At 39.3% G+C, this 144,179-nt stretch overlaps 3 protein-coding genes across 13 annotated transcripts; 1 reads left to right on the top strand and 2 right to left on the bottom strand.

Moving 5' to 3' along the window:
* Window positions 1-23,592: 23,592 nt before the first annotated feature.
* Lipt2 (Lipoyl(octanoyl) transferase 2) lies at window positions 23,593-27,936 on the bottom strand. Its single transcript, XM_067763596.1, has one exon. The coding sequence runs from the start codon at window positions 27,484-27,486 to the stop codon at window positions 26,821-26,823; it is 666 nt and encodes a 221-aa protein (XP_067619697.1). The 5' UTR covers window positions 27,487-27,936; the 3' UTR covers window positions 23,593-26,820.
* Window positions 27,937-31,084: 3,148 nt separating this feature from the next.
* Sur-8 (leucine-rich repeat protein shoc-2) lies at window positions 31,085-122,777 on the top strand. 11 transcript variants are annotated; one of them, XM_067763585.1, is made up of 7 exons: window positions 31,085-31,338; window positions 41,295-41,422; window positions 78,688-79,250; window positions 79,326-79,899; window positions 111,258-117,584; window positions 120,868-121,048; window positions 121,119-122,777. In XM_067763585.1, the coding sequence occupies exons 3-5, from the start codon at window positions 78,845-78,847 to the stop codon at window positions 112,126-112,128; spliced, it is 1,851 nt and encodes a 616-aa protein (XP_067619686.1). In that variant the 5' UTR covers window positions 31,085-31,338; window positions 41,295-41,422; window positions 78,688-78,844; the 3' UTR covers window positions 112,129-117,584; window positions 120,868-121,048; window positions 121,119-122,777. The 11 variants fall into 11 exon arrangements, with proteins under 11 accessions (XP_067619686.1, XP_067619690.1, XP_067619692.1 ...); XM_067763587.1 differs by lacking the exon at window positions 31,085-31,338 and adding an exon at window positions 40,879-41,277 and having other exon boundaries at window positions 41,365-41,422; XM_067763583.1 differs by lacking the exon at window positions 31,085-31,338 and having other exon boundaries at window positions 40,879-41,422; window positions 111,258-117,337; window positions 117,398-117,584.
* Window positions 122,778-136,659: 13,882 nt separating this feature from the next.
* shps (sheepish) lies at window positions 136,660-138,928 on the bottom strand. Its single transcript, XM_067776706.1, has 3 exons — window positions 138,516-138,928; window positions 137,777-137,956; window positions 136,660-137,524 (listed from the first exon to the last, which is right to left on the bottom strand). Exons 1-3 carry the CDS (start codon window positions 138,926-138,928, stop codon window positions 136,660-136,662), a joined length of 1,458 nt encoding a protein of 485 aa, XP_067632807.1.
* Window positions 138,929-144,179: the final 5,251 nt, after the last annotated feature.

The raw sequence follows: 144,179 nt of genomic DNA, 5'->3' as shown, positions 1-144,179 counted from the left end.
CTACAGAAAGGCGGGTATTCTGGTTTGCTTCTATTATCATTAAATTGTGTGTAGGGGTGTTGAATAGATTTCCAGTCGGCTGTTTGTGTCTTTCTCTGTTATGCCACAAAGTACGTATATAAATCCCTTTTTTCAATAAATTGAAAGGTGGTCAATAGCTCTCTTCCAGCTAATTTGGCCCGCTGGTTCGCAAGCTCATTTCCTCTGATTTCCCTATGCCCAGGGACCCACATAACTTTTATTGTATTCGAGTGTTCGATTAGCATATTTCGGATGCTGGATATGACGTAGTTTTTGTTCGAGGTGTTTAGTATAGACATTATAGTTGACATGCTGTCCGTGCATATTATTGTTTTAGAAAAGAAGCTTTGAGCAAGATCGATTGCTTTCAAGATCGCTACAGCTTCCGCTGTGTAGATGGAAGAAAAGTGGGGTAGATGGCCTGCTATTAAAGTCACCACAGGATGACCACTGCAAACGAAGTGTAGTCACCAGTCTTGGAACCATCCGTGAATATGGTATGCCAAACTGGGAGGAAGTGAATAGAGTTTCGGTAAACAGTTTTTGGTAAACGGTTGAACTAATTGTCTCTTTTGTATATTTACTAAGTTCTAAGATAAAGGATGACTTATTCAGAGACCATGGTGAAAATGTATCTTTTTGGTTTAGTACTGGGTCGTTGATTCCAAGCTCTTTCGCGTATTCTATGCATCTGGATATTACTGACTTTCGCCTAAGAGGACGATTGCGATTGATTTCGGCAATTACCGTTTGGTAGAGTACGATGTTATTACAGAGAAAGAGTTTTGATATAAGTTTTGTGGTGTTAAGCTCAGTTCTCTCTTCGATCGTAGGCAAGCCAGCCTCCGCAAGTACAAATCTGGTGGGTGGCCTTGGAAATGCTCTGATGCTCCGACAGACGGCTGAGTGGTAAGGTGCGTAGAGACGCCTTATGTTGCTCTTTGCACAGTGTCCATATATTGGAAGACCATAATCTATCTTCGATAGGATAAATGCTTTTGTAAATTTTTTCTGAATACAGTCAGACTCTGACTTCTGACTTTTCACCTCGTATAACAGCTATTATACTAAATTTCTCAAAAAAGAATTCAGCCCTTCAAATAAGGGAAAAGAGCGGACCACGCCCACATTTTTACTTTTTCAATTTGCTAACGCGTTAACAAAAAAATAAAATAAAATTTCGAAATGTAGAATTTCGAACTTCGTAAGCCGATATCTATTTTTTGAGGGCTAGGTTCGAAAAACGGAGATATTACTTTGTTTACTTAAGCCTCAATTTTGTTAGCTGACCTAATCATGTGAAACCGACTTCATAGCTTAAAAGGACATTAAACGGAAATGTGAAGCTTCTCAAGGCCAAAATAATGACATATCAATTTTAAAAATCGGACTTTAAACAACCAAGTTACAACGAAAAAACCTTTTCGGCTGTATTTCGAAGGATCAAAAAAAAATTTTAAAAAATTGTTCCTCTACCTCTGCGAAGACAGTCACCTTGTAGCGGTGCAGGGGCTTATGCCGATCGCATTTGATACTAATTGGTCAGATGGGAGCGGCGCAACCGCGCTCACCTGACAAATGTGGTCGAATGCTATCGGTAACCAGGAACTGTCACCTCCTAATCCAGGGTGTCATGCGTCACCGTGCCCATTGGACTGGTTTGCAGCCAGGAGGTCCACAACACCGGCTGTATTATAACGGCGCCTCCCCAACACCGGGCCACCTTGGGGGGTAATCATGGCCTTACCGCGTCAAGGGGCTCTGCCGCGGCGGACCAACCCAGTTCCCCATATAAATAATTTGACAACTACGCTTGCCACGTCAAGCATGTTGTCGTACGACAAATAATGAGCAAAAATAACCAAAAAAAAAACAAACAACAACGCAACAAAGAAAACGGGCTCCCAGAAGAGCAACGGGCAAAGCAGTAGCAGGCCACGCAAGTACTCCAGGCAATTCCTGGAGAGCCTCTCGTGAGAGGAGGCAATGCTCTTTTTAGAGCATATGAGGGACGATGAATCTCCCTCCACCAGCGCTGGAGTGCGCAGAGAACCGGCTCTTAAACCCGCAAACCCAAAGGGCAACACAGATACCCAAGGAAAGCAACGCGGGCTAGAAGAGCATAGTAAGCAAAAGGCGACGAAACCCGCGATCCCCAGAGGCATCTCGGCCACTGGTGAGCAGCGCCGGTAAATCAAAAAAGGGGAGCAGGAGGGGCAGGCGTTCAGAAATAAACCCGCGAACCATGGAGGGCCCAGTACCACCATAGAGCATCGCGGGCCCCCCGAGGAAAGAGGTACACCAACTAAGCGTAGTTCCGATGGTACCTCTACACAAATGAGCGAAGGTAGCAGGCCCTCTAGGGAGCCGAGTAAACATGGGCGCTCACCGTCGAAGCATGATTCTGGAAGCAGCTCACAAGGCAGCTGCGATAAGTCCCAGAAAGGGAAGAGTGGAAGCGGCCCAACAGAAGGCATAACAGGGGCAGCCAACCTGCACTACCACCACCGGGCAGACCAGGATCGCTTACAGATAAACGGCGCCTGGGACTAAGTGGGTCTGGTATAAAATGGTATCTCCGATACTTGAGGAGGGCCTGTCGCCCAGGGAAGCAAGAGCCAGGGCAGACGAGTACAGGCATAAACCAGCCCACGAGCAGAGAATAGCGACCGCCGAACGGAGAAACAGAAGTAGAGAACAGCCAGCGGTAGCTGGCCAGCATACACCCGCTCCCGCTGAAAAGCGTAGGATCGGGCAGATCACACGGGAGAAAACTCTCAGCTCGAAGAGGCAACGGGCCCATGCTCCGCAGAACACGGAAACCATGCGCCGGGAGAATTTGACCAGGGCGACTGGGAGACCCGCTGAAGCAGCACCAAGACAGCAGATCTACTCGGACGCCCTCAGCGGTACCCGAGTGGCTGTGCTGCCCAGGAACTACCCAGCGGATGCCCTAAGTCAAGAGGACCTGACAAATCTCCAGGAGCTGATTATAGATGGAGTGTTCAGGGGGTGTGGGCATGCTCTACTACTATGCGGAGTGTACTTCCGAGCAGGGCTCCTCCTTGTTGAAAAACCGCAAGGTGGCTCGTGGAAGTAGTGCCAACACTCGAGGGGTGGACAGGGACACAATTATGCACAAGGCGCGGGGATGACATACCGCCCACGCATAACGTGACAATGTCCCTCCCCAGAAGTGCGGACCGCCCCAGAGAATTTGCGATCCGGCTCCTCCCTAACCAGAACGAGGGTCTTAAGACGCAGAGGTGGCGCGTTATAAACAGTAGCGCGGAAGAAACGGGCCTACGTCTCGACGTGGGCATTGATGAAGAATCCTACCAGCTCACACGTGTGGGCAGCACAGCACTACAGGTACGGCTTGATCGAAGTAAGACCCTGGAGGCAGAAGCTACCAGGGAATAGTGAGCGGCAGGAAGACAAGGGCGTCGACATAGACAAGATGTCGGACGCGAGCACCGACACCATCAGGGCTCGTGTGACTACAAACCCTCCTACCGCAGCGAGTAATAGCGATGAGGTCGCGGAACAAACGGACCAACAAATACCCACCACACAGGAGCTCATTTAGGGCTTGGACCTCGAAGAGCTGGCACTGGACAAGCGGGATGATAGCGAAAGCGGGCTGTCGGATTACGACGACCCGATGAGGCCGGCCGGGCCAAAATGACCGGCTTAAGCATGCAGATAGCCCAGATCAACCTCCACCACGCCATTGCAGCTTCGGATGTACTGGCGAGGAGGTTTGCCTCGGATGATCTGGGCATAGCCCTCATACAGGAACCTTGGTCATACAAGGGACAGGTGAGGGGCCTTAATGTAAGTAACAGTAGAGTAATTTGGGATCTCTCCCAGCAGAGACCTAGAGCATGTGTAATGCTTAAAGCAAATATTAACTATTTTTGCATTACAGAGTTTTTAAGTCGAGACCTGGTGGCGGTACAAATAGATGCGAAAGTCAATGGTGAAGACTCCAGCATTGTGCTAGCCGCAGCCTACTTCCCGGGGGACGGCAACACGGTCCCCCCAGATAACGTACAGAAGCTGGTAGCTCACTGCAGAAGAGCTAAACTTCCTCTAATCATAGGAAGCGATGCTAACTCCCACAACACGGAGTGTACAGCAGTGATACCAACCAAAGGGGTGAGTGCTTGCTAGAATACATAGCCAGCAATGATTTAAGTATATACAACGTCGGGAGTAAACCGACGTTTGTTACGAGAGCTAGGGCAGAAGTCCTTGATATAACACTCGGCAACAACCTAACTGAGAATATGATCTCGAAATGGAGGGTCTCAGAAGAACCCTCCCTTTCAGACCACAGAATCATAAGGTTTGAGCTGGGCGCTATATCTGGGCAAACCAACCCTAGAAGATCCCAGGAAAACAGACTGGGGCAGCTACAAAAGTATTATAGAAGCTAACATAGATAGCCTTAAGAGTAAAGGCAGAAGTACCAATTGTACCGAGAGCAGGGTGGAAAGGGCAAATCAAATAATGATAGATGCCTATAACTCGTTGCCGTGTCTCCTTGGTTAAGGGTAAGAAGGCAACCCCCTGGTGGTCGTATGACCTGACGTTGCTAGAGAGGAAAGTCAGGAAACTCTTTAACGAGGCAAGGAGGACCGGCAACTGGGTTCCTCCCACCCAAAATCTAACTAAGTACAATAAAGAGAAAAGGAAAGCAAAAAGGGAAAGTCTTAGGAATTTCTGTAAGGGAATTTCCAGCACACCTGCAGCGGCAAGGCTCCACAAGGCCCTAGCCAAAGAGCAGAGACAGATTAACCTAGCAATTAAGCTCCCAGACGGTACCTATATCGAAACGAAGCCGGAACCTGTATTCCCCAGAGTTAGACCAACCCCATCAGACTGGCAACTAGCCAACTCCCTCTTTTTTGAGGCCAGAGTCAGATGGGCAGTGGAATCTTTTGAGAAATACAAATCTCCGGGGGTGGATGGCATCTACCCGGCGCTAATGCAGCAAGGGACACAGATCATCCCACATCTCGCCAGGATCATGAGAGATAGCCTGGCACTGGGATATATACCCATGATGTGGAGAAGAGCAAAAGTAGTATTCATACCAAAAATAGGTAAAAAGGACTATTCACAAGCAAAGTCCTTCAGATAAGTGTAACCTCCTTTGTCTTGAAGGCAATGGAAAAGATAATAGACCAAGAAATCAGGTCGAACGCCCTCAAGAGCTGGCCCCTACATTATAGCCAGCATGCCTACAGAGCGGGTAGGTCCACGGACACAGCTCTGTACCAGTTAACATCTGAAATACAGAGGGCGTTCGAAACCGAGGAGACAGTGCTTTGCGCTTTCCTTGATATCGAGGTTGCCTTTGACAACACATCTCACGAAAGCGTAAACATAGCACTGCAGAGAAGAGGAGTTCAGATGCCTATCCAGAGATGGATTGACAATCTACTCCGTACAAGAATCGCTGAAGCCCAAGTAGGCAGCAGCGCAGTTAAGGTTATTACCACGAGAGGGTGCCCCCAGGGAGGTGTCCTGTCACCCTTCTGTGGAGCCTAGTAGTGGATGAACTCCTGCAAAAGCTATCAGACAGTGGCATAAGATACCAAGGATATGCTGACGACATCGTCATAATTGCAAGGGGTAAATTCGAGAGTACGCTCTATGACATAATACAAAGGGCATTGAACATTACAAGGGAATGGTGCGCCAATGTGGGGCTTAACATCAACCCATCTAAGACAACCATCATCACCTTCACCAGAAGAAGGGTCCTACCAGCCCTGAGAGCAATAACAATAGATGGCGTGCCACTAGAATATGGAACCGCAGTGAAATACTTGGGGATCATTTTTGACACCAAGCTCTTATGGAAACAACACTTCGACTCCATGAAGACTAGGGCCACGAGGTCCATCGTGGTATGCAAACGTCTAGCAGGCAAATCATGGGGCTGTAGCCCACACGTGCTAAGATGGATGTATACCATGATAGTAAAACCTATGATAACATATGGCTCAATAGCCTGGGCATCGAGAACAACTCGGGCGACGACGAGGCAAGCACTGTCAAAACTTCAGCGACTGGCATGTGTGAGCATCACGGGAGCTATGCGCACATGCCATACAACAGCGCTGGAAGCTATCCTCGATCTAACCCCGCTGCATATATCGATAGAGCAGTCAGCCAAGCGAGCCCTCCTTAATATCGTCAAGGAGGGCTCGGGCAAAGGTAAAGTCATATCGTCCCGGAACATGGAGGAATTGAGAGAGAAGATCCCAATCTCTCAACTCCCGAGGGATGATATCCTCAGGCAGATAATATATGAGAAAAGATATAAAGTAGAACTGGGAGACAAGGGTACGTGGGAGGAAAACAGAATTGAGAGCATTCAGCAGCTAAACAGTATAGTATGGTATACCGATGGCTCGAAGACCCCGGAGGGGATTGGATCTGGAGTCGTTCGACGCAGAGCCAAGATATCAATACTCCTTGGAGCATACCCGAGCATTTTTCAAGCGGAGGTATTCGCCATAAGCCAGTGCGCGGACCTGAACCTTCAGCGAAAATACTCCAATGAGAAAATTGCCATACTCAGTGACAGTCAGGCCGCCCTCAAGGCCATCTCGGCATTTGAAATAAAATCAGCACTAGTCCTTGAGTGCGTGGAAAAGCTGAATCAACTAGGAGCAGACAACGAACTACTGTTGGCCTGGGTTCCTGGCCACAGGGGAGTCGAGGGTAATGAGCAGGCGGACAGCCTGGCCAGAGAGGCAACGATACGACCTATTGGTCCTGAGCCGTTCCTGCCAGTAGGCCCGCAGGAAATTGGGGCATCCCAACAGACATCTGATTGATGAGCCAGCACCGCCTAGGGGCTTAAGGAGTCATCTCCGTAAGCATTTTGAGGAAATACGGCATCTGAGAACCCAGCCGTATGAAGCGAAAAAACACAAGCAGGTCCTTGCTGAACTCCACAAACAGGCATCGGACCTTTATGCCGGGAATTGCCCGGTGAATCCAGTACTCAAAGAAAAGTATCCAAAACTCGCGGAAGAGGAACACATACTCCCCAGGGAAACGCGTGTCACTCTTGCTCAACTTCGTTCTGGATACTGTAACAGGTTAAACTCTTACCTATCCAGAATCAACCCCGACATACAAAATGTATGCCCCGCTTGCAATGTTTCCCCACACGACACCAACCATCTCTTTAATTGTAATGTGGAACCAACGCCTCTAACACCCCTTTCCTTATGGTCCACCCCTGTTTAAACAGCAAGTTTCCTTGGACTCCCGTTAGAGGATATTGATGACAATTTGTGATCGGTCACGGCTGTTAGGTGGGGCGAAGCACTGCTACAACAACAACAGGGAAGAACACTGGCGTAATATGCCAGGCCTGAGACAATATAAGCTACTGTTAGGGGGTTACTGCACAACTCGATACTGCCTCTCGAAATATAACCTAAGAATCCTAACAGCTATTCTTACAGGACACTGTAGACTGAACAGCCACATGCAAACGCTGGGTATAATATTGAACAACACATGCCGATTTTGTGATCGATCAGCGGAGACGGCGGACCATATCCTCCTGGAGTGTGATGCAATCTCAAGACGTAGGGCTAAGTTTATGGGCTCACCATGACCAGAACATTCTCACATCAAATCCCTCAAGCCAGGTGAACTGCTAGGGTTCATCAGAGATGTCGGCTTGGATTATGTGTTGTGAAGCAGATGAGGGCACAATAGACCAATGGTCGCAGTGCGATTCTCAATTAATTATCTATCTATCCGAAACCCTCTCAATATAATCTTTAACTTTGGGGGCGGACATTAGCAACTTTTTTTTTTGAATGGGGACCAACCCAGTCTAGGGAAGATGCTGGAGCATCGGATAAGAAATTATATCGGCACCTGGAGTTTTACCAGTCATAGTAGCGAGAGCGGATTCTAACTCGGTGAGGTCGATTTTAAAGTCAGCGGATTCACTTTTCCGCAGTTTGTTCGAATTATTCATCGGACACAAACTTTGATCCCTCTTGTATATCAGCAAAGAAAGAATGCATATACAAAATTAATAACCACAGCAATGGAGTTGCGGTTTTTTTTTATAAAGCGATCGGCGTTCATCCTTTACAGAATCAGAAGTGGTTCGAACGCTCGTGAAAAAGTATTATTAAAAGATAACTGTTAATGGTTTACGTGTAACGTATAAAACGGCTACGATTGTACAACGAAGGTACATTCAGGAAAAAACGACCAACGGCGTTGCAAAACAAACAGCAATCATCGGGGAATACGTTGGACGAAGCTCAACGTGACGAGAGAACATTCAGCGTATTCAAATGAATTCGTGAATTTCAAACATTGTGCACGTAACCCACATTAAACATTTATACAACGTAAACGGTATAGTATGATGGTGAAATTATCCAGCTTAAATGTATCTCAATTAAACGTACTATTGTGTCAAAACGATATCGCGATTAGTGGTACTAAAAAACATAAAGTTGCGGCTTTGTTGGAAGTGTTGGGTTCAGTTGAGATACAGATTGAGATTTCTTCAGCGGAGCCATGGGAGCAGCCATTAAATCAGCTACAGGAGTTAGTATGCAGTTGGGCAAATTCGGTGAAGGCTATTGAAGCTGCAATTAAGCCAGCAGCGCTGAGCAACGATGGAGACGATTCGGTAGAAATGGCAAGTGCACAGGAAAGTGGGCGAATGTCTGATCCTTTATCGCAGCGTAGTTTATCAACGCATGTAGTGCATACTCAGAATGTTCAGGAAGTGGTAGGAGTTCTTCCTGAATTATTATTATTATAATATTATTATATAATGCTGACTATTGGAAGGCGAGGGGATGTTGATGAGCAATCAATAAACTCATACACCATCGACGGTTTACACGTCAGTGGGCTTACTAGAACGCTATTAGCGATGAGTTTACGAACCAGCAATGAGTTGAGACAATCTCTTGAAAGTTTACGGTCAACGGCAGAAAGAAGCGGGCAGCGTAACATACTATGTGGGAGTTCATCGGAGTACAGCCCGGTAACAGTCGACACTAAAGAGAAACAGGTGGAATGTTATAATTGTAATGTATATGGTCATGTGGCAGCGAAATTCCCGCAACCTCAAAAGAAGCAGCGATGTACTAAGTGTTCAAAAGTCGGGCACGACGCAAAAAAGTGTTCAGCAGAATCTAAACATACTGTTGCAAAGATAGATGGAAATGAAAATATACAACAAATGGTTCCGCCAATTGTCGAAGAGGTCGAGTGTGAAGGACGGAAGTACCAAGCCCTTATAAATACTGGTAGTGATCATTCACTTATAAAGAAGTCAGCGGTGTGGTTTAGCGCAAATCGAATGCCAACGTATCAACGATTGAAAGGTTTTGGTGGCTCTATAGTTCAGGTTACTTACGTTGTAAATACTAAGATTAAATTTGCAGACAAGGTTATCAGTGCCAAATTGTATGAGGTACCAGATAACATGCTCAATTATGACTTTTTGCCAGGAAGGGATGTGCTATGCGGTCAAGATCGTCGTTTGATAATTGATTCTGGATCAATAGTATTAGAAATTAAAAGCGGAACACAGATCAATGTAAACAAGAATATAGTTGAGAAGTAACAGCAGGAAGTACTCAAATTATTAAATGATTATGACGAATGTTTTGCAGAAGGCATATATGCTCTGGGAAGATCCAAAACTACATTAATGGACATACGTGTTACTACTTAGAGCCCTATTGTGGGTAAACGGTACGAGGTACCATTTGCAAAACAACGTGAACTTTCAAGAATATTAAAAGAACTCCTAGACAATAATATTATTCCACGCAGTTCTTCTCCACACGCCGCATCTGTAGTGATAGTAGCAAAGACCAATGGGGAGAGCAGGATGTGCGTAGACTAACGTGCATTAAATGCAGTTACTGTAAGGAAACATTTCCCCATGCCAGTGGTGGAGGAGCAATTGGCTAAGTTAAGTGGCGGACAATTTTTTACAACTTTGGATATGACTAGCGGATATTATCAAGTTCCGATTCAAGAAGATTGTAAGAAACTTACAGCGTTTCTGACGCATGAGGAATTGTATGAACACAATGTGATGCCTTTTGGGTTAGTAAATGCGCCGATGGTATTTCAAGAAATGGTAGTACGAGTAATGTCGTCATTGAAGCACAGAGACAATGTAATCAGTTATTTGGATGAAGTGATCATAGCTACCCCGTCATTCGCGGAAGGAATAATAGTTTTACGAGAGGTGTTGGAAGCGATTAAGCAAGATGGCCTTACGTTACGACCTTCAAAGTGCCAATTTTTGGCGAACGATGTTATTTTCTTGGGCCACAAGGTGTCTAAAGCAGGTATAGCTCCGGGGAAAAGGAAGACGATATGTGTTGAAGAGTTTCCTCAGCCGACAACTGTTACCCAGGTAAGGCAATTTCTTGGATTCATTGGTTTCTTCCGTAAATTTGTTGAAGGCTACAGTCATATCGGAATTCCACTCACTTAGTTGCTAAAGAAGGATGCCGGTTTTGAGTGGGGTTCTTCACAGCAATAAGCTTTTGATCAGTTGAAGGGTGCTATATCAAGCAAGCCAGTGTTGGCGTTTTACGATCCTCATAAGCAGCACGAGGTACACACTGATGCTAGTCATGTGGGCCTTTCTGGAGTTTTATTCCAATATGGAGATGAAGGTATAAAACCAGTTTTCTTTTATAGTAGGCAATGTAGTGAGCGGCCACCGTAGTAGGTGGCGGCCACCGTGGTGTGATGGTAGCGTGCTCCGCCTACCACACCGTATGCCCTGGGTTCACACCCCGGGCAAAGCAACATCAACATTTTTGAAATAAGGTTTTTCAATTAGGCGACAATTTTTCTAAGCGGGGTCGCCCCCCGGCAGTGTTTGGCAAGCGCTCCGAGTGTATTTCTGCCATGAAAAGCTCTCAGTGAAAAGTCATCTGCCTTGCAGATGCCGTTCGGAGTCGGCATAAAACATGTAGGTCCCGTCCGGCCAATTTGTAGGGAAAATCAAGAGGAGCACGACGCAAATTGGAAGAGAAGCTCGGCCTAAAATCTCTTCGGAGGCCTTATATTTATTTTTATTTAATGTAGTGAGCCTGAGTCGAGATTTCCGAGTCACGAGTTGGAAGTATTAGCGATAGTTGAAACGTTAACACGCTTCCGTATGTATCTTTTGGGAAAAGCATTCACAGTAGTAACTGATTGCAATACTATTGTTACAACGAAAGCTACAACACCATTTCTTCCACGTATTGCAAGATGGTTGAGATTACAAGAATTTGACTTTAAAACGATTCATCGACGGTCATAAAATGCAGCATGTAGACTGTATGAGCAGATCACCTAGTTTACCACCAAGCGAATGTCAGACGGTTGCAGAGAATATTTTAGCTATCAGAACAGAAGGAAGCCATGATTGGGTGTATACAATGCAATTGCAAGATAAGAAATTTCAGGATATAGTAGGATCATTGAAATCTAGTTCAGTATCAGCAAAGCAAATTCAACAAGATTATGAGTTACACAAGGGTAGGTTATACCGCAAAGTTAAGGTGGACGACGTTTGGTAATTCCTAGGGCCGTAAGATGGCGTATCACGAAGACTTATAATGATGATTCCGGGCATTTTAGTGTTGAGAAGACATTACAACGACTTCAACCAGATTTCTGGTTTCATCGTATGAGGCGTTATGTTAAAGGATACATAGCGGCAGGTCCGTCGAGAGGGGGGAGGGCCCGGGGTTTCTCAGGGGGCCCGCAAATTAGAGGTACCAAGACATTTTTTTTAATTCAGGAGTCTTTACTTGTTCCATGTGCACTTTTTAAGCCGAATTTCAAAAGCAGCGAATATTGATAATGATTTTTTGCCTGGACCTGAGGAGACAATAAAAACATGAAACAAGAATTTATGTTTACATGAATCCGAAATCGTAAAGTTTTCGTGGCGACACTGATGAAGGTTCATCTTCAAAAAGTCTTCCAACAATACCACCAACTCCGTATCAAAGTCCAGATGATTTAAACGACTTCGATATCGGTACCGTGAGTTTTTGCGATCTGAAGAACTCAACGAATTAATTCGTTGAGGTCATCAAAAATGTCCTGTTATTTTTCCATGTGATTGTCATGACGAGGCATTTCCTACCTCGTTGTTAAACAGAATCTTGCCAAATGGAGAGAAAGTGAAGCATGACTGGTTAGTGTGGAGTGCCAATAGCAATGCTTTTTATTGCCTACCATGTCGTCTGTTAAGCACCAATGCTTTAAATCGACCTAAAATGTGTTATCCTGGCGGATATTCGAAATTCCAGGTGTGGAAGAAGCTATACGATAAACTGTCATCACACGAAAATACTCAAGATCACATTAAATGTTATATTCAGTGGCTATCTTTACAAAATCTAATTCAAAAGGAGGCTACAATTGATGCACTTATCAATGAACAGCTAATCAGTGAAACTCAAAAGGGGAAAGAAATTTTATATAGAATTTTGGCCACTATTTTTTTTTGCGTGACTCTGCCTAGCTTTCAAAGGCGAAAGTATATGTATATCTTGGTGAAGGAAACAATGGGCATTTTTTGAGCATCTAAGATCAAGATCTAATAAGCCATTATGATCCGATACTTAGAGATCATTTGATGAAAGTTAGGATTTCACAACGACAGCACAAACGTTTACAAGTTCAATATCTTTACCCAGAGATTCAGAACGAATTTATAGCAATTTGCGCAAAGCACGCGTGGGAAACTATATTAGATCAAGTATTTTTCTATTATCGTTGATGCTAGTCACGTTGACTACGTTCATTTTGCGCTAACTCCATTTTAATTCGTAAGCAACAAATTTTACAATTCAAGAACGGTTTTTGGCTTTCGTGGATCGTAACCAACAAACTGGTCAGGAAATCGCTGATCTAATTTGCCATACTCTAGGTAAACATGAAATCCCATTAAAAGATGGTCATGCACAAGGGTACGATAACGACGCCAATGTGAAAGAAGCTTACAACGGAGCACTACGTCCCATTCTCGACAAAAACTCGAATGCTGATACTCGCCTTGTGCAACCCACAGTCTCAATTTATGTGGTGTTGATGCTGCAGAATGTTGTGCGGCGGCAATTTCTTTCTTCGGAGTTGTACAAAAATGTTTTACTATTTTCAGCAGCACTCTACAACGATGCGACATCCTCAAAAAAAAATGTACCCAGCTCTCTTCATAGCCTTTCAGACAAAAGCCAAATTTGACTGCGCAAGCATACGGAGATGTTACCGGCATTCTCAAGTACATCAACAAGTTCGAATATACCTTGCTGTCCTCAATTTGGTTCAAAATACTGACTACCATTAATGAAAGAAACGTGGTCCTCCAAGCTAGAGACGCCACCATAGATCCGACATCTAGATGCCTTATTAGCTGTTTTGAACTTGATCAGGAACCAATGAGAAACAATTTTAAACGAATGCAAAACAATTGCTATTCAATTGAACATCTCGCCAAAGTTTCCGGACATTCGAAAGAGAAAACCCAAAAGACGTTCTGAAGATAATTTAAATGCGACGATTACGGATGATTCAGAGTCTGATTTTAAAAACAACACATTCCTGGTGATCGTAATCAGTGGCATTACTGAATGATTTGCAGCTATGAGAAATTTGAGCGAGACGTTTTCCTTTTTGGCAATTTGAAGACATGGATGAAACTACGGTTCGGGCGAGCGCAGCAAAATTTGTCGAAAAATACAAGTCGGACATTTCTCAAAGCTAAAAATGTGAAATAATTCACTTGAAACACGTTTACGAAGTAAATTTTGATAAAGGTCTGTCACCATTGGAATTGCTAAATGTCATCTACATATGTTCAAAATCTTTATACGATTTTCCCCAACATTTGCTTTGCTTTACGTATCTTTTTCACTATACTTGTCACTGCAGCTAGTGCAGAACGTTCCTTCAGCGTCCTTTCAAGAATCAAAAACTTTCATAGATCGTGTTCATCTCAAGAGCGAGTTTCAGGACTTGCCACGCTTTATGTTGAGTCCGTTTTGCTAAGACAGTTAAATTTTGATATTATTGTAACGAATTTGCTGCAAATCCTCTTATTTGCAATCCTCTGCTAAGTTCGAATCACTAAACTGTTGAATAAATAACTCCAATATTGAATAATGGAAAAATGGCCTTTATTAAAGTACTTCACAATAACACTTATACTTTGCCACTCGCTGGCTTAATAACCAAACTGATTGATAACTCAAATGAAACTCTACTATTGGCCGCCAGATCGCGTGCTTAAGTAAACTGATTGATAGCTCAACTCAAACTGAATTACAGCGCCTCTACATCTGTCGCCTTTTATACTCTTTGGTTTCCTCGTTCGCATTTTTCTAGAATCTACTAGCATTGTCCACGAGCTCTCAAACTTCTCAGCTATAACTAAAATTGCACAATTTTATACATCTTTTAGGCGCTTCCAGAATCTACTAGTCCAGTAGCTCTCAAACTTCTCAGATATATGCATGTGTTAGTGCATTGACTCTCCGCTGCTCGTATACGTACATGGTACATATATGTAGACGCAGTTATTGTTTCGTTTATGTAGATACATGATTGAATTATTGATGTGAATGTTTGTAGTTTACAGTCTCTCGCGCACACATAGGCGTATAAGTAAATGCATCTGTGTGTGACATCTCTCGGCTGCCTTATATATGTGTATACATGATTTGATTATTGACGTAAATATCGCTTAGCATGGCCTTAGTGATGGTATAGCTTAGTGATGCTAATATTCGTGACACTGCCCTCAACCTAAGTCTGATCGTCCCCGATCAGACAAATCTCTCGATCTAAACGCTGCTAATCTCTCCAAATGAACCACTTTCATTTTGGTTCGTGGTTTGGTAGTGGTTTGTATGCGGTACACTACATCGTTGATCCGTTTTACAACTTTGTATGGACCTTCCCAGTTACACTGCAATTTCGGGGGCAAACCTTTTTTTCGTTGTGGGTTGTATAGCAGCACCAAATCTCCTTCCTGAAACCTTTCCGAATTAATTGCTTTGTCGTACCTCGCTTTCATCTTGTAACTCATAATCTTTGCTCGTTGCCTTACCAGATTGTGTATCTCTCTCAGCTCTTCTTCCAAGACACCAGTGGATTTCTTGACATTCCTCTCCGCATCGGCATCTATCCCATACTTCATATCAGCTGGCAGTCGAAGGTCATTGCCAAAAATTACCTTTGCGGGAGTTTGGCCCGTTGTGTCATGTACTGCCGATCGGTAGGCCATCAAGAATAATGATATGTGTGTATCCCAGTCCTTATGGTACTTGTCTACTACTGTCCTTAAATGCTCCTCCAATGTTCTATTGAAGCGTTCCACCATACCATCGGACTGAGGATGCAATGCAGTTGTCCGTGTTTTTCGAATGCCCAACTTCTTGCACATTTCTTGGAACACAGCTGATTCAAAATTCCTGCCTTGGTCAGAATGTAACTCCATTGGTACACCATACCTTGCAACCCATTCGTTTTTAACCACTTCTGCTACTGTTTCTGCTTCTTGGTTTGGGATTGGGTATACCTCTGGCCATTTACTGAAATAATCCATAACCACCAGTACGTATTTGTTTCCGCGGTTGCTAGTAGGAAATGGACCTGCGACATCCATGGCGATCCTTTCAAATGGTGCACCTGAAATATACTGCTTCATCTGGCCATGACTTCGGGTTTTGGGCCCTTTCGCTCTGTTGCATACCTCGCAGTTGGCAATCCACTCGGTAACCGACTGACGGCAACGAACCCAATAGAATCTCTGCTTAATTTTCTCGAGTGTCTTCGTGATTCCAAGATGACCTCCACTTGGACCATTGTGCAGCTCGCTGGGAACAACTATCAGTTTCTTCTTGCATTGACCCTCCTCACTCTCCCATACTCGATGCAAGCAACCGGATATCAATTCTAAACTGTTCCACTGTGCCCAATATGACTTCGCAATGTGACTCTCTGCTGACATCTCCTCTCTGCTTGGTCTTTCGTTTCGTTCGAGCCCTTGCATAACATGTGACAGATCTGTATCTTCTAGCTGACACTTTCTTAGTTGTTCCTTGTCCCATTCATCCGTACACGTTATAGTCATTAGCCGGACATCTATAATGTCTTCTTTAGCCTCGGTCTTTGAGCAGTGCTTGCATTCCAGACTACATGGTCTTCGTGACATTGCATCAGCATTTCCATGGGTACTACATTTTCGATGCTCAATGGAAAAGTCATAGCTTTGTAGTCGCTCGATCCACCGTGCCAATTGTCCTTCCGGATTACGGAACTGCAGAAGCCATTTCAACGCTGCGTGATCTGTCCTGACACGGAATCGCTGGCCGTAGAGGTATTTGTGAAAATGTTTAATGCACTCTACCAATGCCAACAGCTCTCTCCGTGTAACACAAAAGTTCCTCTCTGGTTTTCCAATTGAACGGCTGTAATATGCAACTACCTTCTCTTGTCGATCGACCAGTTGTGATAAAACGCCTCCTATAGCATATCCGCTCGCATCTGTATCTAGAATAAACGTTGCTCCTGGAATCGAGTATGCCAACATTGGGGCAGTGCACAACCACTCTTTCAATGTTTGGAAAGCTACTTCTTGCTCCTTCTTCCATTCAAAAGCTTTATTTTTTCTTGTTAGCTCGTGTAGACTATGGGCTACTCTGGCAAAATTTGGTACAAATCGGCGGTAATATGTGCACAGCCCAAGGAAACTTCTCAATTCATGCAGATTCTGTGGTCTTGGCCAATCCTTTACTGCGTCTATCTTTTCGTTCGCTGTACAGAAACCTTCTGTCGTTACCTTGTGGCCCAAATAATTTACTTCCTTTTTAAACAGCGTACACTTTTTGGGACTTAACTTCAGACCAGCGCCAGCTATTCTCTGGAAAACTTCCTCCAAGTTCTTAAGATGTTCATCAAAACTCTTGCCCAATACGATGATGTCGTCCAGGTACACCAAGCATGTTTTCCAATGTAGTCCTTTCAGTATCTGGTCCATGAGTCTCTCAAAAGTAGCTGGTGCATTACAAAGTCCAAAAGGCATCACTGTAAATTGCCAAAGACCATCACCGACACTGAAGGCTGTTTTCTCTTTATCTTCCTCCTTCACCTCAACTTGCCAGTAGCCGCTTTTCAAGTCCAGTGTGGAAAACCATTTCGTACCAGATAGCGAGTCCAGAGTGTCGTCAATTCTTGGCAACGGGTAGCTATCCTTTTTCGTAAAGTCATTCAACTTCCGGTAGTCCACGCAAAACCTCATTTTTCCATCCTTCTTCTTTACAAGTACTACCGGTGAGCTCCATGGACTAGCTGATGGTTCGATGACGCCGCTGTCACTCATTTCTTGTATGATTTGACTCACAACTTCCCGCTTCGCCAGTGGAACACTACGTGGAGCTTGACGGATCGGCCTCGCATCTCCAGTGTCAATTTGATGTTTCACAACATGGTGCGGCCTGGTTTGGAACCATCCTGGTCAAATATGTTCGCGTATTTTATGAGCAGTTGTTTTGCCTTACTCTGATAGGCTTCCTCTAGCCCATGCGTCCATGCCGTGATATCATTTGAAAGATCAGTATTACTAGATGAAACGTGTTCCTGGAGCTGTTCACAGTTAATAACTACTTCGGCCTCTTGGCATCTTCCCAAAATAGCTCCTTTGGTCAAATTGAATGGTGACTTGAACTCATTGAGTACTCTTACCGGAATACGTCCATCTTGTTTTGTCATAGCCAGGGTTTTTCCTACAAGTATGTTCAGTGCTGATTTATTTGCTGCTTCAACAACCCACAATTTGTTTGTCCCACAATCTCCATCAACCTTTGCCCAGATGACTGCTTCTGATTTTGGTGGTATTTGCTGACTCTCTTCCACCAGCACTCGTTTACTGCTGTAGCCTATCTCGTAGCCGAAATTAAGTGGCACATCCATGTTCTTATATCGCATCGTCTTGCTTTGCATATCGATTTTGATGCCTTGGTTGATTAAGAAGTCCACTCCAATTATGATTTCATCAACAATACCTGCCACTATAAAATTGTGTAGTACCGTGACGTTCCCAATTGCTACTTCACATTCTACTTCTCCAATTACCTGGGTGTCTTCTCCAGTGGCTGTACGCAATATTGCTCCATGCAATGGTCTTATCTTCTTGTTGACTAAATCCGCTCGAATGATGGAATGAGATGCACCCTTATCTACAGTCAGTAAACGTTCCTTTCCATCCACATGTCCTCTGACAGTAAGATTGCGCGACCTTCTTCCAATTTGTGAGATAGAGATTATGGGGCATTCAATTGAGGGAGTCAGCTGTCGCCCCTTGCTGCTGACTCGCTTTAGTTTAACGATTGATTTGTCTTGGAGATTTGTCCATCTCCTTCTGCTCTGCGTTTACGACCACCCACATTGTTGGAACTGTTAGGGTTGGTGTTGCAATAACGCGCAATATGCCCTGGCTTTCCACACTTAAAGCTTTTGTCTGCATCATTATTCTTCTGCTGCGTACCCTTCAATGCTTCCAAAATTGCGTCTTCCCAGTCTGGCTGTTCCACTTCCACGCGATGAGCTTTGTACGCTGGCTTACTCAAAAGTGAGGCTGTTTCCTGAGTCAGTGCATGCGATACCGTTTCAGCAAACGTTAGCTGTGGATTCGCATATGTAGCCCGCTTCGTTTCCACATCTCGTATGCCATTTATGAAGCTCTGGATTTTTACCCTTTCAGTGTATTCCACGGGTGCGTCCGCATTTGCAAGATGAGCCAATCTTTCAATATCTGAAGCAAACTCCTGCAATGTCTCATTTGCTTTTTGGTAGCGGTTTTGCAACTCAATTTGGAATATCTGTTTCCTATGCTCGCTTCCGTAACGTCTCTCTAAAGCGCTAATCAATGTTTCTTAGTGGTTCCGCTCGTACTCTGGGATGGTCTGTAAGATTTCCGCGGCAGGCCCTTCCAGTGCCACGAACAGAGCTGCAACTTTATCTTCAGCATTCCATTGGTTCACTGCTGCGGTCTTCTCAAACTGTAGCTTAAAGACATGGAAAGGAACAGAACCGTCAAAGGATGGTGTTTTTACCTCTGGATTACTAGTTGAAACTGCTGGGCGATTTAGTTGCAACTGCTCGATACGTCCTCTCAAAGCATCCACCTCGGCCTCGATTTTTCCTTCAAACTGTAAAATTTTTGTATCTTGCGCCTCCAACTTCGAGAAAATACGTCCTTCTTGCTCTTCCAGTTGAGCAGAGATCTGCGATGATATCTGTGCTGAAATTTGAGCCGATATTTCGGATATCCGTGCCTCTTGCGCTTCCATCTTCGATGTAATCTGTGTCGACATTTCTGACATACGCGTTTCTTGTGCTTCAATCTTCGATGTTATTCGCGTCTCTTGGGATTCCATCTGTGATGACATATACGTTTTCTGTTCTTCTAGTTGTGATGACATGTTGGTGGATATTTGTGATGACATTTCTGTTATACGTGCCTCTTGCGCTTCCATCTTGGATGTTACTGTCGATGTTTGAGCAGTTATTGCAGCCAATATCATGTTCAAGTCTGTGCTGGTAATTGCCTGCGATGTTTCGTTTTTCTCTTAAATTTTTTTTGTTGTCTCGTCCCCATCAGGATAAAAGACATACTCGTCCACATCATTTCCTTCTGCTTCCATTGCCTCTCGTAGCCGTGCCTGAAGTTCGAGTTTAACGCCGCTTGTATTCAATCCACGGCTCTCCAACTCCTTCTTCAGTTGGTGGATCTTCAATTCACTGAACTTTGCCATGTCCAAGTTGTATTCCCAATCTTCGGAATTTACTCAACAATTCCTCTTCTGACACCAATTGTAACGAATTTGCTGCAAATCCTCTTATTTGCAATCCTCTGCTAAGTTCGAATCACTAAACTGTTGAATAAATAACTCCAATATTGAATAATGGAAAAATGGCCTTTATTAAAGTACTTCACAATAACACTTATACTTTGCTACTCGCTGGCTTAATAACCAAACTGATTGATAACTCAAATGAAACTCTACTATTGGCCGCCAGATCGCGTGCTTAAGCAAACTGATTGATAGCTCAACTCAAACTGAATTACAGCGCCTCTACATCTTTCGCCTTTTATAATCTTTGGTTTCCTCGTTCGCATTTTTCTATAATCTACTAGCATTGTCCATGAGCTCTCAAACTTCTCAGCTATAACTAAAATTGCACAATTTTATACATCTTTTAGGCGCTTCCAGAATCTACTAGTCCAGTAGCTCTCAAACTTCTCAGATATATGCATGTGTTAGTGCATTGACTCTCCGCTGCTCGTATACGTACATGGTACATATATGTAGACGCAGTTATTGTTACGTTTATGTAGATACATAATGATTGAATTATTGATGTGAATGTTTGTAGTTTACAGTCTCTCGCGCACACATAGGCGTATAAGTAAATGCATCTGTGTGTGACATCTCTGGGCTGCCTTATATATGTGTATACATGATTTGATTATTGACGTAAATATCGCTTAGCATGGCCTTAGTGATGGTATAGCTTAGTGATGCTAATATTCGTGACATTATTATAAAAATTTTGCAGCGAAAAAAGCAAGTAAAGCCACTCTTTGATATCCGAACTTTCTATATTGAATAATTGAAATTTATAAAAAAAAAATAATAAATGTAAGGCGCGATAACCTCCGAAGAGATTTTACGCCGAGCTTCCCTTCCAATTTGCGTCGTGCTCCTTTTTAATTTTTCCTACAAATTGGCGGGATGGGACCTACTTGTTTTATGCCGACTCCGAAGGGCATCTGCGAGGCAGATGAGTTTTCACTGAGAGCTTTTCATGGCAGAAATGCCCTCGGAGTGCTTGCCAAACACTGCCGAGGGGCGACCCGCTTAGAAAAATTTTCTTCTCATTGAAAACCCTTATTTCCAAAATTTTGATGATGCTTTGCCCGGGGTGTGAACCCAGGGCATTCGGTGTGGTAAGTGGAGCACGCTACCATCACACCACGATGGCCACATTAATTAAAATTTATAATTATCATTAAATTTATCAGAAATGTATTAAAATGTTACCAAATAACTAGCAAAGATTATTTGAAACAATATGTGGCTGTTAAAAGAGAATTTTATTTCTACGTTACAATAAAATAGTATAAACAGTAAATATTCTGTTTTAATTTTATTTTCAGCTCTTAGTCCAAAAATCATTTAGTTGATGTTGCAAAATTTTTTTTGATGTAATCCATCAATAATGATTCATGAATGAGACGTCATTAAATCAAATGTATTAGTGGATTTTTTATAGGGGGCCCGTAAATTGTTTAGTCCCGGGCCCGGATTTTCTCTCTACAGCCCTGCATAGCGGCATGTCCAGAATGTTGCATATATAAGGTACGAGGAGGCAAACCCGAGGGGCAAATGCATCTCACAGAGATAACGCCAATACCGTTTCGATCAATACATATATGGACCATTTGGGGCCGTTTCCTAAGAACAAGAAAGGGAATCAGCATATAATTGTTTTGGTATGTCCGTTTTCAAAATATACAATTTTGAAGGCGGTGCAAAATTCAAAACCAGCTCCAGTTATTGGCATGCTACAAGAAGTGATTAGATAACTACGGATCGTGGTACAGCATTCACCAAAGATTTCGAGACGTTCTTACCAACATATGGTATTCGACATATCAAGATTGCAGTACGGACTCCGCGAGGAAATGGTCAAGCCGAACGTGTAAACAAGACCGTATTGCCAGCCATACGCACTATGATGAAAACTACAAAAGAGTGGGACTCTATATTACCCTCTGTCAATGGAGTCTAAATTCACAGCTAAATGCAACGACAAAAGTGAGTCCGAATGATGTCATATTTAACTACGACATGCGTGACTATAGTTTGAATAGGCTTATACAGTCAATTCACGACGGAGAAAACCAGGAAACAAATACCAAACGAGATGAGTTATATTTACAAACGAAAGAGCAAATTGAAAAAGAGAGAATGAAGTGGCAGCAGCGATTTAATCAACGTCATCAGCAACCGACACGATATAACAAAGGCGACTTAGTTATGATTACCAATGTATCAACAGCCACAGGGGAGTCACACAAGTTAGATGCAAAATACAAAGGCCCATATATGGTTATAAAGGTTTTGGATTATGACCGATATATTGTAGAAGATATTCCCGATGTACCTGTAACTCAAAGACGTTATTGCGAAATTATTTCAAGTGATCAAATGAAACGTTGGTGTCGGCTTAGTCCAGAGCTTGAGATAGAGAACAGCGATGATAGTTCAACTGACGATTAATCGAGGTCGCTTAATTGAAGTCAGGAGAGGCCGAACTGTAAGATACTGTGTCACAGGATTTGATAAAATACTGTGTCACAGGATTTGATAAAATACTGTATCACAGGCTATGAAGTAGACTACGAAATATGAATTTAGGTTTTGTCATAATTTTTCAGTTTAATGGAATTTCAATTTTAATGTTCAGGCGAATTTACTGATTTCAATAAAAAATTTTATAAAACGATCGGGGTTCATCCTTGACATACGTATAAAAAGTGTGGTAGAATTGACATTGCGATGTCTTGGGCCAGAATCACCTACTACATCTCGGAATACTCCTTCAGAGTACTCCATGGAACACCTTCGGCGGAAAATTCCAAAAAATTACTTAATGGATTACTAACAAGCAATGCTAGAGCTGGGTCATGCATTTCGTATAGCAGTACTGATAATACAAACATGGTATATATGGTCCAGGGATCCTGAAATAATTGTACGAAAGCTTTTATTCTATAACTAGTAAAACTATTTACACCAAAGTGCACATAATCCAAATTAAACAGCAATAATTCCAAGATTTCAAACCAAAACGCAATAAAAAAATTTTTCTGATGAAAAGGTAATAATTACAAAAAACTTTCGGTCTTATCTTCAAATCTAGGCATCCGATAAATGTGATTTTTTGGCTCCATGTATGTTCTCCAATAACTGCTATTATCATAAATACCGTTTGAAAATGTTTCTCCAATTAAGACTGGGCACTTTTTCTCATTTATTTAGGAGCTGGTTATGAGCCACTTATTGCGTTTGGTTTTGAACTTCTCATATATGAGTATAGATCCCCCTTGATTGTTATAAAAGCCAAATAGCTCAGCTTTGAGTATCCTTTTTTACTAACAATAAGACAATGCATCGTTTTTTTATTGTGTTGATTCCTTTTGAAAGATCTCACAGGACTTGAATAAAGCGTAGAGGCGTATTCAATTGTTTCTAAAACGTATTAAGTATACTAAGGTCGTATTTGTATTTGTATTAATTAAATTTTTAAGCCCTAACACTGATTACGACTGGTAAGATGAGAGAATTATAGAGCGTAATTTTCGAGAGAGCACTTGAAATACATACCTAATCAGTCCAAAGCAGCACTTGTTGGTAGAAGTAATGCGTAAAATAAGGTATCAAATCCATACACAACTGAACAGGGCGAAGAACTTGGTTCATTCCATTTATTAACAATATATATTAGTACAACAAGATTCAATATATTTTATAGTACAACAAACATTACATAAAAGGATAATATAATATTCAAAGCACACACCTAGTATGGTATTCTAATTTGTTTAATAAACTTCACAAAATGAAATGAATATGAACTTCATTTCGAAACCTATAAAAAAAAGTCACATTTTGAAAACGATCCCCTCATATTTTGATGAAATTTTGCATAAGGTACACTTTACCTATACAAAAATCACCTCGTTTTTAGAAATTGCATTTTTGAAAAATTGTGGGCGTGGCAATGTGTCAAAGTTGTGAGAAATGACGGTAATAGGTCGGCTATCGAAATCGTACACTGAAAAAATTTTTATTACACTGAAAAGCATTTTTTTGTTTGTTTTTAACTGATTGATCTTCGTAATTTCTTCCAAGTTTAGTTTTTAAAAAACTTAAAAAAATGGGTTTTTCAGCAAAATCAAAATTTTTACAGTATACGTTTTCGAAAGCCTATTTGAGTACCTTTCTAATGGTACCAAGATCTTTAAAATCGATTCAGCCATTCTGTAGTTATCACAGCTCAAAAGTACTATGATATCAATATATAAGGATGAATTTACTTAAAAATTTTTATAAAAAAAAAGAAAAAAAACTATTTTAGTTTTTTGACATGTTATATATATTAAATAGACCTTTCTAATAAAAATATATTTTATTTTAAAACACTTGGCCTTTGAATTTTTTTCAAGTTAAAAATTTTATTTTTGAAACAATGTTTCAGTGTAATACAATTTTTTTACAGTGTATATCTTCGAAAGCCGATTCGAATACCTTTCCAATGGTCTCAAGATCTTTGAAATCAGTAGAGCCATTCCGTAGTTATCACAACTCAAAATTACCATAATATCGAAAATAGAGATATGCATTTACTTAAAATTAAAAAAAAAACAAGCCATTTTAGTTTTTGGATATGTTATATCGTTAGCCTAATGTGAAAATGTGCTAAGTCACTTTTTACAAATTTTACAGGAGACGAAAAAAAAAATTTATAATTTTTGAAATAACCTTTTTTTCAAAACTGAAGTTGCAATACTTTTGAGTGTAGAAGCTTTGAAAAAGATAAATAAAAATCATGTATGCTAACCCAGCAGCTATTTTATGACTTAGCACAATTTCCGCACTAAAACAAATTTTTTCTCCTGACAGCACTTTTACTCAATATGTTTCCCCATCACTCCTTCCCTTTAATGGTTGAAATATAACACTAAAACTATATATTTAACAAAAAATACTATTTACTTGTCAAACTATTTCTAACGGTTCTGATCTGGACTCTTTTGGCGGATGGTGCGCAGACAATATTTTTTTTTTTAAATTCAAACAAATGCTGTGTTGTGTCTTATTCCAAAAAGACAACTGTCACATACTTTATCTACAAACTAAATGCTAAATCTCTTAATCGTTGTCAAGAGAGTAAGGACTTGGGTGTAATTTTTGACTCCAAACTCCCTTTTTCTAGTCACATTGACTTCATTGTTTCAACATGTTTTGCAATGCTTGGGTTCAGTAGACGTAACAGCAGGGACTTGTAAGGACCCAATGACGTTGAAGGCACTTTATATATCCTTGGTCAGAAGTGGTCTTGAATATTGCTGAATAATATGGAATCCTTTCTTTGAATCTAACTCCTATAAAATTGAGAAAGTTCAAAAAATTTTTACAAAAATTGCTTTACGTATGCTTCACTGGCCAGACGGCCTCCCTTCATATATCAGCAGGCACAAATTGCTTGATCTTCAGGCTTTGCATGACAGAAGAACTTTTATCTCACTCATGCTTGCCTATAGTGTATTAAACTTTCGCACGAATCGCTCTGATTTATCTAATTTGGTCATTTCATATTTCCACTGCGTGATCTTCGGCATAATAGATTTATAGAAAAAACTCATAAAACGAATTATGCTATGAATGAACCTATAACTAGGACTATTCATCTAGCAAGTCGATTCCATAGTGTTATAAATTTTAATAACAGCTTACATAAGTTTAAGCTTGAATTGTTTTCTATTTTTAACTAATCTGTAAGAAACCATGTAGTAAGAATTGAAGTAGATATGGTCAGCGCAAAGCATTTATCAAACACCAAAGGCATGTCTCAATTGGGTGAATCCAATTTCAAGGGGATGTGTTGCGCAAACCTCTCAAGGGGTTGGCAGCGAAATATATAGCTTCTCCAACCCAATTGTCAACCTCACCTACCAGTGGCGAATCCTGTTTCATTAACAGTCGAAGCTCTGGCGACCCAAAGTTCCTCATGAAACCAGGGGGTGGGGAGGGCGGGATGGCCTAGAAGGTTTAATGTGGTAATATAAATCGTTCCCGAGATGGTCGGGCTAGTACCTTAATAGTGCTTTGTTACCGGAACGTACCGCATCTATATCCGGCAAAGGACCATGAACATCGGTAACACTCCTCAAAGCCTTCGGGGAGTGTCTTTATCGTTAACAACAACAAATCATGTACTTTTAGACTGAATGAATTAAATAAATAAATAAAAAGAAATGACTGGTAATTCAGATTGAGATTATTGACAGGTTGACTTAGCACTTTCTTTTTAACAGTTGACGACTTAGCACATTTACACATCATTGCCCACAGCACGTAAAAATGAAAATAATTTTTTTTTTGGATCGATGTATGTATTTTGAATTCAGTTTTAAAACTGCATTAAAATAAATTTTTTCAAAAAAAGTGAGAGCACATTTTCACATTAAGCTAACGATATATATTAAATAGACCTTTCTAAAAAAATTACTTTATTTTAAAACGCTTGACCTTTGAAGGTTTTTTCAAGTTTAAAATATTTTAGAAAAAAATTTTCAGTGTATTAAAAAATGTTTACAGTGTATGTTTTCGAAAGCCGATCTTAATACCTTTCCAATGGTACCAAGATCTTTAAGCCATTCCGTAGTTATCGCAGCTCAAATGTACCTATTACCGTCATTTTTCACAACTTTGACACCTTGCCACGCCCACAATTTTTCAAAAATGCAATTTCTAAAAATGAAGTTGTGTTTGTATAGGTAAAGTGTACCTGTATGCAAAATTTCATCAAAATCTGAGGGGGTTGGGTTCAATGCATATCGGGTTTGATGTGAAATTCATCATATGTGACCCGGTCTATGAAAAGGTGGATGTTAATCATCTATTTCAAATCTCTTATTTGACAACCGAAACATTTAGCAAAACATTGAACGAATATATCCGTAGCTTCTTTTACACCAACATACCGATTCAGTTCACGACTCAATGATGTTACTCCTTTTCCTTCAATACCACAAGGCACAATAAAATCAAACCAACTCAAATCCGTACAACAATTAAGACCGATGCCGTGTGTTGTAACATATCGAGAGCCATGAACTCCAATGGCGCATATCTTATTGTTACCTACCCAGATTCCAGTATCTAAGGTTCTTGTGGCTGCTAAAATGCCCAACTTCCGGCAAGTTATAATGACAGCCTGCTCTAGTGTGGCAATATACCAGCGCATTTTTGGTCGAAACTGCCTTAAGTGTAAAATGGGGTATGCAACCAGCTGGCCCGGTCCATGGAAAGTGATCAGCCCGCCGCGATTTGTGCGATGAAATTCAGCTCCAAGTTTACGCAGGCGGTGTTCATCTTCATCAGAATAATTTTTTGTGCGTATCCCGATCGTATATACTGGATTATGCTCCTGCAAAACAAGGTAATTGCGAAAGTTGGCCCAATCTTCTAATGGCTGTGCACTTAATTGGCTTTGTAGTTTTAAGCCTTCTCCATAATTATGTCTACCAGCGCGTACCAGAGTAACAACAGGAATTTTCTTCATCGCTTATTGCGTTACTCATTCCAATGAAGCACTACATAATGGACTAGTCCTAGCTAGATTTGTATTAAAAAATATGATTAGCACCAGCTGCTACTTGCTCAATGTGACAGAATCGCACACAAATCAGGGTTGCATTTTATATAAGGTGCCACGATTTTCAAACTTTTGCTGATTTGTAGGGGTAGAGGGGGTCCTAAAAATCACAAAATTATCATCCGCAACTCTAGGAAACTCTTATTTAATAAAATATAAGCTTTTTAATTTCCAAATTTAGTAAAATTTCAACTTAAGTCCTGCACTTAAAATTCGGGTCGCACATGTCCATAGCGGTATCAAAAGACGCGTATTTGCGTCAATGATGACATTTGCGTCAAGATTCCGAAAGCAGAAACTAAATTTTTTATCTCGTTTAAAAGTTATTCGCGGAAAACCCGTACGTACTATTGTCGTTTTTTTCGTTGTTGCAATTAAACAAATGACGGTGCTGAATAGTGTTGCCAGCTCCGCAACAATATCTTTTTATCTTGGTAGAACATTATAAGGTGGTGGCACGTCGACATAAATGCAAACAAACATACACTATTAATGTATTTTGTTTTTGTAAAACACTTAATAATTGTAGTCTAATATTATTTGGGGTGCTGCGCAGAAGGGTGTACTACGCAGAAGGACATCACCGTGGCGGTAGCCACGGTTATACCACACACCCGGACTTGGCATGGCGTAGCCCAGGGTTATTTTTTATAAGCGCGGCCGAAGGCCGCCTATGCAGAAAGGTGTTCTACGCAAGTCCAATTTTTTATTTTCTTTTTGACAAATGTATGTATTCTGCACTTGTTCCAATTAAATACATTAATTTCAAATTATTCAGAAAATTACAAAACAAAATACATTGATAGTGTATGTTTGTTTGCATTTATGTCGACGTGTCACCACCTTATAATCTTCTACCAAGTTAAAAAGATATTGTTGCGGAGCTGGCAGCACTATTCACTATTCATTTATTTAATTGCAACCATAGTACAGGTCTACAAGTAGGATATGTAGCAGCGCGCACATACACAGCCACGCTCACCTGATAAAATGCTTGTTCTTGTTCGTTTTTTGTGTGGATGCTATTTGGCACTGTTGTACTTCTTAGGTCCAAGAAAAGTGTAGTAGCTAGTAACGAAAGCTGTGTAAAATTTTTATTGCAAAATTACAAAGAAATATCCGTATTTACTTTCAAACGAGCACTTAATTACATCTTTCTTTAAAATCCATATGTTTTGAACAATTTTAGTTAACAAATTGTGATACTTTATTACAGGGGACGATTGCTAAAACACGATCAAAACCGTCGGGGGAGGTAGTAATAGACGCGTTTTTGCCTCGCTTCCAATAATTCGAATACCTTTTCGCCTTTGGACTATTTTTAACAGGACAAAACGTGTTTTTTCATTTCTCTTTCCACATTTTTGCACGGTTTATTGCAGTCGACCTCGGTTTCAAAATGTTTTTCGCAGAGATCTTTTGAGCTGGTAGAAAAACTTAGCACCCGTGTTTGTATTCTTAATACCGGAATAACTAAGCGTCCTCAGATACCCCAATTCAAGACTTGTATAATTTTCTGTAGGACTACATTTTCATACTAAATTCGTTCAAAAAAATTAACCATCACAGCAACCCATTTCTGATATTCCGCTCCTTTTTTTGTTTCCCTCCGTTGCTTTCCACGACAGCAACCCCGGTAATTTTGACACTTCGTTCAGTGTCAAACGTATGTTCCACGCAGGTTCCACTGAGTTCCACAATAGTTTGACACAGACCGAAGTGTCAAACGGCATTGTGTTAGAAAGAGAAAGGAATTGTTTCACTCTCATACATATCATACTTGTAAACCTGTACTATGATTGCAACAACGAAAAAAGCGACAATAGTACCTACGGGTTTTCCGCGAATAACTTTTAAACGAGATAAAAAATTAGTTTCTGCTTTCGGATTCTGAATCTTGACGCAAATACGCGTCTTTTGATACCGCTATCGACATGTGCGACCCGAATTTTAAGTGCAGGACTTAAGTTGAAATTTTACTAAATTTGGAATTTAAAAAGCTTATATTTCATAAAATAAGAGTTTCCTAGAGTTGCGGATGATAATTTTGTGATTTTTAGGACCCCCGCCACCCTCGAAAAAAAGAAAAGTTGGAAAATCGTGGCACCTTATTCTAAATATTCCCCCTTGTTTTATCCACAAAAAAAATATCCAAAAAGTTGAAATTCACCAATTCAAATAATTATAGGTTATGGATATGGCGAGAAACCAAAAACCAATTGGTTCGCTATGGTATGGTTATGGCTAGGGCGTTATGGTATGGCACAAATCACACACAGAAGATTCCGCATTCACGAGTTCAAAATTGCTTCGTTCTGCGCATCTACGTCACACTTGACTGCTTGAGCGAATGAAAGAAAGAGAAAAAAACAAGAGCTAAAGGAAAATAACGTAAAAATTGCCCATAAAAAACAGCTGATCTTTTGTTTACATGCGCAATGCGCAATCTTTTCTGTTGTGATTTGTGATGGTATGGCTCCATTAATCGGTTACATTGACTTCCATAAGGTAGGTTCGATCAGCTGTTTTATCTGGTTATGGTTATATGGTTATAAGTCACCATTAATTAATCCTTAAAGAAGTTTTATTGGCCCTTTAGAAGCCGCTCGGTGATATGTCAAATAGGGTTCAGTTAACGTTAATTGGAAAATGTGAAAACTACACCAAGTCCCGGTTGCGGGTTTAAACTCCAGTTAAACGTGACTAGAGTGTAACCTTGCCACTTTGTTCCTATAAACTGAGATCAGTAGTAAAATTTTATAATATCCACCAAATCAAGGTTTAACTTTCAACTTTAACTGGAGTTTAAACTCGTAGTGAAAAACTGGACATAAATAGTGTGAACAGGCGTTCAGGGTTACTGGCTACCATGGCGGAACGAAGAGCAGGGGCCCTATTCGCTAACTGTGAGTTTTAAAATGTACACAAGAAATTGTGTAAACTTTGAAATTCTGATTCTGTAAAGCAAAACTGTGAACAAAAAACTCACTGATAAAAACTTCGTGAGTTTTCTTGGCAGCCAGTGTTCACTATTCTGACATTCAAAACTCATACGCACTGTTGCAGAATGACTTTTTTGTTTTCATGGCGTTTGATGAATATTTTCTCACTGACATAAGACTTTTACATTCAGCGCTCATTCAGCAAAACAATGTACACAATAATTTACAGAATCGCATGAACATTTAAAGTGTAAATTGTGTGTGCAAATGAGTTTTCAATGAGTGTACATTTTTCAGTTTTTCACAGTTACGTAATTGACCGCCGGAATTCAGTTGATCGGTACTTTTTTTAGTAGTATTTGGCACTTCAACTTCCGGAACAGTACGATTTGACCTTGATTCATCGGCTTACAAACACAAAGTGCATGGAATTTGTACTCATATTTGTATGCATGTCGCTGGGTATAGTTCCGCCATGCTGTTCACCATGAATGTCAATATGCGTATACAGCGCATGCGATTTCGAAAAAGGCAATTTATTACAGCCATATACTTTTTTAGGCGAATTTTCACCAAGTTTTTGTTAGCACACAAGTAAAAGAGATTTTCGTAAATTTAAGCTTGAGATGATATTGAAATATTTTAGATAATAATATTCTTATTTAACTTTTAATAAAAGCACTTAAGCATTGACTCAAATAACGGTATGAAAACAACATGCGCGTAATATAATATCAAATGACTGCAGACTTATTAAACGAAAAATCAATTGCGTGTATAATAGGCGAAGTTGCAAGTACATAAATCATTTATATTGGTAATTATCTAATTTATTGAGCTCAAAGTATATAATATATCAAAACTATACCAATAACAACAATTGAACAGGCTTTATTAACAATTTATATACAATTCGGATCGAGCCCGTTACAGTTGTTTTCCGTGTACTGTAATTAAGTGCAATTTCTTAGGTGTGAATGCTACTCGTTTATTTGTTAAAGCTTGATATCATAGAACGTCGTTTTTTTTATTTTCCCCTTCTAAACCGAAGTTCAAACTTTTTTTGCAAATATTTTCTCTTATCAATATTCACATTCTTTACAAAATTTCCTTCAAGATAAGGTCAAGAAATACATTCAGGCTTAAATCAATGGTTGCAGCACTCATCCCGGAAACAATTTTATAAAGAAAATGAATAATAAAAAAGAAAAATACATATTTACAAATAACAAGTTTTTAGGTTTGGCTTAAAAGAGGAAAATTTAAAAAATCCTTGAGCACTTTGTTGTGATCCGGATACCGCGCATTATTATAAACTAAGACCTAGTTTTTTTTTGAAGATTTGGTTTAATGGAGGGGTCTATATTTAATAGTCCCATATTCCAGGTTATTATCAATCGCAAATGTTGTTTAATTAATAGATAAAATTTCCTGTGTTTTTTAGCGCACGCTCCACGAGTACACAGTGGTAATACCAAATGGCCAAAACCATGTGTAACAGCTTGCTATTAGTATTTTACTATTACCAATTTTGTAAAATGGCACAAAGAGACGGAACTATTTCTAATTCTGTCCACCCGCAGTGCTTTCAACTGACACTTTTAACAATGTGATGCCCTACGAAATGGCAAACCTTTGGAATGCGTTCTCAACTGATTCAGTCGTAGGAGGTTCTGAAATAGTTGCTGTCTATGATAAATTAATTCAAAAACTTCCGCGCTGTTGGTACAAGTGAGGCTACCAACTGTCCCGCTCTGAATGCGATTAGCACAACTTCGGGTATGCAGGGTATAAACAACTTTTAAGGCCGTTTTCACCATCTTCAGTTATTCACTAATCTATTATCAAAATTTTCGTTTTAACTATGCTAACCGAAGCTTCGTATGTCAGTTAAGTGCACTGTGAATTCAAGTGAAAAATGTTTCTATTCCTCCATTTCCATACATACCTGTAAAATAATAAGCTGACAGGGAGAACGGTTGCCGCGAATGGAAGAAAATTTTGTTTTTTTACTCGCGGTTAATAAATTGAAATGCATTGAATTGCTGATTTGTGTTTCAAACCAACTTTTCTTTTAAATGTGTCTCCATAAAATCAGACAACATATTCATATTCATTTTTAAAATGTAGTAAATAGCACGATACAAAAAATGGAGGTAGTTCAATTTAGTGTGACGTTAGCCACTTGACTTTTGCGGGGACAATGACAATTTCACCAAAAACAAGCTACCAGATTGAAAAATGTTACGATTTTTTCTAATTTTGATGGATTTCATATTAACCAATACGACTAAATTACTTTCATAGTTATTTTAAATAAAAAAGAAAAAAAAATTAGCCCCATGCCTATGAAATATTTTAATACGAAATATCAGCCTAGAAAAGAAGTTTTTAATAAGTTTTTCGCGCTTCCGAAAAATGTTTTGGTGGAAGAAACATGGATCGAAGTGTGCAAAGCAAAAAACGCAAAAAATTACAAACATATAACACAAAAAAATAAGTCTCTGCGTCAAAACGTATCCAAAACAATAAAATCTAAAAAAAGTTAATAAATTCTCCAACTCAAATATTTTTAATTTATGGATATGACGAAAAACCAATTGGTTGGCTATGATATGGTTATGGCTTTAGTGTTATGGTATGGCACCATTAAGGGCGAATTAATGGTGACTTATAACCATAATAAAGCCATAACCAGATAAAACAGCTGATCACACCTACCTTATGCAAATCAATGTAATCGAGTTAGCGTTATGGTATGGTACCATTAATCGATTACATTGATTTCCATAAGGTAGGTTCGATCAGCTGTTTTATCTGGTTATGCCTTTATGGTTATAAGTCACCATTAATTCGCCCTTTAATCGATTACATTGATTTCCATAATACTAGGTACAAACACACAACAAATTGGCAATTTATACCATTTGGGCAATTTATTACGCAATTTATCATATAATAAATTGTAATAACAAATTGCCAATTTAAAAAAAATTGCGTCATAAATTGTTTCAAACTGCAAATACAACCTTGTATAGTGTGTTTATTGAGTAGATTTAAACGTCAGTTTCGCATGGCTCAACTATATGGTTGGCTCATCTCATCAGCTGATATTATTTTTTTCATTTCACTGGAGTAGGGATAGTCAAAAGAGGATGGCAAACTCAAAATGAAACCAAAACATTGAACAAATTTTCTTACAACACACACAAATTTCAAAGTTTTATGTTTTCATTTCATTCCATTCGCCTAATTCCATCACGCACATTTTGACATTCTGAACAAAAGTATGTTGTTGCTGCAGAGCTGAGCCAACCGGCTATCAAATTACTATTGTGTAAGCTAAATTGAGTTGTATGAACACCACTAAATTTAAATTGAAATTGTTCAATTTATTTTTCTGTTTGAACATAGTATAAGGTTAGTTCGATCAGCTGTTTTATCTGGTTATGAGTAAGGCACCATTAATTGGCCCTTAAGGAAGTTTAAATTGCTCTGAAGGGCCAATTAATGGTGACTTATCCATAGCCAGATAAAACAGCTGACCGAACTTACCTTATGGAAATCAATGTAATCGGTTAATGGTGCCATACCATAACGCTAAAGCCATAACCATATCATAACCAACCAATTGGATTTTGGTTTTTCGCCATATCCATAACCTAAAAATATTTGAGTTTGAGAATTTATTAACTTTTTGTAGATTTTATTTATTGTTTTGGATATGTTTTGACTAAGAGCCTAATTTTTGTTGTATGTGTTTGTAATTTTTGCGTTTTCTTCATTTTAACGGTTTTCAGGTTAAGGCAACTATACTTACTTAATTGGCGCTTAACCGTCTAAACGGTTATGGCTGTCCAACAAGGCGCGCCAGTCGCTCCTTCACTCCGCCAGCCGGCGCCAATTGGTCACACCAAGGGAGTTTAAATCGTTTTCCACCTGGTCCTTCCAACGGAGTTGGGGCCGCCCTCTACCTCTGCTTCCATAGGCGTGTTCCGATAGAAACACTTTCTTGGCCGGAGCATCATCTTTCATTCGCATAACATGGCCTAGCCAGCCCCGCCGCTGCGTTTTAATTCGCTGGACTATGTTGATGTCTGCGTATAGCTCGTACAGCTCATCATTAAATCTTCTTTGGTACTAAGGCAACTATAACTGATGTCAATTTGGTTATGACTATGGCGTTAGGGTTAAGGAAGTTTAATTGGCCCTTATCACCATAGTCGTAACCATACTTATATCCACCACAAATCACACGCAGAAGATTGTGCATTCACGAGTTCAAAATTGCTTCGTTCTGCGCATCTACGTCACACTTGGCTGCATCAGCGAATGAAAGAAAGAGAGAAAAAAACAAGAGCTAAAGGAAAATGACGTAAAAATTGCTCATAAAAACAGCTGAACTAATGTTTACATGCGCAACGTTCCACCTTCTATATTTCCATCATGCATATCCACAAATCACCTACCGAGATTGCGCATTCACGAATTCATAATTGCTTCGTTCTGCGCAACTACATCATAGTTGACTCTTAAGCGAATAAAAAAAAGAGCGAGAAAAAAGAGCTAAAGAAAAAGAGTCAATTCATACGTCATAAAAAACAGCTGATCCGAGAACAGCCGAGATTGCGCATTCACGAATTCATAATTGCTTCGTTCTGCGCAACTACATCATAGTTGACTCTTAAGCGAATAAAAAAAAGAGCGAGAAAAAAGAGCTAAAGAAAAAGAGTCAATTCATACGTCATAAAAAACAGCTGATCTAATGTTTATATGCGCAATGCGTATGATTTGTGACCCATATCCATAACCATCTCCATTGTGATGGATTAATAGCGCCATAACCTTAAACATCGGACATTTTCAGAAAAATTAGGAAAACGCAAAAAATTACAAACATATTCTACAAAGAATAAGTCTCTTAGTCAAAACGTATCCAAACAATAAATAAAATATACAAAAAGTTAATAAATGCACCAGCTCAAATATTATTAGGTTATGGATGTGGCGAAAAACCAGAAACCAATTGCTTGGCTATGGTATGGTTATGGCTTTAGCGTTATGGTATGGCACCACTAATCGATTACGTTGATTTCCATAAGGTTAGTTTGATCAGCTGTTTTATCTGGTTATGGATAAGTCACCATTAATTGGCCTTTTAAATTGTTTGGCTAGTTTTCGTGTATTCGCAACAGATTTTCCGATTGGTTTTACAAAATATTCAGAATTATCCGTTCAAAGAAAATGCCAAATGAAGCTATCTGATAGATTTCTACCCTCCAGGTAATTAATATAGCTTAATTGGAGATGGTGAAAACTACCCTTGGAATAGCCAATTTTCTTCGAAAACCAAGAACCATCTAGGGGGTCTTCTCCTGGGGGTAGATTCAGTAAGTGTGAGTTTTAAAATCTACACTTTTTCTTCATATAATTTGGAACATGGTTAAACTATATAGTTGGCTCTTCTCTACAGCAACAACATACCTGTGCTCAAATTTTCAAAATCTGGGTGTTGGTGTTAGCCGAATGGAATGGTGAGAAAACATACAACTTTGAAATTTATGCGAGTTGTGGGATAATAATGCGCATAATTAGATGCGTTTGCTGATAACTAGAAAAATGTAAAGCGATTTAAATAATTTTCAAAGCGTTGGTTACATTTTTCTTTTGTCATCTCCTTTTGACAATGCCTACTCCAGTACAATGCAAAAAGAAACCCAGCTGATAAGATGAAAACGAAATAAAAGAAAACCATACAAACTTAACAACTTTTAGTGTGTTCCATTTCCTTCATGTTGGAGTACTCTAACAATACTCCTTTGCAATGCGTTTGCGGACCACCATCAGCCGATCATTGCTCGTTTTTTAACGACCGTGATCACGACACGATGACGATCGAACAGAGTTGCCAAAAGTAAAATATTGCATACAAATAACTGATAATAAAATTTTATTATGGCAACTCTGATAAAATGCAACCACGCACTGGTTTTATGTATACATACTATAGTATAGAGAAATATTAGTTTCTTTATTCACGCAAATGCTAAATAACATAAGAATATTCGTAGTAAAAAATATAAAAGTTGTATTGCCCCTCTTCATTTACCTTCATTTTAAATTAAATTCACTCCGATAATTCTTTCCGACACAATTCCTCTTTAGTACTTTGGCATATGATCCTCTGTGGGTGCTCCATGGAGTACTACAGTGAAAGTACTTTGGAAAGTACTCTCACGTATGTACTCTATGGAATACTCACAATCAAAGCGAGAGTGGGATCACCTACTCCTCTCCTAGGACATCGCAATGTTAATTGGAGCAAATTTTTTGTATGAATACAGATTAGTTTTGGAATACTCCCAAAGGAGTATTCCTTACATTATTTATGGAGTACTCGCGTTGAAGGGTATAGGCCTAGTTTACATATAACGATATTATCTTCATTTGCAACACAAATGCAACAACAATGTGCCATATGGATCAATTTGTTGTATCTGCAAGTTAAATTTCTATCCGTATCTCGATCTCGCCTCATTGGAACGCAACAAGTGCAGGTTTATTAGTGGCGGGAGTTTTGGATGTATATTGGTGTGCACCACAATAATTTTTGATAGCTTTCACCATCAATTTTATTAATCGATCTAGGCTCATCTGTGACGGCATAAAATCACTGACCAATAATTAGAATATCGACAAAAATAAGTGGTGTATATTTATTTTAAACATTATAGGTTATAGTAAACAATGGTACTATTTTTTTTACTGCTGTGGCTAAATATGATTTATTATTAAAGATTTGGGTAGTAGTGCAGTTTATGGTACCCACCGAAATTTGGGCCAAAATTTTCGAGTGAGGTATCAAAGACGCGTATTCACGTCTAGATTAAAGCCCCATTACTCATACTTAGCATAGACTTGACTTGACTTGGCGTAACTTGGCAACTAAAGCTGGAGTCATTGGTGCCGTATGTCGTATCGCTGTATCCGTATCCCTAACGTAATCAACTGTTTATCGTTACGACGGTAAACCAAAACCCAATTGGTTGGCTACGATACGGTTACGACCTTAGCGGCACCAATAATCGATTGCATTGATTCTCATAAGGTTGGTCGAATCAGCTGTTAAAAGGTTACCGATACGGTTACCGATGAAGCACCAATGTCTCCAGCTAAAGCCCCCATTACTGATACTTAGCATAGACTTGACTTGACTTGGCGTAAACTTGGCAACTTAGCCACGATTATACTCCACTTGGCGCATAAAATCTGACATCATAATCAGCGTTGAAATTTATTTTTAAATAAATGTCAATTTGTATGACAAAATGTCAAAATGAAATGGAAACAAACAAATGGCATCTCAAAATGTAAACGTCACTTAGAACTTACATAGAAAATCAAAATTCAACAGACTTCTAAGTCAAGATAAGTTTTGAGTAATCAGTAACATGCAATGTTAATTTAACAGAACTGTAAGTGACAGTTCGCAAGCCAAGTCAAGTCTATGCTAAGTATCAGTAATGGAGCCTTTATCCCTACAAGAAACGCTGACAGTTTTACTAATACACTCACACTTGTAATTGACAATGCTGATCCTGCGATGACGTAAACATTGATACTCAAATTTATGTATGTTCCTTCGTTCGCTCACGCATGTCCGCATGTTCCCGACGACAGCCTATAATCATGAAAAAGGACTCAAACTGGGGAAGCTTCGGACACCTGGTACAGAACAAAAGAACATACAGCAGATACCATTATGCATGTCAGACAGATACATAATTCTCAAAGGAATTTTATGTATGCGAGAACAGTTTATCCGATTTAATCATGTTGTCACTACTGACTGTCATATGACAATCAAATGATTATCACGGTTGTTTTGTTATTTTTTAAATTCCGCCATTTTCAACCGACGAAAACCATATAAAAAATAAGAGAGCATTTCAAAGCTCCATGCTAAAAGAAAAAAAATCGAAAATAATATTAAAAAATACCAAAAGCTGTCGGAATGTATGGGGAGCACTCAAAAAATTGATACGCGAAAAATAATAGTGGTTAGTGGTGATTCATTTTTAAATGTGTTTCCGCATGAGGAAAGCGCTCCTCTGTTGTTTTGTTATTTTCTGAATTTAAATTGAACATTCTGAACTCGAATTCTTATAAAACTATTTACTTTAAACAAATAACAAGCACGTATGCTTTTATCACGTAGAAAATTAAAAACGTAATGAAATAAAGTAAATAAAAAGCAAAAAGCATTGTTTCATTTTTGGCGGAATTTAACAATGGTCATTTATGATAGTATAACAGTCAAACCTGATATCTACAGTAAACTATCATTTATGACACTTTTTGATAGTTAGAGTGTCAGCACTGATCTAGGAAAAGGAATGAGAGTGAGCAGTACGGCTATATACTTAATCAGTAGGCCATGTTGGTGAATAAGGAGACAAAAAATCACACGTACACAGTTGTTTACATCACATTTGCGCAAGTCCCCTTAAGTTTGTGATAGAAAGTTTGTATGAGGCGCTGATCGTTAGGTTGACATTGCTGACAATCAGATGATAGTCATATGATAGTCAGTATTCTTGTAGGGTAGATACGATTATACTCCACTTGGCGCATACAATCTGGCATCATTATCAGCGTTGAAATTTATTTTTAAATAAATATCAATTTGTATGACAAAATGATGTCAAAATGAACGGGAAACAAACAAATGGCATCTGAAAATGTAAACTTCACTTAGAAAATCAAAATTCAACAGACTTGTATGTGAAGTTAAGTGTTGCTAAGTTTTAAGTAATCAGTAACATGCAATGTTCATTTAACAGAACTGTAAGTGACAGTTCTCAAGCCAAGTCAAGTCTATGCTATGTATCAGTAATGGACCCTTAAGAATCCGAAAGCGGAAGCTAACTTTTACCCGTTTAAAAGTTATCCGCGAAAAACAGGTTTGTGTGATAAATATAGTTCCCGCACGTTTACAATCTTTTAAGCGAACACATCACCTTACTTTTTATATTTATAACTCGCACGAATTACCGAAAAAACTATGTTAAATTTCACTAATTTACTTATAATATATAAAAGCAAATATTGCAACAAATTTCTGTCGGAATGAAAACACATGAAAGTGAACAGTGTTGCCAGCTCAGCAACGGTGGTGATTATTTTTGTTGTTTTCTGTTAGGATTCATACAAGGCGGTGGCGGCTCAACATAAATTTAAATAAACATACAATTACATTGTTTTTGTAATTTACTGAATATGTTGCAATTTAATATATTAAAATAGAAGAGAATACGTCTTCAATTTATCGAAATAAAGAGATGCTGGCAAATATTTGGAATTTTCATTTTGGAGCAAGTGCAGAATACATAAAAAAATAAATAAATGTAAGGCGCGATAACCTCCGAAGAGATCTAAGGCCGAGCTTCTCTTCCAATTTGCGTCGTGCTCCTCTTGATTTTTCCCTACAAATTGGCCGGACGGGACCTACATGTTTTATGCCGACTCCGAACGGCATCTGCAAGGCAGATGAGTTTTCACTGAGAGCTTTTCATGGCAGAAATACAATCGGAGCGCTTGCCAGACACTGCCGAGGGGCGACCCCGCTTAGAAAAATTTTCTTCTAATTGAAAAATCTTATTTCTAAAATTTTGATGTTGCTTTGCCCGGGAGTTGAACCCAGGGCATACGGTGTGATAGGCGGAGCACGCTACCATCACACCACGGTGGCCGCCAGAATACATACATTTGTCTAAAAAAAAATAATGCATTGCGTAGCCGGTGTTGGATCGGCTAAGGGTTATTTTTTTAAAGTGCGGCCGAAGGCCGGTACGCAGAAGAGTGTATCACGCAGAAGGACATTATACCACACACCCTGACTTGGCATGGCGTAGCCCAGGGTTATTTTTTATAAGCGCGGCCGAAAGCCGCCTATGCAGGAAGGTGTTCTACGCAGAATTACTGTGCATGGCCACCAAAAAAGAGCTTTTTAAAATTTTTAGTAAATAAAGACTAGAAAAGTTAAAGATATATATACATCAGATGAAAGGTACTTTTTTAAGTTATTTTTCGATTTTTTAATTTTTGAAATCCATTCAATAGTTTCGGAGATATTTTGATTTTAAAAATTCATAATTTCGCCTTTTGACATGGAATTACCCCAAACCTTTCATTTGCACCAAAAAAGAAATATACCGTTGGAATCAGCATAAGATTCTCTAAAGTCCGATTTTTTATTTTGTGTATTCTGCACTTAAGCCATTTAAATTTATGTTGAGCCGCCACCGCCTTGTGTTAATCCTAACAGAGAACAACAAAGGTAATTTCCATCGTTGCTGAGCTGGCAACACTGTTCACTTTCATGTGTTTTCATTTGGACAGACATTTTTTGCAATGTTTGTTTGATATTTTACAAATTAGTGAAATTTAACATGATTTTTTTGTTAATTCGTGCAAATTACATTATGTTGATATACTAAATATAAAAAGTAAAGTGATGTGTGCGCTTAAAAGATTGTAAACGTGCGGGAACAATATGTATCACACAAACCTTTTTTTCGCGGATAACTTTAAAACGGATAAAAAAAAGTTACTTCCACTTTCGGATTCTTAATCTAGGCGTGAATACGCGTCTTTTGATACCTCACTCGAAAATTTTGGCCCAAAATTTCGGTGGATACCATAAACTGCACTAGTACCTTTTTGAGTGCCTCTTCAATGGTTAACTTAACATTTGGTAATTCTTTACTAAAGCTCACAACTGCTAAAACTTGTCCAAAAATATCGGGAGAGGTGTCAAAATACGTGCTTGGCTTAAGTGCAGTATACGGACAATTCCAAAATCAAAAAATGAAGTATGAGGATTGATAGACATGGCCAAGGTGAGTATAACTACACAATTTTGTTTGTGGGCAAATGACAATAACAGGAGTTATTAAGGGTCAAAGTTCATATGAAGCATTTTTTTTAAATCTAAATTTCTCTTTAAGTATCGAACCGATTTTCAAAATTTTATTTTTTGTATTCCTATCCCGTAAAATACTTGAAAAATTTGATGCTATATTTACTAAGTAAATTACGCATATTTATTTGTACATATGTATGTATGTGTATGTATATTGAAATAAAGCCAGTATGTTGTAATTTTATTAGGCTGTACCTAAAAACGCGCAAAAGAGTGTGTACCGTGGCATGCTGCCACGGTTCAGGCAACCACCCGGACTTGGCATGGCGTAGCCCAGGGTTATTTAAATAAGCTCGGCCGAAGGCCGCCAACTCGGAAAGGTGTTCTGCACATAAAGGAAACAAATACCACGTGTTCTGCGCAGAATTACTGTTAATTTGTCCAAAATTAAGTTTTGGTATACCAGGAACAGGACACTTGGTATTGCACTGATGGGACTAAGGATATTATATATAATTTTAAATGAAAGCTTAAATTATTTCCCATCTACCAAACTATATTTTCATATATTTAATACAGCAATTAAATTTAAAAAAAATTTAGTTTTTAAAAATTTTGATATGTTTTTTAAAAAATTATATTATTTCAGGAAACTCTTTGCAGTTATATACTTAAGATATACATCAAATGAAAGGTATTGGAAATACATATCCAACGACGTCAAAATCGGTTCGATACTTTAGAAGTAATTTAGATTAAAAAAAAAGCTTATTATGAACTTTGACCTTTAATAACTTTTGTTGTTGTTTGCCCAACAAAAAAAATATACCGTTATGTTTCTTTTATTAATACCTATCGATCTCAATTTTTCGTTTTTTTATATCAGCATTGTCCGTATACTGCACTTGTTCCGACGTGCTGTGGACCCGGGATCACGAACACGAAGGCGGAAATTGGAAATTTTATTTCTTTTCGGAGATATTTGCAAACAAAATTGAAAATTTTCATGTGGTTGTTGTAAATTTGATGACCGATATAGTTTTGGTCTCCAAACCGGTGTTGGACCCACCCAGGGTAATTTTTTATAAGCGCGGCCGAAGGCTGCCAATGCAAAAAGGTGTTCTGCGCAAAGATGCTATGGATCCCACCCCCGGTTTCGGAGCGTTCCGGGCCATTTTTCGGTTTTTTGGAAATATCTTTTCACAGAAATAAAATTCTTAATTTCCGCTTTCGGATTCGTGGTGCTGGGATCAAGATGCGTCTTTTGACACCTCTCTCGATATTTTTGGGCGCGTATTAGCAGTATAATTACCCTACACTCTTTAATGTTTATAAAACTTCAAATAACTATTTGTAGATCCTACAATTTAATTCGCTTTAAGTTTTTTATAGAATTTTTATTTTATTATAAAAATCAAGAAATTGTTTTTAACATTTAAAGAGTTATAATTTTAATTTAATTTAATATATTTATTTAAAGTCGACGCAAACACAAAGCGGTCGACTAATTATTGTAATAGACAGATATATATGTAAATACAGAGCCATTCTTAATATTAAAAAATTTAAAAAAGGTACATAGAAAATTAGTATGTTATAAACATTTTATTAATATTATAATTTTTCTTTTTTATTACGTCGTTTTAAGCCTAAAACATAGATTATTACAAATTATAAATACATTTTAATAATAATAGGATTTCTAGCGTTTGGGGTGTCGGAATGCATGAGATTAGATTAGATTATTTATTTATTACGGCCAGAAGCCTAATTCGTAAATTTGAAAATATTACAGTTTTTTATCTTATAGCTAAGGTTTTACAATATTCATATAATTTTGTTTTAAATACTGTTATTTGGTTGCAACTTTTTATATCCATAGGCAGATCATTGTAACTTTTCAGACCCTTGTAGAAAATGTTCTATTGATCAATTTCAGTTCTAAAAAACGGCAATTTGAAATTACGTTTGCTCCTCGTATTTATGTTGTGAGTTTGCTCAACTAATGCTATATTTTTATTTAAATACTCAGGTACATTTCCATGTTTGATATTAAATATGAATTTCATGGAGTGGACCGTTCGTGTATCTCTAGGTTTCTGAAGAATAAATCTCATTCATCTATTTTGAAGCTTTTGGAGCTTGTCTACTTCTTTGTCCGATATTATGAATAGAATGGACGGGGAGTACACGAAGTGCGGTTCTATAACTGATTTATATAAGATTATTTTGTACTTTTTGAATGAATTTAGTTGTTCTCTGCATCACTCCTATTTTATTAGCAACTTTTTGTTAATTGTATAATTTTTATGACCTTCAAATTTGAGTTTATTATCAATTACACTGGACCACGAATTTCAACTTTTTCTCTTTACCAGAAACGCCGTTATGAAATTCGTATGTAAAATCACCCCCTGATTTCGAAAATTTAGTTCATTTTTGATTCTATGGTACGGTTTTTGAGATATTTGCAATTTACCGTTATTCGAAAAAACCAAAAAGATGGCTCCCTTTAATTACGTATATCTCACGAACGGGTAAAGCAATTGCAAAAAAGTTTACAGAATCGGAAAGACGATAAAATTTTCTATGAATACATCATACATTGTTTTTTGCTCAACCAGACAGTTTTCGAGATATTAGCTTATCATTTCAGATTTTTGTTTTTTTTATGAAAAAATATGAAAAAAATTACTTTTTGCGAGGGGATATTATCCGGATAAACGAATAACACCATAACAATGATAATACTTTTTCTTTACATAAATCAAATAGTACTTTTAATACTCGAATTGTTTTATATTAGGTAGAGAGGTTGCATCGAAAAGAAGAGTGATTGGGTTCGAAACCTGCTGTAGGCAGGTAGTTATAAACATGTATTTCCGTCACTTATGGGTAAGTATGCAGGTAGATTTTCAAAATTATAAGACACAAAAAAATTTTTAAAGCCTACATCTAAAGCAGGTAGTATTTTCTTTTCCCGGCTTCGTATAAAAAGGAACCTTTCTGTCTAGGTCAGATTTGATTTTTTCAATTTTATTCTTGTTCCGAGTATAAATATGTGTTAATGCGCCTTGAAACTTCATAACATCTGCAAGGCTCGCCGAAGATAGTTCAGTTCATAAGTCAAATTTCAAAACCGTGATTTATTATAAAAAATAAAATGAGTAAAAGGAAGCGAGAATTTGTTTGTAATAACGATCCAGATATGTTCTGTTTCATGTGTGGCCAATATACTATCATAAGGCGACGACGAGTATTCTCAGATCATATGAAAACTTTATACTCCAAGTATTTTGGCATTGAGCCTAAAATGCTGAAAAACCATGGACACCGAACACTTTGTGTACATCGTGTCGAGTAGAATTGATTCAGTCGGAATCAGGACAACAAATAAAATTTGATACACCAATGATATGGAGAGAACCTACTTGCCATTCAATAGAGTGTTATATTTGTCAAACAAAAGTAGTTGGCATTGGAAGATCAAGAAGAGTAACCTATGCCAGCGTACCTACAGTGACATTACCAGTACTACATTCAACGGCAGTTGCGAATCCAGTTCCATTGTCAACAGTAATATCTGAGTGCGGGGAATCAAGTTGTACTGAATTTCGCATGGGAAACGAGAGAAACGTTCTGTCACAAGCACAACTTAATGATTGGATAAGAGATTTGGAACTATCCAAGGAAAAGGCCGAAATCCACGCTTCTCGTATGCAACAATTTAAATTTGTGTCATCCGATGTTAAGGTGATATATTGTAGAACTCGTCACGAACAATTTTCCAAACACTATACCAAGAAAGACAGTATATGCTACTGCAACGACATTCCTGGTTTATTCAAAGAGTTTGGTCAAACATATTGTAACGAATTTGCTGCAAATCCTCTTATTTGCCCCTTTTGCTAGGTTCGTATCGCTAAACTGTTGAATAAATAACTCCAATATTGAATAATGCAAAAATGGCCTTTATTAAAATGCTTCACAATAACACTCAAACTGTGCAACGAATAGCTTAATAACCAAACTGATAGCTCAAATGAAACTCCACTATTCAAAATAATACTGCTATTGCTCGCTAGATATCGTGTTAATCAAACTGCTTGACAACTCAAATCAAACTGAATTACTTCTTACTCGCCTGCACCGCTTTTATAGTTTACGCTGCATACTTCTAGGCTCTTCGATTTCCAGAAGTTACTAGTTGTTTCGGCTACAAAATCGCCAGCCACAACTACGTGCACAAATTATTGCCCTCTCGTGTGACCACTGAGATAAGATATATGCATGTGTTTGTGCATTGCCGCTCCGCTGCTCGTATACGTACATATGTGTAGACGCAATTATTTATTCGTTTATGTAAACACATAAAGATTGAATTATTGATGTGAATGTTTGTAGTTTACAGTCTCTCGCGCGCACATAGCCGTATAAGTAAATGCATCTGTGTGTGACATCTCTCTGGGCTGCCTTATATATGTGTATACTTGATTTGATTATTAACGTAAATACTGCTTGGCATGGCCTTAGCATCGCCTTAGTGATGGGATAACTTAGGGGTGGTAATATCCGTGACACTGCCCTCCACCTAAGTCTGATCGTCCCGATCAGACAAATCTCTCGATCTAAACGCTGCTAGCATCGCCAAATGTACCACTCTTCTACTTCCTGGTTTCTCAATGCTTTGTATGCGGTAGATGGTATCACTGATCTTCTTCACAACCTTGTACGGGCCTTCCCAACTGCACCGAAATTTGGATGGAACACCTTTCCGCCGGTGAGGGTTGTATAACAGTACCAAATCTCCCGCCAAGAAACCTTTCGAATTATTGTTCTCATGGTACCTGTGTTTCATCGTACCACTCAATACCTTGGTTCGTTCCTTCACACTCTGTTGTTTGGCCAATGAACTACTTCGTAGAGCTTGAGCTTCACGGATTGGCTTCGCATAATCAGTATCGTTCCCACATTTCACAACAGTAGTGCGCTCTGGCTTGAAAGTACCCTCGCATTCTTTCTCGGAAATTCGTTGCTTCGTTTTTCTGCGTCGTTTAGGTTTTTTCAATGCCAGTGTTTCTCTCGCAGGTACTTTTGATTTTGATTTATTTGGCCCATTCGATCTATCAACCTTTGCCTTTGACTTTCGTGGTCTCTGTCGAGCCTTTTCCACCAGTACCCGATTACTGCTGAACCCTTTTTCCAAACTAAAGTTAAGTGGTATTTCCTGGTTCTTATAGCGCATAATTTTCCTCCGCATATCGATCCTGACGTCATGGTCAACCAAGAAGTCCACTCCCAATATGACTTCATCAACGATCTCCGCTACAACGAATTTGTGTAGAACCATGACTTTTCCAATTAATACCTCACATACCACTTCGCCTTGGACTTCATTATACTCGCCTGTGACCGTACGCAACCTTGCTCCAGGTAATGACTTTACTCTCCTGTAGACCAAATCAGATCGAATCAAGGAATGAGATGCGCCCGTATCTACAGTCAGTACACGTTCCTTGCCATCCAGCTTTCCTTCGACGGCAAGACTGCTCGATTTTCTTCCAATTTGCGACACAGATATCACAGGACATTCAATAGCTGGGGCAAGTCTTCGTTCTTTAAATGTGACACGCTTTTGCTCATCTCCTCCAGCTTTGCGTTTACGGCCACCAACATTGTTGGAACTATGAGGGCCAAGATCGCAATGACGTGCAATGTGACCGGACTTCCCGCATTTGAAGCATTTGATAACTTTTTCACTCCGCTTTTGCGATCCTTTCCGCGCCTCCAATATTGCGTCTACCCACTCTGGCCTTTCTACTTCCACACGATGAGCTTTGTATGCTGGTTTACTCAATAATGACGCCGTTTCCTGGGTCAATGCATGGGATACCGTTTCAGAAAATGTTTGCTTTGGGTTCGCGTATGTGGCTCGCTTCGTTTCGACGTCCCGTATGCCATTTATAAAGCTCTGAATCTTCACTCTTTCCGTGTATTCCACGGGTGCATCCGCATTTGCAAGATGAGCCAATCTTTCAATGTCCGAAGCAAACTCCTGCAAAGTCTCGTTAGCTTTTTGGTAGCGGTTTTGCAATTCTATTTGAAATATCTGTTTCCTGTGTTCGCTTCCGTATCGCCGTTCTACAGCAGCCATCAATGCGTCATAACTGTTCCGTTCGTACTCTGGAATAGTCTGTAAGATTTCCGCGGCAGGCCCTTTCAGTGCCACGAACAGAGCTGCAACTTTATCTTCAGCATTCCATTGGTTCACTGCGGCGGTCTTCTCAAACTGTAGCTTAAAGACCTGAAAAGGAACAGAACCGTCAAAGGATGGTGTCTTTACCTTTGGATTACTCGTTGAAACTGCTGGGCGATTTAGTTGCAACTGCTCGATACGTCCTCTCAAAGCATCCACCTCGGCCTCGATTTTATCCTGTCGACCACTGAAGCCTTCATGAAACTGGGTTAGTTTTTCTTCCATATGCGCTTCCAGTTTAGATGATATACGGACTTCCTGCTCTTCTAGTTGTGTGGAGATCTGAGATGATATCTGTGCTCAAATTTGTGAAATACGCGTTTCTTGTGCTTCAATTTTCGATGTTATTTCTGACGACATTTCTGCAATACGTGTCTTCTGTTCTTCCATCTTGGATGTTATACGGTTCTCCTGGGATTCTAGTTGAGATGCCATATTTATCTTTTGTTCTTCCAGTTGAGATGCCAGTTGAGATGTTATATCTGTCTTTTGCGATTCCAGTTGAGAAGCCACTGTCGATGTTTGAGCAGATATTGCAGCCAAAATCATGTTCAAGTCTGTGCTCGTAACTGTCTGCGATGTTTCGTTTTTCTCTTCAATTTTTGTTACTTCCTCACCATCAAGATGAAAGTCATACTCTTCCACATCAATTCCTTCCGCTCCCATTGCCTCTCGTAGCCGTGCCTGAAGTTCAAGTTTAACGCCGCTTGTATTCAATCCACGGCTCTCCAACTCCTTCTTTAGTTGCTGGATCTTCAATTCACTGAACTTTGCCATGTCCTTGTTGTCCTCCGGAATTTATTCAACAATTCCTCTTCTGACACCAATTGTAACGAATTTGCTGCAAATCCTCTTATTTGCCCCTTTTGCTAGGTTCGTATCGCTAAACTGTTGAATAAATAACTCCAATATTGAATAATGCAAAAATGGCCTTTATTAAAATGCTTCACAATAACACTCAAACTGTGCAACGAATAGCTTAATAACCAAACTGATAGCTCAAATGAAACTCCACTATTCAAAATAATACTGCTATTGCTCGCTAGATATCGTGTTAATCAAACTGCTTGACAACTCAAATCAAACTGAATTACTTCTTACTCGCCTGCACCGCTTTTATAGTTTACGCTGCATACTTCTAGGCTCTTCGATTTCCAGAAGTTACTAGTTGTTTCGGCTACAAAATCGCCAGCCACAACTACGTGCACAAATTATTGCCCTCTCTTGTGACCACTGAGATAAGATATATGCATGTGTTTGTGCATTGCCGCTCCGCTGCTCGTATACGTACATATGTATGTGTAGACGCAATTATTTATTCGTTTATGTAAACACATAAAGATTGAATTATTGATGTGAATGTTTGTAGTTTACAGTCTCTCGCGCGCACATAGCCGTATAAGTAAATGCATCTGTGTGTGACATCTCTCTGGGCTGCCTTATATATGTGTATACTTGATTTGATTATTAACGTAAATACTGCTTGGCATGGCCGTAGCATCGCCTTAGTGATGGGATAACTTAGGGGTGGTAATATCCGTGACAATATGATTCAAAAGACTGGGGACCTACTCTGTATTGCGATGCGAAAGAAAAAATACGCGAAATCGCAAAATCGGTACTCTGTATCTTGACATTCGCATGTATATTTTGACTTTCGCATTCACATTTTGCCCATTCGCAATTTTTCTCCCTTTTCGCATTGCCGGCACTCTGTAAAGCGAAAGCGAATGTCAAACAGCATTCATTTTCGCATTTTTCTTGCTACAAGTAATAGGCATTCGCATTGTTCAAATATGTAAGTATTAATTGATGATTTTATAAATTGATATCTTTATATTCATTTAAAAATATATAGGACAACTCGAGAAAACAAAACAAACACAAAAGCAACAATTTGTAATCCTAGTGGACTTAAAATACATAAATAAATAACAATTAAATCGAAACCACTTTTTTATAAAGCATTTCTATTTGAAATCATGTCATTTTTATTTGTTCTCTGATACAACTAGCAATATTTCCCATTCTATGATTTTCCACGTTTTCTGTATTTATCACGTTCACTTCTTCCAGTTCAATTTCTGAACTGGGAGGATTTCTTCTTTTAAATCAATCCTTTCTTCATTTAAATCGTTCCATAATGCTACAGAATCCTTCTTTTAATTTGTTCAACAAAAATTAATCCTTTGCCGAAATTGTAATCGCCTTGTTTCTTTTGTTCTCTTTCTTTGAGTTTGGTCAGTGATGCATACTCAAGCAAAAAATTAAGGAAAAATAAAAAAGCGACATTGTTAGCGATGCGATAGCGCTACAGAGTTCCAATTACCTTTCGCATCGCAATTTATTTTCGCATCGCACTGCCTTTCGCATCGCAATACAGAGTAGGCCCCCTGGCGATTGTTCATAGACAGCAATAAACAGAGTTTGAAGGCTGTATTATTGCATATTTGTAACAAAAAGCCTTCTATCCCGATCGTACATGCAGTAAATACAAAGGAAACGCAAAAACCACTCAAATTTATCAAATATGAAGAGCATGATTGGAAAATATGTTCGGATCTCAAAGTCGTTGCAATGCTATGCGGTCTACAAAGTGGCTACACCAAGCACTGCTGCTTCCTTTGCAAGTGGGATAGCCGAGCTCGTAGGGACCACCACGTCAGAAAGGATTGGCCGGAAAGAGTCGAGTTTACCGTTGGTGTGGATAACATCAAATACACCCCTCTTGTCAAGAAAGAGAAAATCATACTTCCACCCTTACAAATCAAGCTCGGTCTCATTAAAAACTTGGTTAAGGCTTTGGACAAAGAAGGCGAAGCATTCGATTATATGAAAACAATTTTTCCAGATATTTCTCAAGCCATGATAAAGGAAAGTATTTTTGTTGGAGCACAAATAAAAAAGTTGATCAACAGTAATCAATTCAAAAGACTACTCTCATCAGTTGAGGCAGCAGCGTGGGAACCCTTTGAAAAGGTCGTTGCTTCTTTTCTCGGTAGACACAAAAGCCCTAACTACGAGCAGATAGTGAACGACTTATTCAATAATTATGCGAAAATGGCTTAAAGGCTTATTAAAATTAGTTTCCCAAAATTCTATAACTTCTTTACCTAACTAATATTTTCTTTCCAGGCGTAAATATGTCCTTAAAAATTCACTTTATTCACTCACATTTGAGCTTTTTTCCGGCAAATCTTGGCGACGAAAGTGACGAACATGGCGAAAGGTTTCATCAGCAAATGAAATTAATTGAGAATCGATATCAAGGATTCTGGGACGTCGCAATGATGGGTGATTACTGCTGGTTTCTCATAAGAGAAACCGATCCTAAACTGAATAAGCGTCAAAGTAGAACACATAATTATTTCGACTACATAGTAAAATCAAATTAAGATAAAGATTGTTAGAATATAGTATAAACATAAATAAATTAAAAAAAAAGTTGAAAATATGGGAAATTTCATTCATAAATTGAACTTTTAACTAAATAGAAACAGAGCATAGCTAGATATTTCACTCTTCTTTATACCATACATACGTTTTGAGGTATACGTTGAAATTGCCCAACCTGGGTATTTTTATTTGATCGCTTATAACTTACGTAGTTTTGCATCGATTTTCTTCGATGGTAGCTTATCTTTTTTTTAGACAGAGCTTTACGTAAAGAAAAAAAATCTGGAAAAAAGTTGTGGTTTTGGAATGCTGCCCTCGCAAAGAGTAATTTTTTCCACATTTTTTCATAAAAAAAAACAAAAATCTGAAATTATAAGCTAATATCTCGAAAACTATCTGGTTGAGCAAAAAACAATGTATTTTGCATTTATAGCAAATTTTATTGTCTTTCCGATTCTGTAAACTTTTGCAATTGCTTTACCCGTTCGTGAGATATACGTAATTAAATGGAGCCACCTTTTTGGTTTTTTCGAATAACGGTAAATTGCAAATATCTCAAAAACGGTACCATAGAATCAAAAATGAACTCGATTTTCGAAATCAGGGGGTGGCTTTACATACGAATTTCATAACGGCGTCTCTGGTAAATTTTGGCCGTCGACCAGTGTTATTATTCCTAAGTATGTTATACTGTTAACTCTTTGTATGATCTCATCATTTATTTTTAGTTCGGCTATATCCTCCTCATTGATATTCCTCCTTGTTATTATCATATATTTAGTTTTATTTATGTTTAGTTTCAGTCTATTACCACACAACCATTTATACAAGTTATTTAGCTCATGTTGCATTTTGGCAAGTGCAGTATTAATATTATTTTCACTTATCATAATTAATGCATCATCCGCAAAAAGTCTAATTTCACAACCTTCGATAGCATTGACTATGTCATTTATGTATATAAGAAATAATATAGGTGCCAATATTGATCCTTGAGGTAACCCTATTGGTACCTCTAATTCATCCGACGTCACAGCATTTATAACTGTTTTCTGCTTTCTCTGCTTCAAATAGTTGCGGAACCATTTAAGTTCAATATCAGTTATGCCAATCCGTTGCATTTTTTTTTATTAATATCTCTCTATCCACCGTTTCAAAAGCTCTTTTGAGGTCAAGGAAAACTGAAACCACTACTTTTTTGTTGTTTAGCTCTTCTTTCCAATCAGATATCACCAAGTTCAGCGCTGTCTCACAGGAATGTTTTTTCCTAAATCCTCACTGTTGGTAGACTAGTATATTATTTACTTCAAGATGATTCACCAACTGATTGTTAACAACGACTTCGAGAATTTTAGCATCACTTGGCAGTGTATTTATGGATCTAAGTTCTTCAGGTTGCATTGTCTTTTTACCTTTTTCCACAGGTATTATTGTTGACGTTTTCCACATTTCAGGTACCACACCATCTTCTAAGCTGTTATTGATTATTTGAGCATAGAAATATCCGGTATACGATATACAATCTTTTAGTACACCTTCGGATAGCAGTTTTCTTCCACCTATTTTATATTTAAAGTCTGTTAGGATATTAATAACATCATCGCTGGTAATTTCAGCAAACTTTAATTTTGAATGGACTTGTGTATCCTCTAGTGCTACTTGGCAGGTTTCGATGTTATTATTAATTGCAATCACACTGTTTACAAAAAATCTATTTAGACCATTCGCCAGATCGGTTTCGTTTTCAACCAGTATGCCATCCAGTATCACCTTTTTTATCCCTTCGTTATCTTTAGTTTGGTTAACCGTTTGTTTGAGATATTTCCACATTTCTTTAGCATTATATTCATTCAAAATGATTTTATTCTCCATATACTTTATTTTTTTTAATTTGACTAATTTTTTGTATGACCTTTTTTTCAATTTTTATATTCATCCCACTCTCCAGTTTGCAACGCACGCGTGCACATATTGTATTTATATTTATTCATTTGTGCCAATTTTCTGTCATACCATTTATTCATTAACTTGATATGCACTTCTTTCTCGTAGGTTAAACTTTCCATAGCCTGAATCATTATATTATTAATTAATTCGACTTTTACATCGATTGATAAGTTTATAGTAAAGTTGAAGTTAAATGATCTAAGGATGCTTATTAAAATATCACTATTATATTTGTCCCATGCTATGATTTTCTTGGTCAGTCTCATCTTGTATGCTTTGGACGTTTTAATATTAAATTTTATAGTTTCATGATCAGATATTTTGTATTCCTGCAAATTATTACAGAGAATTTCATCCGAGTTTGAAAATAATAAATCAATTTTCGATTCACTTGTATCTGTGATTCGCGTATTAAATTCTATTTTTTGGCTTATCCCCATCACAGAAAATATCTCATTTAATTTAGTACTATATGTTGAAATGCAGTTCATGTTAATATTAAAATCACCGACTACTATATTATGGTTACATTTTTCATATTTATCAATTAGAATTTCATTTAGGTATTCAACAAAAGCTGCATCACTAGTGCTCGGCGAGTGGTACAGAACTCCAATCTGCCACTTTTTATCAACCTTCTTCAGTTTTATTACAATGCACCATACGTTTTCATTTATGTTATCATTATAGATTACTTTAACATCAATTGTACTATGTACATAAACTAACACACCTCCTGTGTGCCTACTATGGGAATCACATCTTATCATTTATAGGTTGCTATTTTTAATTCATTGTCTAGAATATCTTTGGTTGTACATGTTTCAGAGCACAGTATGATGCCTGGTCTAAGAACTTCCGCCAACACTTCCAACTCTGATTTGTTAGCTACTAGGCTATTTATGTTTAAATAGATGCATTTAAAGTCATTGTTGATGTCCTTTGTGGATCTTTTTTGGTGCTTTGATACTCTACGTTGCATAACATTAGCATGGTCCAGGTGAGCCAGTGGCCTGATTGTTAGTTGCTAATATCCTAGCCTTTGTTTTTTTACATTTAAGCGTTTTAAGTAGACAGGGCAATGTCTGCTATTGCACGGGTGATTGGTATCAAGCCATAGATTTAATTTCTCATTAGCTCTAATACAATTTATGCACATGTTTTTTGGTTGTTCCTTTCACTCCATGGGTTTATACCCAAGCATTTGCTACATACATCTTCATTTTTGCATTCACTAGCTATATGGTTGTATCCTTTACATTTAAAACGCATTGTTATATCCACACCATCGTATACTTTGCACCTTTCCTATCCTATATTCAGTTTATCTAATTTTAACGCTTCAGTAAATATTTCCCCATCCACATCAACTATTGCATTATAATAATTTTTGTGACTAACTTTAACATTATATTGCTTAATAATTTTTACTTCACCCTGTTCAAAGCATTAATTTTGTTTTCGTACACATTCAGTTAATTCATCACCATTCTTTTCAAATTGCATACCTGTTATAAATAGTCTTGGTTTATATTCACGAGGTATCTTTATCTCATATTCATTGCTAATTTCTTTGTCCATTATTTCTTTTATTTTGTCTCTTTCATTTTCATCAACACTATCGATCACCATAATACCATTATTACCAGCTTTAATATCTTATATCTTTAGTTCCTTAGGATTAATTTTATTGTTTAAATCTTTCTTGGTTTTTTTCACACGATTGTTTTACTTTCGGTTTCACAATATTAGGAGTACGTTTCTTTAATTCAGACACTGTAGTATCTTTGCTTTTGTTTTCACCTTTTTTATTATTATTTTTCATTACTTCTGCATATGACAGCCCTTTTTCCTTATTATTACTACTAATTTTCTTTATTTCGTTACATACCTTTTCATTGTCTTTACCAATTATTTCAGTTTTATTTTTCACTTCTTCTATCATTTCATATAAGCTTTTTATCTCACCAATTTTTTTTTCAAAAAGCTTTTGTGATCTTTCCAAAGTTGCTACTCTTTGAGTATATCGACCCTCTACAGCTTCCGATCAGCACGGGAACTGGTGGTCCCAACGGGCGAGTCTTGGAGTCATATCATTGGGAGGTTGGAAGGACGTGTTCTCAATCCTGCCCTACTCCAAGACGTATGATTACACAGTTTTATTATTTATGCTGTCGGAATCCATTTGATTCCGGTCAACCCAAAAGCTAGCAGCTCAGCAGAATGAGCCACTCCTATCGGACGGTTGGAAAGGACGTGTTTCCAATCCTCCCTGTACCAGCTTTTATGTAAACATAATTAATTATAATATATCATTGTTGTAGGAATATACGTGATTCACATGAACACTCTAACTGTTTGTCTGGGGCGATATTTTCAGGAATTCTTTCCTAATTTGATTGCGAGCGATATATGTATTTGACCTGATGCATAAGGTTCCTCTGTGTCTATTTGGATTGCCGTGTACGCTCAAGGATCAGTAACATGAAATACAGATACAAAATATTTTATCTTATTGGAAGGGTTTTGCAATATTCTAATAAACTTTTTTTGAAGGTTTTTAAGTTTTCACAATTTTTAACATGATTAGGTAGTTCATTAAAACATTTCAGGCCTTTGTAAAATATATTTTCTTGTCCATTTCTGTTTTGAGAAGAGGTAATCTAAAATTATTATTTTCTCTGATTATGTAAGAATGGGTTTCATTCACATAAACAAGTTTTTCACTTAGGTAGGCTGGTAATTTACCATGCTTGATATAAAATACAAATTTCATACTATGGTAAAATATCAACTGTTTCACGCTCAGCCAGTTTAGTGCATCAAGAATACTCTTTATGGAAGTGTCGTACCTCACTTTCAATATAAATCTCATAGCTTGTGTTTCATTGGCAATAAAGAATATTGTAGGGCAATATAAGAAGTACGGTTCTATGATGGATCTATAAACTTTCAACTATATTTCTTACTAATAAGTTTACACGATCTCTTCCAAAATCCAATTTTTTTGCCCATTTTGGCAACAATATAATCAATATGATCTGTAAACCTCAGTTTATTGTCAATCAGGATCCCTAAGTACTTAAATATTTTGACATCCTCAATGCTCGTATTCATTATTTTTAGATCTAAATTAAGTGATTCTCTATTGGTCGTCCTAGATAAAACCATGAACCATGCCTTTCTCGGAAACCGGATTGTTCCTTTATAAGGATTTTATTATTTTCTAAGTAATTAAGCATTTCCAAAATTTTTTCTATGTTCGGCAATGTATTTATCGGCCTTAGTTCTTCTGCCATTATTGAATTTTTTACTTTCCTAATTGGTACTATTGTCGAAATTTTCCACATGTCTGGCACTATTCCAGTAGTCATGGATTTGTTTATAGCGGTTGCATAGAAGAAACCCATGTATGAGTTGGTGGCGCCGTGGGGCGCGAGCAGCAGCGGGTACATGTTTTGGCTTGCTGAGCAGCGGGGCTGCTGGAAGGTAGTGGAGGGGGGGGGGGGGCACTAAGGCGTAGACTACGGGACGCCCTTGGGCGTGAACAGCAAGGAGCCACAAAAGATTTAAAGAAGTTACGTGGACGTCTGGTTTTGGGATCTAGCCCAGAACAACCTGTCCGATGCAACCATCCCTTACACGAGATATACTGACAAAAGTATGACCGTCCTAAAAAGATTCTTTTCCGGCAGACGCAGCAAAACCATTTCTCAGGCTCGGGTCAGGAGACGGACCCGGATTGGGTTCGAGACCTTCCCGGAGCAAGAGAATATGGAGCAGTCCCGCTGCAAGGAGCTACTGGGAGGATGACAATTTGTGGGAGGGACGCAACAAATTAAATGGGGTTACACTGAAATGACAGTCCTTGGTCGGGAAAAATCCCGAGTCGCTTCGGTACATAGAACCGACTGCCTTGGGAAGCGAATAACAAAGTATAATATTACAAAGTTAAATTGATAGTTAAATTTATAAACAAACCCTACAATACTCCCCCTTCAAGAAAAATCAACATCAAATAAATTAAAAGTAACTCTCTTTTTAAGTATATTATTAGTGTTATTGTTAGTTGTTTCTGTATAATTTGTTTCAATGATTGCTGGTTTAAGTCTATCAATTGGAATTGTTTTAATAATCCCATTGATTTCAAGTTTAAAATACTTCTTATCTCTTTCCACAATTTTGTAAGGTCCATCATAAGGTTGTTGCAAACCAGGTTTACACGTTTGAAGGTCCTTTGGAACATAAATTCCGGTATCACAATTTTTATGATGACTTAAATTTTACTTAATGTTTCTAAAATGTTCTCGTAACTTATTTAAAAACTCTGAAAACGAAACATTTTTAACCGATGGAACACCTGGTAAACGTAAGTTTTGACCAAACACCATTTCTGCTGGAGTAGCTGAAATATCTTCTATGTAAACATATCTTAAACCAAGAAGTATTATTGGTAATTCATCATACCAATTATCAATGCTGTTTCTAATCATAATAGGTGTTTTTAATTGCCTGTGAAACCTTTCAACCATACCGTTACTTTGAGGGTGATATGCAGAAGTTATTATATGATGACTACTGAAATATTTAGTTAGTTCTAAAAATAATTTTGATTTAAATTGTTTACGCTGATCGGTTGTTATTTTCAATGGTACTCCAAAACGTGATATGTACTCTGTGAAAAATTTGTTTGCAATTGTAATTGCTGAAATATCTTTTAAAGCATATGCTTCTGGCCAGCGAGTAAATCTATCAATAATAGTCAAAATGTAACGATGTTCTTTCGAAATAGGTAAAGGCCCAACTATATCTAAATGATTATGTTCAAATCTGTTCTGTGGAATTGGACTCCTGTTAATAGGTGTTTTGGTATGACGGTTAATTTTAGATTTTTGGCAACTTAGACATTCTTTAGACCATGTCTTAATTTCCTTAGTCATATTAGGCTAATAATATTTCTGAATTATAAGACGACGTGTGGCTTTGGTACCAGGATGTGAAATATTATGTAACTTGTCAAAGACTATCTTTCGTAAATTTTTTCGTACAAATGGTCTTGGATTTTGCCCGGAAATTTCACACCAAATATTGAAATTTAAAATCGGAAAACTAGTTAATTTTAAATTTAAATTCTGAGATTTAGATATTAATTCAATTAATTCACTATCTTTTAGCTGTTCGTTTTGTAAAATTTTAAAATTTAATTCCATATTCTTAATAGCATTACCTTGGAAAGCTCTCGATAACGTATCTGCTGCAGTATTAGCTTTTCCTTTAATATACTGAATGTCATCAGTGAACTGGGCAATAAATTCCAAATGTCGAGTTTGTCTAGGACTTCGTTCTGTTTTTGAATTTAGAACATTGATTAAAGGTTTATGATCCGTAAACATTATAAAAAAACGTCCTTCCAAAAGATACCGAAAATGTTTAATATTCAAATAAATTGCTAATAATTCTCTGTCAAAAGCACTATATTTAGTTTCGGCTGGAGAAAGTTTATTTGAAAAGAATGCAATTGGTTAAATTTTATTGTTAAAACTGGGCTATCACTCCAAATGTGATGCATCAACTGTTAAAGATAATTTTTCATCTTTATTAAAATAATTTAATAATATCGTTGATGTAAACTTATCTTTAATACATTCAAAAGCTTCAGTCGTTACTTCATCCCAAATTAAATTATTGCGATTTTTATCTGTCCTATTAACTAAATCGTAAATTTTATTTGTAAATTCAGCTAGTTTTGGAATGTATCGATGATAATAGTTTACCATGCCTAAAAATTTTTGAGTCCGCTTTATTGATTTAGGACGCTCAAAATTACGAATAGCTGATACTTTGTCATCCGATGGTCGGATCCCTGAGCTAGATATATTATGTCTCAAAAAGTCAATGCTCATAATTCCAAAAGTACATTTACTGGGTTTAATATTTAAACCGTATTCTGTTAGACGTTAAAAAAGTATATTTAAATTTTTTAATTGTTGATCTTCGTCTTCACTTGCGTTAAGTAAGTCGTAGATATAAGCAAATACAAGATCTAGGTCACCTACTACTTCATTTATGAATCTGGTATGGTACAAACATTCAATCTTCTGAAATCACCCCAAGTACGCCAGTCATGTAATTCTTTTTTTTTGTACTAAGTGAAGTGGAAAAGCTACTGAAGAACTAGAAGGTTGCCAAATTTCCTGTTTTAACTAAAAAATCAAACTCAGCTTTAGCAATTTTATATTTAATTGGGTCTAAGCACCTGGGCTTAGAAAATAGAAGATTACCTTCTGTTATAAGTTTGTGTACCGTGGTATGTTTAACTGGTTTTATATAATCTGGTTCAGTAATAAGTGATGGAAACTTTTTAAATAATTTTTGATTATCAACAGTAAACAATTTGGGAAGAGGGATGTTACAAAAATATGAAATTGTATTAACAGATAGATTTGTCAATGGATCTACTTAACGTTTATGTTTAATATCTATTAAAAGACCATATTTAAAAAGAAAATCAGCACCAATAATGGGTTTTGCTATTTCAGCTATCAAAAACGCAAAGGGAAATTCACGACGTAAACCTAAATTTACATTTAATACCTTCATTTCATAGGTAGAAATTGTTGAACCATTAGCTGCAGTAAGAATAATATGCATGTGGAAATTTAGATGCAGGTAATACTGATATTTCTGCTCCACTATCAATCAAAAAATTTAGTTTGTTTTCTTTATCAAAAATAAATAAGCGACGAGTTGTAAATTCTAAATTTCCGTTATTTGTCGCTGCAACACCGGACGAAATTTAGTTTGTTGAATTTTGATTTTTACTATATGAACAAGGTTGGTTATTGTTGTTTTTGTTGTAGCGATAAGGTTGCTCCTCGAAGGCTTTGGGGAGCGTTATCGATGTGATGGTCCTTTGCCGGATACAGATCCGGTACGCTCCGGTACCACAGCACCATTAAGGTGCTAGCCTGACAATCTCGGGAACGATTTATGTGGCCACATTCCATGAGGAGCTTGGGATCGCCAGAGCCTCGTCTGTTAGTCAAACAGGATTCGCCGCGGATAGGTGATGTTGACAATTGGGTTTGGAGAAGCTATATATTGCCCTGGCACCTGAAGGGTTGCGCTACACAGCCCCTTGAATCTGGTATTTTAGTCGCCTCTTACGACAGGCATACCTACCGCGGTTATATTCTGACCCCCTAACCCGCTGGGGTAACAAGGTTGGTCACACTTAATTGCTTCATTTTCAAATTTATAGTGAAATGTGCACAACGAATTTGGATTATTACGTGAATTAGATCTACGTCTAAACGTATTTCGAAAACTATTTCTTTTAATTGATCGTGATCGTGAACGATTTTCATTAATTTTAGTTTTAATTTCTGATAATTCTGATAAAATTTTGATTAAAAGAACTTGAGATCTATTATCTAATTTTCATTTTTATTAATTTTTATTAATCACCTCCCAAATATTATCCGCTAAATTCGTTAGCTCATTAATATTATCTGAAGTTGAACTAACTAAAATTGCATTTAAATTTTTGGGTAATTTCCTCATCCAAAGTTTTTTTTTTTAATATTTTCACTAAAATTTGAACCTGCAAGTAAAACTAATGAGCGATAAAATTCTGAGGGTTTACGGTCACCCATTTCAGAATCACTTAAAATTTTATCTAGTTTAGAATTTTCACTAAGTGAAAATCTATCTATCTTTTTTAAGTTCAGAATAATTATTGTTTTGAGGAGGATTTTGAATAAAATCTAAAATAGTCATAATTACTTCCTGCGGAAGTGCTGTTACAATATATTCGTACTTAGTATTATCTTGAGTAATACCTTTAGTACTAAATTGCATTTCTGCATGTACAAACCATGCGTCAGGACAATTAGTCCAAAATTGTGTTGTTTAATTGACGTTGCGGAAATTTCATTTGTTCTCATATTTTCATAAGGATTTACAATATGTTCAGAAAAATTCTCATTTGGTAAATCAATTAGTGAGTCATTTAAATTGTTTGTGAGTGTAGTTTGTATATTGTGTGTATTATTATGTAGAGAGTGAAACATATTAAAAAGAGTTCAAAAACAATTTGATAAGAAATGACGGAAAATCGTCCTCTTTTGAAAAATCAACAAAATAAAATAAAACAGTAAATAACTAAGCACTTAAATAATTAATATGTAAGAAAAACTATGTTGAATTGAAGGAAGAGTTTACAAAATTAAAATCTTCCAATACAAATATCAAAGTAATATATTTAATAATAAAATATATATATTTTGACGAATATTAGCAACACTAAGGGATGCTATCATCTCTAAGCCGATACTAAGCAGTGACTCGTATGAACATCAACAAATGTCTACCCATATATCTATACGAGCAGCGGAGAGTAACGCACAAACACATGCATATATCTGAGATACTCCCAAAAGTATGCAATCATTTGTGCAAGTATCACTCACATATACACGCGCATGGGCTATGAGAGAAGCTATAAAATCGTGCATCTGTAGATATAGCTGAGAAATTTATAGCTGATAACTAACTAGTAAATTCTAGAAATAGAAGCGCCTAGCAATATGTCAACGAGGAAACCAAACTGTATAAAAAGCAGCAACAGTTGAGGCACGACAATCAGTTTGATTTAAGCAAGCTATCAGTTGCGAAGTATAAGTGTTATTTATTGTCAAGTAGTCTAATAAAGACCATTTTTGCATTATTCAATATTGGAGTTTTTTATTCAACAGTTTAGTGATTCGAGCATTGGCAGAAGATTGGGAATAAGCGGAATTTCAGTAAATTCGTTACAATATAAATAAAATAGATCTCACCAATATAGACGCAAATACTTTAAATAGCAGTCGTTGATGTTGTCCCAATTGTATATTTTTTACTGATTTGAACATACTGTTACGAATATTAGCAACACTAAGTGGCGGGAGTAGAATCCAAATTAGATTCTATATGAAATGCCAGGTCTTATTCCGCGAAGCCAACGATCTCGTCACCTTACCTTTCAGCAGTAGTTTAAATGGCGTGATGAACCAACCAAAAAAGCTCTTTCTGTCTTGATGGTTACCACGCGAATGAGCTCATCGCTTCCGGGATGCAACGAGACCACGCGACCCATGGGCCACTGACCAACTGGAAAGCGATCATCCTTGATGATAACAAAATCGTTTTCCTTAATGTTCGGCTTCCTTTCTTGCCATTTAGTACGGATCTGCATAGTAGACAAAATATCCTCTTTGAATCGCTGCCAAAAGTGTTGAACCATTTGGTCCATTAGCTGATGTCGTTTAATTGGATTCGATTCACATGGTGCTTGCGGTCGAGATAGAAGAGCGTTGCCCGTGAGGAAGTGTCCAGGCGTTATTGCAGTAAAGTCGTTGGGATTATCCGTAATTGGAGAGATCGGTCTGGAATTTAGCACCGCCTCAATGCGGGTTAGGACGGTTGAGAACTCCTCAAAAGTCAATTTGGCCTTTCCGATTACTCTAGCCAAGTGAAATTTCATGGATTTCACCGCCGCTTCAGCTAAACCATTAAAATGAGGAGCACCGGGTGGGCTAAAATGCCATTGAATATGTCGATTCGTGAGAGCTGGGATAATTTCCTTTGCTATTGATCGGAGATATTGGGATTGACTTCTTTGATTCTCATGATCAGCACCAACAAAATTCGTTCCGCAGTCACTGAATACGTCGTGAAAAATCCTCGCCTGGCCACAAAACGGTCGAATGCGTGTAGGAATGTTTGGGTCGAGAGATCGCCAGCTGCCTCCAAGTGAACTGCTTTGGTAGTCATGCAAGTGAACACAGCGACATAGCCCTTGTATGAGTTTTGGCCGCGACCTCTTGAGGAACGAATGTCATATGGACCTGCGTAATCGATGATGGTGGAAGCGAATGGTCGAGTGTTGTGGTTCACACGCACCGTGGGTAAGGCGGCCATTTGTTGTTGAGATAAAACTGGACGCGCCTTGAAACAAATAACACAGCTTCGGATGAGACGACGAGCGAGATTGCGCACATCTAAAATCCAGTAAATTTGTCGAATTTGATTGACGGTGACTTGGGGCCCTCCATGTAACGTGAGGCGATGATAATGGTATACGATTAACGTCGCGAGGTGGCTCCTTGACGGGAGTATTATTGAAAATTTCTCTTCAAACGACATAAAGGCATTTTGCAAGCGGCCATTGGCACAAATAATATTATCGTCAGTGAATGGATTAAGACGAAATAGTTTGCTAGATTTTGGAATGGGTTGCTTAGTGTGAACTGTTTTGAGCTCGGATGAGAATTCCGTGGATTGGATCCAGCGGATGAGTGACAATTCGCTATGTTGAATTTCAATAACTGTAGGAAGAGGGATATGTTGAATGAGGTGGCTTATTGGGTTCGAAAGCATTGCAATTAATGGACGTTGCCGTGTGAGGTTGATTGAAGATCTCATAATTTTCACAAAACGGATGGCGTATGCGACAGCTCGACGAAGGCGATTGAAGTTCGAAAATCGTTTAAGGAGTGGTTCCAATCCGCACTCTTCCTTTGTAGTAAGATTTATGCCTTTGAATCGAGCACGAAGTTCGGAATCATCGTCGTCATGAAAGTTCGTATGATGAGTTTGGCCATTCCGCTTGTGACAAAGATAGAAATGGAGGTCCGTGCCACCATAGTGAAGAATCGCGCAATTCGGTAATTGTTAAACCCCGACTGTTGAGATCGGCTGGATTAGCTGAGGAAGAGACATGATTCCATTGTTCAACTTCAGTCGACGCCAGAATTTTGTGAACGCGATTGCGTACGAAGACAGCCCAGCGATTGGGATCTCGAATCCAGGATAATACGACGGTGGAATCAGTCCACATAAAAACCTTGTCGATTTTAAGTCTCAATGATTGTTTGACAGCATCAAGTAATGTGACCGCCAGCGTCGCACCGCATAGTTCTGCTCTAGGTATTGTTAACGGTTTTCGAATGGGTGCCAGTTTACTCTTTGCTGCTAATAGGTTGACATAGACGTATCCGTTTACGTCGACCGTTCGGAGATAAATCGCGGTGGCGTAGGCCTTGGTTGAACTGTCACAGAAAACGTGAAGTTGGTCGTTTTTGTTCGTTGAGGATGTACGGATCCAGCGAGGGATTTCAATGTGCTTGATTAACTGAAGGTCATCCATAGTTTGGTTAAATTCAGACTGTAGATTGATACACGTTATGGGTTCATCCCAATCCAATTTCTGTTCCCATAGCTTGTTTAGAAATATGTTTTCCTTGGTGACGAAGGAATTCAGCCAACCGAGTGGGTTGAACAGACGTGCCACTATCGAGGAGACATTGCGTTTTGTCAGTCGCGTCGCCGATGGAAATTTCATAGAAAAGGTAAACAAATCGCTGAGTCTTGACCATCCCAACCCAAGTGCTTTAATGGAATCTTCAGGATTGAATAAACACATCGTTGTTTCATCGCGATATTCGACGGGAATTTGCTTAAGAATTTCGGGTGAATTGCTCGCCCATTTGCGAAGCTCAAAACCAGCACTGCGAAGCAATTTAATGAGTTCTTGAATCATTTGTATGGCGTCCTCGATTGTTTCGCTTCCGGTCGTGACGTCATCCACGTATGTTTCAAACTTAAGAACGCTGTAGACCGCTGGCGAAGTGAGTTTGGCTTCTTCGGCCAATACGTGAAGAGTTTTAATAGCCTGATACGGTGATGGTGCGAGGCCAAACGTTACAGTTTGAAGCGCATATGTTTGAATGCCCGAATTGTCGTCGTCTTGCCATAAAATGTATTGATAGTGGGTGTCGTCTGGATGCATGTCGATGCAGCGATACATTTTTTCAATATCTGCAATGAAAGCATATTTGTGCGTTCTCCAGTTTAGAATAATTGAGACTAAATTGGCTTGTAAAACGGGACCGGTGCTCAAAATGTCGCTTAACGATTTTCCGTTTGTAGACTTGGCCGAGCCGTCAAAAACCTGTCGAAGTTTGGTGGTGAGGCTGGTTTCTTTAAACACTGCATGGTGGGGCAAATAATAATGCTTTTCTTAGATCTGGTGCATTAACTTGACCTGATTCAATTTTTGATACTCGTTAAAGACCTTAAAATATGCTTCCTTGAATTTGTCGTCACGGCTGAAGCGACGTTGTAGCGATTGAAAGCGTTGAAGTGCCACTTCGTAGGAGGAACCTAATGCAGTTGACGGATCTAAATAGGATTTGAAGGGTAGGCGCACCATAAACTTTCCATTTCGTTGACGAAGGGTAGTCTCATGGTAAAACCTTTCTGTCCATTCATATTCCTTGGATAACGATCTGACAGTAGGTACTTCCTCTAGTTCATAAAACCTTGTAAGCAAATCTCGTATTTCTGTTGTGGAAATATGGTTACACTGAGTTAATGGAAAGGTTAGAACATGATTTTGTTGAAATAATTCCCCAAACAGGATCCACCCCAAAGCCGTGCATTGAGCAACGGGATCACCGATCTCACCCTTACACACCCCGCTTTCAAGAATGCGGCCGTATACATCGCCGGCTAATAACAAATCAATTTGGCCCGGAGTTGCATAGTGAGGATCAGCCAGTGCTAAATTTTTAAGATGAGGCCAAGACTTCACTTTGACTGGATGCAAATGCAACTCCGAGGTGATTGATGGAAGAACTGCAAATTTCGATTTAAAATTAGGCGCTTCCAGAATTTACTTAGTTACTGGTATATAATTATAACTACAGATGCACGTGTGTAGCTCTCATATGCGCATGTATTTGTGAGCGCCACTTCCACAATTACAATTGCATACTTTTGGGAGCATCTCAGATAAGATATCTGCATGTGTTTGTGCGTTGCTTCTCCGCTGCGTGTACGTACATATGTGTAGACATGATTGATTCGTTTATGTAGATACATAATGATTGATTTATGGATGTGCATACAAGTCACTCTTAGCATCGGCTTAGAGATGACAGTACCCCTTAGTGTTGCTAATATTCGTAACAATACCAACAGAGGAAAAATCGCTTTTTTACTGATTTTGAAGGCAATGCGCTACTCCTCAATATCTACATTAAATATGTGCACAGGTTGATTGTCGATGGGATCACATTATTCCATATGTTCCAGCCCTTGATCATAGACACACTCTTCCACTGTTACAAGTCACTCTTACATTCTCGAAAACATTGGGGACATTTTTTACACGTCATTCAAGCACCTGATCATAGACACGCTGTTCCAGTTTTAAACTAATGCAATTTTTTAAAATTGCAGCAAGTTTCTTATGTTGTTATTATTATTATAATTAATGAATAAAATGTCAAGTATACACGTTTGAATAATGCTGAATGCTGATAATGTGCAGTTATATGAACAGTCCAAATCAGGCAAATGTATAATACTAAGCGTAGCGCTCTTGCATGTTTATAAATAACTTCTTCCACCTCCTTCGAAAATGCTGTGTAGCGTTTTTGTTTAAGCGCACCTTCTTCTGTGGGCTTGATTGTAATTCAATTTGCTTCATTCTTTTGTTGCAAGATCTTGATAAATGGTATCGTATGGACTATCGATTTCGTAAATATTTGGTTTATCAATTGTCTCCTGGCAGGATCGCCAATTGTAGATCCTACAATTTTATTCGCTTTAAGTTTTATATAGAATTTTTATTTTATTATGAAAATCAAGAAATTGTTTTTAACATTGAAAGAGTTATAAATTTTGTATTAATAATGAAAAAATGAAAAATTTTTGAAACAACATAATTCAAAATTGAAAACCAACAAACATGAATACATTTTTAAAAAATAACAAAGTATAATATTACAAAGTTAAATTTGTAAACTAACCCTACACTATTTACTTTTGTTTAAATTTACGTATTGTTGTAAAATTTAATAGTTTATTTGTTTACTTTCCGCGAACACAAGCATGAAGCCATTTTATCTAATTTTCTGCTTCCTTGGTGCTACCATATGTTTTAAACAGTAAATGGTCCTTTTTCATTCAACTCCGTGGCCCGTAGTCATAGTCGAAATAAAATAGTTTTATTGGTTTAAACATGGTGCTAAGTTAAGTATCATTTCAAGTCTGTTATAATCCACTTAACACTATTTTACTTCTAAAAAAGTATTTTAAATTTAAAACGACATGAGCGCGATTTAAATTTTTTAAAATACGTTGTAAGTTAGCGGTCCCCTGTCAAAAGTTGCGAGAAATTAAACAATTTGCTATTTAAACGCGATGAACTTAAATGGAAGTAAAAAAGGGTTAGCCGACAAGCAAATATACGTCAGGATCTAATTTATTATCACTGGAATGTGTATTAATATTGTAACGAATTTGCTGCAAATCCTCTTATTTGCCCTTTTGCTAAGTTCGAATCACTAAACTGTTGAATAAATAACTCCAATATTGAAGAATGGAAAAATGGCCTTTATTAAAGTACTTCACAAAGACATGTATACTTTGCTACTCGCTGGTTTAATAACCAAACTGATTGATAACTCAAATGAAACTCTACTATTGGCCGCCAGATCGCGTGCTTAATCAAACTGATTGATAGCTCAACTCAAACTGAATTACAGCGCCTCTACATCTGTCGGCTTTTATACTCTTTGGTTTCCTCGTTCGCCTCTTCTAGACGCTTCCAGAATCTACTAGTCCAGTATCTCTCAAACTTCTCAGCTGTAACTACAATTGCACGATTTTATAGCTTCTCTCATACCCCATGCTTGTATGTGTGAGCGACACTTCCACAATTATAATTGCCTACATTTAGGAGCATCTCAAATAAGATGTCTGCATATGGTTGTGCCTTGCTTCTCAGCTGCGTGTACCTACATATGTATGTGTAGACATAATGATTGATTCGTTTATGTAGATACATAATGATTGAATTATTGATGTGAATGTTTGTAGTTTACAGTCTCTCGCGCACACATAGGCGTAAATGCATCTGTGTGTGACATCTCTCGGCTGCCTTATATATGTGTATACATGATTTGATTATTGACGTAAATACTGCTTAGCATGGCCTTAGTGATGGTATAGCTTCGTGATGCTAATATCCGTGACAATATGTTTGTGACGAAAATACACAATTTTAAAATGTGCGATGGTTACTTGGTTCCACATATGCGAAATCTTTAATTAAGATTATTGCGCATTCATATATATTGTCACGGATATTGGCATCGCTGAGCTGTACCATCACTAAGGCGATGCTAAGGCCATGCCAAGCAGTATTTACGTCACTAATCAAATCATGTATACACATATATAAGGCAGTCGAAAGAGATGTCACACGCAGATGCATTTACTTATGCGCCTATGTATGCGCGAGAGACTGTAAACTACAAACATTCACATCAATAATTCAATCATTATGTATCTACATAAACGAATAAATAATTGCGTCTACACATATGTACGTATACGAGCAGCGGAGCGGCAATGCACAAACACATGCATATATCTTATCTCAGTTGTCACAAGAGAGGGCAATAATTTTTGCACGTAGTTGTGGCTGTCGATTTTGTAGCCGAAATAACTAGTAAGTTCTGGAAATCGAAGAGCCTAGAAGTATGCAGCGTAAACTATAAAAGCGTGGCAGGCGAGTAAGAAGTAATTCAGTTTGATTTGAGTTGTCAAGCAGTTACGACTAAGACGATATCTAGCGAGCAATAGCAGTATTATTTTGAAAGGCAGTTTCATTTAAGCTATCAGTTTGGTTATTAAGCTATTCGTTGCACAGTTTGAGTGTTATTGTGAAGTATTTTAATAAAGGCCATCTTTTTCCATTATTCAATATTGGAGTTATTTATTCAACAGTTTAGCGATACGAACCTAGCAAAAGGGCAAATAAGAAGATTTGCAGCAAATTCGTTACAATTGGTGTCAGAAGTCGGATTGTTGAATAAATTCCAGAGGACAACAAGGACATGGCAAAGTTCGGTGAATTGAAGATCCAGCAACTGAAAAAGGAGTTGGAGAACCGTGGATTAAATACAACCGGCAATAAGATCGAACTTCAAGCACGGCTACGAGAGGTAATGGAGTCGCAAGGAATTGATGTGGACGAGTTTGTCTTTTATCCTGATGGGGACGAAACAACAACAAAAATTGAAGAGAAAAACGAAACATCGCAGACAGTTACGAGCACAGACTTGAACATGATATTGGCTGCAATATCTGCACAAACATCGACAGTAGCATCAATGTCGTCGCAATTGGCATCCCAACTGGAAGCGCAAGAGGCACGTATAACAGAAATGTCATCACAAATATCCACAAATATGTCATCACAACTAGAAGAACAGAAAACGTATATGGTATCTCAGCTGGAATCGCAGGAGAACCGTATAACAGCGAAGATTGAAGCACAAGAGGCACGGATATCCGAAATGTCGGCTCAAATTTCAGCACAGATATCATCGCAAATCTCTGCTCAACTGGAAGAGCAAGAAGGACGTATTTCCTCGAAGTTGGAGGCGCAAGATACAAAAATTTTACAGTTTGAAGAAAAAATCGAGGCCGAGGTGCTTTGAGAGGACGTATCGAGCAGTTGCAACTGAATCGCCCAGCAGTCTCAACTAGTAATTCAAAGGTAAAAACACCATCCTTTGACGGTTCTGTTCCTTTCCAGGTCTTTAAGCTACAGTTTGAGAAGACCGCAGCAGTGAACAACTGGAATGTGGAAGATAAAGTTGCCGCACTCTTCGTAGCATTGAAAGGACCAGCTGCCGAAATCTTACAGACTATTCCAGAGTACGAACGGAACAGTTATGACGCATTGATGGCTGCTGTAGAACGGCGATACGGAAGCGAACACAGGAAACAGATATTTCAAATAGAATTGCAAAACCGCTACCAAAAAGCTAACGAGACTTTGCAGGAGTTTGCTTCGGACATTGAAAGATTGGCTCATCTTGCAAATGCGGATGCACCCGTGGAATACACGGAAAGAGTGAAGATTCAGAGCTTTATAAATGGCATAAGGGACGTCGAAACGAAGCGAGCCACATACGCGAACCCAAAGCAAACATTTTCTGAAACGGTATCCCATGCATTGACTCAGGAAACGGCGTCATTATTGAGTAAACCAGCATACAAAGCTCATCGTGTGGAAGTAGAAAGGCCAGAGTGGGTAGATACAATTTTGGAAGCTCTGAAGGGATCACAACAGAAAAATGCCGGAGTTATGAAATGTTTCAAGTGCGGTAACCCAGGTCACATTGCACGTCATTGCAGTAGCAATTCCAATAGTTCCAACAATGTGGGTGGCCGTAAACGCAGAGCTGAAGGAGACGAGCAAATCTCCAAATCCACTCAATCGTTAAACTAAAACGAGTCAGCCGCAAGGGGCGACAGCTGGCTCCCTCAATTGAATGCCCCATAATCTCTATCTCGCAAATTGGAAGAAGGTCAAGCAATCTTACTGTCGGAGGACATGTGGATGGAAAGGAACGTTTACTGACTGTAGATACGGGTGCATCCCATTCCATCATTCGATCAGATTTAGTCAACAAGAAGATAAGACCATTGCTTGGAGCAAGATTACGTACAGCCACGGGAGAGGACACCCAGGTAATTGGAGAAGTAGAATGTGAAGTAGCAATTGGGAACGTCTCGGTACTTCACAATTTTATAGTGGCAGGTATTGTTGATGAAATCATAATTGGAGTGGACTTCTTAATCAACCAAAGCATCAAAATCGATATGCAAAGCAAGACGATGCGATATAAGAACATGGATGTGCCACTTAATTTCGGCTACGAGAGAGGCTACAGCAGTAAACGAGTGCTGGTGGAAGAGAGTCAGCGAATACCACCAAAATCCGAAGCAGTCATCTGGGCAAAGGTTGATGGAGATTGTGGGACAAACAAATTGTGGGTTGTCGAAGCAGCAAACAAATCAGCACTAAACATACTTGTAGGAAAAACCCTGGCTATGACAAAACAAGATGGACGTATTCCGGTAAGAGTACTCAATGAGTTCAAGTCACCACTCAAACTGACTAAAGGAGCTATTTTGGGAAGATGCCAAGAGGCTGAAGTAGTTATTAACTGTGAACAGCTCCAGGAACACGTTTCAGCTAGTAATACTGATTTTTCAAATGACATCACGGCATGGACACAGGGGCTAGAGGAAGCATTTCAGAGTAAGGCAAAACAACTGCTCCTAAAGTACGCGAACATATTTGACCAGGATGATTCTAAACCAGGCCGCACCAACGTTGTGAAGCATCAAATTGACACTGGAGATGCGAGGCCGATCCGTCAAGCTCCACGTAGTGTTCCACTGGCGAAGCGGGAAGTTGTGAGTCAAATCATTCAAGAAATGAGCGACAGCGGCGTCATCGAACCATCAGCTAGTCCATGGAGCTCACCGGTAGTACTTGTAAAAAAGAAGGATGGGAAAATGAGGTTTTGCGTGGACTACCGGAAGTTGAATGACGTAACGAAAAAGGATAGCTACCCATTGCCAAGAATTGATGACACTCTGGACTCGCTATCTGGTACGAAATGGTTTTCCACGCTGGACTTGAAAAGCGGCTACTGGCAAGTGGAGGTGAAGGAGGAAGATAAAGAGAAAACAGCCTTCAGTGTCGGTGATGGTCTTTGGCAATTTACAGTGATGCCTTTTGGACTTTGTAATGCGCCAGCTACTTTTGAGAGACTCATGGACCAGGTACTGAAAGGACTACATTGGAAAACATGCTTGGTGTACCTGGACGACATCATCGTATTGGGCAAGAACTTTGATGAACATCTTAAGAACTTAGAGGAAGTTTTCCAGAGAATAGCTGGCGCTGGTCTGAAGTTGAGTCCCAAAAAGTGTGCGCTGTTTAAAAAGGAAGTCAATTATTTGGGTCACAAGGTAACGACAGAGGGCATCTGCACTGCGAACGAAAAAATAGAGGCTGTACAGGATTGGCCAAGACCACAGAACCTACATGAATTGAGAAGTTTTCTTGGGCTGTGCACATATTACCGCCGATTTGTACCAAATTTTGCCAGCGTAGCCCATAGTCTCCACGAGCTAACAAGAAAAAACAAAGCTTTTGAATGGAAGAAGGAGCAAGAAGTGGCTTTCCAAACATTGAAGGAGCGTTTGTGCACTGCCCCAATGTTAGCATATCCGATTCCAGGAGCAACATTTATTCTAGATACAGATGCAAGTGGATATGCTATAGGAGGCGTTTATCACAACTGGTCGATGGACAGGAGAAGGTAGTTGCATATTACAGCCGATCGATTGGAAAACCAGAGAGGAACTACTGTGTTACGAGGAGAGAGCTGTTGGCATTGGTAGAGTGCATTAAACATTTTCACAAATACCTCTACGGCCAGCGATTCCGTGTCAGGACAGATCACGCAGCGTTGAAATGGCTTCTGCAGTTCCGTAATCCGGAAGGACAATTGGCACGGTGGATCGAGCGACTACAAAGCTATGACTTTTCCATTGAGCATCGAAAAGGTAGTACCCATGGAAATGCTGATGCAATGTCACGAAGACCATGTAGTTTAGAATGCAAGCACTGTTCAAAGGCCGAGGCTAGAGAAGACATTATAGATGTCCGGCTAATGACTATAACGTGTACGGATGAATGGGACAAGGAACAACTAAGAAAGTGTCAGCTAGAAGATACAGATCTGTCACATGTTATGCAAGGGCTCGAACGAAACGAAAGACCAAGCAGAGAGGATATGTCAGCAGAGAGTCCCATTGCGAAGTCATATTGGGCACAGTGGAACAGTTTGGAATTGATATCCGGTTGCTTGCATCGAGTATGGGAGAGTGAGGATGGTCAATGCAAGAAGAAACTGATAGTTGTTCCCAGAAAGAGGATTCCTGACGTGCTCAGCGAGTTGCACAATGGTCCAAGTGGAGGCCATCTTGGAATCACGAAGACACTCGAGAAAATTAAGCAGAGATTCTATTGGGTTGGTTGCCGTCAGTCGGTCACCGAGTGGATTGCCAATTGCGAGGTATGCAACAGAGCGAAAGGGCCCAAAACCCGAAGTCGTGGCCAGATGAAGCAGTATATTTCAGGTGCACCATTTGAAAGGATCGCCATGGATGTCGCAGGTCCATTTCCTACTAGCAACCGCGGAAACAAATACGTACTGGTGGTTATGGATTATTTCAGTAAATGGCCAGAGGTATACCCAATCTCAAACCAGGAAGCAGAAACAGTAGCAGAAGTGGTTAAAAACGAATGGGTTGCAAGGTATGGTGTACCAATGGAGTTACATTCTGACCAAGGCAGGAATTTTGAATCAGCTGTGTTCCAAGAACTGTGCAAGAAGTTGGGCATTCGAAAAACACGGACAACTGCATTGCATCCTCAGTCCGATGGTATGGTGGAACGTTTCAATAGAACATTGGAGGAGCATTTAAGGAAAGTAGTCGACAAGTACCATAAGGACTGGGATACACACATATCATTATTCTTGATGGCCTACCGATCGGCAGTACATGACACAACGGGCCAAACTCCTGCAAAGGTAATTTTTGGCAATGACCTTCGACTGCCAGCTGATTTGAAGTATGGGATAGATGCCGATGCGGAGAGGAATGTCAAGAAATCCACTGATGTCTTAGAAGAAGAGCTGAGAGAGATACACGATCTGGTAAGGCAACGAGCAAAGATTATGAGTGACAAGATGAAAGCGAGGTACGATAAAGCAATTAATTCGGAAGGGTTTCAGGAAGGAGATTTGGTGCTGCTATACAACCCACAACGAAAAAAAGGTTTGTCCCCGAAATTGCAGTGTAACTGGGAAGGCCCATACAAAGTTGTAAAACGGATCAACGATGTAGTGTACCGCATACAAACCACTACCAAACCACGAACCAAAATGAAAGTGGTTCATTTGGAGAGATTAGCAGCGTTTAGATCGAGAAATTTGTCTGATCGGGACGATCAGACTTAGGTGGAGGGCAGTGTCACGGATATTGGCATCGCTGAGCTGTACCATCACTAAGGCGATGCTAAGGCCATGCCAAGCAGTATTTACGTCACTAATCAAATCATGTATACACATATATAAGGCAGTCGAAAGAGATGTCACACGCAGATGCATTTACTTATGCGCCTATGTATGCGCGAGAGACTGTAAACTACAAACATTCACATCAATAATTCAATCATTATGTATCTACATAAACGAATAAATAATTGCGTCTACACATATGTACGTATACGAGCAGCGGAGCGGCAATGCACAAACACATGCATATATCTTATCTCAGTTGTCACAAGAGAGGGCAATAATTTTTGCACGTAGTTGTGGCTGTCGATTTTGTAGCCGAAATAACTAGTAAGTTCTGGAAATCGAAGAGCCTAGAAGTATGCAGCGTAAACTATAAAAGCGTGGCAGGCGAGTAAGAAGTAATTCAGTTTGATTTGAGTTGTCAAGCAGTTACGACTAAGACGATATCTAGCGAGCAATAGCAGTATTATTTTGAAAGGCAGTTTCATTTAAGCTATCAGTTTGGTTATTAAGCTATTCGTTGCACAGTTTGAGTGTTATTGTGAAGTATTTTAATAAAGGCCATCTTTTTCCATTATTCAATATTGGAGTTATTTATTCAACAGTTTAGCGATACGAACCTAGCAAAAGGGCAAATAAGAAGATTTGCAGCAAATTCGTTACAATATGTATTTGTGAGTTTTGATATTTTAGTATCTTTTGGGGAAAAAAGGCATCCTATATTGATTTTGACATTAAATTTAGAAATAAGTATTCAATGGAAGGAATTATTTACCACAGGCGTAAATTTTTAATACACTGCTTTTGTGTATTGCTTTGCTAGTGAGGGAGGAGATGGCTGATGAAAAGATATTTTTACTTAAGTTGGTTGGTTGCATGCAGCCCAATTCTAAATATTCCCTCGGAATTTTGTTCTCTCGGATTTTTTTATTCTCGCGTAAAAATTCCAGGAAGGTGCTCTGCGCAAGAATACTATTGATTTTTCATCGATATCACTCCCCAAAACCTTCGGGGAGTTTCTTTATCGTTGACATACGGTGCACACGGTGTGAGTCATCTTATGATCTTGTCTCACATGAATGTTTGTGCCGGAAATGTTGGTGGTCGGGCATTTCGAGCTTGTGAGATTGTATCTCTTAACTTCAGGCTCCTTTTAGCACTAGCAACAAACGGGAATTTTGTCTGGCTATCAGACCAGCGTTGGTGCTAATAGATGCTGAAGGAACGGAGGTGCGCTTAAACGCGGCGTGAATCGCTCTTGGTTGTGAACAGAAAGCAGCCATACATGTTTTAAAGAAATCACGTCGACAATAAGTATTAGGGGTTAGCCTAAAACATCGCGTTTTGCATGTGACATATACGTGCCCGTTTTATAAATATGTATTTCTCCGGTAGACGCGGCAGTGCTAGGCTCTATGACCGAATGAAGAACAGTCTCTCCACAAGGAGCTACTTATTGGATGGCAAATTTTGAACGATCCGAGAGAAATTGAGCCATGCTACATGAAATGCCATGCTTTGGTCCCGGAAAAAACCCCGAATGACTCCAGTACATATACCAAGCTACCGGTGGAGGTGCAGATTTTGCACGTACGTATTTGTCTTTTTTTTTCAGTAGAAGCATGCGTATATACATATGTGTGTCGGGTGTTAAAACAACATAAAAACAAGAAATACCTACTCGTAGATGAAGGCTATTACGAAATGTAAATTTGTATGTCCCTTTGAAAATCTAATATTTTTGCTGAAATAGTAAACAAATTTACTTTTACTTATTTTCAACAAGTAATTCGAAACCAGAATTTCGCCTGTTAAAAAACTGGAAAATGTTTACTTAAAAATAGTTGATCATGATATACTAATAGCTTCAAAGCAAAATATTCAAGTTTTTTTTTCTGCTACCGACGACAGCTCGCATCCATTCAAGTAATATCTGAAGTAAAATGAAAAAAAAAAAAAAATTTGTTTGCTTTGCTTTTTTCTGTTGCTGAAATATTTTTCAAATACAAATGTAAGCTGTATACAAAAATTCCAAACCGACAAAAAACTCATTGCTGGTAAAGCCAAAAATTCGTAAATTTTACTATTTTTCAGTAAGCAATTCAAACCCTGATTTTGATGCATTCCCTTTAATTTAACAAGTGAAAAAACTCCTAAGAAATGGCAGAGAAATCTCCCTCTCACTCACATTCATAATACCTACTTTTCTCACATAACCGGTTTCCGCTTTTTCGAACATTGGAGAAGTGAAAAAACTCACAAGGAATTTTTGTTTAGAATACAAAGAATGGGAGAAGGGAAAAAACTCGCACTGAATTTTTGTTTAGAATTGGGCTGATTATTGTGTTGCTCCTGGCCGTTTTGGGGCAGTGACATGCAGTGTCGGTGGTAAGGATTCACAAATAAAACGGAGTGTGAAGCAAACTGCCACATATTGGCTCCAGTCGGCAAGAAAGACCCCACTGCTTGTAAACAACTGCACATATAAGAATTCTCAAGTTGGAGACATTACTTAACTAAAATAATATCTGCTGAGACGTTGTAACGGACGCACATATGCACCTCCGTAAGCAGAGATTTGGCCGAGATTTATATACATCAGTATATCGGTAGATTGGACTATACACCGGTGACGAGTCATGCGTATGTGACCTACGGCGTCATGATATATTCCCCACCGAATGTTGATGAAGGATTTGAGAAAGTGGTCCGCGTTTGGTTTTCTGCATATATTTTTAAACAAAACTATAGTATTTAAAGAAATGTTTACACTACTTGAAAGCTTTCTTACTATTGGAATAAATTTGTTTGTCTTTGACAACCTTTTAGTACGTTCACTTGTCTCACAGTACCAAATTACGATTCTATTTATTTGTTCAAGTTTAACACGATACCAAATAAGCAATATTACAAACGAGTATCTCGATCACGGAGGACACGATTTGGGGCCTTGATTTCAGGAGAATAATTGGATTTGAAAAACTGAGCATAAAAGTTTGAAATACTAACCTATTGGATGGGGCGAAGCACGGCTACCTGAAGAAGTACAACTAAAATGCGCAACGTGTAGCTCTATACAATTTTTATATTGAGCCCACCCTGCGGGTTAGGGGGCTTAGAATATACCCGCGGCAGGTATGGCTGTCGTAGGAGGCGACTAAAATACCAAATTTATTCAAGAGGTTGTGTAGCGCAACCCTTTAAAGGGTTAGTAGCCGAGGCTCTGGCGACCCCAAGTTCCTCATTGATCTAGGGGGTGGGAGGCCAAATTGGCCTAGAAGGTTTCATGTGGTCATTTTAAATCGTTCCCGAGATGGTCGGGCTAATACCTTGTCCTAGTGTGCTTGTTACCGGAACGTACCGCATATATATCCGACAAAGCACCATGAACTTCGATAACACTCCCCAAAACCTTCGACGAGTACCCTTATCGCTACAGCAACAATAACAATATTATATTGAAGCAAAGTAAATTTTGACTTTCAATTACGTATGTATCTGATATTGAATTCTCCAATTGTATACCAGAAACGCCATTAACTTGGATGCACGCCTTCCTATGTATATTGATACGTACGAGGACACTATTCAGCGGATAAAATAAAGAGATGGGATTGAAATCCCCAAAACAAAATCCCCAAAGTCAAAACAATTAATTTCACATTTGTTTGCTTCAATAATTTATTTGAACACCGCCAAAACCCAGCCACAGTATTTCTGCGTTAAGCACCACTAGTGCACCACGGTTAAAAAGAAATATAAATAATGGTTGCTAGAGGAAGCCTCCTAGATGCCAAAAATAAATATCTCATCTTCTGGTTTTTGTACAATTAAGCTTTATTTACTTCCCAACTCAAGGTCAAGGTGGGCCTGTTCCTATTCTATGGAAAAGTAAGCAGTATTTCCGCGTAAAAAGGGAAGAAAAGGGACATTTCCTTCCATATTAGGGCTCTGCCCCGGACCTACGTTTTACAAGATGGTGCACTACCTAATTTTTATCAGAATTGGTATTTTATCAAAGGTGGTATCAAAAGACGCGTCTCGACCTCCGTTTAAAGAATCCGAAAGTGGAAATCAAAAATGTTATTTCTGTTGTTATTGTTGTTGTAGCACTGCTTCGCTCCATCCAATAGGTGCAACCAAGGACGCAACAAATTAAATGGGGTTACACTTAAATGACAGCCCTTGGTCGGGAAAAATCCCGAGTCACTCCGGTACATAGAACCGGCAGCTTTGGGAAGCGATTTTATTTCTATCGAAAGTTATTTACATAAAACCGAAAAATGACACCGAAATATGAGGTCCGATCCACATTTTTTGGGTTGGCGGCCTTGGACCGCGATTTACAAAAATAACCCTGGGTGGGTCCGACACCGGTTTAGGGATCAAAACTAAATGCACGGAGAACACTTTTCTGCATTATTGTGTGTGTACAACATATCTGGCAAAAAACAACAACCACATGAACCGATTTTGTGCTTATAGCTTTTGACAGAAATACAAATTTAAATTTTCGCTTTCGGATTCTAAAAACAGATGTCGAGGGGCGTTTTTTGATACCATCTTTGATAATTTTCGATAAAAATTAGGTGATGCACCGTCTTGTAAAAGGTTACCATTTTTATATTACAGTCCGGCTGAACATTGGAATTATACACGCTGTTTCAAAATAGTAAGATATTCAAAGGAAGCACCAAATCTTGTAACAATTCATTAAGAGCGCCTAGAAAGAAATTTAGCAAATTTGGGCAACAAATTGTTGCTGCCATCCGCTACGCTGGGAAAAATTATGAACTTGTGTTCTTCTACCGGAGCGACAGCATCAACATCTTCTTTAGCATCGGTAGACGCTGTAGATTGCACAAACACAGGTGGCAGAGGTATTGGTGTTGCTGTCCTAACAACTCATTGTTTTGGTAGTGGCAATCATAGCAGCAGCAGCTGCACTGCAGCATTAACAACGAGCCTCACGGCAAATCAAGTACACAGTGGCAGTGCCAGTGGGGGCGGAGCCAGCGGCAGTAGTCTTGACAACAATAACGAAATGCCACCGGAAACACGTCCTAAGGTGGTGACGGTTAAACATCCCGAATCAAACAAACCAAAACCAACAACAAAAAAAACTAAACCTATTCAAGCTGATCAGGATGTTGTTAAAGCACTTCAACGTTGTCGCGAAGAAGGTAATGATATATGTATGTATTTTCCTCACATCTTTATATGTAGAAATGATTTATGTGTACTTCTTATAATTAGTTTATCTTTTTAAGGCATCAAACGTTTGGATTTGAGTAAATCATCTGTTACAGTAATACCAGCATCGGTAAAAGAATGCATACATCTAACTGAACTTTATTTGTATAGTAACAAAATCAGTCAGCTTCCAACAGAAATAGGATGTTTGATTAATTTAAAGACGCTTGCATTAAACGAAAACTCATTAACGTCGTTGCCAGAATCATTGCAAAATTGTAAACAACTCAAAGTACTCGACTTAAGACACAATAAGCTCGCTGAAATTCCCTCGGTTATATATCGTTTGCGTTCATTAACCACACTTTATTTGCGCTTTAACCGTATTACTGCTGTGGCAGTCGATATACGCAATTTAACAAATTTGACTATGTTAAGTCTGAGGGAAAACAAAATTAGAGAATTGGGTTCTGCCATTGGATCATTAGTCAATTTGACTACATTGGATGTGTCTCACAATCATCTCGAACATTTACCTGAAGAGATCGGAAAATGTGTAAACTTGAGCGCATTGGATTTGCAACACAACGAGTTGTTAGACATTCCAGAGACTATTGGCAATTTGAAAAGTTTGGTGCGGCTAGGATTAAGGTAAGTGAAAACAAAAGAAAAAGGTTAGTTAAGCCGACTGCATTATAGCTTATAATATAAAAACATTTCCTCGTTTTTTACCAGTTTAATTCAAATATTTCAATATCCGGAAACCTAAGCGAAGGATTTGGATTTCCGATATATCCGACATATTTCGGATTGAAGGGGTTATAAAATTTCCCAAAACCTAGCGTAATTTCTTTTTTTGTAACAGTATCACGTCGCGCTTAGTCTTCTCAGTAAAGATTTTTGTTTTGTCTTGATTTGAGATTAAATCGAAATGGAACCTTTTTCTCAAATCATGAAAGTTAGTTCTCATAAGCGCATTGAATTAACAAATTAAAGAATCTAGCATTGATGTATATATAAGCTAACTTATGCTAATTACACTGTGTTGCAAATTTGAACAATAACAAATAAAATACTAGCTAGCGAACAATAAGCAAATCATACTTACAAAAACCATCCACGTGTGTGAGTGCATTGTAAACTGAAAAAATTTAATCTTGCATTTTATTTGCTATTAAATAAATTAGAAAACAAAAAAAAAAAAAACGTGAATAGCTATAAATATAAATAAGTGTCTTGTGAAAGGATGTCAACTATAAAGCACGTATGCGCACAATGCACTAAATCTATAACTGAAAACGCTGGCAGTATAAGTTGCGTCAAATGCAAAAATTGGTACCACAAAAAATATAGTGAATTAAGTAACAACGAATTTAAAAAGCTAGCAGCGAATTTTAAAAGGAGTGGACGAAACACCTGGCAATGCGCATCGTGCCTATTAGAGGTCAGTATTATTGATTCCGACGATGAGAGAGATACTGATGATACCCTCGTTACCGGCAGCAAGATTGAACAATTGTTCATAAAACACTTAGGAGTGCTTAAGGAGAAAATGGAGAGCATCGAAAAAAAGTTGCAGGCACCCGTACGGATTTAAATAAACTTTTCGAGCAAAACGCTAAACAATACAAGAAATTGGAGGAACGAGTAAGCGCGGTCGAAAGAAAATGCAGCTCACTCGACAACGTTTCAATACAGCCGGATGACTTTATATCGGAACTTAGTGAACGTAAGAAGCGAGAGACAAACGTAGTTGCTATGAATGTATCAGAGTCTACAAAGCCGGATGGTAGTGATCGCCTAAACGATGATCGAAGCAGGGTTGTTGCTCTTTTTTAAATTGAGACGACTCGGGCGTAAAACTGAAGACAAGAACCGCCCGCTCATCATCAACACTCCATCAGCAACAGTTGCTCGGACTTTAATGAAAATGAAAAAACCGGCGACGGACTCAAATATCACGTTCAAGGCAGATTTAACACGCTCGCAACAAGAACACCTCCAAGCATTAAGGTTTCAAAAGCTCTTACAAGGAATGGTGACACCAAGAAGACAATTAAATACATAAATGGTACTCCTAAAACAGTAGATAAGCGCGTTTTTCACTCGGCAGAAGAAAGTCAGACAAATAATTAATGTATCACTATATTATCAAAACACAAGAGGTCTGCGAACCCAATTAAAAAAGTTCTTGACGTCTTCTGCATGTTGTAACCGTGACATTATTTGCGTAAGGGAATCTTGGATAAATCATTTCATCTATGACGGTGAGGTGATTAGCGAAACTTACACCTTGTTCAGAAAAGATAGAAACGACGTGACAAGTACCCCCGCGGGTTAGGGGGTCAAAATATAATCGCGGTAGGTAGTATGCCTGTCGTAAGAGGCGAATAAAATACCAGATGGAAGCGGCTGTTTAGCGCAACCCTTTCAGGTTGCCAGCGCAATATATAGCTTCTCCAAACCCAATTGTCAACCTCACCTATCCGCGGCGAATCCTGTTCACTAACAGACGAGGCTCTGGCGACCCCAAGCTCCTTATGGAACTTGGGTGTGGGGAGGAAGGGATGGCCTGAAGGTTTAATGTGGCCATATAAATCGTTCCCGAGATGGTGCTTTGTTACCGGAGCGTACCGGATATGTATCCGGCAGTGGACCATCACATCGATAAAACTCCCCAAAGCCTTTGGGGAGAAACCTTATCGCAACAACAACAACAACAACAACAAATTGACAAGTACCTTAAACGCGGTCGCAGTAAAACGTAATATCTCTGCTGAAGTGTAACAAAATGAAATTTAACAACTTTTCATCAAAATTATTTGTTCTTTGTATAACCTTGAAGTCGGGCGCGTATACATATATACCACCACAATCGCAAACTGAGGTGTACGCCAACCATGCTTCTACAATATCGATTTTAAAATCAAAACACCCAAAGTTGCAAGTTGGTTATTATTGGCGACTATAATCTTCTGAGTAGCAACCCACTAGGAGAGTGTCAGAGTATATTATTTAATGAAATGGAAATGTTGGGGTGTCAGCAACTTAACGAAGTTAGTAATGCAACCGGCAAAGCATGTTACAACAAATACACATCAAGAATCGAAAATCTGCTAATGAGTGATGCGAAGCAATTCTGGAGATTCGTAAAGCAAAAGAGATCTAATAATGTAGAGATTCCTTACGTGGGAAGATATGTCCGCGAACGGCGGTAACGAAGTTAGTAACCTTTTTGCCTCATTTTTTAAAACCATTTATGACAACAACGTACCTACTCGTCCCAGAAACGGTATAGTTACCAATGACATAGCACTTGGAAGTAACGACGTAAATATAAAAATGTTTTATGCCCGTTTCGACGATGTTTTCGAGGAGCTATTAAAGCTAGATATAAAAAAGGGTGCCGGTCCTGATGGATTACCTAACTTATTTCTTAGAAATTGTGCAGTTGGACTCGCAGAACCAATAACTGCTATCTTGGATTAGTCGTTTCAGACGGGTATGTTTCCCTCAGCTTGGAAATCGTCGTACATTACCCCAATACACAAATCAAGTTCGAAGTCAGATGTAAGTCACTACAGACCAATCTGTATACAATCGTCGATCGCAAAAATATTCGAGAAAATTGTTCTTCCGCAATAAACTTTTAGCTTCAAAAACATAATTTCAACTCGACAACAAGGTTTCTTTGGTGGTAGATCAACTACAACGAATCTTTTTCTATACACAAACCACATTATAAATACTATGAACCAAGGATTTGATGCACATGCTATTTATACCAACTTTAGTAAAGCTTTCGACATGGTGGATCACGAAATTCTAATTAAGAAACTGAACCACTATGGTGTAAAAGGAAAAGCATTGGACTGGACTTATCTATCAGAAAGGTTTCTAAAGGTGCGTGTCATCATGTATCCCAGGAATACGAAGTAGCTTATGGCGTTCCACAGGGTTCCCATCTTGGGCCGATCCTTTTCAAAATCTTTATTAACGATGTTGGTGATAATCTTATGTCAGAATATTTATTATATGCTTTAAAACTATACAGATTAATCAAGAGCAATAACGATGTCTCTATTTTGCAAAACGATGTTGATAACCTGCATTGCTGTTGCGTGGAGAATAAACTCAATTTAAATACTAAGAAATGTGCCGCAATGTCTTTTTCACGATCACTTTCTCAGCACCCTGTTCTGTACTATTTGCAGGGTGAAATACTGGCATCAGTTACATCAATAAAAGACTTAGGTATCACCATCGATAACAAATTAAATTTTGATGATCATGTACAAGTGTACAAGGTCACTTCTATGCCTACAGCAGTACAAAGCCCAAACAACGGGCTGACCAATACCGCAGGGTTAGCAACACAACTGACTTTGACTCAGTTTTTCTAAATATCCACTACCAAAACGTTCGTGGTTTAAGGGTGAATTAAACTTCCTTAACCCTAACGCCATAGTCATAACCATACCCATATCCATAACCATCTCCAATATGTTCGATTAATGATGCCTTAACCTAAAAATCGTGAAAATTTCATAAAAATGAAGAAAACGCAAAAAATTACAAACATATTCCATAAAAAATAAGTCTCTTAGTCATAACGTATCCAAAACAATGAATAAAATCTACAAAAAGTTATTAAATTCACCAACTGAAATATTTTTAGGTTATGGATATGGCGAGAAACCAAAAACCAATTGGTTGGCTATGGTATGGTTATGGCGTTAGCGTTATGGTATGGCACCATTAATCGATTACATTGATTTCCGTCAGGTAGGTTCGATCAGCTGTTTTATCTGGTTATGGTTTTATGGTTATAAAACCATTAATTTCCCCTTTACGATCTAAACTTAACGCGGTTTTTCTTAATAGTTTTGCTTTCTCAGCGCAAATTGTAGCCTTTACCGAAACATGGTTAAAACCTGATAACCTAAATTCTGAGCTTTTCTCAAACAATTATGTGGTTCATCGGCGTGATCGTATATCTAGAGGTGGAGGTGGACTCACGCTTTTCATCGGAGTTGTTGACGTCAGACAACTCATCTGAAATATAATTTTTAGCAGTGAAACTGTCATTAAATAGTTATAGTTTATTTATTTGCTGTTCATATATATTGCCTCGTTCGGATTTGCTTACTTACTCTTACCATAACTTAGCTATTCGTAATGTATACTCTTAGTTACGAGATAAAGATCGTATAGTAGTTCTTGGTGATTTTAATTTGCCCTCGGTGAATTGGATAAACATAAGTAGCTCAAACTTTTTGACCCCAGGCATTCAACATAAATTTTTCAACTCTCTATTGGATACATCTCTAGTTCAGATCAGCGATGTGTTAAATTGTAAGAATAAGATTCTTGATTTGGTATTTGTTGATGACTCTGTGGGTATCACTCTTAAGCTGGAGTCATTGGTGCCGTATGTCGTATCGCTGTATCCGTATCCCTAACGTAATCAGCTGTTTATCGTTACGACGGTAAACCAAAACCCAATTGGTTGGCTACGATACGGTTACGACTTTAGCGGCACCAATAATCGATTGCATTGATTCTCATAAGGTTGGTCGAATCAGCTGTTAAAAGGTTACCGATACGGTTACCGATAAAGCAACAATGTCTCCAGCTTTAATCGTGTTTCTCCATTATCCCCTCCTGAGGATCCCCTACACCCTACGATTGAAATTGCTCTTGATATTGTTCTATTTCCTACTGTGTCTGATGTATCTAAATTAAAATCTCGTTCGAGATATTTCTATAAAACCGACTTCTTTAAACTAAATGAATTCATTGCTAACCATGATTGGTCAGACTTGTATGCGTGTTATGACCTAGAATCAGCAATTTCCCTATTTTACGTTACTCTTAATTGCTTCTTCGAAAGCTGTGTTCCCCTCAGAAGCGTTTGTGTAGGGTCAAACAAGCCACCTTGGTTCTCTAAACAACTTGTGAGACTTAATAATATCAAATCTAGGCTTTATAAACGTTTTAAGAGATCAGGAATACCATCTGACTTTTCAAAGTATTTAGTTGCTCGCTCCAACTTTCATTGTCTTAATCAAATGTGTTACAAAAATTATTTAACCAGTTGTAAACTTCAGTTTTTTAGTAATTCGAAAAAATTGTATAGTTTTGTTAACTCTAAGAGAAAAACTTCTGGATTTCCTGCTGCCTTCACTTTTGGTTGTAAAAATGCTAATTCCGATAGTGATATCGCGAATTTATTTCTTTGAACCGACGTATTCATCTAAATCATTTCGAACTGGTCAATATCCGTATAAATTAGAAAGTTTTAATTGCATACTAAATCCTGTCATTGATAAAAATACTGTTCTTCAGACTCTTTGGATTTGAAACCAGTTTTTTCTCCGGGGCCTGATGGTGTTCCTAGCTATGTGCTTAAGTACTGTTCAGTGAATCTATCAGAGCCGGTTACTAAATTATATACGCTATCCATGAAATCTGGGTCTTTGCCATTAATTTGGAAGGAGTCATTTATCATCCCTTTGCACCAAAAAAGTAGTAGATCTAACATTGAGAACTATAGGGGCATAGCCAAGATTTCAGCTATCCCTAAAACTTTTGAACGAATTGTTACTTGTCAACTTTAGCACATGTGTAGCTCTTTACTATCGTCTAGCCAGCATGGTTTTGTACCTCGAATATCAACCACTTCCAACTTGCTAGAGTTTACCTCTTTAGTAATGGACGGATTTTTAAACAAAAGGCAAATTGATGTGATTTACATCGACTGCAGTAAAGCCTTTGACTCTGTCAATCATGAACTTCTAATTTTTAAACTTAATTTTCTTGGGTTTCCGAAGCATTTACTTCTCTGGCTTGAAAATTATCTGGCCAACAGGACTCAGCAAGTTTTGTTTAAAAATTGTCTTTCAAAGAAGTTTAAGGTAACGTCTGGAGTTCCTCAAGGTAGTTGTTGTTGTAGCAGTGCTTCGCCCCACCTAACAGCTGCGACTGATCACAAATTGTCATCAATATCCTCTAACGGGGGTTAGCGTAAATTAAAATCGAAAGACACAACTTGATTTAATTTTAAAGAACTCTCTTTATTACCACAATCTTAACGATTAGCAAAGAACACAAGCGAATTTGAAGTATGCGAATATTGGAATGTCTATCTCATTTTTTTATCTCAGTGACGTGAGCCGTAGCTGCATTTGACATTCGCGTTGCCAACTGCCCGCGCCTGTCAAATGCAACTAAAGCTGCATGCACATAGCTTATTTTATTTTAACGGATGTGAAGGTTAGTTTATCCTTACAGCGTTGGTTGCACATTACAATTAAAGAGATGGTTGGCGTCATGTGGGGACACGTTGCAAGCGGGGCATACATTTTGTATGTTGGGGTTGATTCTGGATAGTTAAGAGTTTAACCTGTTACAGTATCCAGAACGAAGTTGAGCTAGAGTGACTCGCGTTTCCCTGGGAGAAGAGGAACGCATCCGCAAGTTTTGAGTACTGTTCTTTGAGCACTGGATTCACCGGGAAATTCCTGGCATAAATGTCCGATGCCTGTTTGTGGGTTCACCAAGGACCGGCTTGTGTTTTTTTGCTTCATACGGCTGAGTTCTCAGGTGCCGTATTTCTTCAAAATGCTTACGGAGATTACTCCTTAAGCCCCTAGGCGGTGTTGGCTCATCAATCAGATGTCTGTTGGGATGCCCAGGTTTCTGGATATTCAACAGGAACTGTTTGGTTAGCATCTCATTTCTCTCCCTGATGGGGAGTATTTTCGCCTCATTATGTAGATGGTGTTCTGAGGACATAAGAAGACAGCCCGTGGCGATTCTGAGAGCAGTATTTTGGCAGGCCTGTAGCTTCTTCCAGTGGGTAATTTTTAGGCTTGGCGACCATATAGGGGACGCGTAGCACGCAATCGGCTGGCCAATTGCTTTGTATGTGGTAATGAGCGTTTCTTTATCTTTTCCCCAAGTACTGCCAGGAACAATTGCGGCTGCGTGCTCACCAAAATGTAGATCCTGATCAAACGTCACACCCAAGATTTTGGGGTGTAGGACAGTCGGTAGCGTAGTGCCGTCGACGTGGATGTTCAAAATTGGGAACATTTGGGACGTCCATGTTGTAAATAAGTTCGCGGAGGATTTAGTCGGTGATAATGCCAGGTTTCGCGAGGCGAAAAAACTGGAGAGATCAGGGAGGTAGCCGTTTATTCTGTTGCAAAGTTCATCGATCTGTGGGCCTGGGCCTGTGGCCATTATTGTGAAGTCATCGGCGTAGGAAACGATAGTAACTCCTGGTGACGGAGGTAGCTTCGATATGTAGAAATTAAACAGAAGTGGGGATAGGACACCACCCGGTGGCACCCCTTGTTTAATTCTTCTTGGTTTTGATGTTTCATTTCTAAATTGCACCGATGCCTGCCGACCACCCAGATAATTTGCGGTCCACCTTTTAAGACATGGGGGAAGGGTAGACCCTTCCAGGTCTTGCAGTAACGTGCCATGGTTGACCGTATCAAAAGCTTTTGATAGGTCTAGCGCAACGGGTACTGTTCTATGGTGGGGGTTTGTTTTAAACGCAATTTATCTGGGTGTTGATAGCATTTAGCGCGGTGGTGGTGCTATGGAGTTTTCTGAAGCCATACTGATGACAGGCTAGCTGCAAATTTGCTTTGAAGTAGGGGATCGGGCGTTACGACTCTCCTATGTTAGCTGGTTTCCCAGGCTTTAGTAGCGGGACCACCTTGGCCATTTTCCATTTTTCGGGTATGACAAAGGTGGAAAGAGACAGGTTGAAGACATGTGCTAAATATTTGAAACCCTCTTTCCCTAGACCTTTAAGCATCGGCATGGCTATGCCGTCTGGGCTCACTGCTTTGGATGGTTTAGCATGACCGATGGCATCCTCAACCTCTTTGGCGGTGATGGTATATGGTGATGCCGTGAATTTATGTTTATGTACGTGTCTGTTGGCCCTCCGTCTATCTTTGTCGACCGTAGAATGCATTATATATTGTCGGCAGAAAGCGCTCGCACATTTTTTCGCATCAAACAGCACTTTATCGCCAAAGGCGATGGAAACTTTGTCATTGTGCCTAGACGGATTCGATAGGGACTTTACGGTGGACCAAAGTTTACCTACACCGGCAGAGAGGTTACAACCGCTTAGGGCTCCTCCCATTTCGCCCGCTTGTGTTCATCCACAAGCAATCTGATGCGTTGGTTTATATCCCTTATTTGGGGGTCGCCGGGATCGAGCTGTCTTATAAGGTCACGTTCTCTCGCTAAATTTGCGGCCTCCGTCATTAAGTGGGGCCGAATTTCGGGAATTCTACCGGTGGGAATGAAGCGAGCCGAGGCGGATTCAATGACCTTGTGGAAAGCACGCTCCCCTTGGCGGGCATCAGTTGGGATAGGGAGGGCAGCAAAGCGGTTGTCTGTAGAGGATTTGTATTCGTCCCACTTTCCTTTTTTTAAAGTTAATGAAAGTGCGTTTTTTCTGTGACGATGAAGTCGGCGGTACGCTCGAGCGAAATAAGTATAGGCAGGTGGTCGGATGCCAATGTTACCATCGGCTGCCAGTTGACGCAGTTTACGAGTTCTGCGCTCACGATTGAAATGTCCGGCGAACTGTGACAGCTTCCTACCATACGTGTGGGGGCGTCTCCGTTTATTGTGTAGAACGTCGTTTCTTCTATTTGATCCGCCAACATCTCACCCCTACTGTCCGCCCGCAAGTTTGAATGCCATAGATCGTGATGGGTGGTATTAGGGTGGTATCCACAGGGCAGCAGGTGGCAGGCGGGCACCCCGATGTTGATGATTTCTAGGTTTGCATCGCCTGACCGGACAGATAAGCCTTGACGTTCTAAGACACTATCCCTGCGGTCGATGCCGGGATCAAGTATATGATATTGCACAGAGTGGTGTATGATAAAAGCGAGGCCGCCTCCATTTTCGCTCTCGCGATCTTTTCTGTGGACATTGTACCCAGAACAGGTCTGCAGTGCATATCTTGTTGTGAGTTTAGTCTCTTGAATCGCAGCACGGGGGCAGGGGCTGATGCTCTGCATTGTTCCCGACTCTACTACGGAGTTTGTAGGTATGAGTGGGAGCAGTCGTATGAGTTGGTGGCGCCGTGGGGCGCGAGCAGCAGCGGGTACAGCAAGGAGCCACACAAGATTTATAGAAGTTACGTGGACGTCTGGTTTTGGGATCTAGCCCAGAACAACCTGTCCGATGCAACCATCCCTTACACGAGACACACTGACAAGTGTATGACCGTCCTAAAAAGATTCTTTTCCGGCAGATGCAGCAAAACCATTTCTCAGGACCGGGGTCAGGAGACGGACCCGGATTGGGCTCGATACCTTCCCGGAGCAAGAGAATATGGAGCAGTCCCGCTGCAAGGAGCTGCTGGGAGGATGACAATTTGTGGGAGGGACGCAACAAATTAAATGGGGTTACACTGAAATGGCAGTCCTTGGTCGGAAAAAACCCGAGTCGCTCCGGTACATAGAACCGACGGCCTTGGGAAGCGTCCTCAAGGTAGTCATTTGGGTCCATTACTTTTTACCCTGTTCATAAATGATTTACCAAAAATTATCTTACATTCCCGTACTTTTATGTATGTGGTTGATGTTAAAGTTTGCTATGCATACCTGCCCTCTGAGTTATCCTCTTTCCATCTCTTACAGGCCGACTTGGACTCTTTTCAATGCTGGTGTACAGCGAATTTACTAGATTTAAACTATTCTAAATGCAAGCTGATGACATTTCATCGTGTGGAGCCAATTTTGGCATCTTATACGTTAAATAGCACGCTCTTGGAGCGTATATCTGTTGTAAGTGATTTTGGAGTTCTCTTTGATCCGAAACTGTGTTTCAATATGCATATTTCATCAATTGTGAACAAAGCAACGGGGGTATTTGGATTTGTGAAACGGTGGGCCAAGGAGTTTGATGATTCGTATCTCACTAAGCTCCTTTTCACATCTTTAGTACATCCAATACTTGAATACTGCTCGTGTCTGGTGCCCGCGGTATCAAAACTATATACATCAAATTGAGTCGGTTCAGAAACAATTTTTAATTTTCGCACTGCGGGGCCTTAACTGGGATCCTAACCTTCATCTACCACCATACACAAATAGGCTGCTTCTTATTAGTTTGCCAACTTTGGAAAACCAAAGAATATTACTTGGGATAATGTTCCTGCACAAGCTCATCATAGGTGAGGTTGATTCCTCTTACCTTGTCAGTCACCTAAACTTCGCTGTCCCTAGCAGAACTTTTAGACCTTCCACCTATCAACTTGCAGACAAAGTTTTGCTAAAAATAATCCCCTGCGGAATTGGTGCTCGCACTATAATAGGGGGACTCATGAAAGCATATAAACTTATAAGGTGTAAAATTATATCCATTTACACACGCTGTTATATGAACGCACCTAGAAATACTCTTGATAAACTTGATTGTTTATCAGCTGTATTATTGCCAAACAAAAATTTTTTGATTGTTATACAAATTAAAAAATGCCAAGATTAAGTTAAAAATCAAAACTAAAACGTCTTTACTAAGATATTCTTGTAAATGCCTTGCTGATGTTGGAGATTTCTGATGAAAATGCCTGCTGTAATGTCTGCAAGGTTGCATTCCTTTGAGTTTATCGCGTTTACACAATGAAATGTGCGCGTAAAGTTATACAAATTGTGTAAATAGGGGGACTCATGTAACCGTATAAATGCCTTATAAAGTGTGTAAACGTATAAATTTATCTAGTGTGTAAACGAGCTGTCAAATTTTGTATGAAAAATCATTTACACAATTTGTATAAATTTACGCGCACATTTCATTGTGTAAACGCGGTAAACTCAAAGGAATGCAACCTTGCAGACATTACAGCAGGCATTTTCATCAGAAATCTCCAACATCAGCAAGTAAAGGCGTTTTAGTTTTGATTTTTCACTTAATCTTGGCATTTTTTAATTTGTATAACAATCAAAAAAAATTTGTTTGGCAATAATACAGCTGATAAACAATCAAGTTTATCAAGAGTATTACTAGGTGCGTTCATATAACAGCGTGTGTAAATGGATATAGTTTTACACCTTATAAGTTTATATGCTTTCATGAGTCCCCCTAATGATTTTTCATACAAAATTTGACAGCTCGTTTACGCACTAGATAAATTTATACGTTTACACACTTTATAAGGCATTTATACGGTTACATAAGTCCCCCTAATGATTTGTATAATTGCATCAGCATGGAATACTCTATTACTGCTTTGTATAATTCCATACTCTCATATCTGACCTGATTGTTAATTAAATCATTGTAAAGTAGTAGTATATGTAGCAGGACGCACATACACAGCCACGCTCACCTGATAAAATGCTTGTTTTTGTTGGTTTTTCTTTTTGGATGCTATTTGGCACTGTTGTACTTCTTAGGACCAAAAAAAAGTGTAGTAGGTGCTATCGAAAACTGCGTAAAATTTTTATCGTTAAATTGCAAAGAAATATCCTTATTTATTTTCAAACGAGCACTTAATTACATTTCTCTTTAAAATCCATATGTTTTGGACAATTTTAATTAACATATTGTGATACTTTATTACCGGGGACGATTGCTAAAACACGACCAAAACCGTAGGGGGAGGTATTAATAGACGCGTTTTTGCCTCGCTTCCAATAATTCAAATACTTTTTCGCCTTTGTACTATTGATAAGAGGACAAAACGCGTATTTTCATTTCTCCACATTTTTGGACGGGTTATTGCAGTCGACCTCGGATTCAACCTTTTTTTCGCGGAGAACTTTTGAACGGGTAGAAAAACTTAGCACCAGTGTTTGTATTCTCAATACTGGAATAACTATGCGTCCTCAGATATCGCAATTCAAGACTTTTGTATAATTTTCTGTAGGATCCATATAGGTGCACTACATTTTCATACTAAATTCGTTCAAAAAAATATACCATCACAGCAACCCATATCTGAAATTCCGCTTCTTTTTTATTTCCCTGCGTCGCTCTCCACGACAGCAATCCTGGTAATTTTGACACTTCGTTCAGTGTCAAACGCATGTTCCACTCAGGTTCCACTGAGATCCACAATAGTTTTAAGCTGCCAAACTATATAGTAAACAATGCTTTGGAATTTTGACGTCTATGCAGAAGATATCACACTTTGTTTGATTCACAATGGCAACTAAAAGCCTTCCGCGATTTACAACCTGATTGACTGAATTTTGTGTGTGTTAGTGCAGTCGGGTGGCTTCGTGACACACGTATTTGTTGTCGGCTACACGTTGATGAAAATCAAAAATTTTTGATTTTTTCATTTGACGCTAGCTTATTTGATAGTCGCGGGGTGTGATTGACAAAACGCAGTGTTGTATTTAGTTTGTGTCGACATTCAAAATGAACAAGTGCGCGGAAGAACTGCAATTCATATTAAAATTTATTGAAAATTATCAATGTTTACCAGCTTTATGGAATGTAAAGCTTTTATTATTATTTAATAAAATTTTTATTAATTTTTTTTATTATTTAATAAAACTGCTGTAGTTGCAAGAAAAAAAAGTCGACATATTCACGTCCGAACGCTACGGTTTCTCAATGCAAATGTTGATTGATGGCTTTTTATTTGATAGTCGCGGGGCAAGCGCCAAATACCCGACACGCACACATACAAAAACTCAGTCAATCTGGTTGTAAATCGCGGAAGGCTTTAACAAAGACTTCTATTTTTTTGATGCGCAATATGCAGAGCGAACAATTTTTTATGCTAACCAAAAAAATTATCGCCCCTATTATGAGACAAATTCGATCTTCGACTGTGGTCGAAAGAGCTGATCGAACGAATTTTCATTGGCACAAATCACACACACAAGATTGCGCATTGCGCATGTAAACAATAGATCAGCTGTTTTTTATGGGCAATTTTTACGTTATTTTCCTTTAGCTCATGTTTTTTTCTCGTTCTTTCATTCGCTCAAGCAGTCATGTGTGACGCAGATGCGCAGAACGAGGCAATTTTGAGCTCGTGAATGCGCAATCTTCCGTGTGATTTGGGTTTCATTCGGTATTATGAAACTCATTCGATCAAGACTAGTGTCATTGTTCGGTAATTCGATAAATTCAACCGTTCAGAAAAGCACATTCCCATCATCTGTCAAAAAAAATTAAAGCAAAATTATTTATTATGAAGAACTAGCCAGAAGTATAAAACGCTGAAATGAATTTCAACGCGTAATTGTAGCTTTCTAAACATTGTAACTTTCTAAGCATGTTGTTAAATGTCTTAAAAACTAAACTTCATAATGAATATAGAAGCCTTCAGGGACATGCTATCCAGTAAAGATTAATAGCTGCAACCATAGTGTACAAGTACAAGTGTGTTGACTTCTTTCTGACAGGCAATCGCTTAAGTGGGCATAACGGGAAAATCTGGGTTGCCATTGTTGTTTCGGTTGAAAAAGGTCAATTAGGGTTCTGTGCAGAGACCCCTACAAGAAACGCTGATAGTTTTACTAATACACTCACACTTGTAATTGACAATGCTGATCCTGCGATGACGTAAACATTGATACTCAAATTTATGTATGTTCCTTTGTTCGCTCACGCATGTCCGCATGTTCCCAACGACAGCCTATAATCATGAAAAAGGACTAAAACTGGGAAGGCTTCGGACACCTGGTACAGAACAAAAGAACAACAGCAGATACCATAATGCATGTGAGACAGATACATAATTCTCAACGGAATTTTATGTATGCGAGAACAGATTATCCGATTTAATCATGTTGTCACTACTGAATGTCATATGGCAATCAAATGATTATCACGGTTGTTTTGTTATTTTTTAAATTCCGCCATTTTCAAACGACGAAAACCATATAAAAAATAAGTCTAAAAAATGAAAAAGAGAGCATTTCAAAGCTCCATGCTAAAAGAAAAAAAAAATCTAAAATAATATTAAAAAATACCAAAAGCTGTCGGAATGTATGGGGCGCACTCAAAAAATTGATACGCGAAAAATAATAGTGGTTAGTGGTGATTCATTTTTAAATGTGTTTCCGCATGAGGAAAGCGCTCTTCTATTGTTTTGTTATTTTCTGAATTTAAATTGAACATTTTGAAATCGAATTCTTATAAAACTATTTATTTTAAACAAATAAGAAACTACTGAAAATAAGAAATCCTTTTATCACGTACAAAATTAAAAACGTAATGAAATAAAGTAAATAAAAAGCAAAAAGCAATATTTCATTTTTGGCGGAATATAACAATGGTCATTTATGATAGTATAACAGTCATACCTGATATCTACAGTAAACTATCATTTATGACACTTTTTGATAGTTAGAGTGTCAGCACTGATCCAGGAAAAGGAATGAGAGTGAGCAGTACGGCTATATACTTAATCAGTAGGCCATGTTAGTGTATAAGAAGGAGACAAAAACTCACACGTACACAGTTGTTTACATCACATTTGCGCAAGTCCCCTTAAGTTTGTGATAGAAAGTTTGTATGAGGCGCTGATCGTTAGGTTGACATTGCTGACAATCAGATGATAGTCATATGATAGTCATATGATAGTCAGTGTTCTTGTAGGGACGTAAAAGATTGAAACAGGGTTTATGTAGTCGCAAAAGTGTTGCTCCTGCTCCACAGCATTTTAATTTTATATCATGGCGAAAAGTGTTGATTGATTTTCATTAAAAGTTTAATTTATTACGGAGGGTTGCTCCTTTGATTGTAAAAAGCAGAGAAAACGTAGAGTTTTTCAAATTTTTGTGAAAAACTTTTTAATTTGAATTTCTGTACCCAAGTTCACTATGAAAAACTGAAAAATGTACACTTATTGAAAACTCATTTGCACACACAATTTACACTTTGAATTTAATTGTGTTTTTATGCACAAGATTTTGAAATTAAAAACAAAATTTTCATTTGTCAGAAAAAATAAAGAAAAAACTGCCTAATGTCAAAAAACCTATCGAAATACAAACTAACTGGCTTGTTTGTTTTTAATGAACTACGTTGAATTTTTCTTGTATTTCGTTAGTTTTTTCAATTACAGTTCACACACTTTCACCAGTATTGAAACCTTATTGGCTCCCTCGACAAAAAATATAAGAGAAAATACAAGAAAAATACATAGAAAATATAGTAGCGTCATATAGGAGTTTGATTTGTTTGCAATTACAGCACCATTATATTTGCAGGAGGCTTTCACAGCTACAAAAATTAAGGCGGATTTAAACAGACGCTTTGGTTGTGTTGCTTTCATTAATTCATCTGTCGGGCGAAATATCGAAAAATTTACATATGTAAATGCTTTGGTTGCGTGCCTACGCTAAACTATATTTCAAAAAACTAACGAAATACAAGAAAAATACAACCTTTCATTAAAAACAAACGAGCTAGTTTGTTTTTCGATAGGTTTTTTGACATTCGGCCGTTTTTTCTTTATTTTTTTCAGACAAATGAAAGTTTTTTTTTAGTTTGAAAATTTGGTGCATAAAAACACAATTAGAATCAAGTTTCTTGTGAAAAATGTGAACCATTAGAGAAAGAAATAATTTGCGCGTGTTATTTGCATTGTTTTATTGTTAGAAATGTTAATGTAAAGATAAAATGTAAAACAAAAACAAAAACATGACAAACTCGCTAATTATGGGGGAATAGTGGCCTCGCTTTTTCATGATAGAAATGTTTTTTGTGTTTTGAAGTTCCGATAAAGTTTCGTTAGTTTTTTTAGCTTGAAATCCAAGCAAAAATAAAGTAGTGTCATATATGCTTTTGAAGTGACCAAAGCGTTTTATATAATTTTGCCCTTATGCATTTGTGTAAACAGCCTTAGAAGTGAAATTTTTCCATGTTACACGTGTGGCGCTTCATATTTTGACTCTAATTTAAATAAATTTTGCTTTCCGTATGTTTCCGCATTGTTGCAGGCTACAAATCTAGTATTCTTATTTCCGCGGAAATATATGCAACTATTACATCTATAAATACTACAAAGTACTCCTACGTACCAAAAATGCAACTCTAGACCTGAGATTTGCATCAGGTGAGCGAGGCTGTTTGTAGTTTTGACGTTTAGCGCTTAGTTGACACACTTGGTATAGGTACATTATGGCTGCAACAATGCACAACAGCCAAGTCTATTCCAACCATTTGGAGCATCGGGTACGAGAATACACGCGGAATTTTTTCCACCTGACCCTTTCTGCAATTTCCTATTGTTATAAACGGATTTTGTCCCATTTTTGAAACCAGTCTTTCAAGCAGTTGTTTTGTATCCACGACCTTGGACCTATATATAGGTTCTTAAAATATATTGACTCAATTATTTTTATTTAACTTTGTTATTATGTTACTTTGAACTTTGTAATTTTAATATGATTTACAAGATTGATTTTTTTATTTTCAAAAATTTTCATTATTATTCAATTTTTCAGCATGAAAATATAACATTTTCTTTCTGTGAGGATATTAGTTTTCATAAAAATAAGCCTCCTAAACTATATACGATTAATACAAATAGTTTGAAATTACTATTAGGTAGCAAAAAAGTAGAAGATAAACACAAAAAACTTACGTTTAAAACAATTTTCCTCTAATTCGATACAGCGTCGACAACAAATTTCTATTCGCTTTAAAATTAGATAAACAACGAAAATTTCGACAGAGATTAGATGATATAATACCAATTTCAAATTTGATTTTCGATAGCCAGCGGAGATCGAAAAAAGCTCATAATAGGGGCCTATACTACATTCATGCATATTTTTAACATTCGCTGCACAAACATGCGATAGCCACACACGATATTGCTACGCCACTTGTTCAGCGACGACTAAAGGGCCATTCATAGTACAGGTTTACAAGTATGATATGTATTAGAAGGAAACAATTCCTTGCTCTTTCTAACACACTGCCGTTTGACACTTCGGTCAGTGTCAAACTATTGTGGAACTCAGTGGAACCTGCGTGGGACATGCGTCTGACACTGAACGAAGTGTCAAAATTACAGGGGTTGCTGTCGTGGAAAGCGACACAGGGAAACAAAAAACGGACCGGAATATCAGACATGGGTTGCTGTGATGGTAAATTTTTTTGAACGAATTTAATGAAAATGTACTGCACCTATATGGGTCCGAAAGAAAATTATATAAAAGTCTTGAATTGGGGTATCTGAGGACGCGTAGTTATTCCAGCATTAAGAATACAAACACGGGTTCTAAGTTTTTCTACCCGTTCAAAAGTTCTCCACGAAAAACAGTTTGAAAGCGAGGTCGACTGCAATAACCAAAATGTGGAAAGAGAAATGAAAAGGCGCGTTTTGTCCTGTTATCAATAGTCTAAACAGAAAAAGTATTCGAATTATTGGCAGCGATGCAAAAACGTGTCTATTAATACCTCCCCGACGGTTTTGGTCGTGTTTTAGCAATCTTCCCCGGTAATAAAGTATCAAAATTTGTTAATTAAAATTGGTCAAAATATATGGATTTTAAAGAGAGATGTAATTAAGTGCTCGTTTGAAAGTAAATAAGGATATTTCTTTGTAATTTTACAATAAAAATTTTACTCAGTTTTCGATAGCAGCTACTACACTTCTTTTTGGTCCTAGGTAGGTTGGTAGGTTGAACTGGCCGGTCCATGAGGACCTCACATAGACTTATTGAGTCCGTAGTGTTACCAGAAGTTTGTTTTAACGACCAAACTGAAAACCCCTATCAAAAACCAGGACCTAGAGCTTCCTAGGACTTAAGCCACTTGCTGATTCTAGATCTGACAGCTGTATCACTCCTAATAGCTGGAGTCTTAGCCTGGCAAGTGCAGGGCACGAGCACAGAACGTGCTCGATCGTTTCCTCCTGCAACCCGCACTTCCTACACCTGCTATCACTGACCAAACCTAATTTAAAGGCATGTGACGCCAGAAGGCAGTGTCCAGTCAGAATACCCGTCATGAGTCTACAGTCCTCTCTTTTTAATGATAGAAGCAACTGTGTTAGTCTAAGGTTGTAAGACCTACACATAATTTTCGACACTTTACAGCCCCGCGCTTGAACCCACGCCTTTTCTGCTTGGTCGATCATGTGCACCTCTCGCATTCGCTTAATCTCGCCCAATCTAATTGGGACGTCTACGGAGCAAGCTTCAAGGGATGCGCCCTTTTTAGCTAATTCGTCCGCTTTTTCATTCCCATCTATTCCCATATGCCCTGGGACCCAATATAGATGTATGCTTCTCCCTGTCCCGATTCTCTCCAGAGACTGCTTACACTCTAACACGCATTTAGATGCTGTGCTATGCGAGATTATTGCCTTAATTGCTGCTTGACTGTCAATATAAAAGTTAACACGGTTGCAGCTTAAGCTATTCTCTTCCAGGGTTTCTACTGCTTTGGTTACGGCTAATATTTCCGCTTGGAAAACGCTACAGTAATCCGGCAGCCTGTAGGATCTGCTTAATTCCGGATCAGCACAGTATACCGCAGACCCTACTCCTTCCACTATTTTGGAACCATCGGTGTACACATGTATCGCCTCGTCCGCCATTTGCGCACCCTTGCGCCAACCGTTCACCTCTATTGTGGCCTTAAGATCTCCCTCAAGTTCGTCTTGTGACTGAGGACGCTATACTACTATGGCCATATGGTCGGCGCTCAAGCTGCCCCGAAGCATCGAGCCTGGTTGCGGTCATTAACGCTTTGTTCTTTGCTACCAGGTCTACAGGTGGAATGTGCAGAATGGCATACAGTGCAGCCGTCGGGGTTGTTTTCAGGGCTCCCGTAATGCAAAGCATCGATAGTCTGCATACCCCCTCTAATTTTTTGAGGTATGTTGTTTTTTGTGTGGCTTTCCACCAAACAAGAACTCCATAGTATAGAATAGGGCTTACAATCGCTGTAAAAACCCAATGAGAAAGAGAGGGCGATAGGCCCCACGTACACCCCAGCATTCTTTTACATGCATAGAGTGCCGTTGAGGCCTTCTTGACCCTCTCCTCCAAGTTGAGCTTCCATGACAGCTTACTGTCTAGGATGGTCCTAAGAAGTATAACAGTGCCAAATAGCATCCACAAAGAAAAACCAACAAAAACAAGCATTTTATCAGGTGAGCGTGGCTGTGAATGTGCGTGCTGCTACATAATAGACTAAGTATCAGTAATGGGCCCTTAAATCATTTGGTAAGCAAAGAGCGCAACCTGTCTGTGTGAAGAGCGTAACCTGTTTGTCTAATCAAGTGCACTTTTAAAAAGAGAATGTTGGTAGACGAAAAATGAAAATAGTGGTAGAAGTTGGTAGATTTTTTTTGAAGAAAACAATAGCTGCAGTTTATATTTGTACAAAACAATTCATAACTTATTGTATAACAAATAAAGCCCATTTCAAGGAAATAACACGTTTAAAAAACATGTAAACAAAACAAAAAAATACATGTAAATTTGTATATACATAGCTTATGCTTATATGATACTACCTTTTTTCCAGTATTTCGGGCTTGAAATACTGACGAAAATTTACCGAAACGTATAATAACAACAACAATTTTCCAATGTACCAAAAATACTGTCACAAAATAACCAACTTCGGCATGTTATCGTTTACTTAAAACTTTTTTATTTTCGTTCTGTTTGTGCTGTCGGAATGCATTTGATTCCGATCAACACAAACGCTAGCAGCTCAGCAGAATGAGCCACTTTTATCGGATGGTTGGAAAGGATGTGTTTCCACTCCTCCCTGCGTCAGTTTTTATATAAACATAATTAATCATAATATATTATTGTTTTATTATTTTTGTTGGAATATACGTGACTCTCATGAACCCTCCAACTGTTTGTCTGAGACGATGTTTTCGGGAACTCTTCCCCAATTTGATTGCGAGCGATATATTTGACCTGACGCATAAGGTTCCTCTGTGTCTGTTTGGATTGGCCATGTACGCTCAAGGATCAGTAACATGAAATACAGATTAAATGGGGGTCCATTTTGAACATCCACGTCGATGGCACTACGCTACCGACTGTCCTACACCCCAAAATCTTGGGTGTGACGTTTGATCAGGATCTACATTTAACAAAATCCTCAAATCCCTCGCTGGCAGTACCTGGGGAAAAGATAAAGAAACGCTCATGACTACATACAAAGCAATTAGCCAGCCGATTACGTGCTACGCGTCACCCATAGCCAAGCCTAAAAATTACCCACTGGAAGAAACTACAGGCCTGCCAAAATACTGCTCTCAGAATCGCCACGGGCTGTCTTCTTATGTCCCCAGAACACCATCTGCATAATGAGGTGAGAATACTCCCCATCAGGGAGAGAAATGAGATGCTGACCAAACAGTTCCTGTTGAATACCCAGAAACCTGGGCATCCCAACAGACATCTGATTGATGAACCAGCACCGCCTAGGGACTTAAAGAGTCATCTCCGTAAGCATTTTGAGGAAATACGGCACCTGAGAACCCAGCCGTATGAAGTGAAAAAACACAAGCAGGTCCTTGGCGAACTCCATAAACAGGCGTCGGACCTTTATGCCGGGAATTGCCCGGTGAATCCAATACTTAAAGAAAATTATCTAAAACTCGCGGAAGAGGAACGCATACTCCCCAGGGAAACGCGTGTCACTATTGCTCAACTTCTTTCTGGATACTGTAACAGGTTAAACTCTTACCTATCCAGAATCAACCCCGACATACAAAATGTATGCCCCGCTTGCAATGTGTCCCCACATGACACCAACCATCTCTTTAATTGTAATGTGGAACCAACGCCTCTAACACCCCTTTCCTTATGGTCCACCCCTGTTGAAACGGCAAGTTTCCTTGGACTCCCGTTAGAGGATATTGATGAAAATTTGTGATCGGTCGCGGCTATTAGGTGGGGCGAGCATTGCTACAACAACAACAACAACATGAAATACATATACCAAATATTTTATCTTGAAATATTCAAATAAACTTTTTTTGAAAGTGTTTAAGTTTTCACAGTTTTTAACATGATTGGGAAGTTCATTAAAGCATTTCAGGCCTTTGTAAAATATATTTTGCTTTTCTATTTCTGTTTTGAAAAGAGGTAATCTAAAATTTTAATTTTCCCTAATTATGTAAGAGTGGGTTTCATTCACATACACAAGTTTTTCACTTAGGCAGGCTGGTAATTTACCATGCTTTATATTAAAAACAAATTTCATACTATGGTAAAATATCAGCTGTTTCACACTCATGCATCGATCATACTCTTTATGAAAGTGTCGTACCTCATTTTCAATATTAATCTCATAGCTTTGTTTTGCATAACATGTAACCTGTCGACATGTGTTTCATTGGCAATAAAGAATATTATAGTAGAGGTTTACGCCGATCACTTTATCGACGGCGGCGGCGTGGTCGGCGCGCCGGCATACGCCGGTGTTCTTACTTTAAAAACCTTGATTTTTCTATTTAAAAAAATAATATTTACGAAAGGTTTTGTTTGTACGTATTTAAGGAGATCAACGTTTTGGCCATTTCGGAGGGATCCGGGGTTTTTGCCTCAAAAGATCATTCAAAAATTTCCAGGAGTAGCTCCTTACGGAGGGACTGTCCCTCGTTCGCATACTCCAGAGAGGATTCGAACCTAACCCCGGCCTTTGGAATTGGTACTCCTGCGTCTGCCGAAAGGAATATACAGATACATAAAATGGTCACACTTTTGTCTGTATATCTGGTGCAAAGCGTAGTTTCACCTGGGGTTAACTCCTAATAATCGTCGCGAACACAATTTCTTTAAATCATTTGTGGCTCCTTGGCGGTCACGCACAAAGGCGGCTTACGGTTGCTATTAATGGTGTATTAAGACTTATGACTCTTGTGGCACAAGGCGCCCCCAGTTTTTTCGGCTGTAAGAGCTACAATTCCCGATGTGCGAACAGTCCACCAGTCGCTACCACGCCTCCTGACCCTCACACCATATGCCAGCACAGAAGCCAAAGGACTGCGACTTCGAACTCATACCTTCCTCGACGTCACTTTCCTAGAAGCTCTAGGTGTAGCTCCGAAGACTTTCTAACGGATGTTTTTGTCGCGCTATGCTGCCGAGCTACACTAGAGAAACACCTTGAAACGTTAGGGAGTGACTATTCGGCCAAGGACGCCGCTAAATCATAAGCAGTCTAAGTGGATGTCATTGCGTAACTCATGGGTGAAAATCGTATAATCCTCGGCATACATAATTAAAATTTTACAAGGATCCTGGATAACATTTTTAAAATGTAGACCAAAGTTTGCATACTTTTGTGTTCACAACATTGATTTCAAGTCTTCGTTAAATCAAAACGTTATTTTAGAATGAAAGTCGACCTATTTTAAGTTGAAAAATGTTCACTGCTGTTTTCCGGCCTAATGATATAAGAGCTCATTATGGATGACCGCGTAGCTTCAGACTAGTTCGACTACCCATTACATTAGGGTAGTAGCACACACGGTCATTAGTTCGACTGTTTTGGGAAAGCTTTTACTTCACCACTTTGAGTGTTCTTGCGAAGGACAAAACCTCACGTAGTAAATATATGTGCCTACGTATTCACATTTGTAAAAGGAGCCGAGGTGATATTTAAACTTGGTCGATAGGCTATAATCAATGTGATTCACTCCAAGGGACTAGTTTTGGATAGGGTCGCCAACTTTAGGAATTGTTAAACCGGGAGACTTGGGTGTTGAAGGATGAAGTGTGAAAATCAAAATTAACATTTCAGACGCTTTGTATATTTTCGCAAATAACAGATGTTTGAATGTAAGCCCGAGTGATATTTCAAACCCTTCTCATACGTACATATATCCTCAACTTAAGTAGAGGTAAGAATCATTTCAAAGGGGTGTTTATGCCCCTAGAACCCACTAAAGGATTTTGCATAACTGATTTCGCTAATTCTTTCAGCCAATCGCAATATAAAATTAAAAAAAAATCGGCACCTTTTTTGGGTAATTTGCATTTTTAACAACTTTCGGATAATTTGAAAACATGTTCGCCGTGGGTCATTTTATTTGAATTCATTGTTCATTATTAATGTTTGGAAAAAAAAATATGCAAATTTTTCTTTCAGTCTTTTGTTTTAATAACTTGGTAAATTGGGCGACGCAAAGTCCGTGTTAAGCTGACATCGAAAGCGCCTGTTTTTTAAATAACTTTTGAGCAGTTAGAAAGAGTTAAATTTCGCAAGTAGTTTCTTATAACTGGCAGTGATGCCCATCTCTTGATACCACTTTCGACCATATCCGATCAAGTTTCGACATGAACAATAAATGGCTTAAACAGTCTTAAACAAGAAAATATAGTAACGCGCCGGACGCCGCCGCCGCCGCGCCGATATTTTTGACATTCGGCGGCGGCGTGCGAAAAATGACCAAAATCGGTGGCGGCGACGGCGTTTATCGGCGGCGTATATCTCTATATTGTAGGTCAATGTAAGAAGTGCGGTTCTATGATGGATCTATAAACTTTCAACGTATATTTCTTACTAATAAGTTTACATGATCTCTTCCAAAATCTAAGTTTTTTTGCCCATTTTGGCAACAATATAACAATATGATCCGTAAACCTCAGTTTGTTGTTGTTTCATCAACAATTAACGAAAATTGGTTTGCTTCAAGATCCAACACTTTTCTAAACTATCTGCTAGGTGAAGTGCCATTGTTTTGCTACATTTTAATAACAGCAGTTTTTTCGTAAGAAATAAATTGAGGTAAATAGAAAATTATATGAGGGTTAACGAATGTGTGGAAAATTTTGTGTGCAGTATTAAACATTTTTACCCTAAAAAAAAACAAAAGCACCAAAATTACATCCTAAAAAGGACCAAAATTTAAAAAAGTGAACAATCGGACCAAATAGGGTTGGAAAGGACAATTTTTGGTCCAAAATGAACCAAAGTGGCAACCGTGTACCAGATACATAAAGGAGAAACAAATAAGCAGTTGTTCGTGAACATTCTAGACCTTAAAGCCGCGGCGAAGTTGACATCCATATCCGTACAAAACTACTAACCTTATGGAAATCAATTGTCAAAGTCAGATGGCAAGCCTGGAGAATAAAAAGATGAGAGAGAGCGAAGTCACGACGACAGCGAAGATGTGAGACGAAGAGCAGCTAGTCAGTTGGTAGATGAACGGCCATCACGACAAACGTACTTAATTTTGTTATAATAAATAACTAAACTTTGTATTGTACTTAATCTAAATTCTTTTATTAAATCAAATTCCATATTACATATTAAACAATTGTCGGTCTTTAAACATTTCTTAACAACTCAGACAGCGGGATTGTATATCCAAACGCCTACAACAAAACGAAACGTTGTACAAATATACATATGTATGTACGTACAAGAAAAATTCTTCGAGAACTTTCAACGTGAAAAGCAGCGCAAATTGCAAGTGGTTGCAAAACGGCAGCAGCTTTTGGACAGAGAAGTCTCAACGACGCAGTCAGGTATTAGTACTGCAATAAAACGCAACAACGTATCGTCAACGTTGTATAACGAAAATTATTTAATACACGAATTTTGCAACGAATTGCAAATACGAAAAACGTTAAATTTTGTAGAACTTTTACGCTTAAGTTCACAAACAACGATCAGCAGATAAACGACAGAGCAGTTGACGTCGCAAACCAACAGAGGCGCTAACTTCACTGCGCATACATTTTCGACTGCGCAGCTACGAAGCGAATCGACTTCAACTCATCGTCACTGCTGAAAAGAACCAACGTACCCATTGGAAGAGCGAAACACACACAGCCATAGGTATTAGTGTGTATACAGCATTGAAAATCGGTAACATAATTTGTAGCAAAGCAAATTAATACGAATAGGAATATATAACGACGAAAAATCAAAGTAAAATACAGCGGAAGGAAAAGAAATAAGAACGGGTAGTATAATTTTAGCGAACGGCAAATGCTAAAATTTACAAGGAGGGTGAAATAAAATATAAACGAATTGTATTTTCTAGTAATAAAATATTTTATTTTACATGCACAATGATTAAACTGAATACGCTAAGGGTAATTCAGTTGAATACACTGCTGCGGGCCAATGGTTTGCCAACGACTGGTATTAAGGCAGCCAAAGTATCGAAGCTTCAAGAAATTTTAGGCGTGGATGAAATAGATCCGGCAGAACTTGAAGACGAGAGTGTCGAGTCAACAAATGATTTAAGAACACAACTCAACAGCTTGAGGGAAGCAATGGCTGGGTTAACGTCAGCACTTGGGACATTCAATTTAAATCCACCACAGGTACCAAACAACAGCGCACCTGAACCAGTATTTAACGATAACGACGATGCTGAGTCAGTTGTAAATGAACCAGTTTGGGCGTCGGCTAATGATTTACGTAGAGTATCGTATCCAAGAGTAACTATTCAAGATATGATCGGGGTGATGCCCGAATTCGACCCACTCAAAACGTCAGCATCACCAACGCAGTTTTTAATTCGAATTGAGTAGTTGCAAAAATGCCACGGTTGGAAAGAAGAAATGGTGTTGATTGCAGTTCAGCACAAAATGAAGGGTATGGCCAAACGTTGGCTGGATGCACAACCTGTTTTTCAGTCATGGTCGCAATTCGTGAACGCATTTAAAATCGATTTTCCTTCAACACACAATGCAGCTGAGGCACATAAAATGCTTATGAGACGCAAGCGGAAAAATGGTGAAGACTATGTAGAATATTATTATTCTATGCTAACTATAGGTAGACAGGGTTTGGTGGATGATGTTTCCATCAATACACATATAATTAGTGGTCTCAACGACGGTGCATTAACAAAAGCACTAGCAGCAATGAGCTTTGGTACATGTAGTCAATTATTACTTGCACTCAAGAACTTAACGATGACAAGTAGTATTTCAACAACATCCACAGTTCCAACGCAGCAAGCATTGAAGTCCGAAACGAAATCTAATTCGAAGCCAACGCAAATAAAGTGCTTCAATTGTAATGAGAACGGTCATATCGCAATCAAGTGTCCACAACCTCAACGAAAGATACGTTGTACTGTATGTACGAAAATAGGGCACGAAGCTAAGAATTGCAACAAGAAACCAACAGTCACAAAGATTGGTAACCACAATGAAAGCAACGAAGCTCCTCCGGTCATGAAATCGGTTGAGTTAAATGGAAAACAGTTCGAAGCATTTATTGACACCGGAAGCGTTTGTTCCTTGATACGCCAATCAGCTACAGATGGTATGGAGATACTGGAGGCTAACAGATGCTTTACGGGATTCGGCGGGTCCAAGGTCCAAGTGACAAAGCAAGTCAACGTCGTCGCAAATATTAATGACGTTAAACAAGAAATAACTCTTTATGTTGTCGCGGATAGACTGCTGCCCTACGAAATTTTATTGGGTCGGGATGTCTTACAAAATAATGGGTATAACATGGTTATAGACAGAGATGTATTACATCTAGACGAAGCTAAGTCAAATAGTTTTAATATATTCAGCGACTTATCTGAAGAAGAGAAAAACAAGGTACGTAATCTTTTAATTGCTAAGCAAAATTGTTTTGCGGAAGATATAAGCCGCATTGGTAGATGCAAAAACGCACAAATGACGATAGAGGTAACTAAATCAGGTCCTATACTTGGTAAACGATATCAAGTGCCCTTTTCACAACGCCCAGAGCTATCGAGGCCAAGTAGTTCACCACATGCAGCTTTAGTACTTCTAGTAAAAAAATCCAATGGCGAACATCGAATGTGTATCGACTATCGTGCACTTAATGAAGTTACGGTAAGGAAAAACTACGTAATGCCAATAGTGGAGGAACAACTCTCACGTCTTTCGGGTAATAAATATTATACGACATTAGACATGACGTCCGGTTATTACCAGGTACCGATGAACGAAGAATCAAAAAAGTATACAGCATTTTTAACTCACGAGGGTTTGTTTGAGCATAACGTTATGCCTTTTGGTTTAGTCAACGCGCCGATGGTTTTTCAGGAAATAGTTGTAAACTTAATCAAGTCACTTAAGCATCGTGAACAGGTGGTAAGCTATGTTGATGAGGTCATTATAGCCACGAAGACAGTCGACGAAGGTGTCACGGTACTTAAAGAATTTTTGGAAGCTATCGAAGTAGCAGGTCTAACGCTTAGACCATCTAAGTGTAGGTTTATGGCCAAACAGGTTCAGTTCCTTGGTCACGATATCAACAGTGAGGGAATACGCCCCGGCGAAAATAAGACAAAGGTCATCGAAGAATATTCAAAACCATCTTCAACCAAAGAGGTGCGACAGTTTTTAGGAGTGACAGGTTATTTCAGAAAATTTGTTAAAAATTATTGTATATTAGCTCGTCCATTAACGATGTTGCTTAAAAAGAATGCAGAGTTTGTTTGGAATCAGGAACAAAACGACGCTTTTGAAAAACTAAAAACGATGATAATCACGAAGCCTGTACTAACAATATACGATGCAACTAAGCCACATGAGGTGCATACGGATGCGAGTTCCATAGGACTATCTGGAGTATTACTACAAAACGACAACGGCACTGAATGGAAACCTGTATTTTATTTTAGTAGACAATGTAACGAAGCTGAACGAAACTATGCCAGCCATGAGCTAGAGGTTCTGGCAATAGTTGAAACTTTGCAACGATACAGAATGTATTTAATTGGACAGAAATTTAACGTAATCACGGACTGTAATGCTATAGCCGTGACAAAAGCAACTACCCCATTGTTACCCAGAGTGGCTAGATGGTGGCTCAAACTACAGGAGTTTGATTTTCAATGTATCCATCGGGCAGGTGCAAAGAATACACTGGCTGACGGCTTAAGCCGAAGTCCAACTCTTCCACCAACGGAACCAATAACGATAGTGGAATCAGTATACCAATTGGTCAATATCGACAACGATTGGGTGTCGGCAAGGCAGAGACAGGATGAAACCCTAAAAGAGATCGTCGATGTTCTTAACGGTAAGGAAACATTTAACGCACGTCAACTGAAGGATGACTACGTACTACAAGGTCAACGTCTATATCGTAAAGTCAATGGAAATAAACTACTGGTAGTTCCGAAGGGCGTGAAATGGCGATTAACAAGAGCGTGCCATGACGAAGCAGGTCACTTCGGGTTGGAAAAAACTTGTGAACGGTTATCCAAAGACTTTTGGTTTGCTCGTATGCGTCAATATGTGAAATCTTACATAGCATCATGCCCAGAATGTTGTATCAATAAAGTCACAGGGGGTAAAAAAGAAGCCCAGCTACATATTAGCGATGTTGTACCAATACCATTCCGTTGCGTACATATCGATCATTTAGGACCATTCGTACGCAGTAAACACGGTAATTTGTACATTCTTGTAATTGTTTGTTCTTTCACGAAATATGTAGTTATACGACCATTATGGAATACGAAAACAACTCCAGTTTTAAAGGCATTACGTGATTTTATGACGGTTTACGGATGTCCCAGGCAAATTGTTTCGGACAGAGGAACGGCATTTACTTCCAAAGAGTTTCAAAACTTTATCGAACGATACGACATCCGTCATACAAAAGTAGCAGTACGCACACCTCGTGCCAACGGTCAGGCAGAACGTGTTAATAAAACTATTTTGGCATCGCTTAAATGCAGCACTAAATCCGACAAGGATTGGGACGAAGCACTGCCACAACTTCAGTGGTGCATCAACTCTCAAAGTAATGCAACGACCAAGCAGAGTCCAAATAGCCTCATTTTTACATATAAACTTCGTGACGTCACCACAAATCGATTGATTCAGGCCGTGCAAGATGAACGTGATGATACTAGTCGCCACGACGACTTCCGAATGGAATCAGTGGCTGAACGAATTAATTCTGAAAGGGCCAAATGGAAGCAACGGTTTGATGCGAACCATAAAACGCCAAAACCATACAACGAAGGAGATTTGATCATGGTTAACTATGTACCTCAACCCACTGGTACCTCGCACAAGCTTGATCCGTCGTACAAAGGACCGTATTTGGTAACCAAAGTTTTACCTAACAACCGCTACGTAGTAGAAGATCTTCCAGATGATTTAACTCGACGAAAGCCCTACGTAGGCGTATTCACAAATGAAAACATGAAACCATGGTGTACTCAAAGTTTAGTAGACGACGACTTGGAGATTGAAAAATCCGATCACCACAACAATTGCAATAATATCGATGGGTACGTCAGCGAAGAATCGTCCGGAGATACGATCGATCAGGAAAGGCCGAGCTGTGAAAGTCAGATGGCAAGCCTGGAGAATAAAAAGATGAGAGAGAGCGAAGTCACGACGACAGCGAAGATGTGAGACGAAGAGCAGCTAGTCAGTTGGTAGATGAACGGCCATCACGACAAACGTACTTAATTTTGTTATAATAAATAACTAAACTTTGTATTGTACTTAATCTAAATTCTTTTATTAAATCAAATTCCATATTACATATTAAACAATTGTCGGTCTTTAAACATTAAACATTTCTTAACACAATGTAGTTAGTCATAACGCCCAAGTCATAACCATATTATACCAACCAAGTGGTTTTTTGCCAAATCCATAACCTATAAATATTTCATTTGGTGAATTCATAAACTTTTTGGATATTTCATTTTTTGTTTTGAATAAGATAGTTTTATACATATGTGGAGTTTGTTAGTAATTTTTTGCATTTTATTCTTTCTTATAAAATAAAATTGTTAAGGCACTAATAACCGATGCCAAATGATATGGATAAGTAAAAATTTGGATATGACTATGGCGTTATGACTAAGTCAACTTTGCCAGGCCATTTAGGAGAAATGGGCGAATGAGGTAACCGATAGCATAAAACCAGCTCATGCTGAGGAATAATGAACCAGTTTCATTTTAACACTCTTTTAGTGAAGTACGCGAGTAATTTAATTGTGAAGTCCTACAGTAGAGTTGTAAATACAGGAGATATTGCTATACTAAATATTTGACTTATTTATTCGACAGTTCAGGGATTCGATCTAAAACAGAAGGTGCAAAAGAATCAGAATTTTCCAAAATTCGTTACAGATCCTTAAAAAAATATCGAAGTATTCTACAATTTATATGTAAAACAATGAAGTAATGGTCTCGATTTGATTTCCAATGCAAATCCGGAACTATTTAGAAAAACCGAAACCTCTTCGATGTGATCAAGAAATTATTCCGACCAATACAAAACAGTACCTATCGGAACTACCGATATTATTCCAAAAACAGTCCCAAAACGTTCTAGGGCAATTCAGGAATTATTCGAATCCTTAAATGGTACCTAAATAATCCCGAAATGAGTCCGAAACCAATCCTGAGTTTGTCCTAAAACTGTTCTATAACAGTACCGAGACACCGTACAAATTATTTTCTCATTATCCTTAGCTAGTATCGAAATGGAAAATTAACCTTAAATAGTCCCGACATAATCCGAAAGTACTCGCGAAAGAATAGTATAAGGTAAAATAATAATAAGATATGTACATATTTTATATGTTAGAAGAAAAACCTTTACACAGCCAGTCAATTCTGTGTTTAAATGTTAAATAAATTTTGTGAAGACCTCTTTTGTATCCGAACGATGTTAATATTTCTATCCGACAAATCATCGGAATATAATTTGAGGACAGGTATACACATAAAAGTCTGAACAGTTACCTTGTGATTTTGGGTAAAAAGGTTCATAGCATAAAGGTTCATAGCTCTCATTACTTACATACATATATGTATTATAAAGGCCTGCAAAAATAGGTTTTTTTTTGTTTTGGATCAGTAAGTCATTTCCGATGTATTTGCTAAAAATAGCGTTTTTCGCACATTTAGGTTAGGATATCGCAAAAATCTGAGGACGGATTCGGACCCAGCACGCAGAAATACGTTAGAAATGATTTCCTGATCCGAAACAAAAAACCTTGCAGGCTTGTGTTATCTATCACCGTTGAATAATCTTCATATTTAAATTAATTTTGTTTTCTTTTATAGATATAATCGTCTCACAAGTATTCCAGCGTCATTGAAGAATTGCAAATGCATGGATGAGTTTAATGTCGAAGGCAATGGCATAACCCAATTACCTGATGGTCTATTGGCTAGCCTTAGCGCACTTACAAATATAACGCTATCGCGTAACGCCTTCACCAGCTATCCAACTGGTGGCCCTGCTCAATTCACAAACGTCTACAGTATCAATTTAGAACATAATCGTATCGATAAAATACCTTACGGCATTTTCTCGCGAGCTAAAGGTCTTACCAAACTCAATATGAAGGAGAATGTACTCACTGCATTACCACTTGATGTAGGCACATGGGTGAATATGGTCGAATTAAATTTGGCAACAAATGCATTGCAAAAGCTCCCAGATGATATAATGAACTTGCAAAATCTGGAAATTTTAGTGCTATCAAATAATATTCTCAAAAAGATACCGAATACTATTGGAAATCTTCGCAAGTTACGCATTCTAGATTTGGAAGAAAACCGTATCGAGGTACTTCCCAACGAAATTGGACTTTTGCACGAGCTACAAAAGTTAATTTTACAAACAAATCAAATTTGTATACTGCCACGTAGTATCGGCCATCTTAGCAACCTAACGCATTTGTCAGTAAGCGAAAATAATTTACAGTACCTGCCCGAAGAGATTGGATCTCTAGAGAACCTGGAGAATTTGTATATCAATCAGAATCCATGCTTAGAAAAGCTTCCATACGAGTTGGCATTGTGTCAGAATTTAAAATATTTGAACATCGATAAATGTCCATTGAGCACCATACCTCCAGAAATACAAGCCGGTGGTCCATCATTGGTTCTTCAATGGCTTAAAATGCATTCACCCTATAGGCAAATGTGAGTGAGTAGTGGCGGACATTTGGACGATAGAGGCGGTGCAGAATGTCGCACATTTTACCTGAGTAATGATTACTACTTAGAATTTGAACTAGAAGCGGCTGCAGGTGAACAGCGACGCTAACAACGTCGGGCTTGGAAATGCATTATCAGTTGATGCGTTTTCGACAATTACAAACCATTTATATATAAACGAAATTTATAGACGACGAATCCGATGTTTAATGGTGTATGGAAAACTAATTGTGTATTCTCTCCATCACTCACAAAGAGTTAAAAAAAAAACAAACAAGAATTGTAAACGATATTTTATGTTGTAAAAATGTTTATTTGTGTGATGTGAAAAAATAGCTTTAAATTTGCTTCAGAAATCGATTGTTTAATTTTAAACAAAGGCAAAAATATGACAACTAACAAACATGAGTAATGAAATTAATTAAAATTTATCATTAAGATGTATCGTTAGAAGCTTGTGAATATTATACAACATGTTACTGTTAATGAAAATATTAATATTAAGAATTTACTGTCCGCCAGACAACGCTACGCGAATTAAATTATATTTTGTGGTTTGGTGGATTGAAAGTAAAATAATGTGCATACCGTCGTCATCATGAACAGAGACTCTTTAGTCATATTCTATAGTCAGTCGGTAGTCTCGATAATCAGAAGGCGCACTGCGTATTCTTCACTCCCATAATGTGTATACTATTTCAAGATGTTCTGATATTCCAAAACACATCCAATATACATCTACAGATAAGTTCGTGAGCTTTATTAGACATTGAGAAATTGGCTCTAAATGATATTTCTTGGTTATTAAGAATTTATAAAGCCTTTGGCGAATAACAAGACTACAACCATGTTTCAATTTAGAAGCAATTTAATTTTAGCGCACTGCTACTACACCAACAACAACAATCATGTTTCAACTATATGGTTGGCACATCTCTACAGCAACAACATACCTTTGTTCAGATTGTCAAAATCTGCGCTTTGGTGTTAGCGATTGGAATGGAGAAAAAACATTGCAATTCTTGTGTGTTGTGGGAAAATAATGTGGTAAATTAGATGCAATTGCCAATGTGTTGGTTACATTTTGCGTTTGCCATCTCCTTTTGACAATCCCTATTCCAGTGAAATGAAAAAAAATTAAATCAGCTGATGAGATGATCCAACCATATAATTGAGTCAGGACCACAAAGAAATTAAGTGTTTGCATTATGTTTGAGTCTTTGGAAATGATAGCGACAATTATGCGAAAATTTGTATTAATACCTATTGACATTTCAAGTAATTAAATACATATGTATGTGGAATAAAGCAAGAAATTAAAAAGAAGTTGTAAGAAACCAATGTAAATATAACTATTTCGTTAGGAAACAGGCTTTAAATACCTTTTTTTGGAAATGCTCAGAGCTCCTGTGTTGCAGAAATAAAAACGACAAGTCTACTGAATTGCAGTGTACACAGGGAGCCAAATTATGATAATTAATTTTTCTCATATCCGCCATTGAGCGTGAGAAAAACCTTCAACACTGAAAGGCGCTTTTCGGCAAACCTCGTGTTCCATTGGTACATGAACCAGATATGGATAGAGATTTAACATGCAAATGCAACAACAATGTGCCTCGAGCGAGGCGGAGTGGATTTAGTCCTGATTCAGGAGCCGTGGCTAAGCAGTAGTGGAAACAAAATTTTTAAGTTAAGGACTGCGGATTATAATCGGTTGACGCATGGCGAGGGAGGTAGGTCAGTATCCTGTCTGCTGATTGAAATGAGATTAAATCTGTCTAAATCTAGCAATGATGACGTTACAACTTTTACCTTCGCAGGCGACGGTAGAAAGTTATAATAGACCTCATGACATATAGCCCATGACGATATATCGGGGCCGCCGCTCTTGCTGTTGTTGCGTTAACAGTGCTTCGCCCCATTCAATGGGCACGACCACTCACAAATTGTCCTCTAACGGGACTCCAAGGAAACTTGACAGTTTCAACAGGGGCGGACTATGCGGAGATTAGTGTTAGAGACGTAGGTTCTACATAACAGTTGAAAAGATGGTTGGTGTCATTACATTGCGTATGTCGGGGTTGATTCTGGACAAGTACGTGTTTAACCTGTTAGAGTATCCAGAACGAAGTTGGGCCAGGGTGACTCGTGTCTGCCTTGGTAGTATGCTTTCTTCTTCTGGAAGGGTAGGACGTTCGTAAGTATACGACAGTACTTCTATACAACCCCCACCGGCGGAAAGGTGTTCCATCCAAATATCGGTGCAATTGGGAAGGCCCGTACAGAGTTGTGAAGACGATCAGTGATGTCATCTACCGCATACAAGCAATTGGGAAATCACGAAATAGAAGAGCGGTACATTTGGCGATGCTAGCGGCGTTTAGATCGAGAGATCTGATCGTCCCGATCAGACTTAGGTCAGGTAGGAGGGCAGTGTAACGAATGTTAGCAGCACTGAGCGATGCTATCGTCTCTAAGCCGATGCTAAGCAGTGACGTGAATTCACATCCATAGATCAATCATTATGTATCTACATAAACGAAACTATAATTGCGTCTACACATATCTACCATGTACGTATACGAGCAGCGGAGAGTCAATGCACAAACACATGCATATATCTGAGATACTCCTATAAGTATGCAATGAGAAAAACTATAAAATTTTGCAATTGTAGTTACAGCTGAGAAGTTTGAGAGCTGCTGGACTAGCAGATTCTGGAAGCGCCTAGAAGATGCGAAGGTTGAAATCAAAGAGTATAAAAGGCGGCAATTGTAGAGGCGCTGGAATTCAGTTTGATTTGAGTTGTCAAGCAGTTTCGACTAAGACGCTATCTAGCGAGCAAGAGCAGTATTATTTTGAATAGTAGAGTTTCATTTGAGCTATCAATCAGTTTGGTTATTAAGCAAGCTATTCGTTGCACAGTTTGAGTGTTATTGTGAAGTACTTTAATAAAGGCCATTTTGCATTATTACAAATTGGAGTTATTTATTCAACAGTTTAGTGATTCGAACTTAGCAGAGGATTGCAAATAAGAGGATTTGCAAGTAAATTCGTTACACTATCATAATATTTTGTTTATAAACCATTCTATCTTGTCAAAAGAAGTAGTTCTTGTTGAAATTTGCATTTTTCATGGTGGACGATTTGGGCTGTGAACCACCGTGTGTCTAATTATCGTAATCAAGTAAAGGAGTGTCGTGGGATTCATCAAGTTCTGTATTTTCATCTTCCTTCTTATTTTGATTTTTTTTTGTGAATTTTTGATGTTTGTCCCATGGGGAATATTCATATAAAAATCGTGATTTTATGTCACTGCTATACGACTAAGCCTGCTTTTGCATTAGTCAAGTATTGAACCCAAGTCTGCGGCACAGACGAGAGAGGGGAGAGCCTTCTTCACCTCTTTCAAATCAGCGAGACTTCGTACGAACTTAAGTTTAGCACTTTATTATACTAAAATTAAACGGGCTACAAAACTGCATACTTGAAAAAATTCTGCATGTTCTTTTGGCCGAGCAATGAAATTTTATTGCTTGGAGGAGCACACTTAGATCCTTTTGGCTGCAATCATTAATGCAATAAAATTTAGTACGTTTTTGGCCTGGAAAATATATGGCACTAAAATGTCCAAAATGGCTTGGATCGCATTGTCAACAAATAGACACTCGTCAAAGCAAAATCTGACATCACCGCCATCCAAGAAATGCGATGGACGAAGCAAGGAAGAAAGAAGATCAAAAATGGTGACATATATTGGAGTGGCCATACGAATAAGCGCAGTTTCGGCGTCGGATTCGTGGTGGGAGAGAGACTTTGTCGCCAAGTTCTGGCGTTCACACCTGTGGACGAACGTCTCGCCGCTATCCGAAAAAAAGCCAAATTTTTTAATATATCATTCATCTGCGCCCATGCGCCCACAGAGGAGAAAGACGATGAGGTGAAAGACACTTTTTATGAACAATTAGAACGCACATACGAGCGCTGCCCCCATCACGATATAAAAGTCGTGCTTGGTGACTTTAACGCCAGGGTGGGCAAAAAAGGTGTTTTTGGCCCTACAGTCGGAAAGTTTTGCCTACACAATGAAACTTCTCCTAACGTACTGAGGCTGATTGACTTCGCCGGTGCTCGAAACATGGTCATATCCAGCACGAGGTTCATGCATAAAAAGATACATCAAGCTACATGGCTGTCTCTTGATCGAAATACTCGCAATCAGATCGATCACGTTGTGATAGACGGACGGCATGCCTCCAGTGTTTTAGATGTGCGCTCGATCCGAGGACCTAACATCGACTCGGACCATTATCTCGTTGCAGCCAAAATACGCATCCGCCTCAACGCGGCTAAAACCAAGGAACAAAAAACACAAGGGAAGCTAGACGTCGAAAAGCTTCAATCACAACAGACTGCCAATGATTTCGCAACTCGACTCTCACACCTGCTCTCTGAGAGCACAACTCATCCTGAAGGAATACAGGAGCAGTGGGAGCATATTTCCAAAGCACTTCGTACTGCCGCCGAGGAAAAAAATGGTTACCGGCGACCACGAAAAAACAACTGGTACGATGAAAAATGCCGCGTTGCAACTGAAAGAAAAGACGCTGCCTACAGGTTACGTTAAAAGCGAGCGCGACAAGAGGTGTGTGTGAACGCTATCGTGAGTTGAAAAAAGAAGCGAGACGCCTTTTCAGGAAGAAAAAGGCAGAAGCAGAAAGGCGTGAGTGCGAGGAGCTTGAGCTGCTAGCCACCAGGAATAACGCCCGAAAATTTTACCAAAAAATACGGCGACAGACAGAAGGTTTTACGACCGGGGCAAACTCCTGTAGGAACGAAAACGGCGACCTTGTAACTGATGTCCTGAGAGTGCTTAGACTATGGAGGGAACACTTCTCTGTTCTCCTAAATGGAGGCAGCAATTCAGCGCGCAGAGATGAAGAACCCGATCCCGCAATCGATGATGATGGAATATATGTGCCCCCGCCCGATTATGACGAAATTAAAATAGCAATAACCAGGGCCCGAATCGCCACATACGTGATCGTATAACTCGTCACGTAAAAACTTGTTTTTTGGATTATGACATACGTGATCGTATCGTATCGTTCGTATTGTTATTCGATTACAAACCGGCAACCGAAAGCGAGTACAAATATATAAATATACAAAAATTTAATACAAATATAAGAGAAAATGTAAGTTATTTCTCAAAATATGTGTTTATATTATTGTTGGACTATATTTTATTATTTAAGGACGAATTTTAACAAGCTAAACCCAAACCAAAAGGAGTGCATGGCGCAATTTATGGCGGAACACCCGAAAAACAAATTTCCAAATTCCGCACAAGGTAGAGCAACGTCCAACAGACTGTGGGAGGAGCTTTCCAAGCGTTTAAATGCTAACGGGCCACCAGTAAAAGACGCCAAAATGTGGAGGAAGGTATATATATATTTATATATATAAAGTGCAACCAAGATACTTACAAATGTTTGCTCGTAGGTTTTCGCAGATCAAAAATATCAGGCGAAGAAGAAGCTTTCCCACAACAAATTGTCCAAAAGACAAACTGGAGGAGGTCCTTATAATGAAATTCCCATCAGTGCAACTGAGGAATTGATTATAGAGGCAGCCGGACTTGAGGTCGCAGTGGACGGGAATAGTACCGTTCGCACTTTTGGCAATTCACCCGCTCATAGAAGCAGCACCGAAAATAGTGATAGTGAGATCAACAGTGATAGTGGAACAAGCAGCGCATCAGCCAGCGCTTTGCCTGGTCCATCTAGGTCGGTTACTACCCTTACACCGCGTGTAATCTCTCGGTGCAATACTCCACGGCGAGTAAGTAAGAGTGCCGAAAAATTGTCCCTGCTCCAACAAAATTTGAGTAGAGTGTCTGATTTTCAGCGCGATTTGGGGGAGAAGATTGACCGATTGGTGCAGGTGCAGGAGAGGTTGTTGCAAGTGCATGAAAGGATGCTGACCATTAAGGAGGAGAAGCATAAACTGCGAATAGTGATTTCATTTATCTCTAATTTTAACACACATACTTAGCACTTAGTAGAAACAATTAAATGAATTCATTTGCTTTTACAAATCGTTTTTTCTTAATTTTTACGTGGAATTAATTAGAGTGTTTTATTTGGTCTCTTATTGTTTGACCAATTGTGGTAAGATGGTTGGCTTCGCCTGGGTCAACATCGCTGATTTGGTCTGATTCATATCTTCGTACGTTGTAATCAATTTTGAACTGTATGCAGATATTATGTAAAGCTGCACACACATTGGTAAATCGTGCCACTTTTGTAGGATGGTATCTACCCCTATTGCCATACCCTAATATTCTCCAACGTCCTTTAAAAATACCAATGGTACGTTCGATGATACATCTTGCTTTTGAGTGTACATCATTAAATGCGGATTCACTGGAGCCATAGGGGGGTTTCGGTAAGGCGTTATGCACCACGGCTCCAATGGATAGCCAGAATCACCTGTTGAAATGAAAATTGTCATTACAATAGTAATATTCAATAGTAATGTTCAGCTTAGCGCACTAACTTATGGCGAATACTTCCGCTCGAAAATGCTCGGATGTGCTTTTAGAGTTACTGATATTTTGGTTCTGGGTCCGAAAACTCTGGCTCCAATCCCCTCTGGCGTCTTCGAGCCATCTATGTACCTTCCGATCTTGAGCCTAGTAATACATTGCACCCGCCTATACCTATACAGCCGTACCAAGAGACGGAGCAGCCCATTACATATTGGCACAACCGGAGCACTGCTGGACATCCATCCTATATGAAAGCTATGCATTCAAAAGTGTTTGTACCAGTGGCTGGTTCACACCGAACTGGACCAATGTATGCTATATTGAGGCCTTCACAAATACCAAGCTATGTTTATGTAAATAATGTTACTGCTAATGTCAATTTGCACGGTTGAGCACATACAGTACCTACGTTTATACAAGGTGGAACACCACACTACCTACATGGCGATGTAGCCACCGATCAGGTTGTTGTAAGAGATTAATTAAAATATGTTATTCATAAACACTGATTCTTATATTTTTATTATCATTAAACTGTAGACTAGAGTCATGACGGGTATTCTTACTGGATACTGCCTTCTGGCGTCACATGCCTTTAAATTAGGCTTGGTCAGTGATAGCAGATGTAGGAAGTGCGAGTTGGAGGAGGAAACGATCGATTTCATTCTGTGCTCGTGCCCTGCGCTTGCCGGGCTAAGACTCCAGCTGACAGATGTCAGATCTAGAAGCAGCAAGTGGCTTAAGTTCTAGGAAGCCGCTAACCCGCTGGAGCCATGAGAAGCGTGGGTGCACTTTGGGTGTCCCAAGACAAGTTCCGTACCTGCTCCGAATAATTTGATAGATAGATAGATTAGATAGGGATCTGTTCTAGGTCCAACTCTTTGGAATGCGGTGTATGGCGGGGTGCTACAAAACCACCTTCCCGGAGGCACGGAAATTGTCGGCTATGCAGATGATATTGTCGTAGTAGCAGTGGCCAAGAAACTTGATCTGCTCCAAGCATTATGTAATGACGCCATGGGAAGAATAGAGGAATGGTTGACGAACACGGGGCTGGAGATGGCTAGCAATAAGACAGAAGTGGTACTGATGAGCTCAAAGCGGACTGTGGATGAGTTGGTCCTAACCATAGGAGATTTTCAAATAAATTCAAAGCCCTCCTTGAAATATCTAGGAGTAATCATTGACTCAAAACTAACTTTTAGGGAGCACTTCAGGGCGGTGGGTGACAAAGTTTCTAGAGTTAGTGGAACCCTAACGCGAATAATGCCCAACATCGGCGGCCCAAGCGAAGCTACCCGTCAGCGATTATCCAACGTAACCAGCTCTATAATATTATATGCAGCACCAGTATGGCACAGATCTAAAATGGTCCACCAAAAAGATATACTAGCAGCCTACCGCATTACTGCTATACGAATAGCATGTGCTGTTCCGATGACGCGATCCATGTTTTATCCAGGAAAATCCCAGTAGATCTACTCTCAGGTGAAATGGCCGATCTGTATGGCATTGGATTCAGCCGACCATCTGAAGATGCTAAGAAAACCGCAAGGTCACGAACAATAGTTAGGTGGCAAGAACGGCGGGAAGATTCGAGAAAAGAGCGCTGAACCTTCATGCTAGTCCGGAATATAGCGGAATGGTACGAGCGAAAACACGGCAAACTAAATTACCATCTCACACAGATATTGAGCGGGCACGGTGGCTTGAAGGAATATCTACATAAGCGTGGGATAGAGGAGGATCCTTTCTGTCCAAGCTGTCCGTCCGAATTGGAAGGCGCAGAACATGTAATATTTCACTGCCCTCGTTTTCACGGCGAAAGACTGTCTGTAAACAGAGTTTTTGGAGAGGAACCTTCCATTAGGAATTTAGTTCCACGAATTTGCGGACAAATAGATTGTTGGATTGCTGTGAGCAAGATGGCCTTTATAGTAATGACGAAATTGATGATGCATGCCGAAAGGGAGCGTAGAGAAATGCGCATACGAAGTAGTGGCGACTAAATCGCCTTTGAAGTTACTTTACCAGGTCCTGATTCTAGTTATCTGAAATTTCTCTTGTGCCTTTGGAAAAGAGCTATGTGTGGAGCCCTATTTATGGAACACTTTTCGGCTTATATTAAAAACTTTTAATCTATTCTTACTGATATGAGTTTCTTTTTCATTCTAGGTAATTTGATTTTGACGATGTGAGGATAGAAATATCCCAAATATTCCAGCTGTGGCTGTAAGAACATACATTTGCTCAAATTAGAAGAAAACTGCACGGTTGAGCACATCCAGTATCTACGTTTATACAAGGAGGAACACCACACTACTTTCACGGGGATGTAGCCACCGATCACGTTGTTGTAAGAGCTTATTTTAAATATGTTATTCATAAACACTGATTCTAATATTTTGTTTTGGTTTTTACTTTAGAGTCAACCTGTTATATAAGCGATGTCAGCTATGCCTGTAACTTAAGCGCCTTCAGATGTAATAGTTACCGCGGACGCGGTCACAGGAGTAGTTCACTACGTGGGGATTACACTAATCAAGGACTTTCAATATCGGAAGGATTTCCAGCACTATAACACACCAACAATATGTGCAATCACCCGAATAAATTGTACAACAAACGTTAACACCACATCATCAGCCAGCAACAACAACAACAAACGCAACAAGTTGAAACTTCTAAACAATTAATGACTAGTGAACCACCAACATATCCGCAATATGCGCAAACATCAACACCAACATGTGTCGCCTACTTTGCAACATGGTGAAGGTGGCCAAGGCCATTCTGATTCTAATACTGATAAAGGCGAACCATTGGCAAATTTAAAAACTCAAACAGACCACGAAAAATGTTGATGATGGTATTAATTATAGTACGGATAGTAAAGAATTTAAACCTAGGAAAAAAGCTAAACTTGATAAAAACTTAACCGAAGATGACAATGTTTCTAATTCTAATACTAAGGAAGATGAACCTTTGATAAATATGAAGCTTAAAACAGAGTTATCAAAAAATGACGATGATGATAATGATGTTGATGCAAAGTCCAATGTTGAAAATGATGAAAATTATGAAACAGAATCTGAAAATAGTATGAGTGTGGATTATAACCTGAAGCAAAACTGTCATATCCTGTACGGCCAGAATTAGATGTTAAGAAAAGAGCCTACATAAAGAGGCTCAGTATATTTATGGAAAATTTATCATGAGACAATGCCCAATGTATGTATTTCAATTAAATTCAGCACATTGTTGGAAAAAGCATCTAAACTTTATGCATCGTGTAGAGAAACCAGAACATTTACAATTTAAATATAACGAACGTGGTGCAAAATGTAAATTTTGTGTTATTCAAGCAGCTACACCAAGCTTCAACAAATTATTGGACCATGAGATTTCTCATATGCCTAATAGTCATTATTTAAAATGTAAATTATGCGATTGGAAGACGAAAATACATTCAAGTATGAATTTTTATTTACGTGTACAACACGCTGAAACAATTGATGTAACAACGAAAAGTTTAGAATTGAATGTTTGTCCATATTGTAATCACAATGGTATTTACGCAAACACTTAATACATCTTTTCTATGTTTAGAATGTGGTGAATAATTTAGAACAAATACAAGTATACGTGTACACCACAAGATTTGAACGGAAATATCTTGAGGGTATGGTTACACCTATGTGGCATCTACAAGATATTTATAATTACTAGTATGGAATGAATCCGGATATGGGAGAAAACGGAGGTGACGAATCACCATGCTTCTTGGGATTCTGGTGATACTCCTGACATGCTTCCTAATTTCCCTACGTCTGATGTTACTATACCTACCAAACTAATATGACTGCAAACTGATGAGCAACACTACCAGCGCAGGAAAAATAAGAACTTCAAAACAAGGTTTCGGAAAGGGCACGACTATGAATAGACGTTAATGTATTTATATAGTTTATAAATATAAAAATTCACATATGTAAAGTTCGCTAGAGTAATAAGGCAATAATTTAAATTGTAAAAAAACATTGTATATATGAATAATTTATAATTAAATATTATCTGAACATAAAGGACGCGTTTCATTCATAGAAAAAGCGATTTGACAGAAGGTAACCGATACGGGTAACCGATAGACCAGTTACCCGTATTGTTGTTGTTGCATATGTTTTGGTTAGCGATAACGAAAACATAACTGATGAAGTAACTTAAAAATGTAAATAACATCGAGCGAGAAGGAATGTCGAAAACACAATAGGTAAGAGAGAGAAAGAGAGTCACACGTACACTATTTTGAGAGAGCACATGCGTTACCTTTTTCACGACAGCAATGTAAAAGTCATTAAGACGATAATTGGTGAACAAGTTATTGATGACGATTAAGTAATCGATTAGGGAACGGGTACCTGTCTTGTAGGGAGGTAGCCAACAGCAGCAGCTGCATACCAATGCATGCGAATACCATTTGGCGATAACAATAATATGCACACAGTACGCCAACTCACAGTAAATATGCAAACTGAAGTACCCAATTAGCGGTTCATTTCTCACTCGCATCATAGCAGAAGCAGTATAAAAGAGAATGAATTTGCTGTTGTCACTTCATTCCTCGCAGGTTAGTCAGAGGAAGTGGTTGTTTTATTAAGCAACCCAGTCACTCCTCCTGACTATCTGAGTTGAAGGGGTGCTGCCTTGGCACTGGTCACCCCTTGCTTGCGGGGACAATGGGTTGTCGCCTTTATGGTTTTCTCGCCCGTGTCCCAGCTAAGTAAGGGGGGCCCGCCGCCTTAGGGCTACCCCGCCCCTTCCTCTCAGCTAAGGCTCCAGCTGACCCGGTTCGGCAGCTGCGTAGCGTGGTGCCTTCGGGCCCCAGTTTCTCCCCGCAGCCTACGAACCGGCAAGGACAGAGCTGGTGCACCGCCACCCGGCACCTTACCTTAGTGTGCAACCACGGGGTGAGCGATGTCCAGCGAACGAGCCAATCCCACCTCCAGAGGGAAAGGGGGTGCCGCCACGGCACTGGTCACCCCTTGCTTGCGGGACAACGGGTTGCCGCCTTTATGGTTTTCTCGCCGTGTCGCAGCTAAGTAAGGGGGGGGGGGGGGCTCGCCGCCGTTCGGCCAACAGATCCCTTCCCCTCAGTCCTGGCTCAGGCAGTAGAGCGACCCGTCGGCTAAAGGGGCTACCGCTGTGTCGTCAAGGCGCACTTCCCCTCAGCCCATGGTTCGACCTACAAAGACCCGGCTGGTACAACTCCGCGTCCAGCCCTGCCATCGTGCAAGCATGGAGGCGGTGGTGTCCAGCTAGCGAGCCAACACCGGGGGCGAGTGAGCCAACCACACCACGGAGTGGAAAGGGGCGCTGTCAGGGAACGGGTCACCCTCTCTTGCGGGGACAATGGGTTGTCGGCCTTATGGTTTTCTCGCCCGTGTCCCAGCTATGTGGGGGGGGGGGGGGGGGGGGCTCTCCGCCTTATGACCACCCGGCCCTTTTCCCCTCCGCCCCAGCTCCGGCCGTCGACCGGTCCAGCAGCTAAAGGGGCTACCGCTGTGCCGTAAGGTGCACTCCCCCTCAGCCCATGGATCGGCCTTCGGAATTCCGGCTGGTACAACTCCGCGTCCAGCCCTGCATTCGTGCGGGCATTGAGGCGGTGGTGTCCAGCTGGCGGACCGGCATTAACCATAACTCTTTTATTCATTTATCACAGGTCCTCCGCCGCCGTCACTGGGACAGCGTCATCACGGGAAGCCGCCACCCGCAACCGCCGCTACTGGTAACCCCCCCGGAAAGGTAACCAAGTAGAACGTTTGCACCGCCACCTCGCCTTGGCCACGCCACTGGTACGCGCTCCGTCGCCCTGTTGTTGCCGTCGCTATCCTACCGCCGTTGCGCCGCTGCTCCGACGACCGTTGGCCGCCCGTTATCCTACCGCCGTTGCGCCGCTGCTCCGACGACCGTTGGCCGCCTGCTATCTTACCGCCGTTGCGCCGCTGCTACGACGACCTTTAGCCGCTGCTACCTCACCACCGTCCAACCAGCTCGCTGGTACCGTCACTGCGTCCATACCACTACATCCATCCGTCCGCTAATACTGTCCGTCGTCCCGCCGCCGTGCTAATCCCGCCACTGCATACCACTGTACCAATCTGTCCGCCGTTCGCCCGCCGCTCGCCTCCCTCCCCGCCATCTTTGCACGGAAAGCTGCTGCCTTCACTACCCGTCAAGCCGTGTGTGTGTGCGTGTATTCGTCATTAACGCATAACAACTGTGTTCTTATTAAGTGGGGGTTTGTGGGACCTCTACTTGACCCTGGATTGACTGAGTGCTACCTCAGCCTTCGACAAAACCCACCTCATAAATGGTGCCCGAGCAGGGACCCTCTTCCGCAGACGAGCGTGGAAAACCAAATACAACAACCACCAACACTGCCGGGGCGGGTTCGATGAACACACCATCAGAAACAACAAACACACCGGCCCCCGAAGGTACAACGCTGACCACCGACTCGCTCAATTGGATCTACTTGCTGAAAAGGGAGAGGCTGATAGAGGAGTGTAAGGAACACCGAATCCCCGTGGAAGGCCAATCCGTAGCCGAGCTGCGCCGCGTACTGAGCATTTACGTGCGAGCGAAACGCGCGAGGAAATCAAGTGAAGACCTGCTAAAGGAGCTGGAAAGGGAAGTGAATGAAGAAGAGGGGAAATCCGTTATGCTACCCCAGCCAACAACAAAGCCGAGCCCTTCGATCCAGATTCATAGTCTCCAACCGCATGCGCATGAGAGAACGCGCACCACCGAAGCGAGACGAAATGAGCGACGGTAAGCTGATGAACACCGTTCGCCGCTGCGATTTGCATTTTTCGGGTGAAGAGTCGCTGCACAAATTTCTGGAGAGGATAGAGGAGCTTGCCGAATGTTACCGCATCCCCGTCGACCGGCTCCTCCCAACGCTGCCGGAATTTCTACGTGGCAAAGCACTCCAATGGTACCGCATCCGTAAACAACAAATCAACCAATGGAGCGATTTTCGAACGGAGGTGCAAAATTGTTTCCTGCCCAAGCGTCATCTTCGACATTTGGAAGAGGCCATCCGACAACGCAAGCAACACGGCCGTGAAAAATCCAAAGACTACATCCTCGCATTAGAAACACTGATCCGCCAGCACCCGACAATGGGTAAGGAAAACCACATCGAACGAATATACGATGGCCTACGCGTTGAATACCGCCTCTTCGTCAAGCGCAGCGAGTTTAAGACAATCGATGAGCTCCTGGAAATAACGGAAGAATATGAGCTGCTAAAAATCGAGGAAGCGAAACAGGGCAAAGTGGCGATCCACAGCCTGTATCATCTTCAAACGGAGTACGATAGCAAGGAGTGCTGCTGGCGCTGCAAGGAACGCGGACACCGCCGCTTCCAATGCAGGGGCCGCTGGAGAATGTTCTGCTCCAGGTGTGGACAAGACAACATCCTCTCCAGGGACTGCCTATACCCTTCGACCAACCAATCCACCGGCAACAACACATCCAGGATGCCGTCAAGTTATGTGAGAGGAAGCCGCCAAGCATTATTTGTGCGGTCAAAGATTTCTATGGAACCACCAGCCTGCAATCCCGCTGCCGAAATGCAAGTAGATGACCGTCTCTACATACCGATAACCATCGAGGGCATGAGCGTGCGCGCGCTAGTAGACACCGGCGCCACCCTCTCATACGTCAACGAGTCAATACGAAACCACCTGGAGAGGAACAAAATCAAACCACATCTTCACAAGCGGAGCGTCCAATTGGCAGTCCAGACGTGTATCTATAGCTCGAATTCGTACTCAGCAAGGATTATGTACCAAGGAAGAACGACTAAAACAATGATGTCCGTCATCCCGAGCCTGGCAGAACGGATGATCTTAGGAATGGACTTTCTACGAGAAAGGAGAATCACCCTCACGCTAGATGGTCAGCCGTTAGAAGTCACCTTGACCAGGAGATCAGCCGAGCTAGACACACTATGTGCAATGACCAGCCGGGATCACGTGAACAATGGTCAAAAACCGGATTACCACCAGAAGCGATTGAGCAAAACCGGTAGCCCAATTACCGCAGCCGACCATTCGACCATCCGTAAACATAACCGACCGCTGAAGCAACGCTTCTACCCCCGTTATCCGGCTATACAAACATACAACGTCAATGAGGATTACCGAAACAGAGCGCCGAACGCGATATGCAATGCGCTCTCCCGCCGCCCGTTACAAAACACCGAACCAGACATATTTTACACAATAAAAGGCGACAGAGAAGAGCCCGTTGAGATTATTGGCAACCATCCAATATCCGCAGCCATGGGAAATAGTAACCGCCAACTTCGTGCCGCTGCTACTACGTTCCAAGCAAAGAAGCACTTACTTCCTCGCCATGATCTAAAAATTCTACAAGTGGGTGGAGTTAATTCCGGCGCGCCAAGCAACAACGGCAAGCGTGCTCAACCGCTACAAGAAAAGGTCTTATACCGACTTGGTTGTCCGAAAACTTTTCCCACCGATAATGGGAAGCAGTTCGGCGGAAAAGCGTTATCACCGTTCCTGAGCAACCACAGCACATGGGAGTAGGAGACTCCACAAATGGCATTTGCACTAAATGTAGTCAGCAAAGAGGGTACAAAAACATCTTCAGCAGACATAAACTTCGGCGATATAAAGCGACGTTAAAGCGGGTGCACACGGAGGGAGCAGTACCAATGGCCAGTCAACCGAGTCCAAATTCAAAGGGTACCAAAGTTTTTCGGCCCATATATTACCGAATACCTAATGGTAATAATGCAATCACAACACGAGGTAGATGAGAAGAACGCCAATGTGTCAAGTATGGAAGAAGAAGAAGAAGGATGGCAACTTATTTCGCATTATTTTAAAATTAAATATTCTGTTAGTTTTAAGACCAATGAAATTGTAATTAAACCTGATATGTAAAAATTTTTTTTGGAATTAACTTTGTTAGATATAAGTGGAATAACTCTGTATATTTTATGAAAAAAAAATGTTAATAAAACGATGCACGCATACACACCGGCAAAGCCGGCACAACGGCATACATGTAACAGCTAGGCCAGGCCTGGCGTGATACCCCTTTTCCTCACAGCAGCTTTCCGTCAACCGAAGTGGGAGGGGGACTGTAACGTAGCGTTACAATAGTATGACCCCCACTGTAACCCATTTTCTCCTACGCCTGAGACCCCCAGTCTAACCCTTTTTCACCTACGCCTGAGAGTATACATACATAGTACATTAACAGGTAGCCAACAGCAGCAGCTACATACCAATGCATGCGAATAGCATTTGGCGATAACAATAATATGCACACGGTACGCCAACTCACGGTAAATGGCAAACTGAAGTACCCAATTAGCGGTTCATTTCTCACTCGCATCATAGCAGAAGCAGTATAAAAGAGAATGAATTGGCTGTTGTCACTTCATTCCTCGCAGGTTAGTCAGAGGAAGTGGTTGCATTATTAAGCAACCCAGTCACTCCTCCTGACTAGCTGAGTTGAAGGGGTGCTGCCTTGGCACTGGTCACCCCTTGCTTGCGGGGACAACGGGTTGTCGCCTTTATTGTTTTCTCGCCCGTGTCCCAGCTAAGTAAGGGGGGCCCGCCGCCTCTCAGCTGAGGCTCCAGCCGATTCGGTTCGGCAGCTGCGTAGCGTGGTGCCTTCGGGCCCGTTTCTCCTCGCAGCCTACGAACCGGCAAGGACAGAGCTGGTGCACCGCCCCCCGGCACCTTACCTTAGTGTGCAACCACGGGGTGAGCGATGTCCAGCGAACGAGCCAATCCCACCTCCATAGGGAAAGGGGGTGCCGCCACGGCACTGGTCACCCCTTGCTTGCGGGACAACGGGATGTCGCCTTTATGGTTTTCTCGCCCATGTCCCAGCTAAGTGAGGGGGGCTCGCCGCCGTTCGGCCAACAGATCCCTTCCCCTCAGTCCTGGCTCAGGCAGTAGAGCGACCCGTCGGCTAAAGGGGCTACCGCTGTGCCGTCAAGGCGCACTTCCCCTCAGCCCACGGATCGACCTACAAAGACCCGGCTGGTACAACTCCGCGTCCAGCCCTGCCAGCGTGCAAGCATGGAGGCGGTGGTGTCCAGCTAGCGAGCCAGCACTGGAGGCGAGTGAGCCAACCACACAACGGAGTGGAAAGGGGCGCTGTCAGGGAACGGGTCACCCTCTCTTTCGGGGACAATGGGTTGTCGGCCTTATGGTTTTCTCGCCCGTGTCCCAGCTAAGTGGGGGGGGGGGGGGGGGGGCTCGCCGCCTTATGACCACCCGGCCCTTTTCCCCTCCGCCCCAGCTCCGGCCGTCGACCGGCCCAGCAGCTAAAGGGGCTACCGCTGTGCCGTAAGGTGCACTCCCCCTCAGCCCATGGATCGGCCTTCGGAATTCCGGCTGGTACAACTCCGCGTCCAGCCCTGCATTCGTGCGGGCATGACGCCGGTGGTGTCCAGCTGGCGGACCGGCATTAACCATAACTCTTTTATTCATTTATCACAGGTCCCCCCGCCGCCGCCACTGGGACAGCGTCATCACGGGAAGCGACACCCGCAACCGCCGCTACTGGTAACCCCCCCGGAAAGGTAACCAAGTAGAACGTTTGCACCGCCACCTCGCCTTGGCCACGCCACTGGTACGCGCTCCGTCGCCCTGTTGTTGCCGTCGCTATCCTACCCCCGTTGCGCCGCTGCTCCGACGACCGTTGGCCGCCCGCTATCCTACCGCCGTTGCGCCGCTGCTCCGACGACCGTTGGCCGCCTGCTATCTTACCGCCGTTGCGCCGCTGCTACGACGACCTTTAGCTGCTGCTACCTCACCACCGTCCAACCAGCTCGCTGGTACCGTCACTGCGTCCATACCACTACATCCATCCGTCCGCTAATACTGTCCGTCGTCCAGCCGCCGTGCTAATCCCGCCACTGCATAACGCTGTACCAATCTGTCCGCCGTCCCGCCGCCGTGCTAATCCCGCCACTGCATACCGCTGTACCAATCTGTCCGCCGTTCGCCCGCCGCACCGACCCCTCTGCTATTACAACGACCGTTAGCCGCCGCTCGCCTCCCTCCCCCTATGTTCTTATTAAGTGGGGGTTTGTGGGACCTCTACTTGACCCTGGATTGACTGAGTGCTACCTCAGCCTTCGACAAACCCCACCTCATATTTCACAAGGATTGGTAAATGTTTGTTCGACTTATGGCATTAAAAGTATCCTAGACAAATTAAACGAAAAAGGGCGGAGCCTCGCCCATTTTGAAATTTTCTTTTATTTTTGCATTTTCTTGCACCATATCATAAAGATATTAAATTTTTTGTTAAAATTTGACTTGAAAAAAAATTTTTTAAAAGTGGGCGTGACCGTTCTCCGATTTTGCTAGTTTTTATTAAGCATACATATAGTAATAGCAGTAACGTTCCTGCCAAATTTCATCATGATATCTTCAACGACTGCCAAATTACAGCTTGCAAAATTTTAAATTACCTTCTTTTAAAAGTGGGCGGTGCCACGCCCATTGTCCAAAATTTTACTAATTTTCTATTCTGCGTCATAAGTTCAACTCACCTACCAAGTTTCATCGCTTTATCCGTCTTTGGTAATGAATTATCGCACTTTTTCGGTTTTTCGAAATTTTCGATATCGAAAAAGTGGGCGTGGTTATAGTCCGATATTGTTCATTTTAAATAGCGTTCTGAGATGAGAGCTCAGGAACCTACATACCAAATTTCATCAAGATACCTCAAAATTTACTCAAGTTATCGTGTTAACGGGCGGACGGACGGACATGGCTCAATCAAATTTTTTTTTCGATCCTGATGATTTTGATATATGGAAGTCTATATCTATCTCGATTCCTTTATACCTGTACAACCAACCGTTATCCAATCAAACTGTGAGCTCTGCTCAACTGAGTATAAAAAGTAAACAAATAAAGAACCGTAATTATAAACAAAATTCTTAACTAACAACAATATAGCATAAAAAGTTAAACTGTGAGGACACCCATAGCATAAGTATGTATTAAATTCTCACCAGGTAAATGTTATTGTATAACACTTTCAGCATTAATTTTTGCAATTTCTCTTTATCAATTGTGTGTATGCGTGAGCGCATTAGTCTGTGTCTGACTTAAAATTAATTCTTTTATGTTGGGTGTGCTGATTATGTGAAGCATCTCCAAAATATAACGTTTCGTATAATGTTTTTCTTGTTGTAGAATTTCTACCTCATCGAAATCCGGAGAGTGTCCAGTTGTTTTGCAATGCTGAGTGAGGGCCGCTTTGTTATCATTAGTGTGGTCCCTATTTTTTATGTTTGATTTGTGAGCGGAAATCCTTGTCTTTGGCGAGATGTTCAATTCAACTGTTGCAACTCTTTTGCATTCGTTTAAAATTGTTTCCCATTGGTTCCTGATCAACTTCAAATCAGCTAATAAAGCATATAGATGTCGGACCTCAACAATTATGGTGGCGTATCTAGCTTGACGGCCACCGTGGTGTGATGGTAGCGTGCTCCGCCTATCACACCGTATGCCCTGGGTTCAACTCCCGGGCAAAGCAACATCAAAATTTTAGAAATAAGATTTTTCAATTAGAAGAAAATTTTTCTAAGCGGGGTCGCCCCTCGGCAGTGTCTGGCAAGCGCTCCGATTGTATTTCTGCCATGAAAAGCTCTCAGCGAAAACTCATCTGCCTTGCAGATGCCGTTCGGAGTCGGCATAAAACATGTAGGTCCCGTCCGGCCAATTTGTAGGGAAAAATCAAGAGGAGCACGACGCAAATTGGAAGAGAAGCTCGGCCTTAGATCTCTTCGGAGGTTATCGCGCCTTACATTTATTTTATTCTTTTATCTAGCTTGGAGGATCACGTTTCTTTCATTAGTGGTAGTCAGTAAGTTGAATTAAATTGAGGACAGCAAGATACATTCGAACTTGTTGACGTTCTTGAGAATGCTACAGCTCGATACATTTTTTTTGAGGATGTCCATCATTGTGGTCTGCTGCTGAAAATAGTAAAACGTTTTTGTACAACTCCGAAGAAAGTAATTGCAACCGTACAACACCACATAAATTCAGACTGTGGGTTGCACAAGGCGAGTAATCAGCTTTCGAGTTTTTGTCGAGAATGGGACGTAGTTCTCCGTTGTAAGCTCCTTTCATATTGGCGCCGTTATCGTACGCTTGTGCACGACAATCTTTTAGTGGGATTTCATGTTTATCTAGAGTATACCAAATTATAATTTAATTTATAAATAGCATCAACGATAAAAGCAAAATACTTGGCTTTCTTGCCTTGATCTAATATAGTTTCCCTCACATGCTTTGCACAAATTTCTATAAACTCGTTCTGAATATCTGGGGAAAGATAGTGAACTTGTAAACGTTTGTTCTGCTGTTGTTTAATCCTAACTTTCTCCAAATGATCTCTAAGTATCGGATCATAATGGCTTATGAGATCTTAGATGCCCAAAAAATGTCAATTGCTTCGTTTACCAAGATATAGACGATACTTTCGCTTTTGAAAAATATAATAATGTCAAAATTCTATATACAATTTCTTTCCACTTTTGAGTTTCAGTGATTACCTGGCCATTGATAAGTGTATCAATTTTAGCCTCCATTTGAATTAGATTTTGTAAAGATCGCCATTGAATATAACATTTATGTGATCTTGAGTATTTTCGTGTGATGGCAGCTTATCGTATAGCTTCTTTCGTACCTGGAATTTCGAATATCCACCAGGACAACAAATTTTAGGTCGATTTAAAGTACTGGTGCTTAACAGACGACATGGTAGGCAATAAAAAGCATTGCTACTGGAACGCTCCACTTTCTCCCCATTTGGAAAGATTCTGTTTAACAACGAGGTAGGAAATGCTTTGTCATGACAATCACGTGGAAAAATAACACGACACTTTGGCATTTGATAGTTTAATAAAACTTTGCAGTATTTACAGATGAAATAGTTGTATAAATTTCCGCGGAAATAAGAATACTAGAAGATTTGTAGCCGGCAACAATGCGGAAACATACGCAAAGCAAAATTTATTTATATTAGAGTCAAAATATAAAGCGCCATACGTTTAAAGAGCGGTACGCAGATCACAAGAAAGTAAAAATTCCATATAAAAAACGCTCAAGAAATGCTCAAGAAAATTCCTTGTGTTAAATTTTCTTGAGGTAGTACGCAGTTTACAAGAAATTTAGTACGATACTGTACTACTATTTTTCCATCAAATTTGCATACGGCAACACCTGTTTCCGCAAGAAATATGTCAAGCGCCATATATTTCTTGAAGAAAAAAGGTAAACAAACTGGAAAAATTAGGCAAGCACATGGTTTTTTAATTTTTCTGCAATAAATAATTATTATTTTATTTCAGAAATGGAAATAACAATAGCTGCAGCACCAAAACGCAAAAAGCTCATAGTGAATTTCACGGCGGTGGAGAAACGGGCACATATAAGGGAAGTCACATTCCTTACATTTCTTTTGTTTACGTGCTCTCCTTCTTGCTTGATTCACTATTCACCATGGATTTTTAAACGTCAAAATTACTTTCATACTACTATTTTTCATGCAAGAAAAAGGGTAAATTTTTCTTGAGCAATTACTTGTGATCTGCGTACCGCTCTTAACATGGAAAAATTTCACTTCTAAAGCTTGGTACGCAGATCACAAGTAATTGCTCAAGAAAAATTTTGCCTTTTTTCTTGCGTGAAAAATAGTAGTATGGAAGTAATTTTGACGTTTAAAAATCTACGGTGAATAGTGAAACAAGGAAGAAGAAGAGCACATAAACAAAAGAAATATAAAGAATGCCACTTCCCTTATAAGTGCCCGTTTCTCCTCCGCCGTGAAATTCACTATGCGCTTTTTGCGTTTTGGTGCTGCAGCTATTGTTATTTCCATTTCTGAAATAAAATAATAATTATTTATTGCAGAAAAATTAAAAACTTACCTAATTTTTCCAGTTGTTTACCTTTTTTCTTCAAGAAATATATGGCACTTGACATATTTCTTGCGGAAACCGGTGTTGCCGTATGTAAATTTGATGGAAAAATAGTAGTAAAGTATCGTACTAAATTTCTTGTAAACTGCGTACTACCTCAAGAAAATTTACCACAAGGAATTTTTTTGAGCATTTCTTGAGCGTTTTTTATTTGGAATTTTAACTTTCTTGTGATCTGCGTGCCACGCTTAAGGCTGTTTACACAAATGCATAAGGGCAAAATTATATAAACGCTTTGGTCGCTTCAAAGCAAAGATAACGTACGGCGTTTCATTGTTTTTCATATGGCGTTGTCAAAGCGTAGGCACGCAAACAAGCACTGAACACTTTTCGCCATGATATAAAATTAAAATGCTGTGGAACAGGAGCAAAACTTTTGTGACTACATAAACCATGTTTCAATCTTTTACGTCTCTGCACAGAACCCTAATTGACCGTTTTCAACCGACAAGCGAGTGCCTGTCAGAAAGAAGTCAACACACTTGTACTTGTACACTATGGCCCCGCTTCTAGTGTGATAACAACATTCTTCACCACGGTAATATATTTCTTGTGCCAAGATACTTACTTTTCAATTACCTTGCGTGGCTTAACATCACAATAGTCCTGGAATTCCTTGAACTCATTGAGCTGGCGACCACCGTGGTGTGCTACCATCACGTGCTCCGCCTACCACACCGAATGCCCTGGGTTCACACCCCGGGCAAAGTAACATAAAAATTTTAGAAATAAGTTTTTTCAATTAGAAGAAAAATTTTCTAAGCGGGGTCGCCCCTCGGCAGTGTTTGGCAAGCGCTCCGAGTGTATTTCTGCCATGAAAAGCTCTCAGTGAAAACTCATCTGCCTCGCAGATGCCGTTCGGAGTCGGCATAAAACAAGTAGGCCCGTCCCCCCCAATTTGAAGGAAAAATTAAAAAGGAGCACGAAGCAAATTGGAAGAGAAGCTCGGCCTAAAATCTCTCCGGGGTTGACCCCCCCCCCCCCCCCCCCCCCATTACATTTATATTTTTATTTATTTATTCATTGAGCTGGGTGAGAAAGTTTTAAATATCAACGCGCCAAACGAGAAGTAATGCATAGAATTTCTTTGTATACGTTTTGAAAGTCTTAGGCTCACGGATAAGTGCTCGCTATAAGCTATGCTAGGCGAAAAGCAATTTTTATTTTCATATATTTTACATAGTGTTGTATAACCGATCGAAATGTCTAGCCGTTTTTAATATTATTATAAAACAACAGTTTTTTTTTGATTAGTCGGTTATTTTATCAACAATTAACGACAATGTGTTTGCCAACACTTTTCTTTTTAATGCCTGGCATAAATTATATCCTAGGTGAAATGTCATTGCTCTGGTACATTTTGTTGACTGAGGAATTTTTATGGTGAGAGTTCCATTGAAGTAAAGTCAAAATTATATGGGGGCTAACGAAAATGTGGCGAATTTTTGGGCAATATTGTGAATTTTTACCTGAGTGAAAAGGAAAGGGAAGTACCAATCGTGGCTACAGCCTAAAACGGACCAAAATTAAAGAACAGGGACCAGCGGACCTAATGGGGTTGGAAGGGACAATTTTTGGTCCAAATGGACCAAAGTGGCAACCGTGAAAGCGAAGAAAACTACCTTTCAAATTTCTCCACAGACGCTGGTGAGTTTTTCCAAAGATTATCGAAAATAAAGATGTTGCAGGCGCAAACTTCGGTGGAAAGCAGCGGAGCGTAACAAAATTCTAGTAGGTCACTTTCACCACACCAAAAACTTTAACACAATTTATAACATAATTTAAGCACAGAAATACACTGATTGGAGTTTTAGAGAGTAAAAGTTAAAATTCTAAACACATTACCTGAATAAAAAGTGTACAAGTAATTATTAAATAACAAATACAGACAGTGGTAGTTAACAAATTCTGCTGTGGTAAGTGGTGAATGTGACCTACTAGAAGTTTTGTGAAGCTTGCTTCATACGATTTTTCGTCCCTGCAACATCTTTATTTTCGATAATATTTGGTTTTTCGGTGATGACAGCGTTACCACTTGGGCCAGAATCGCGGATAAAAGAACTGGTAACGATATTCGGCTACATAATGTTCTGGGTACTATTTTACAGGAAACGCTCAGAATCGGGACGTAACTGACATTTTGTTGTACAAGGCTTTGTATGGACAATTAGCAAGAAGCAATCAGCTGATGGGATAACACCACCTGTACTGAATTCGCCTTGGGCATACGTATACGTACGTTAAGCCGGAGTCATTGGTGCCGTATGTCGTATCGCTGCATCCGTATCCCTAACACAATCAGCTGTTTATCGTTACGACGGTAAACCAAAACCCAATTGGTTGGTTACGATACGGTTACGACCTTAGCGGCACCAATAATCGATTGCATTGATTCTCATAAGATTGGTCGAATCAGCTGTTATAAGGTTACCTATAAAGCACCAATGTCTCCAGCTTTACACACGCTGGTGGGTAACTACAGCTTAACAAGAAGCGCAACTAGCAGCTGAGCACACAAATATCGCTAATGGCCATATAATATGGCGACGCACCCGGTCGGCTTCTTTAGCGAGTTAAAGAGATACATTTTTGAATAGGAAATCAGCAACTGCCAATACAAAACGAAAAAAGTTCAGAAATATGCTTATTAAGATCTTTCCGTAGCTTTTGTTCCATACATTCATTTATTTCACCTTTCTAATGAAATAATAGTTTAAACTTCCGGTAAAGTTGGCTAGAGTTTAACCTTGTCACTTCGGTTGCTAACATAAAATTTTACTGCTAATCTCAGTTTAATTGGCCTAAATGACAACCTTAACTGTTTTTTAAACTTGCACTGAGAAAGCGGGCAGGGTTAAACTTAAGTCAAAAAATTTACCGCAGATATAAAAGTGGCCTTAAATATTTCACCCAAGTTTTTTATATGCAAACTGTAAAGCTAAAATTATACTTGATGCATAGAGTGTGTAATAGCCTACATTATAGAGGTTGAGTCCGCTCATCCACAATTCAACTATACCCACATCGTTTATATTTGGACAGTTTTGGCAATGCACATCAGCAACATCCGTCCAGGTTACAACTTGTGGCCTTACTATTAACATCGCATTCATTGCCGCTCTTAAACCGCTTTGAACTGCGCCACCCAAAAAACCGCGATAGCACGTTGACGCAGCGGCCGATGATGACCAAATTATGCGATTCCACGGTGTTGTCAAGGGCAAATGTCCTAGGTTGCTTAATTCAAATGTGTGTTCATTGTAGCTATGTGGTTGGTTCATCTCTTCACCAAAATTTACAGCCAAAGCCTCTAAGACAGTCACACGCACCATCGAATTCAGTGTACCATCATGAACGATTAAGCCGACATAAACACTAGGTCGATATTCGTAACCTACAATAAACGGTTCATTCTTTAGAAAATTCCCCGAGTAACCAGCCTTTCGCCAGTGTCCATCATTATATTCAGCCATAAAACTGGTAATCATTTTTCGTTGGTCCAATTTATTACAAATTACATTTCGTAATTCTACTGGTAATTGTGGTGATATATTTATTCTTTGTATAAAGTTCAATGGGGTTGCCAAAATGAGAGCATCTGTTGTGTGAATATATTGAGCAGAGTCGTGCACCTCAACGTAATCTTTATAATGGCATATATTTTTCACTTGTCGGGAAAGTAAAATTTCTGTATTACCTAAATTTTGTGTGAGGGCTTTGAGTAGGAGAGAGCTATCAAACTCTACCAGACTGTTTGGCGTTTCCAGGTAGCTATATTAAGATAATTAAAAAGCGTAAAGAAATAAATCGGCATTGTTTCCATGCCGGAATCGGAATTGATACCAAAAAATATTTCGGTCGAGAAATATTTTTGTGGGAAGTTCAACAGATTTTTTATTAGCTCCAATATCAAATCAAGAGTTCTACAATTCGGGACTGCGATATTTATTGCTTTCAATTTCGACTCCGACATTACTCGGATACCATCATAACTCTGAAAAGGATTTTTTCACCTGCACTTACATATTCAAAATATTTTGTAATCCACCACATCCATAACAAATACTCATAAATTCTTTATAAGTAATAAAAGATGGCTTCAAGCCGCAGACTAGTTCCACAAGATTTGTCATAAACTTTCGAGACTCTTTGAAAAATAGCCGATTGTGTATATGATTTTCCATTGTGGTGGAATTTTTTATGCTATAAAAAATCCAATGCCCACCAAAATCAGTGGATATAAACTGGTTCAAATATTCACCAATCATTTGAGGCTATCAGAGCAATAATAGTGTAACTCTGAAGATTTGGGAGCTAGCACTTATAGATACAAGCCCGGCTATCTGTAGTTTAAACTCTAGTTTAGGTTGACTAGAGTACCTTGCCACTTTGGTCGATAACAAAATTTTACTGCTCGTCTCAGTTTAAGAGGCCAAAGTGGTTATGTTAAACTTTTGTCAACCTTAACTGTGGTTTAAGCTTGTACAGACATCCCCATCCTTAGTTGGGGCATTGAAAACCAGGGCCTAAATAATGATTTGCGTTCGTTAACGGATCTGTCTTAAAATACTGCTTTAAATTATGAAAAGTTGAGTAAGTTACCTCTTGGTATACATATAATACATGACGCTAAAAGCATCCCTCTTGATAGGAGAGATGTTATCATAATAGTACACGAAGTGTGGTAAAACCGGAGTACATATTTCTTTTTATATGGGGTTACACCAATATTGATGTGATAGCCTCTTTGCTACTCGCATACCTGATGCGACAAGGTTTGAAGAAGGGCGTTTTCAACTGCAATTCATTTATGTACCGTTGGAGCTCATACTTGGCTAAGTTTGAAGAAATGCCTTGATCCAATTCCCAACAGCGCTGTAACTTCGAATCCTTGATGGTTCGCTGTTGCATTGGCACTTCCAAGCGTTGCAACAGTTTGTACATATGTGTTTGAGACCTTTCTAACCATTTGGCACCAATTTCTCCAACTGGTATCTGCAATAAGTTTCCGCCAATAACATCACTTGCCTCGAGTATTTTTATTTGCAAGGAAGGATCCTTTTCCAAAAGTCTATACGCCGTCACCAAACCGGACACACCCGCACCAACGATTATAACATCAAGTTTAAAAGATCTTTCGGGTGGACCGAGCCGCAGTTCACAATCGTTATTCATTAAAATGTTTAGTGATATTTCAAATAAATTCTGTCAATGCAGAATTCTGTCATTAAATTCTACGTTCAAAACCATGATTCAAAACTTTATTCCAAATAATAAAAATCCGCATTTACACTTCCAATAAATGTGTAATTTGAATTAACACGATAGCATCGAAAAACGTAGACCAAGATTTGAATTCGCGAAGGCTAATTTTAATAAACTTAACCAAATTTTATCTACAGTAGTTTGGCCCAAATACGGTGCAGATATTGACAAAAACGTTTCGGACTTCAATACCATCATTCACGCTATTCTGGAAAGACACGTACCTAAGCGTCAACGTGTTTCCACTGAACTAGTCCAAAGAGCTGAAATCTTTAAAAAATAAAAAATCGCGTTTCTTCAAGGTGAACAAGAAGACGGGTTCACACTCCGACTACTTGAAGTACTCTATATTGCGTCATAAATATTTTGAATTAAAGCGGAGTCATTGGTGCCGTTTGTCGTATCGCTGTAGTCGTATCCCTAACGTAACCCTATACGATACATTGTTAGCGATTAATGGTACCTTAAATAAAAATGAAGAAAACGAAAAAAATAAGGTTACCGATATGGTTACCGATAACGCACCTATTAAACAAAAAGTGTTATAATACCTATCTCTGTACCAGTGTTGCCAGGTGATGAAAAAAGAGAAGCTAGATTAGCAAAAAAAAAGGTTAGAAAAAGCTAAATTTAGAAAAAAAGCAGCTAAAAAAAGGCCAGACATTTTTTTGGTTAATTCATAAATTTTTTTTTTATATTTTAGTTTACACATTTGAAAATAAAAACTTATAAACATAACTTCTTGTTTCAAAAGATATCAGGCACATTTTCCTTGACTAGCACATGGAATTACTTTAAATGATTGCATATCTGTATGTACAAAAAAAAAATATTACAAACTAATTATTTATATAAAATATTCCCCGTCTGAAGAATCAGAAGAGCTTAGGTCTGCGTATAAAGTTTGGCTATTTACCATAGATATGAGATCATCGGTAATTTCAAAATCATTACAACATTTAGATAAGCGTTTTAACGAGCATCTAATATTAAGCAGCGCATTAAGCATTTTAATTTTTAGTTTGTTCCTTAATTTAGTTTTCAGAATTTTCATGCCACTAAAAATTCTTTCAACCTCCGCGTTACTGAGTAATACTGGTAATACTAAAAAACTAAAAATGAATTCGACAAGTTCTAAAAAAGGAGGTTCGTTTAATGCATTTTTATGTTCTCGGACCTCCGATCAAAATTCCATGGTGGAGTGTACATTTTTCCATTGTATAGTTATAAGTTTTCGCCACTGCAGCTCTATTAATGCTATGTGACTTGAAGAATAACTACGCTTCTCTTTTTCAAAGTAAGAAAATACATCTGGCTTTGAAACTTTCAACGAATTTTCAGCAGAAAAAGAATTAATCTTTTGTAGAGAAATCATATTATTAGGTATTAGGTGTTCACAGGAACTATAAAATTATTTTATTTTAGAAATTATTAAAAATACATTCGGAGTAAAAAAGGCTAGAAAAAAGTTATAAAGCTAAACCCAAAATTTCGAGGCTAAAGGCAAAAACAAAAGGCTAAATCTAGCCTCGAAAAGGCTAACCTGGCAACACTGCTCTGTACCATAGTATAAAAAAGAAGGTAGTTCCACTCAAAATTTTTTGACGTATTTGGGGATTTTTGAAGTTTCATAATGTTTGTTGTTTGCCACAAGCGTTGCCGTACCGTTACTGTTTAAGGCGAAATTGTGGTTTTCCGGGATTGAAATTTCCTTCAGGATGAAAACGCAATGGTCATCTGAGACAATACTAATATGCTTTAGCACGATTTATGTGCATATATATCGATTGAGAATACAGTAAAACATACAATTTTATTGAAAAATAGTGGATAATGACCCATACATTGGCTAATGACTCACATCTTTATGGCAGCTTTACCCCTAGACAGAAAAAAATACACGAATAATTCTATTGCTCTAGCATGGCTCTATTATCATGCCTCAACAGTGGCATGTTGAGAAAAATTCTACCTCCAAAGTCTGCAGTGAGTGGTGGGTGTTTAATTTGTTACATTTGTGGGACGCCACATCCATGTCAATGCTAAAAGGGCACAGAATATGTATAGGTGGGGCTTGCCGCAAGGTGCCCCTGGTACAACGGGCAAAACAATTCTCTTAACTAGTGGCTAACCTGCAGAGCTACAGGCCAATGTTCTACCTAAAAAATGGTTTAACAATTCCCTCCTCAAGAGCTACGCTAGAATTTTACAATAAATGAAACATATGGGCTTGTAGCCAATTTATCACCACACAATTTCATAAAAATCGCGTTTATGTATGCTAAACCCTTTAGAAATTGCGTAGTCGGTTTATAAGGACCTCCTTTGGGCAATCAATTGACAATCGTGTATGTTTTGTGAACATGTTCTGAGCAAACGTACGGACACTTGAGAAGGCTATATTTCCTTGCTTTGTATGCTTTGACCCACAATAGATCTACACAAAGGGCGCAGTGCTTCCAGACCTAGTAATAATAATAATACTTCGGCCCATGTTTCTTACACCAAAGCAATTTTCGGGAGCTCGAAAAACTTATTAAAAACCGTCTTTTCTAGGCTGATATTTCGTATTAAAAAATTTCCAACGCATGCAGCTAATTTTTTTTTCTTTTATATTTAAAAAAATCTATGAAAGTAATTTAGTCGTATTCGTAATATAAAATCCATCAAAATTAGAAAAATTCGTAACATTTTTCAATCTGGTAGCTTGTTTTTGGTGAAATTGTCATTATCTCCGCAAAAGTCAAGTGGCTAACGTCACACTAAATGCTACTACCTCTATTTTTTGTATCATGCTCTGTACGATGAAAAAGGAAATAACTTGCAATCCGAGAGCTTTCTATGATTTCGTAAACTATAAACGTAGGGTTAAAGGGTTTCCTTCTGGTATGAAATACCGTGATGATTTCTCTAGCGACGATCAAGATATTGCCAACTTCTTTGCACAATTTTTCAATTCCAACTATTCCGCTGAATTAATTTCTTTGTCTAATGAATACCTGTATCAACTTAAATCAGTTAACGCAATTAACATTCCAGAAATATCTCCTGAGGAGGTTTCTTCACATTTAACATCTTTGAAGGAATCTTACAAATACGGTCCTGACCTTATTCCCACATGTTTTCTTAAAAAATGCGCTGAACATATTTATCAGCCCCTAACTGACTTATTCAATATGTCCCTAAAACATGGAGTTTATCCTGCTGCTTGGAAGGAATTTTTTCTTATACCCTTTCCCAAAGGTATTTTAAGCCATTGTTACTAATCAGCTAACATTTTCCATTTGTACGTTGATTACAGATTCACAGCACGGGTTCTGTAAAGGCAAATCTACCATTACCAACCTACTTGAATTCACAACTCATGTTTCTAATGGATTTAGAGAAAATCTTCACACACTTAATTATTTTATGTCGTATATTTGATTGTAACATGATGTAGGCAGGGTGCATTTATTTTGATTTTTACCGATGGCCAAAAAGGCAAAACGTTCTCCAGAAGAAAATTTCGATTATGCAACAGGTAAGGAAGTCTAAGTTCGGGTGAAACCGAATATTACATACCCAGCTGTACACTTGAAATGCTGTTGTTGTTTGTTTTGTGTGCTTAATAGTGTTACAAGGCTGCGCAATAATACATACACATATGCTTCTTTCTGAACTAATTTTTCTTCGAGTTATGGCTCCCGAAACGTCGAAAATTGCTTAGTCGTAATAGGAGCGGTGCCAGGCCCATTTTTTAAAATTTGAAGTTTTTCCTATTTATTGTTATAAATCCACTTGGGAATGAAATACCATTGATATAAAGCTCTTTTTGCAAAGATATAGCTTATTATATTCGTCCACGACTCTTTTAAAAATCTTTTATATAAAAGTGGGCGTGGTCCTTAACCGATTTCGTTAATTTTTCTTCAAAGCATTCCTTGTAGTAAAGGCAACCTCTCTGCCGAATTTTGTTACGATAGGTTTAACAATTTTTGATTTATGATTAATAATATTTGTAAAATTGATTTTATCACAAGTGGGCGGTGCTATGCTCATTTTAATTTTTTTTTAGTTTTATCAAAAGTCTCATTATCAGTCCACATCTCAAATTTCAACATTCTAGGTGTATTATTTACTAAATAATCAGGTTGTGTTTTCCAAAATGTTTTATATATAAAAAGTGGGCGTGGTTATCTTCCAATTTCGCTTATTTTCAATACCAATCTATTCTGGGTCCAGATAAGCTCGTGTAACAAATTTGGTGAAGATATCTAAATATTTACTCAAGTTATCGTGTTAGTGGACAGACGGACGGACGGACGGACATGGCTCAATCAAATTTTTTTTCGATACTGATGATTTTGATATATGGAAGTCTATATCTATCTCGATTCCTTTATACCTGCACAACCAACCGTTATCCAATCAAAGTTAATTTACTCTTGCCGTCTTCCAGTGAGTTTTACAGCTCCGGCTCACGCTCAATTCACTCACGGAATGCTCTGGATCATTGAGAGACTTGAGAAGCAGATGTCGTGATATTTTCGCAAAGGTAGGTTTATTAAAGGCAGCGTTGCCAAACTAAAAAGAAGTAACTGACAAATTATCTGGCTCACAAATTGAACCAGACTTCTATCTGGATTTATCTGGCTCAAATCGTTGTTGTTGCATTTACATGCAAAATTATTTATCTAGCTCAGGATTTTGCCACCGGATGATGGCATCTGTGTGTCTTTGCCGTCATCCGGTGGCAAAATCCAATGCAACTCTGCTCTTCCTACTGTTCTTCATTCCACTCCATTCGAGTATCTCTTTCACTGAATTCGAGTGCCTTCCACCCTATTCGCAACAAACCTCAATATAAGCTGCCAAACTATATAGTAAGCAATGCGCATAGTGTACCTATACAAGTGTGTCAACTAAGCGATAAACGTCAAAACTACAAACAGCCTCGCTCACCTGATGCATATCTCAGGTCTAGAGTTGCATTTTTCGTACTTGAGAGTACTTCAAGCTGAGTTGCATTTGACAGTTTAATGAAACTTTGTAGTATTTACAGATTAAAGAGTTGCATATATTTCCGCGGAAATAAGAATACTAGAAGATTTGTAGCCTGCAACAATACTGAAAGCAAAATGTATTTAAATTAGAGTCAAAATATAAAGCGCCATACGTG

The sequence above is a fragment of the Eurosta solidaginis genome, chromosome 1, assembly GCF_040869045.1.
Source record: "Eurosta solidaginis isolate ZX-2024a chromosome 1, ASM4086904v1, whole genome shotgun sequence".
NCBI classification, from domain to species: domain Eukaryota; kingdom Metazoa; phylum Arthropoda; class Insecta; order Diptera; family Tephritidae; genus Eurosta; species Eurosta solidaginis.
This window is presented reverse-complemented; position numbering and strand designations above follow the sequence as displayed.

Coding starts and splice junctions, on each gene's coding strand:
- Lipt2 (XM_067763596.1), bottom strand. CDS start 27,486: ATGAAGAAAATTCCTGTTGTTACTCTGGTACGCGCTGGTAGACATAAT.
- Sur-8 (XM_067763589.1), top strand. CDS start 78,845: ATGAACTTGTGTTCTTCTACCGGAGCGACAGCATCAACATCTTCTTTA. Junction 79,251..79,325: donor CGAAGAAGGTAATGATATAT/GTATGTATTTTC, acceptor TATCTTTTTAAG/GCATCAAACGTTTGGATTTG. Junction 79,900..111,257: donor TTGGTGCGGCTAGGATTAAG/GTAAGTGAAAAC, acceptor TTTCTTTTATAG/ATATAATCGTCTCACAAGTA.
- shps (XM_067776706.1), bottom strand. CDS start 138,928: ATGAATAACGATTGTGAACTGCGGCTCGGTCCACCCGAAAGATCTTTT. Junction 137,957..138,515: donor TTCAAACCTTGTCGCATCAG/GTATGCGAGTAG, acceptor GATTTTTTATAG/CATAAAAAATTCCACCACAA. Junction 137,525..137,776: donor TTACAAAATATTTTGAATAT/GTAAGTGCAGGT, acceptor ATCTTAATATAG/CTACCTGGAAACGCCAAACA.